This window comes from Macaca mulatta, chromosome 7 (genome assembly GCF_049350105.2).
Source record: "Macaca mulatta isolate MMU2019108-1 chromosome 7, T2T-MMU8v2.0, whole genome shotgun sequence".
NCBI lineage: Eukaryota > Metazoa > Chordata > Mammalia > Primates > Cercopithecidae > Macaca > Macaca mulatta.
The window spans coordinates 98,228,552-98,372,730 of NC_133412.1; the positions used below are offsets into that span (position 1 = coordinate 98,228,552).

The window sequence follows — 144,179 nt, forward strand, 5'->3', positions numbered from 1 at the left end:
GCACTCTTTTTCTGATATCTCAGAGTCAGAATCATTTGCAAAGCATCACAGCGGTTTTCTCTGCCTTTCCAACCAGATTTCAAACTGGCTGAACTATATTAATTACAGGCTGCCCTAGCCACCATGTAAGGTAATAGATTAAGCTGTTTGACTGGTGTGAGAAAAACGTCTGTGGGTTTCTCTCTGTAGTACCCCCAGAAGGAGGCCATGGCCTGGCAGATAATCAATGCCTATTAGAGTGGAAATCAATTTGTCCAATCAGGTAATGCCCTGATTGTATTTTCTCTACAGCAGAGGGAAGATTTTCCCAGAGAAGTCGCTGTATGGTGGTTTCCTTCATCACAGGCGAGGGCATGGCTGCAGGGACAGACTGTGAACACCTCAATCCCTGGGGGCCTCATGGTGTGAGTACCACTAGTCTTGCTGCCCACGCTGTCATGGATTTAGATTTTGAACCGCATCTGAGGTGTCTTAAATTTCCACTTTTATGTTTATATGTCATTCTGAGGTAAGACATAAAGTGGAATGTGGGGCTGAGAAATCAACTAGATAAGTAAGGAGGAATTGATAGTATAATTTGGGCAAATTAGCAGTGGCACTTATAATACTGAATTAACTGAATTATATTGAGCTGCACAGACTTCTCCGAAGATCCTATGAATGTGTATTGATCATCACAGTTGTTGGTGACACAGATCATGAATAATTTAATAAAAATTTATTTGGCACATACTAAATACAAAACACTAAGCTGAATTCAGTACAATTGTTTTATTTCTAAAGCTTTTCATTTCAAGTACATTTTTTAAGCTTTGTTATCAACATTTATAAAAGAACAATGATTTTGTTTTGACTTTATTAAACTGGATTTATTTTGTGTTTCATGATCCTCTTTTAACTTTTATTGTTATCTATGCTAAATGTTATGTTACAAATCATTTTAGAAAATAATATAGAGTGATGGTGGCTGTGTTTTCACCTGTAGTGTCTTTGTTATGTAAGTTTTAATAAATAAGAGCTGAGGTAGATATTTTATTTTCTTTCTTTCAAAAAGAAATATAATTTATCAATGAAAGAAAAAAATGGCCGGAGAGATTTAAGCATTTTGCTGTGGCTTATTCATATAGTTTAGGAAGATGTCTCAGAGCCTGAAAATTTAGGTAGTGATTGTTGATTCCATTTTCACCTTTGTCATCTCTTGGGAATTTATGATCCCACCTTCTGATCGTACAACCTCTGGACTGGGGAGAATTTGAGAGGTCAGACAAGTATTGCTTTGTCATAGAGATTAGGCAAAGCCAAATCCATCGCTTTTTAACTATAAATGTTAGGATAAGGTGAAAGAAAATGAATGACCAGCTCCTTTCCCCCACCCTGAAATGATGAATATTCCTCCTTGAGCGAAACCCTGTGTGTTCAAAATATTTTCTGTGAGTGCTTTGAACATGGCCACAGTTAGTGGGATTTTTTCTTAATAAAATTGAATTTTTTTTTCCTTAGAGGAAAACAAAAGGGTCCACATCTATAATGAATTACAGCCTCGATCTTCTAAAGTCCTTGGCAACTTTTCCATGTATTTCTTGTTTTGGTCTATGAAGCTTGGTTGTAAGGCTTACATTCAACCTTTTCTGATCAGACAGAATTAGAATCTAGCTTTTTGCATGCGGAAAAAATCAGTTTCAAAAGCCTTGGTAGACATTTCTCTGGTGCTGGGGATGAACGTGTCCTCCTGAGGGCAAATCTCTGAGTGATGAGCCTGGGGCTGGAGACGTTATCTATGGACAGATATCACCAAGTCGACCCACAGAAGGCTGTTCCTTTCTGAGGGTGAAGGGCAGTGAGGAGATGGCCACAAATATGGCATTTAAATGGAAAGACATTTTAAAATAACTTCCTACAACACAGGAAGACATAGCAGAGTGATATTAGAGTACAAAATCAACTTAGAAAATAAAATATAGCAATGATAGTCATTACAGCAAGGAGCATTTAAACTATTACTATTACTACAAAGGAAAACTAACCAATTGCTAACTGAGCAGAAAAAAAGTTTACCAAGAAACTTATTAAATCAATAAGCCAAGCACATAAACAGCATCTGTGCATTGCATTGATGATTTACTTCTAAAAGCCAAATTAGCTGCTCCTTCCTACTACCTTATTTCCCTTGAATGATTTTGCATCCCTCCTACAAGGAGAATTTAAACTCCTTTTCTTACTATATTCAAGGTAGGATCATATTCCAGAGAGCTTGAGTTGTTCTCCATGATTGCATAAAGTACCAGGCTACACATTTTATCTACACCATTAACTGAATCATCTCAACAATGTTATAAGATAGGTATGCATTCTTATTGCCTTTTTATGGGCAAGATTCTGCTGCCTGTCCTGATAACTGCAGATTTAGCACTGTATCGTCTTTGAGGAATCCCTGATAGAGCCTAAAAGTGTAAGGTACCCAACCCCACTACTGAAGTACAATGTCTTGGGGTCAGTGATGGTGACTATTAGTGGCTTTCTCTTCCCCTCTCCCACCATCTGCCTAGTCTGTGCAGTGGTGCTCATGTTCTGGTTTCCTCTGCTTGGACTGCAGCCACAAAACCAACTCCAGCTCTCTTGGTTGGGTCCTTGACATGCTGCCTTGTCCATTAGCTGCAATTGCTCAGGCAATTCTTTGAATTCTTCCAACTTTGTTTGCTTGTAACTGGACTCCAGGATCCCAGACTCCATGCAACTACTTCCCTAACTGCTTTTGCTTCTTCCAATGGGCTGACACTTCAGATTCTCCTCCTGATGTTTTGATCTCAGCACAATTTTTGAGTTTCTTTGCTTCTTCAGTACCAGTACGCCCCTCCTCAGGAGCAGATCTTGGCTTTGTGGTGCCCATAGCTCATTTGATTTTGGGAACCTTCTTTTATTATTATTATTATTATACTTTAAGTTCTAGGGTACATGTGCACAATGTGCAGGTTTGTTACTTATGTATATATATGCCATGTTGGTGTGCTGCACCCATTAACTCATCATTTACATTAGGTATATCTCCTAATGCTATCCCTTCCCCCTCCTGCCTCCGCACAATAGGCCCCAGTGTATGATGTTCCCTTCCTGTGTCCAAGTGATCTCATTGTTCAGTTCCCACCTATGAATGAGAACATGCAGTGTTTGGTTTGCTGCTCTTGTGATAGTTTGCTGAGAATGAAGGTTTCCAGCTGCATCCATGTCCCTACAAAGGACACGAACTCATCCTTTTTAATGGCTGCATAGTATTCCATGGTGTATATGTGCCACATTTTCTTAATCCAGTCTGTCACTGATAGACATTTGGGTTGATTCCAAGTCTTTGTTATTGTGAATAGTGCTGCAATAAACATACATGTGCATGTGTCTTTATAGCAGCATGATTTATAATCCTTTGGGAATATACCCAGTAATGGGATGGCTAGGTCAAATGGTATTTCTAGTTAGAGATCCTTGAGGAATCGCCACACTGTTTTCCATAATGATTGAACTAGTTTACAGTCCCACCAACAGTGTAAAAGTGTTCCTATTTCTCCACATCCTTTCCAGCACCTGTTGTTTCCTTATTTTTTAATGATTGTCATTCTAACTGGTGTGAGATGGTATATCATTGTGGTTTTGATTTGCATTTCTCTGATGGCCAGTGATGATGAGCATTTTTTCATGTGTCTGTTGGCTGTATGAATGTCTTCTTTTGAGAAGTGTCTGTTCATATCCTTTGCTCACTTTTTGATGTTTTTTTTTTCTTGTAAATTTGAGTTCTTTGTAGGTTCTGGATATTAGCCCTTTGTCTGATGAGTAGATTGCAAAAATTTTCTCCCATTCTGTAGGTTGCCTGTTCACTCTGATGGTAGTTTCTTTTGCTGTGCAGAAGCTCTTTAGTTTAATTAGATCCCATTTGTCAATTTTGGCTTTTGTTGCCATTGCTTTTGATGTTTTGGACATGAAGTTCTTGCCCATGCCTATGTCGTGAATGCTATTCCCTAGGTTTTCTTCTAGGGTTTTTATGGTTTTAGGTCTAACATTTAAGTCTCTAATCCATCTTGAATTAATTTTCATATAAGGAGTAAGGAAAGGATCCAGTTTCAGCTTTCTACTTATGGCTAGCCAGTTTTCTCAGCACCATTTATTAAATAGGGAATCCTTTCCCCATTTCTTGTTTTTGTCAGGTTTGTCAAAGATCAGATGGCTGTAGATATGTGATATTATTTCTGAGGGCTCTGTTCTGTTCCATTGGTCTATATCTCTGTTTGGTACCAGTACCATGCTGTTTTGGTTACTGTAGCCTTGTAGTATAGTTTGAAGTCAGGTAGCGTGATGCCTCCAGCTTTGTTCTTTTGGCTTAGGATTGTCTTGGCAATGTGGGTCTTTTTTGGTTCCATATGAACTTTAAAGTAGTTTTTTCCAATTCTGTGAAGAAAGTCATTAGTAGCTTAATGGGGATGGCATTGAATCTATAAATTACCTTGGGCAGTATGGCCATTTCCATGATATTGATTCTTCCTATCCATGAGCATGGTATGTTCTTCCATTTGTTTGTGTCCTCTTTTATTTCACTGAGCAGTGGTTTGTAGTTCTCCTTTAAGAGGTCCTTTACATCCCTTAAAAGTTAGATTCCTAGGTATTTTATTCTCTTTGAAGCTATTGTGAATGGGAGTTCTTTCATGATTGGCTCTCTGTTTGTCTGTTACTGGTGTATAAGATTGCTTGTGATTTTTGCACATTGATTTTGTATCCTGAGACTTTGCTGAAGTTGCTTATCAGCTTAAGGAGCTTTTGAGCTGAGATGATGGGGTTTTCTAAATATACAATCATGTTATCTGCAAACAGGGACGATATGACTTCTTCTTTTCCTAACTGAATAACCTTTATTTCTTTCTCTTGCCTGATTGCCCTAGACAGACCTTCCAACACTATGTTGAATAGGAGTGGTGAGAAAGGGCATCCCTGTCTTGGGCCAGTTTTCAAAGGGAATGCTTCCAGTTTCTGCCCATTCAGTATGATATTGGCTGTGGGTTTGTCATAAATAGCTCTTATTATTTTGAGATACATTTCATCAATACCGAATTTATTGAGAGTTTTTAGCATGAAGGGCTGTTGAATTTTGTCAAAGGCCTTTTCTGCATCTGTTGAGATAATCATGTGGTTTTTGTCTTTGGTTCTGTTTATATGCTGGATTACGTTTATTGATTTGTGTATGTTGAACCAGCCTTGCATCCCAGGGATGAAGCCCACTTGATCATGGTGGATAAGCTTTTTGATGTGCTGCTGGATTCAGTTTGCCAGTATTTTATTGAGGATTTTTGCATTGATGTTCAGCAGGGATATTGGTCTAAAATTCTCTCTTTTTTTTTTTTTTTTTTTTTTTTTTTTTTAATCTCTGCCAGGCTTTGGTATCAGGATGATGTTGGCTTCATAAACTGAGTTAGGGAAAATTCCCTCTTTTTCTATTGATTGGAATAGTTTCAGAAGGAATGGTACCAGCTCCTCTTTGTACCTCTGGTAGAATTCGGCTATGAATCTATCTGGTCCTGAACTGTTTTTGGTCAGTAGGCTATTAATTATTGCCTCAATTTCAGAGCCTACTATTGGTCTATTCAGGGATTCAACTTCTTCCCGGTTTAGTCTTGGGAGAGTGTAAGTGTCCAGGAAATTATCTATTTCTTCTAGGTTTTCTAGTTTATTTGTGTAGAGGTGTTTATAGTATTCTCTGGTGGTAGTTTGTATTTCTGTGGGGTCGGTGGTGATATCTGCTTTATCATTTTTTATTGCATCTATTTTTTTTATTGCATCTATTTCTTCTCTCTTTTCTTCTTTATTAGTCTTGCCAGCAGTCTATCAATTTTGTTGATCTTTTCAAAAAACCAGATCCTGGATTCATTGATTTTTTGGAGGGTTTTTTGTGTTTCTATCTCCTTCAGTTCTGCTCTGATCTTAGTTATTTCTTGCCTTCTGCTAGCGTTCGAATGTGTTTGCTCTTGCTTCTCTAGTTCTTTTAATTGCGATGTTAGGGTGTCAATTTTAGATCTTTCCTGCTTTCTCTTGTGGGCATTTAGTGCTATAAATTTCCCTCTACACACTTATTTAAATGTGTCCCAGAGATTCTGGTAGGTGGTATCCTTGTTCTCATTGGATTCAAAGAACATCTTTATTTCTGCCTTCATTTTGTTATGTACCCAATAGTCATTCAGGAGCAGGTTGTTCAGTTTCCATGTAGTTGAGCGGCTTTGCTTGAGTTTCTTAGTCCTGAGTTCTAATTTGATTGCACTGTGGTCTGAGAGACAGTTTGTTATAATTTCTGTTCTTTTACATTTGCTTTGGAGTGCTTTACTTCCAACTATGTGGTCAATTTTGGAATAAGTGTGATGTGGTGCTGAGAAGAATGTATATTCTGTTGATTTGGGGTGGAGAGTTCTGTAGATGTCTATTAGGTCCACTTGGTGGAGAGTTGAGTTCAATTCCTGGATATCCTTGTTAACTTTCTGTCTCATTGATCTGTCTAATGTTGACAATGGGGTGTTAAAATCTCCCATTATTATTGTATGGGAGTCTAAGTCTCTTCGTAAGTCTCTAAGACTTGCTTTATGAATCTGGGTGCTCATGTATTGGGTGCATATATATTTAGGATACTTAGCTCTTCCTGATGAATTGATCCCTTTACCATTGTGTAATGGCCTACTTTGTCTCTTTTGTTCTTTGATTGTTTAAAGTCTGTTTTATCAGAGACTAGGATTGCAACCCCTGCTTTTTTTTGTTTTCTATTTGCTTGATAGATCTTCCTCCATCCCTTTATTTTGAGCCTATGTGTGTCTCTGCATGTGAGATGGGTCTCCTGAATACAGCAAACTGATGGGTCTTGACTCTTTATCCAATTTGCCAGTCTGTGTCTTTTAATTGGACCATTTAGTCCATTTACATTTAAGTTAATATTGTTATGTGTGAACTTGATCCTGTCATTATGATATTAGCTGGTTATTTTTCTCATTAGTTGATACAGTTTCTTCTTAGCATCGATGGAGTTTACATTTGGCATGTTTTTGCAATGGCTGGTACCTGTTGTTCCTTTTCATGTTTAGTGCTTCCTTCAGGATCTCTTGTAGGGCAGGCCTGGTGGTGACAAAATCTCTAAGCATTTGCTTGTCTGTAAAGGATTTTATTTCTCCTTCACTTATGAAACTTAACTTGGCTGGATATGAAATTCTGGGTTGAAAATTCTTTTCTTTAAGAATGTTGAGTATTGGCCCCCACTCTCTTCTGGCTTGTAGAGTTTCTGCTGAGAGATCTGCTGTTAGTCTGATGGGCTTCCCTTTGTGGGTAACCCGACCTTTCTCTCTGGCCGCCCTTAACATTTTTTCCTTCATTTCAACTTTGGTGAATCTGATAATTATATATCTTGGAGTTGCTCTTCTCAAGGAGTATCTTTGTGGCATTCTCTGTATTTCCTGAATTTGCATGTTGGCCTGCCTTACTAGGTTGGGGAAGTTCTCCTGGATGATATCCTGCAGCGTGTTTTCCAACTTGATTCCATTTTCCCCGTCACTTTCAGGCACACCAATCAGACGTAGATTTGGTCTTTTCACATAATCCCATATTTCTTGGAGGCTTTGTTCATTTCTTTTTTACTCTTTTTTCTCTACACCTCTCTCCTCACTTCATTTCATCCATTTGGTCTTCAATCATTGATACTCTTTCTTCTAGTTGATCGAGTCGGTTACTGAAGCTTGTGCATTTGTCACGTAGTTCTCATGTCATGGTTTTCATCTCTATCAGTTCTTTTAAGGTCTTCTCTGCATTGATTATTCTAGTTATCCATTCATCCATTCTTTTTTCAAGGTTTTTAGTTTCTTTGCACTGGTTGTGTGGTTCCTCCTTTAGCTCTGAGAAGTTTGATCAACTGAAACCTTCTTCTCTCAACTTGTCAAAGTCATTCTCTGTCCAGCTTTGTTTTATTGCTGGCGATGAGCTGCATTTCTTTGGAGGGGCAGATGTGCTCTGATTTTTTGAATTTCCAGCTTTTCTGCACTGCTTGTTCCCCATCTTTGTGGTTTTATCTGCCTTTGGTCTTTGATGATGGTGATGTACTGATGGGTTTTGGTGTGGATGTCCTTTCTGTTTGTTAGTTTTTCTTCTAACAGTCAGGACCCTCAGCTGTAGGTCTGTTGGAGTTGGCTTGAGGTCCACTCCAGACTCTGTTTGCCTGGGTATCAGCAGTGGAGGCTGCAGCAGATAGAATATTGCTGAACAGTGAGTGTTGCTGATTCTTGCTCTGGAAGCTTCGTCTCAGTGGTGTACCCTGCCATGTGAAGTGTGAGGTGTCGATCTGCACCTAGTGGGGGATGTCTGCCAATTAGGCTACTCAGGGATCAGGGACCCACTTGAGCAGGCAGCCTGTCCATTCTCAGATCTCAACCTCCATGGTGGGAGAGCCACTGCTCTCTTAAAAGCTGTCAGACAGGGACATTTACCTCTGCCAAGGTTTCTGCTGCTTTTTGTTTAGCTATGCCCTGTCCCCAGAGGTTGGAAACTTTCTTAATATACAAAATTATCAATATTAATTTAGGTATTAAGGGAGGGAAGGATGTGCCATCCCACAACATGCTGAATTGGTGTATTGATTTTTTTGAGTTGAAAACATTGGAGAAATTGTAGTTTAGAAAGGGTTAGCTGACCTGTCTCTTCCTGCATGCAGCAAGCCATTAAGGTTCCTCTGGGAGGGGTACTCTCTCTGTACTGGAGTGAGAAGGTAGGCCTTATCAGGAGACACTGGGAATTGAGAACTGTAATGGATCTGGATAAATATACTTAATGAAGTAACTCTTATCTTTCACTAGTTTTACTTGCCCCCTCGCCAATATATCTCCTACTGACTCCCCTAGAAATTTACTACTCCTAGCCAGATTTTCTTTGTCTTGACATTTCTTCTCAAGTTTATCATTCTTTGTCTAAAAAGCATAAAAACATCTTGCTTTGTTCACTTCTTAATTTTCTTTCTTGTGAAGATCCCCATGTACATGTAAGATGAACAAGATTTGTATGCTTTTCTCTTGTTAATCTGTCTGGTGTCAATTTGGTTTCTGGATCCAGCTGGAAGAATCTACATAAGAGCTTAAGGAGAGTTGGAAGTGATCTCTAATTCTCCTGCAGAAAAAATATAAATACTTATTTAGAACGAGAAAATAAATCACAGCATGGCTCCTTGGGGATTCCTGTCCCTTTCTGGAGAGATATCTTTAGGTAATTTATCAGAAATGCTTACATGAAATGTTTCCTGTTGTAGCCTGGTTTCTTTTTGCCACATAGAACACTCTAGAACCCCCAAGACTCACAGAGGCCAGTGAACAAAAGGGGCCCTAAAGCCTGAGTATTGCTAGTTTCATAGCAAATGACCCTGACCCTCTGACAACTTCACTGTGGCTTTGGATGAAGACTCCTTGCTCTGGCATTCAGTTGCAGAGAACCATAATTCTCAGGGGGTTGTGGGAGTGAGGGCAAATGTGGAGAGGAGAGAGAGGAAGGGGAGAGTGTGTGTGGGAGAGAGAGAGACTGTGTGTATGTGAAAGAGAGAGAAAGAAAGAGAGGCAGTATGTATGTGTGTGTGTGTGTGTACGCATGTGTGAAACAGAGCTAGACTGCACTGTTCCGTCCATCTTGCCAGTCCTCTCTCCTCTGGTGCAGAACCCTTCTGCTGTGTGCTTTTAGTGACTGACTGCTCTGCTGGAAGACTGAATGCCTTTATGGAACTTCCTGTAACATTGTGGGGTATGGCCAGGCACAAATTGACTAATCACCTTGGGATAGGGCACACATGGAGAGGCAAGAACCTAGAACACCCCCAGCCAGGCCTTGGAGGCCCCAGAGGTGTGTTGGCAGCTACACAGTGGCGTGGTATCCATGGTGCCAGAAGACAGATGACTGGGATCATCCGATGAAGCCAGGAGCATTAGGGAGGTCATCACTGGAAAAACAGGGATCCTGATAGGCCCATGGAGCTCAGCACTGTGGCTCTCTCTGCCTTGAACAAGGGGACTCAGAGAGGAGAACGGAGGGCCCAGCTCTGGGCATCTGGCAAGCACTGCCTCAAGGCCACCTGGGGTACAGAGGAAGAATTTCAGTTCCTAGGGACTTCCCTAGAGGAATCTTAAGAGTTAGTGAGAGAAGAGTCAGGCAAAGTGTTAATAGGATGACTGACATGCTAGAAACAGGATAAAAGTTGGGGACCAGATCTTGGAAAGATTGACAGGCAGTAGTAGTATATCAAGTATATCAGGTGTTTGTGTTTGGGGAGCAGAGACAACTACCATTTATTCTCTTCAGAGCCTTGAGCAAGTTGTTTAATTTCTCTGTGTTTTTCTGATTTTTAAAAACAATTCTGTTTAAAATAATATTTGCATTACAGAGTTACTTTGATGATTAAAAAGGTAATCTCTACTTGCATAATGCTGACTATAAACTATTTAGGTGCAGGAACCAGATCGTATTCTAATTTTATTAATAAAGTCTTACTCATTACAGAAGTTAGTATATAGTAGGGCCTTTATAAATGTTTGTTAAACTGTGCCATATCACCTACCAGGTGACTGGCATACAGATATATCTATATAGATAGATAGCTAGGTTGACTGATACAGATACATAGATCTGTGCATATGTGTATAATATAAACTTTTATCTATCTATCATCTATCTGTCTGTATATCTGTCAATCAATCATGTCTTAATATTTGAACCTGAGTATAAGGTCAGGGCCAGAGTAGCATAAACGAACATAATCCTCAGTCAGTGTGAGGCTAGAGCTCTTAAATTCCTCCTGTCCCATGATTGAGGCGACCAAGGCTGAGTCCACAGGTGTGAGTAAAGAAGCCCTAATGCAAATGCAAATATAGGAAGAATATGGAGATGAAAACTGGGCAGACTGACTTGTTTGTTCTAAAATACACTTTCCACTTGAAAGGGTGTTAAAACCACAGTTTAGAGTGATTTTTCTAAAGCATTTATCACTATTTGTTTTCATGCTTCTGACTCACTGTTTTAAAAAAATGATATCACCAGCTGGATGCTGTGGCTCACACCTGTAATCCCAGCACTTTGGGAGGCCGAGATGGGTGGATCACCTGAGATCGGGAGTTTGAGACCAGTCTGACCTGCATGGAGAAACCTTGTCTCTACTAAAAATACAAAATTAGCCAGGAGCGGTGATGCATGCCTGTAATCCCTTCTACTCATGAGGATGAGGCAGGAGAATCGCTTGAACCCGGGAGGCGAGGTTGCTGTGAGCCGAGATTGTGCCATCGCACTCCAGCCTGGGCAAGAAGAGCAAAACTCCATTTCAAAAAGAAAAAAAAAATACCTCACCACTGACCCCACAGAAGTACAATAATCAGAGAGTACTATAAATACATCTATGCAAATAAACTAGAAAATCTAGAAGAAATGGGTAAATTCCTGGACACACACACACTCCCAAGACTGAACCAGGAAGAAGTTGAATCCCTGAATAGACCAATAACAAGTTCTGAAATTGAGGTGGTAATAAATAGCCCACAAACCAAAAAAATCCCAGGACCAGATGGATATGCAGCTAAATTCTACCACAGGTACAAGGTGAAGCTGGTAGCATTTCTCCTGAAGCTATTCCAAACAATTGAAAAGGAAGGACTTCTCCCTAACTCATGTTATGAGGCCAACATTTCCTGATAACAAAACCTGGCAGATATAACAACAACAAAAAAAACTTCATACCAATATCCCTGATGAACATTGATACAAAAATCCTCAATAAAATACTAGCAAACAGAATCCAGTAGCACATCAAAAAGCTTATCCACTACAATCAAGACAGCTTCATCCCCAGGATGCAAGACCAGTTCAACATACTCAAATCAATAAACATAATTCATCACATAAACAGAACTAAAGACAAAAACTGCATGATTATCTCAACAGATGCACAAAAGGCCTTTGATAAAATTTAACATCCCTTAATGTTAAAAACTGTTAATAAACTAGGTATTGAAGGGAATGGCTCAAAATAATAAGAGCTATTTATGACACACCCATAGCCAATATCATACTGAATGGGCAAAAACTGGAAGCATTCCCTTTGAAGACCAGTACAAGACAAGGATGCCCTCTCTCACCACTCCTATGCAACATAGTATTGGAAGTTCTGGCCAGGGCAATCAGGCAAGAGAAAGAAATAAAGGATATTCAAATTGGAAGAGAGGAAGTCAAACTGTTTCTGTTTGCAGATAGCATGATCCTATATCTAGAAAACTCCATCGTCTCAGCCCAAAAGCTTCTTAAGCTGATAAGCAACTTCACCAAAGTCTCAGGATACAAAATCAATGTGCAAAAATCACAAGCTTTCCTATACATCAACAATAGACAAGCAGAGAGCCAAATCAGGAATGAATTCCCATTTGCAATAGCTACAAAGAGAATAAAATATCTAGGAATACAACTAATAAGGAAAGTGAAGGACCTATTCAAGGAGAACTACAAACATCTGCTCAAGGAAATAACGCAGGACACAAACAAATGGAAAAACATCTCCATGCTCATGGATGGGAAGAATCAATATTGCAAAAATATCCATACTGCCCAAAGTAATTTATAGATTCAATGCTATACCTATCAAGCTACCATTGACTTTCTTCACAGAATTAGAAAAAACTGCTTTAAAATTCATATGGAACCAAAAAAAATTTGTATAGCCAAGCCAGTCCTAAGGAAAAAGAACAAAGCTGGAGGCATTGTGCTACCCAACTTCAAACTATGCTACTAGGCTACAGTAACCAAAACAGCATAATACTGGTACAAAAACAGACACGTAGACCAATGGAACAGAATAGGGATCTCCGAAATAAGACCTCACATCTACAATAATCTAATCTCAAGGAACTTGACAAAAACAAACAATGGGGAAACAACCTATTTATTAAATGATCCTGGGAAAATTAGCTAGCCATATGCAGAAAATTGAAACTGTACCCCTTCCTTTCACCTTTTACGAAAATTAACTCAAGATAGATTAAAGACTTATATGTAAAACCCAAAACTATAAGAAGAAAATCTAGGCAATACCATTCAAGATATAGGCACAGATAAGATTTCATGACAGAAATATCGAAAGCAATGGCAACAAAAACAAAAATTGACAAATATGATCTAATTAAAGAGTTTCTCTGCAGCAAATAAAACTATCATCAGAGTGAACAGAAAACCTACAGAATGGGAGAAAATTTTTGCAATCTATCCATCTGATAAAGACCTAATATCCACAATCTAGAAAAAACTTAAATAAATTTACAAGAAAAAAAACAAACAATCCCATTAAAAAGTGAGCAAAGGATATGAACAGACACTTCTCAAAAGAAGTGTCTCTATCTGGCCAGCAAACATATGAAAAAAAGCTCAACAACACTGATCATTAGAGAAATGCAAATGAAAACCACAATGAGATACCATCTCATGACAGTCAGAATGGTGATTATTAAAAAGTCAAGAAACAACAGATGCTGATGAGGCTGTGGAGAAATAGGAATGCTTTTACACTGTTGGTGGGAATGTAAATTGGTTAAACCATTGTGGAAGGCAGTGTGGCTATTCCTCAAAGACCTAGAACAAGAAATACCATTTGACCTAGCAATTCCATTACTAGGTATTTACCCAAAGGAATATAAATCATTCTATCATAAAGATAAATGCACGCGTATGTTCACTGCAGCACTATTTACAATAGCAAAGACATGGAATCAACTTAAATGCCCATCAATGGTAGACTCGATAAAGAAAATATCGTACATATATATCATGTATATATGGTACATATATACCTATCTAATTTAGATTGGTTCCTAAGGGACTAACAGATGTTGGTCACCAAGTGGCTTTGCAACCAAAACAATTACCTCAGGCAAGCCATGGTGAAAGTGATGCCTATTTCTGATTTGCACAAAATATGTCTTCACCCATAATATACACAATCTGTATGAAATATGGCCTGTCTTATGTTCAAATACATACACTTACTTAGGCACAAATTAAAAAATTCCCATAAAAAATAAAAATAAATACATAAATAAATGAGGCCCAGTTAATGTCTTCCTGGAACAAGACTCAAGTATTAAGGATTCACAGAGCTTCACTCTTTCCCTGTTTTGCCTTGAGGGCACCTTTTGCAAGGGATAATGAAGTGTTCTCACTGATTCTCTATTTGGTTTCCAGACTTTGATGTGCTTAAATAAAATTTTTGGTGTTGCCTTTGATCCAGTGAAGCCTAGAGGTGCCCTCCCCTTCGGGGAGGAAGTGAGTGTTAGTTCAGCCTTGTATGACCAAGGGTTAACAGCAGAGAGCATGGCACAGATGCTAGAAGCCAAGGCTTTGTTCACAGATAAACCTGAGACCAAAGCATGTCTCTGTCATTTACTAAATGTGTCATCTTATGTATGCTGTGTCTCTTCTTTAAGGCCTCACTTTACTCATTAGTAAAAGTGTTAAAATAATAATAGCTACCTCACAGGGTCATCGTGACTCTTGAAAGAAATAATGCAAATAAATATGCAGTACAGTGCCTGGTATAGATTATGTATTTATTACAAATTCACTGTTTATGTATATAAGGAAGGAGGAAGGGGAAAATGTACAGATGTGTTCCACCACCTAGCAACAGAGAGGATGGTAAAGGAGGCCTGGTGTGCCTCTGGGTTAGTTTGCATGGAGTGTGGGGCTTGGAGGAGTGTGAGAAATGCATTTGGTGTGGAGCATGTGATTGGGTAAGAACCAGCTTTAAAAGCAAGTTAGGGAAGTTAACTAGATATAAAAAAACTGTGGTAGCTTTTTGAACACATTGTATTGCAAAATAGCAAAACGTTAAGTGTAGGGTTTCCTGTCAGAGACTATGAAATTTCTTTTAAACATTACTGTGTACCAGGGACCATACCATGCCAGGGTAAGAATTATTCTACTAATTTTAAAGATGGTGATATTGTGGCCCAGTAAGATAAAAATTAGCCCCTGCTCACCTTTTAAATCCACCTCATCTATTAAATGGGGATTAAATCAGCATGTGTGAAGGTAACACCAGAGTCAGCCTGTGAAAAGCACCTCCCACAGAGTGGATGCTCAACAAGTACAAATGCCCCTTAATTCTGTGTTAGCTTTAAAGACTGGGCCTCTGTCCTATTCTTATGACCAAGTCCCAGGTTTGTCCAGTTCCACTCACCTCTTTGGTCCTGCCATGCCTGTGTTCCTGTGTGGGTAACCTGCTCAGAATTTGATTATTTTCAGCACTGAGCAGCTTTCTCTAAACCCCACTTCATGGTTGTGACTGTGCTTCTTCTTCTAGGCCTTGTGGACGGGAACCGCTGACCTCTGCCTGACTCATTTTATGAGGCCAGCATCATCCTGATACCAAAACCTGCAAAGACACAACAAAAAAAGAAAATTGCAGGCCAATATCCCTGATGAACATCGACGAGAAAAATCCTCAATAAAATACTGGCAAACCGAATCCAGCAGCACATCAAAAAGCTTATCCACCATGATCAAGTCGGCTTCATCCCTGGGATGCACACACAAATTCAATACACGTATCGATAAACGTAACCTGTCACACAAACACAACCAATGATAAAAAGCACCTGATCATCTCAATAGATGCAGAAAAGGCCTTTGATAAAATTCAACAGCCCTTCATGCTAAAAACTCTCAATAAACTAGGTATTGATGGAATGGATCTCAAAATATTAAGAGCTGTTTATGACAAACCACAGCCAATATCATACTGAATGGGCAAAAGCTGGAAGCATTCCCTTTGAAGACTGGCACAGGACAAGGATGCCCTCTCTCACCACTACTATTGAACTTAGTATTGGAAGTTCTGGGCAGGGCAATCAGGCAAGAGAAAGAAATAAAGCGTATTCAAAGAGGAATAGAGGAAGTCAAATTGTCTGTTTGCAGATGGCATGATTGTATATTTAGAAAACCCCATCGTCTCAGTCCAAAATTTCCTTCAGCTGTTAAACAACTTCAGTAAAGTCTTAGGATACAAAATCAATGTGCAAAAATAACAAGCATTCCTATACACCAATAACAGACAAACAGAGAACCAAATCATTAGTGAACTCCCATTCACAATTGCTACAAAGAGAATACAATACCTAAGAATACAACTTACAAGGGATGTGAAGGACTTCTTCAAGGAGAACTACAAACCACTGCTCAATGAAATAACAGAGGACACAAACAAATGGAAAAACATTCCATGCTCATGGATAGGAAGAATCAATATTGTGAAAATGGCCCATCAAGCTACCATTGACTTTCTTCACAGAATTAGAAAAAACTACTTTAAATTTCATATTGAACCAAAAAAGAGCCTGCATAGCAAAGACAATCCTAAGCTAAAAGAACAAAACTGGAAGCATCACACTACCTGACTTCAAACTATATTACAAGGCTATGGTAACCAAAAGAGCATGGTATTGGTACCAAAAGAGCATGGTATTGGTACCAAAAGAGCATGGTATTGTTGCCAAAACAGATATATAGACCAATGGAACAGAATGAAGGCCTCAGAAATGACACCACACATCTACAACCATCTGATCTTTGATAAACCTGACAAAAACAAGCTATGGGGAAAGAATCCCCTATTTAATAAATAGTGTTGGGAAAACTGGCTAGCCATATGCAGAAAACTGAAACTGGACCCCTTCCTTAAATCTTATACAAAAATTAACTCAAGATGGATTAAAGACGTAAATGTTTAAAGCTATAAAAACTCTAGAAGAAAACCTAGGCAATACTATTCAGGACATAGGCATGGGCAGAGACATCATGACTAAAACACCAAAAGCAATGGCAAAAAAAGCCAAAATTGACAAATGTGATCTAACTAAGCTATAGAGCTTCTGCACACAAAAGAAACTATCATCAGGGTGAACAGGCAACCTACAGAATGGGAGAAAATTTTTGCAATCCATCCATCTGACAAAGGGCTGATATCCAGAATCTACGAAGTATTTAAACAAATTTACAAGAAAAAACAAATAACCCCATCAAAAAGTGGGTGAAGGATCTGAACAGACACTTCTCCAAAAAAGACAATTATGTGGCCAAGAAACATATGAAAAAAAGCTCACCATCACTGGTCATTAGAGAAATGCAAATCAAAACCACAGTGAGATACCATCTCATGCCAGTTAGAATGGTGATCATGAAAAAGTCAGGAAACAACAGATGCTGAAGAGGATGTGGAGAAATAGGAGCACTTTTATGCTGTTAGTGGGAGTGTAAGTTAGTTCAACCATTGTGGAAGACAATGTGTTGGCTCTTCTGCAAAGGTCTAGAACCAGAAATACCATTTGACCCAGCAACCCCATTACTGGGTATATATCTAAAGGATTATAAATCATTCTCCTATGAAGACACATGCACACGTATGTTTATTGAAGCACTATTCACAATAGCAAAGACTTGGAACCAACCCAAATGCTATAAATGTTAGACTGGATAAAGAAAATGTGGCATATATACACTATGGAATACTATGTTGCCATAAAAAAGAATGAGTTCATGTCCTTTGCAGGGTCATGGATGAAGCTGGAAGCCATCATTCTCAGCAAACTAACACAGGAACAGAAAACTAAACACTGCATGTTTTCACTCATAAGTGGGAGTTGAACAATGAGAACTCATGGACATGGGGAGGGGAACATTACAGGGGGTCTGTCAGGGGGGTAGGAGGTTAGGGGAGGGATAGCATTAGGAGAAATACCTTATGTAGGTGATGGGTTGATGGGTGCAGCAAACCACCATGGCATGTGTATACCTATGTAACAAACCTGCATGTTCTGCACATGTATCCCAGAACTTAAAGTATTAAAAAAGAAAAAAAAGAATGTTCCCCCAGGTGGATTCTGATAGAGCTGTTTGGCAGGCTGGCCTCTGTGAAATAATGATGTAAGTGTTTAGATCACATGGCCTCAATGGCCTATTGCAACTCAGTGAGTTCATTGTTGGCTCACCACTGGGTTGGGTTCACAAATTAAATCCAGGTTAGTACACTGCTTTTCCTAGGAGTTTCTGCAACTTTTTCAAGACAAACAGTGTTCAGTGTTCCCTCCACATCTCCTCTGGATGAACCCATCTTAGTGATGTCTATGTGATGTTACAAGTCCTGCAGGACAACTTGGAAGCTCATCTGCTACAGCAGCTATCTAAGCATTTTCAACTTATTCTCATTCTAAGGTGCTTATGAGACTCTTGCCACATCTAAAGCATGACTGTCAAGCAAGTGGCCTCTGTTGCCTATTATCAGAAGCAGAAGTAGGAGCACTTCTGCCCACTGCATCTTGGTACTGGAGTCTCTAAGGAAAACCCAAAACAGTGAAGTACTGGAGGGAGTAATGCTTCACTCATATAGATAAGAGATGGAGTGAGGTCAGCTTCAGTTGTAGGTGTTTGTCCTCCATGGCTGGGGGTCCCTCCTGGCACCTGGCACAGGGTCACTGGCCTGCACACACCCGTCTTATGCTATAGTGGAGGAATAATGCCATTCCATTTCCACAGGGAACAGATATAATCATGGGGTTGGCCAGGTGCCAAACAGCACACATGCTTATGCAGAACAAAGGAGATACATTGAGTCTGAAACAGGGAAAGATATTCCCACCCAAGGTGACAAGTCCAGCACAGGCTGTGAGGACTCTTTATCTCTTGGTCAGGAAGTATTTCAGGCCCAAGGCCCATTCCTATCAGCTGGGAGGATGGCATGCTACTGTCTTTCCTAACAGTGACCTTGCTTATAGGATCCTGTGACTGTCACTGCCACAACCTAGTTTCAGATTTCCTCTTAGAAATGAAGATCTGCCCACATTCAAAGCTGTCATTATCAAAGCCATTTCTCTGAACTCTTCTGAAGAATAATCTTGGAACATCTGATATGTAATGTCTTTTAAAATACTGTGGAAAAAAAGATAGTCCTGTTTAGATTGAATCTTCCAGATTCATTAGCTACTGGGCTAGGTCTTACTGATGCCCACTTTTGTTGGCATACTAGAACTTCGTAAAAAATTGGTCTTCTAAACTGAAAACCTTGGAAACTTTTAAACATTGTTCTGATTTTAGACAGGATATTTTAGAATTTTGTATATTTGTATGCCATTTTACGTTGCCTTTATATTAATATATGCCAGAGGTGCTGTGTATTTTATTCCTTTTCAGCATCTGTATTTGTTTACTGTGGAGAGTTCCCATGGTAATAATAAAAAGGTGATTTTTTTAAATACCCAATTTATCCCTTGACAGTTTCCATGCTACTCAAAACAAGATAGGTTTTGTAAGTTCTGGTTTCACAGACTTGTAAGTTTCAACATTTTCTGTATTGTAGAAATCAATATCCCTGAAAGCATAATGATAATTAAAATGTCTTAGAATTCCAGTATAACCAAGAATATCCTGGCATGAAGTATTAGGTCATCAATTTGTGAGGAACATTGAGAGGAATTGAAATGGAATTAGGTATAATCACTCAAACAACAGTAGGACAGGAGGACTTTGAGAGAGATAGTTTGTCATCGTATCCATGACTGGGGATATTTTGGTTAGCTTGCCATGTCAGTGCCTTGTTCATCAGAGTAAATATCTTGCCCCACCTAATTATTCTTGGGCTGCTATATCCTTGCTCCCCAGATGTAAATCCCAGGCTGTATCTGGAAAAGACTGAAGAAACAACTAAGTCTGCTTTAGTTTCAGGCATGCTGAATGTTGGCCATGTTAGAGAGCCTCGTAAAACAAACATTTAGGTTGTAGTGAGACAATGGGACACATTAAGAGATTTATCTGGCCATTTATTCCCTTGCCAGTGAATCTCCAGTAAAAATGTATCTTGTGTGACTCTAAGGTAACATGCAGTCTTTTCATGAGTTTATAGAGACTTTTAAATCGAACAATGAGAGAAGAGGGTATTTTCCCTTATTTCAAGATGGGAAGATCTGGGGTTAAGGGTGGTCAGAACATACTTTTGAAGTAGGTTTATTAAAGAGGACTTCCATTCAATTCAGAAAGGAACTGAGTATATGCAGGAAGAGAAGCAGAGGTTGAGAGAGGCTTCTGAATTGAGAGAACTGGAGGTATGCCTTCCATGGGAACTTCAGAAGATAGCTCACATTTTTACTAGGGAGTATTCAGCCCTAAGTTCCAAAAACAATTCATATGTTCTCCCTGCTTTTTGGTTTGTCAAAGAGACTCTGAAATTTAATTACTTAATTATTGGGTCTCAAAAACGTTTATTCCTATAGACCATAATAGTTGCCAATTAAAATGGAATTAATTTTCAAATATTAAAATGCATTTGAAACTATTCATATTTATCTCGAAACAACAAAAGTAAAACAGGACAAGACATTGAAGAAAAAACGTAAAATACCTCTTACTGCATGCTAAATAAAACAAATTTAAAATCTGATATTAACTAGACTTTTAATCTAGACGGAGGGACCACATCTGTTCTCTCCTAACACCCCATGAAAATCCCTCTCAAAATGTACATGTATATATTTTTTAATTGCAACAGCTCTGATAAGCCAGATATAGACTGGCTGGACTTGAGAATTTACAAATCCTGCCATATCAGTGGTGTTGGATTGAGAAACACGGTCATGGATTCTATTTGTTCCACCCTGTGGCATGGAAAAGTACACATCATCTGGCAGAGGATATGAAAAAGCTCTCTGTTACCAACACAGCCTGTTGCTAGCTCACAGATTCCAACCAGAAAGTCAGGCAGCCACATTCCTTTCTGTATGAGGATAATATTTTATAGTCAGCCAGATCAGAGTTCTTCTCCTCTTTTTGGTCTTCTCTTTTCCTTCTTGCTTAGAGACTATATTAGAGACTACTCCTAATTAGAAACGTATATGTTTCAGTAGAAACCATGCCAGATGTGTGATGCAGTTCAGTGGAATGTTAGGGAGCAACTGGTGGTGGCACTTTCAATTGGGATTGTAAACGTGACAGATGGGGGCCGAGGCAACAAGAGCCTGGAAGCATGAGCCAGTGAGTGTGCATGAATGTGGGAGGGTTTGTTGGGGGCATCACATCTTGTCTTTGGAAAAGAGGTAATTGAAGACTATGCCTAAGTTTTTAACAAGGTCAAGAGATTCTGGCAGTGAGGGAAGCAGGTTTATTTATTTATCTAGAAAATACAAATTGAGCATCTACTGTGTGCCAGATGCTGTTTTGGTGGCAGAGAAATATCAGTAGAGAGACCAGGGCCTGGTTCTAGTGGGGAAGGAGAGGGACAAAAATAAGTAAACCATTGAAAACTAGAATCTTTGATCATCATCAGTACAATTAAGAAAATAAGATGGGGCTGTGTGGCAGAGTGATGAGGGCTCTTTAGACCACTCCATTGCAGCTACAACATAGACTGAGCCCAAGTCTTCAGAAAGTGTACAGAAGAAACCAGAAGAAACAGTTTCTGTCATTCCTTTTCTTATTTGATTCTCACCATACCCTATTATGCAGGTACTATTACTATCTTGTTTTATAGTTGGAACAAAGCTAAGATGATAAATGGGCAAAGATGAATTCTTATGAGAAATAATAAAAATAATTAATAAATATCTGAAACATGTTAAAATTCATGGGTAATAAATGCACTAATAATTAAAGGAATGAAATTTAAAATTATAATTAGATATAATTTTCAATTGATCAAATTTGCAAAGATAAAAAATAAGACCAAATTCCTGCGAGTGATGGTGGTGTAAAATTTGGCTCCCTCATTTGCTTCTCAGGGGAAGGTTAATTGGTATAACTTTTCAGTAAAACAGTCTTACCTATAGGAATAAATACCAAGCAAATAACCAGAAAAGCAAATAAAGATTCATATGGCAGATACTAACTGCAGTACAATTTATAAAATCCCCAACTGGAAACTACCTACATGTTTGACAGCAGGGAAATATTTCCATATGTACAACCATTACATTGTCATTAAAGATGATGTTCATGAAGATTTATTAACAGCATGGGGAAATGATTATTAAAATATATATTTTTAAGTAGACTAGAAGTTGTATATGTGGCATGGTGAAGTTCGGTAACAGAACCACCTGAGGTCTAAGTGGACACATGACTGTTCAATTAGAAATTACATTTCACAGTCCCACCAACAGTGTAAAAGTGTTCCTATTTTTCCATATCCTCCCCAGCACCTGCTGTTTCCTGATTTTTTAATGATTGCCATTCTAACTGGTGTGAGATGATATCTCATTGTGGTTTTGATTTGCATTTCTCTGATGGTGAGTGATGATGAGCATTTTTCATGTGTCTGTCGGCTGTATGAATGTCTTCTTTTGAGAAGTGTCTGTTCATATCCTTTGCCCACTTTTTGATGGGGTTTTTTGTTTTTTTTCTTGTAAATTTGGAAAACACTGTGGCGATTCCTCAAGGATCTAGGACTAGAAATACCATTTGACCCAGCCATCCCATTACTGGGTATATACCCAAAGGATTATAAATCATGCTGCTATAAAGACACATGCACATGTATGTTTATTGTAGCACTATTCACAATAGCAAAGATTTGGAATCAACCCAAATGTCCATCAGTGACAGACTGGATTAAGAAAATGTGGCGGCCGGGCGCGGTGGCTCAAGCCTGTAATCCCAGCACTTTGGGAGGCCGAGACGGGCGGATCACGAGGTCAGGAGATCGAGACCATCCTGGCTAACACGGTGAAACCCCGTCTCTACTAAAATATACAAAAAACTAGCCGGGTGAGGTGGCGGGCACCTGTAGTCCCAGCTACTTGGGAGGCTGAGGCAGGAGAATGGCGTAAACTCGGGAGGCGGAGCTTGCAGTGAGCTGAGATCCGGCCACTGCACTCCAGCCTGGGCGACAGAGCTAGACTCTGTCTCAAAAAAAAAAAAAAAAAAAAAAAAAGAAAATGTGGCATATATACACCATGGAATACTATGCAGCCATAAAAAAGGATGAGTTCGTGTCCTTTGTAGGGACATGGATGCAGCTGGAAACTATCATTCTCAGCAAACTATCGCAAGAACAGAAAACCAAATACTGCATGTTCTCACTCATAGGTGGGAATTGAACAATGAGATCACTTGGACACAGGAAGGGGAACATCACACACTGGGGCCTATTGTGGGGAGGGGGAAGGGGGGAGGGATAGCATTAGGAGATTTACCTAATGTAAATGATGAGTTAATGGGTGCAGCACACCAACATGGCACATATATACATATGTAACAAACCCGCATGTTGTGCACATGTACCCTAGAACTTAAAGTATAATAATTAAAAAAAAAAAAAAAAAGAAACTACATTTCACAGTTTCTCTTAGCAAAGTGTGGCCACACAACCAAGTTCTGGCCAATGGCATGTGAGCAGAAATAATATCCATAATTCTAGATCATGTTCCCAAAAGGAAGCTGCTTGCCTTCCAGGTCCTTTTTCCCTTTTCCCATAGGCTGATGGATGAATGTGGCAGTGGGGTAAGCTGGTTTAGACCATGACAAGAACAACACTGTAAGAAATCGCAAAACAAGACAGAAGGAGCTTTGATCCCTGAATGATCTTGTGGAGCAGAGTGTCTACCTGCTGAACCTATCTGATTGAACTTTAATGAGAGAAGTAACCTTTTATCTAGTTTTCAGCTATTGTGATTTGGTCTCAGTAAAACAAACAGCTGAAATAATATCCTAGTGAATACAGATAGCACCTCTGCAAATTATGTACAACATTTTCCTTCTTTATTATTATGATTATTTAATACTTAAAGACACTAATGGTCTTAGTGATAAAGCTAAGAGGCAAGTTCTGATAGATTTGTTAATGAAAGCAGAATGCTTGACACTATGCCTCTGCCATTCTGGCAAACATATTTGCGTATGTTTCAGAAAAGCACTTAGATATAACTCTAATAATAACAGAGCCAGATACAAATATAAAAAGGTGAAAGCTTTGATTAGTTTCTATAAGGTTTTAACTAGATCTCAGACCTGTGGAATATTAGTGGCTATTTTTGTTTTCCACTCCCGCCCATTGCTCCCATAATGGGCTATTGTGTGCTCATTGATTTAGTTGACTTCATCAGAGATTTATCTCCATAGATTGATAAATTTTCCCAATTTGGGAGAAAGGGGAGCTTCCTGTACCGTGAGTGACTAATAGGCAAGAAAGAGGGACAGAGACGAGACAGAAACATACCTTTCTCTTGGACAACTTTACTTCCTTCACTTCATCAGCATTATTTACTAGAACCAAGATAAACAGTCAGTCGAGGTGAACTTCGGGAGCCTAATAGACTACACGGCAATGCCTCATTGTTCTAGCAAAGGAAAGCTATGGTAGAACCAGCACAGGAGGGACAGATCGGAGGGGATGGGGGCACAGAAACATAAATGGAGACTGAATTATGGAGTGGGGGGAGATGAAGGGAATGATGAATAAGAGAAGGTCAAGTCTAAATCCAAGCTTGGCAATTTTGACCCAGTGTCAGGTAGGCTTTGGAATCCAGAGGCTTTTAAGCTTTAGAGAAAAGAGGATGGGACAATCAGGTGGAGTAGTGTCCTTCAAGAAAATCTTTCCTGTCTAAACATGAGGTGAAAGAAGAGCAAGGATAAAAACCCAGTCTTCAGAGAAATCAGCTGGCTGAACCGAGGCCAAATAACAGCCTCCAGTCCATGATTCAAGGAGAGGACAATACTATATTGGCTGACACTGATGCCTTGTGGAGTTGAAGGAGAGACCCAGGTATTCAAGGGGGCTACACAGAAGGAGACAAGAAGATGAAAGGAACTCTTAAATTTATTGAGCATCTAATATTCCATTTAATTCTTGCAGCAACCCTGGGAGCATCCTTAACAGAAATGTTTAGTGTTTTGATCAAGATAATTAATTTAACAGGTGGAGGATTTAGATTCATCTGACTCTAAAATCCATATTCTCTTTTTAAATACCATTTTGAGAATTCTCAGAGATTGTTGCCCAATATTCTTCCATAAATTGAGGATTAAAGAAGACTAAGATATTCCCCAAACTTGATGACTTGCCCCATGAGAACTACTGATTTAAGTCCCACAAGCCTCTGTGTTAGTTCACAGAGAAGGAAGAGGAAGCCTATGGATAGATAGGGAGAAGCCCAGAGGAGAATGAAGGATGGTTCTGCTCCATTTTCCAGAATCTCTGTTTGCTTTGTTCCAGATTAACTCCAGGTGGCCTGACACTATATTGATGACCACAGCAACCTTCCAAAGGATTCACAGGAGCCTAATAGCCTTCAAATGAAGCATCAAAATACAGTTGAAATTGATCAGGAAAAAGCAAGTGAAATTAATCATAATATACTTAAAAAAAAAATCCTGAAACTAAGTAAATATCCATCCACAAGGGAGGAGTTAAACAAATCACAGGGCATTTTTCTCTTTATGAAACCAATTAAAAAGGTGGTTGAATTAATTATACTTCCATGGATGGATATCCAGGATGTATTGAGTGCAAAAAGCAAGTTAATGAGAACAACAAAAATGATATACCTATATGCTCATATACCTCTGTGTGACACAGAGAAAGGCCAGGAAGAATATATACCCTTTAATGGTTATTTTGTGGGGAGAGAAGGTGGAATGGGGAAGGAGTAGAGCAGTGACTTTTCCTCTTCATGCATTTCTGCATGGTTTGAATTTTGGGAAGATAAATTGAGCATTTATTATTGTTATAATTTAAAATAAACCCAACGCAAAAGTGAACAGTCAGTAGAATATAACAATCTTTCTGAGCCAGAGGCAGAGAATGATGACTTAAGGTCATGGATAATTCTGTACCAGCATCTAATACAGAAATACAGACACATGCTGAAATCTGCTCCAGTTAGGAGATCCAAAAAAGTCTGTGCCAGGAGAAAAAAACAAACAACCCCATCAAAAAGTGGGCAAAGGATAGGAACAGGTACTTCTCAAAAGAAGACATTTATGCAGCCAACAAACATATGAAAAAAGGCTCATCATCACTGGTCATTAGAGAAATGCAAATCAAAACCACAACGAGATACCATCTCACGCCAGTTAGAACGGCGATCATTAAAAACTCAGGAAACAACAGATGCTGGAGAGGATGTGGAGAAATAGGAATGCTATTACTCTGTCGGTGGGAGTGAAAATTAGTTCAACCATTGTGGAAGACAGTGTGGCGATTCCTCAAGGATCTAGAACTAGAAATACCATTTGACCCAGCAATCCCATTACTGGGTATATACCCAAAGTATTATAAATCATTCTACTATAAAGACACATGCACATGTATGTTTATTGTAGCACTATTCACAATAGCAAAGACTTGGAACCAACCCAAATGCCCATCAATGATAGACTGGATAAAGAAAATGTGGTACATATATACCATGGAATACTATGCAGCCATAAAAAAGAATGACTTAATGTCCTTTGCAGGGATATGGATGAAGCTGGAAAGCATCATTCTCAGTGAACTAATACAGGAACAGAAAACCAAACACTGCATGTTCTCACTCATAAGTGGGAGTTGAAAAATGAGAACACATGGACACGGGGAGGGGAACATTACACACTGGGGCCTGTCAGGGGGTGAGGGGTAAGGGGAGGGGTAGCATTTGGAGAAATACCTAATGTACATGATGGGTTGATGGGTGCAGCAAGCCACCATGACATGTGTATACCTATGTAGCAAAACCTGCATGTTCTGCACATGTACCCCAGAACTTAAAGTATCATTTAAAAAAGAAAAAGAAAAAAAAATCTGCTCCAGGCAGAACTGCAGCTAGTAGAACAGGAATCCAATTTTTCCTGCGTTCCAGCGTACTTCAGCCAGGGTTCCTAGTAGCATTATCTATTCCTCAGCAATTCCTTTAACTCTGAACCTCAGGTTGACCTCTTGTTTCTCCCCTGAAACAATTTTTAAATACTTTTTTGTCCCCATCAATTTACATTTTAATGTTTACTGGGTTTATGACACTGTTAGATTCTTTGTAATAGGTGCTAAAATGTATGTAAAACTTTTGCAACTTTTTTCAAAGATGAATACAAGGCAATGCCTCTTAGAATGTTATAATCAAAGCAGATGTCACTAGCATGTAGTATATGTTTCTAATGAAATTTAGAAAATACTGTAAAAACATTAATTTTCCCCCAATTTTATATATAGTTGATTTTCTTTCATTTATCTTTGAAGAAAAAGTAAGGGTTAGGAGGAAGATGTGGAAGAGATCAGAGAGCTGAACAGAAGAGAGAAAAGTAAGCAGGAGAATTATGAAAAATGGTAAGAAATTGAGAGATGAGATAGCATCAGTGAAATTTTGTCTGGACCTACACGTCCTTTCGAGCTCCTGAGTGGTGCCACAATGCAACTGGCATCCTGTGAAAGTAAGCCGTCAACTCTACTGCATAACTCTCTGTGTGAGTCCTGAACCACTTTAACCTCTTGCCTGTTCTGCAACTTGGTTTGCTTCAATCCCTCATGCTTCTGATCACTAGATTTACTTTCCTATTTGTAGCCTAACCTCATATCTTGGAATTGACATGTGGTGTTTATGACATCTGCTCTCATCCTTAACTAGGGTTCAGAGTTCTCCTGTGTGGTAGGCAGAATAATCACCCTCCCCTTCAAGATGTACATGTTCTCATACCTGGAACCTGTGAATATGTTGCTTACATGCAAAGGGGAGTTAAGATGGAATTAATAATAAGTTAATTACAGAGGGAATTAAGGTTGTCAATCAGCTGACCTTACAATGGGGAGATTATGCTTGATTATCTTGATGGGCCCAGTATAGTCACAGGGGTCCTTACCTGTGGAATAGTGAGGTACAAGAGGAGCTCAAAGGGATGCAATATGAGGGGACTTGCCTTGCCGTTGTGGCTTTGTAGATGGAGGAAGGAGGTCACAAGCCAACAAGTGTAGAACAGCCTCTAGAACTTGGAAAAGGCAAGGAAATGTCCTACCTAGACCCCACAGAAAGGAATGCATGCGGCCTTGCGGGTGCCTTGATTTTAGCCTAGTGAGACGTGTACCAGATTTTTAACTACAAGAGGACTATAAAATAATAAATCTGTGTGGTTTTAAGCCACCAAACTTGTGGCAATTTGCTATAGCAGCAATAGGAAACGAATACACCCTGGCTACTTTAAAGCTGTTCTCCTGGTCTGTCCTAAAGCCCTTTGTGCCCTTTGCACCCTTTAACTTCATGGAGTCTTCTATGGGCACTAAAAAGGAGGTTCTGAATGTGGCCAGGAAATGGACTACCTTGTTCAGAGACAAGTTAACCTACTCATGTGTTTCTCCTTCCATCCCAACTACACCTTCACTCTTTCAGCAAAGAGCTTCTTCTCAGCACTGTCCCAAGATTTGGAAACAGAGTGAATGGGGATACATGATAACAGGCACATATTTGAGATATGATTGGTTTTAGGGCAGTTTCAGAACTGGATGATTGATCCCATATAAGTTCAATGGAAACAGCTTAGCAAAAGCTCATGATTATTTATGGCCAGTGGAAGTTAGATTGCTGTTCTGTGCTCACAGACAAGTAGAATTATACTAGGTTAGGGCTAATAGATACCTGTGTAAATGACATTGAGGATTCACTGCCCACTCTCTAAATGTGAAAGAAGTCATAAGCGATGGGATTGGGGAATGGGAGAGGGCACGTTCCTATGGGGGTGTGGTCACACATGGTCTTCAGGTGGGCGTGTGGAAAGCCCTCCCAGATTCTGATAGATAAACAAACATTGACTGTATAAGATACCCGTCCTGGTAGATTAGTCATTCACAAACTTCGGAATACATAAAAGTCACCTGGAGACTTTGTTAAAAGATGTAGATTTCTAGTTCTCTTCCTAGTAATTCAGATTTAGTAAGCCTAGGGTGTATTTTTGACATGTATCCAAGTGATTCGTATGCAGGTAGTCAGTGCAGCTCACAATGAGCATGGCATTGAAGAACACTGTGTGGGACAGAGATACAATTCAAATAGTCTTGTGCTTTGACTTAAAGAGGAATCTGTAATTTCCCAATTTGTTTTCTGCTTTGATCCTCTTCACATGTGTATACTCTTTCAGCATTTTCTCATTACATAATAATTTGCAAGCGATGGGAGGGGAGAGTGGGAGAGGGTATGCGCCTATGGGGCGTGATCACACATCATGGTCTTCAGGTGGGCATGTGGAAGGCCCGCCCAGATTCTGATACTATTCCTCTATTTCCTACTCCACTCACCAATAGGTGATTCTCAGCTCCAAGAAATGCAGACGTCCCTTAGTGGGGCATTTCTGGGTGTGAGGAGACATTCGCAAACACTTAAGGCACTGTGGGACTTGTGTTACAGGTGAGTAGCAGACAAGACCTTTCACTTGGAAATGTTCCTTTCCTTCCAAGGTAGGGGGAAATGATCCGATCTCTTCTCCGAGAGAATTTACTCTCCAAAGTCTAGTTTTCCTTTGATCTGGATGGGTGAGAGGTGGGGGTCCTGCCTACGGTTGTGTAGGTTGAGCATGAATTCCCAAAGGGTGAGTGTAGGTAGAGTCCAGTTCAGTCCTACTCAGCAAGCTGGATGCTGGAGCAAGGGCAAGAGTCTGGCTAGAGGAAAAGCTGCCTTTTAAAAGTCCACACAAGGTCTCTGCTAGTTGTGACCCTACCAGGTGGCAACCTCGAGGGTTTCTCAGTCTTAACTCTCCCCTTGAATTCAGTAATTTCAGGACTGGGGTGATAGGAAAAGGAAAAACAGAATGAAATTTAGGAAGAATTCTGTTTACTGCTACATTTTCCAACAGTTGGAAGTCTCTGCTTTCCTGACAATATTTGGGCTTCCTAAAAGACGCGCCTGTACAACTTTAGGTGGCACTCACTCATTTACCCACTGGAAAAACAAATTCCTGAGTGTCGCATTATGCTCTTGTGTCTTGTCAATCCTCTTATTTGCCAATTTCCAGCTTATCAGCTAGACTTGCTTAATGCCTGAGGCCAAGGTACTGCAGTATCTCTTAATTAACTAGTTGCAGACAGCTAATTGCTTAACTGCAGTATCTCATCAGTATACAAAGTATATTGACTCCAAATTGGAAAAATGCCTCTGAGCGTTTTTAAAGTATTACAAAACTTCTGTTGGAAAAGGCATCTTTTAAAATACCCACCTATGGAAGAGCTCAGACAGAGGAGGATAAGAGAGAAGTGTGGGGGAAACACACTTGAAAGAGTTGTTTCACTTTTCATCTCAATCCCTTCCCCTCCATATTTCCTATGTCAAAATGATGGCTTTAGAGATTCTGTAGAAGTACTCGCCTCTTCACAACCTACTCCACTCTCCTGGAGATGACCACAACCCCTGAAATGCTGTGCCCCACCCTTTCTGAGCAGGTTCCCATCCTGAACTTCTGACTTCAGTAAATTTAGAGAGCTGCCTCCTGCCCAGTCTACAGGCCATTAAAGCTGCAGGAAACATTTCTGATGAATGTTTTCAGTACTTGGCTCCCAAGCACTTGCTGACCAGCCTCTTTGGTCCAGATCCAGCCTTGCCTCCAACCTTGCCAGCTGGAGTATCTGTGGCTTCCTGTAAAAGGCCAGACATACTGTCTTTATTAAAGTGAGATTAACAGGTGCTAAGGAGGGTATTACAGATCATTAGCTACCTAATCATTAAAGTTCCGAACTGAGGAGTTCTCCCACGTAGACCATACACTGTGCTCTCACTAGATGGCCAGGCCTGCGCTGGGCACTTCATAGAGAATCCAACTCAGTCTCCACACACTATGAGCTAGAGATTATTCTTGATTTTTATTTGATAAACTTGAGGTGCAGAGAACTGGAATAATTTGTCTAAAGCTACACACATACTTAGAAAAAAAAGTGCAAGGGAAAAAAAGTGCTTTAGAGGAAAGGCGGCTAGTGAAACACATCATATTGAGAGTAAATACTCATTTAGAATGAGTAGATTGTTCTTTCTGATTCCTCTGCTGGGTCAGCAGATCAGTGCTGCAGTGATATTTACCGGGTTCAGAAATGATTTCACTTCGTTGGTCTCATTTGATTCTTTGATTCCTTATAGCTGAAGCCTGTCTTCGCCAAAATGGAGATCTAAGACATATGTTATTTCCATTTTTCCTCTTCTGTCAGTTTAATACATATAGTGACCACTTTTTTTTCCTTGAGAAGTACATATCCTGTACATTCATGTGGGGAAAAAGAAAATGCCAGTATGTCACCAAAAGGTTAGCAGTTCACAACCTTGGCTGCACATTAGAATCACATAGAGAGATCCGGGAAGTCCCCATGCCCAGGCCATACTCCCAACCTGCTAAATTAGCCTGTGTGTGTGTCTTCCTGATATTTCTAGCAGTGCTTCTTTAACTTTACATGAACACAAAGCACCTAGGGGTTTTAAAATGCAGAGTGTGGTTCAGTAGGCCTGTGTGGGTGCTGAGACCCTGCATTTCTAACAAGCTCCCAATTGAGGCCACTGTTTCTGGGCATCTCCATGTTGGGGTTAGTGAGGCTGTAAATTAGTCACTTTCAAAATATGGTTCCTGCATCTGTGGCATCAGCATCACCAGGGATCTTGTTAGAAATGGACATTTTTGGGCCCCTCCCAGACCTAGTGAATCACTAACTCTAGGGGTGGAGCCCAGCAATCTGGTTTAACAAACCTCCAGGGGATTCTGATGTACACTAAAGTTTGAGAACCACTGCTGGAGAATCGTTTCCAGTTTACTCCAGGGTTAGGCTTTTGGGAGGCAAGAGAGTTTATCCACAGTTTATCCAAAGCAATGGAGAAGGTTTATTACAAGAATACTTGTGGAAATGAGACTAGGCTTCATAGTAACCCAGGAACAGTTACACAACTAGGACATATGTGACAAACCACTCACAGCAAGGCATCCCAGAAACTGGGATGTGTCTGGGAGCATCTGGAGTGACCACCCAGGCTGACTCATTGCTTGTCCAGCTGTAGGAGTTCACTGTTTCTTCCTGCAGTGCCTTCTCTTATCATGACTCAGCAATTCTTCCCCATCTCTGCTCCCAGCATAGTGGCTTAGTTGGAGTCCTGGAATGAGATTACTTGAGTTAGAATTCTGGCTTATTATGTGTACTATCAGGCACTTTACCTAATCTCTCTTGGCTTCAGTTTCCAGATCTTGAAAAATGGGAATACTAATGCTACCTACCTCATAGACTTGTTGTAGGATCAAATGAGATAATGGGTGTAACATGTTTAAATCATTGCTCAGGACCCAGTAACTGTTCACAATATCAAGCTGTCATTATTGTCTTTTTGTGTCTTTATACTTCTAGTTATATCTACAATTAACTCACTCAATCTAAACCTTGAGTTCAAATGTTTGCGAAAGAGGCACAGATTGCTGTAGTGAGTCACTGTCATGGTTATTGGTCTTATCTCTCCCACCAAGCATCTGTGCACATCCTGTATTTTTGCTGTCTGGGGTTAGATGTCCTCCTCTGGTCTCTAGTACTTCATGTACTTGAGAAGATCCATTCACGTTAGGACTAAAAGAAGGAAGAAAGCACGTGTGATGTTGCGCCAGTCCAAGGCAGTGTGCCCTTCAGGGTGCCTTATTCCCTTAGCTTGGCCCAACCAGTTTCACCATCTGCTGATGACCTTTTGTGTCTGACTCCACAATTTAGAAACCTATTACATGAATCTATCAGATTGTAACTTGGCACATGGGTTACAGGAGTGGGAACTCTGCTGCACTATCACTTCTGCCTTCTCCTCTGGAACCACATAATCACCAAACTAGTGAATTTAAATGAAAGGGAGAGGTGCCACTCATCAATAGAGGCAAAGAGGATGCTAACCTAGGAATGACACTACAGGTTTAAAAAGCCGTACCCTTCCCACCCTCCCCGGAACTTTAAAAAGAAATGCCTTTATCATTGTTTAGGCTTGAAGAAAACAGGAGCTGCTATCAGTCGCTTAGAAACACTTTCCAGCTGGGCTCCTACAACAAAACTGCTGGGTTAATCCACTCAGATGTGTGGACTTTGTAGCTCACAAATGTTAAGAGCAGTTTTGTAATGAATCCTCCAAGGACAAGACAGTCCTTATTTGACTAGATGGTAACTACTAGCTCTTTCCCTGTCTACTCACCTCTGAGTGATGAGATACAACCATACAAAGTGTGAGATGCTTCCCTTTATAGTTTTGAATTTGCATGGTAGCATTTCATTCTTGATCAACTAGAATATCTCTGCCGTCTTCACTTTCTCCTTGTAGGAAAGCAGACAGAAAAAATATTTTGGGCTGAATGTGGTGACTTATGCCTGTAATCCCAGCACTTTGGGAGACTGAGGTGGGAGGATCATTTGAGCCCGTGAGTTTGAGACCAACCCAGGCAACTCACTCTCAATCCTTGTCTCTACCACCACCACCAACACCACCACCACCACCAACACCACCACCACCACCACCACCATCAAAAACAAAACAAAATTAGCTGAGTGTGGTGGTGCATACCTGTAGTCCCAGCTACTCAGGAGGCTGAGGTGAGAGGATTGCTTGAGCCCAGGAGGTCGAGGAGTGAGCTGAGATCATGCCACTGCACTCCAGCCTGGGTGTCTCAAAAAAAGTTTAATGATTATAATGAAAAGTCTCATAATGATCTGAGGACACCCATTGGTTCCTATACCTTCTGTCTGTATCCTGCACTTATTAGCTTCTTCATCAGAGGGTTTTCAACTTGAAAGAGATAATCTGGTTTAATGTCTGAATTTGAGTAATCTAGGGTATATACAAATCTCTTTTAAAGAAAATACATTCTTGCAGATCTTCAACATTACCTTTATTACTTTTTATTATAAAATTTCTGAAATATGTAAAAATATAAAACTACATGTGTGCTATGCAATCATAAAAACTAAAACAAATTTGCAAATTAAATATAAACTGGGCATGGTGGCTTACGCCTAGTACTTTGGGAAGCCGAGGTAGGTGGATCCCTTGAACTTAGAAGTTTGAGACAAGCTTGGGAAACATAGTGAGACCTTATCTTTACAAAAAATCAAAAGATTAGCTGGGCATGGTGGCATATGCCTATAGTCCCAGCTCCTCTGGAGGCTGAGGTGGGAGGTTGGCTTGAGCCCAGGAGGAGGAGGTTGCAGTGGGCCGATGTTGTGCCACTGCACTCCCACCTGGGTGACAGAGTGAGACTCTGTCTCAAAAAAACCCACAAAACTATATATAGATGTAGATACGTGTATGTATATATAAACAAAATGACAACCAATATAATTCAAATTCAAGACAGTTTAAAAAGCAGGTATTGGTTGAACTTAAATTGTCAATGATAGGTATATTAATAGAAAGATGAGTTGGTATAATTATTTTTACTCATGACAATCTTAATTATTGCTAATAATCATTTAAATTGTAATTGTTATTATTTTGCTATTTTAATTATAAAGTCATTTTAAACTACTGAAGATTGGTCAATTTAGAATGCACACTCCCCACACTGGAAAATAATAAGTATAATTTAACAAAAGAGTGTTTACTGCGTCTTTATCAGCAACATATGCCTGGCACTTAGCAAAGGTACAGGTGCTTGCATGTTTGAATTTTCAACACTGTCATGAGCCATATAATGATTCAGTTTTTCCATCACTTTTCTATGTACAAATTACCTCAAAAGTCTTGCACAATAAGTGGTAACAGTATTTGCCCTCAGTTTGGTGTACACCTGATTGTGAACACAAATACATAGGCAGCTATTAGAATCTCATGTTCATCCAGATGACACAGCTGTGTTGCATTAATATTTATTTTATGAAAATGAAAACACAAGGTTGCATTCTTACAGACCTTTTGAATTTTGAGAAAAATCTGAGGACCCTCAGAGGTCCTAGGGCTCCAAATCAAGAAACCTCAGTTGAATTATCATCTGATTCAGCCCCATTTAATTCTCACAGAAACCTATGACATAGACGCTAGCATCAACCCAACTCTACCAACGAGGACTCTGGGGCACACGGAGGTTAAATAACTTGTCCAGCACCACACAGGCAGTGAGGGAGGAACCAGGATTTCATCCCAAGTCCATCTGTTTCCAAAGCCTCTCTTTTTGAGAACTCAGTACCCCTACTCTAGAAAATCTGTTCAGAATCCCAAGGGAAGTGCATAGGAATGATCACTGGGCAGACAGGGACACATGCCTAGCTTCTTTGCAGTTTCTAGAAAAAGTTAACCATAAGCTGAATTAATCTAATGCAGTGCCTCTTTTATGGGACAAAGGTCTCAATTGTAATGAGAACTGATTTACCCCACATGTACTTTCTCTCAGAATCAGCCTCAAAGTCTTTAGGCCTCATCTGGACATTTGAGGCCCTTACCTGAAGCCAGTGATGAGCTGTATTGTTGGATGAAAATTGCTGTCTGTGTCTTGAAGTCTGGCAGCTTGTTCATTCATTTATCCATTAACTCATTGTACAGAATAGTGGGCTAACCTTCCAGGTATTCTATCAGTATAAGAAAGCAACTCACAGGTCCTGACTCTAACATACAGACCTAGAATATTGCCTCTGGTTCCCTTACTATTGGGCATGAGTGCCTCCTTCTTTCTCTCTCAGAAGAAGGCATGAATTTGCTGTAGGGTGGTGAAAAAATATTAACTAATCTAGGCATCAGAAACTAGGTGGAAGTCCTGCTTCTGCTCCTAAAAGCTCTGTAACCTTCAGCAAATCATTTATCTTCTCCGATCACGATTTTCCCACCTTTAAAACAAGAATATTGATAATGAATTTATTGTGAGGGGTCCGTAAGACCATGTGTATGACAACACTACGGACTTTGAATATTTTCAACAGTAGAACAGGTTGTTATATTTTTATGTCCCCCAAACACTTACTGAGTACTTATTAAATGTCAGTATCTGTGTTGGCACTGGAAATACAAAGATTAGACACGATCCCTGATCTTAATGAATTTGTAGTCTAGTAAGGGAGATTAGTGTTTAAATAAGAACATCATGGTGTAATAAGATGGACAACTGTAGAAATATATGCAATGAAATAGAGGCGGTACTCAAAGTGACTTGAGTAGGACAGTTTAAGCTACATAGAGCAGAGACATGATCTTAGCTTCTAACTACCATTACAAGTCATAGAAACACCCAGAAGCATGGTGTGTTTGGGAATTAAGATCAGTGAGGTGGGGCAGGATGTGAGGTAAGTATCCCTAGGTCACAGAGGACCAAGGCTCCAGACTTGTTCTACTTTTGCTGTACCATGATTAGATACCGTCGTAATGCTCACCCGAGCTATTTCCTTTCTACCCAGAACTGTAGAAAGTAATTGTTTCGTGCCAGTTTAGAATGTACTTGGAGGATGAAAAACATCAAACATTCTCCATTTAATTGGCTTTTGTTGCTATTTATGCATTATGGTTGCAGGACCAGTTCTGAGAATTTTAGAGCCACCTCAACAGGGTGTTCCGTCTTGTTCTTTTTGGTAGGTCTCCTTTCCTTTTGGCAGGCTGTTAATTTCCTCTGAATATATAATTTGGCCTCTGCAATGTTGCTCTTTTGATGGCCTATTTAGGCCCCCAGAACTAGAATACACTTGGCCAAATGCATTATAAACAAAGGAGATTTTACCTCTGTAGTTCTTTAGGAAACATGTAATATTTCCATTCCTTCTATGAAGTTGAATGCCTGGAGCACTGAGTGAATTAGCTTGTCTTTTTGCCTTATTGAATTGATCAGAATATTTGGCATCTTTCATTTTCAACTCTTGTCGTCATTATAACCTTGTGACTTTTGTGAAGAATGTGGTTTCTATCACATAATTCTATGAATTCAATCAAACCATGACTCAGAAAGTGTTGATATCTTCTGAACGACATTTTCAACAAATGCCCCAAACAATATGACTTGAACATCAACAGCCATTGAACTAATGAAAGCTGGAGCGTGTATTATTCTCAGTCCACTGCCTTAAACCTCAGGGAACAATTAAATACCTATGTATTGGAGGCAATGAAAAGAGAAAGTGAGTATCATAAGTCTGTGGGCCCTTTTGATTTGGTTTGACTGCAACAAGATTTCACAGCCTACATCACAGCCACAGGCCCTTCTTATAAATAACTTTTTCAGTCTGAATTTGAAAATGTGCAGGTAGTTTTTAGAAAGTGTGGTCTGGATCAGAGGTCTCCAACACAGGATGATCACACCCACAAGACAATCCATTGCCACACTGGAATAATATATTATAACTAAGTACATATATAGTATGCATAAACTATCAGAACTAATATAAAATGTAGTATTTAAATATAAAATTAGTTATCATATATTAGAATTAATATAAAAAAGGATGAATCAGAACTTTATGCAATGAAGAAATTGGTTGTGCCCTCAGATGGTCTAGATTTCAGATGGTCAAGTGCTGTCATTCATCCTTTTCTTTCAGTATCTTAAGAGGGTTTACAGTTCACATATATAAGCATGGGAAATGGGCAAGGGTCTTAAATGATTTCTGTATTGAAATCATGTGATAAAGGTAATATCAGATAGTAATGCAAAGTCCGTGACAGAGGTGATCACATCTGACAAGAAATTGACCCATCACTTCAACGTTATAAACAAAACTATTTGAAATATGGATTTTCTTATGAGCTGAATTGTGTCTCTACCCCACCCAATTCATATTTTGAAATTCTAACCCTCCAGTATCTCAGAATGTGACCTTTTCTAGAGATAAGGTTTTTACAGAGGTAATTAAGTTAAAATGAGATCATTAGGGTGGGCTCTACCAATATGACTGGTGTCCTTATAACAGAGGAAATTTGGACACAGAGCTATGAATAGAGGGAAGAACATGGGAAGACCCAGGCAGACGAAAAACATACACAAGCGAAGAAGAGAGACCTGGAACACATCCTTCCCCCACAGGAACAGCTCACAATAAGCCAATGCCAACACTTCGATTGATCTTGGACTTCCCGCCTCTAGAACAGTGAGAAAAGAAGTTTCTGTTGTTTAAGTCACTCAGTCTTAGCTCTTTATTAAAGTGGCCCTAACAAACTAATAGAGATTCACATCCAGTCTCATTAGCAATGTGCCTTAGTCATTGTACGTTATGCCTTGAGTTACTAATTAATGATAGTATGAAGCCATTATGACTAGAAAGACATTTGAAACCATGCTTTCAGAACGTGAAGACAAAGACTTTACAAAAAATGAAATATATTCAATTCACTGCTGTCAATGAAAATACTACCATCAATAATAAAATTTCTAAGAGAAGAATAAAGGATTTTTTGTGCCATTAAAAAATAAAAAATTTAAAATAGCGACATTTATTTTAATTTGGATCCTAAAATTATTTTATGTCCACTTTGCTATATAGGTAATATGATAGTCTACACAGTAGTACATGTATATAATTTACAAATAAATATACATGAATATGGTCAAATGCTAAAATGTTTTATTGATGAGGTATGTAATTAAAAATGTTTGGGGACCACTGGCCATGATAATGTGGCTTAGATTCCTCCTTTCTAAACCTAGCTATTTTAGATTCTGCAGATATAGGACATGTTAGGGCAATTTATCAAGGAAGTAGAAGTTCTGAACTAACCAAAGTTTCATTATAAGAGGAAAGAGTTTACGAATTGGATGACTCATATTCGCCTATGAAGATTTAAATAAAAATGTTTTCTTTATAGGTATCAGGTTCTAAAGATAGTTTCTAAAGTGATTTAAGTGAAGTTGTTTTTAGAAAGTAAGTTTTGTTTATTTTTTAAACACTTGACTTCTATTCAATACTATTGGTAAAATTCCCACAGTGGCAAGAAAATCAGGCACAGCCCTCCAAAGTAGTGAAGGGTACTTAACAACCCATTTATTTGGAAGTTGTTTTGGTATTTTGTATAGAAGAAAATCAGGAAGTTCAGCAGCTACCTCTGGAGAATGCAATTTGATTCAGTCAGAGCATCAGTGTGTAGAACTGGGTAAGGAGAGAATTTCACACACATCACACACACTCATATATACACATGAATACATATAGACATGCATACATAGACACTTACACATACACATAGACTTATATACTCACAAATACACACACACATACACACACCAGCATGTATGTATCCTAGGGGAAAGACTTTTTACCAGAGACAAAGCTACTAACTTCCATGGTAGGAGAATATATAAGGCTGGATGCTGTGGTTCATGCTTGTAATCCCAGCACTTTGGGAGGCCAAGGTGGGAGAATTGCTTGATTTCTGGAGTTAGAGACCAGCCTGGACAATATAGGGAGACCCTATCTCTACAAAAAATTTAAAAAAATTAACCGAGTGTGGTGGCATGCACCTGTAGTTCCAGCTTCTTGAGAGACTGAGATGGGAGAATCGCTTGAGTCCAGGGGGTACAGGTGAGACTGTGTTGGCTGTGATTGTGCCACTGCACTCCAGCCTGGCCAACAGAGCAAGACTCTCTCTCTCTCTCATTGTGGAATCATGATTAAATGATGATTACTATATATAGTACTATATATATAAATATATAGTCATATATATATACACGCACATATATATATATAAAGTCAGAAAACTCCATAGACATTAGACCTCGTAAGGCAAGTCATTGTGTGCTTACATGTCCCAAATGTTTTGTTCTTTGGAGCCTTTTTAAGAATGGAAGAAAATAAAAAATGCAAGAGCCTTTTATGATCATTTATTGTGCCACTGTTAATTTGAAGCCTGCCACTCATAACATGGAGAATGATGATTGCTTTATATATAGGAATATATAGTAACATATATTACTATATCTATTTATATGTAGTATATATTGTTTTACATATACTATATTATGTATGTTATAAAATATAATAGATAATATATTATATATTACGTATAAAACAATGTACACTATATATAAATGTATATGGTAAATTAATAAATGTATAAATGTGTGTATAAATGTATATTATATATTATATATCCCAAAGGATGGTTAAGCTTTCAAAAGGCAGGGATAAAATAAGGGGCAATTTAGGAAAATAGGAATATATAGTATATTATATATAAAACAATATATACTATATATTACAATATAATTATATATACTATATAAATGTATATGGTAATATATATGTTACTATATATTTCTATGTATATAGTACTATATGTATAGTAATCATCATTCCCCATGTTATGAGTGGCAGGTTTCAAATTAGCAGCGGTACAATAAATGATCATAAAAGGCTCTTGCATTTTTTATTTTCTTCCATTCTTAAAAAGGCTCCAAAGAACAAAACATTTGGCAAGTGTAAGCACACAGCGACTTGCCTTATGAGGTCTAATGTCCGCAGAGTTTTCTGATTACCATCAAGGAAAGCAAAAGGAAAGACGTTGGTTCAGTATCATTTCTACTTATCCTTTTCTTTCCAGGTAAAAGAAATCTTTACATGGGTCTAGACCAGCAAAAGCTCTTTGCAGCAGCAGATACACATCACTGGGTACGGCTAGTTCTCAAACATGCACTTGATTTTATTTACCAGTCTTATAAATCATCACATATCCAAAGAAACGCCTAGGTGAACCAAAGTTCTGATTTTATACACTCACTGCCACCTGTCACTCACAGCCTGCAAGTCCTGTGCCAATGTCAGAAGCTGGAAATATGTTATGATGTTTAAGACCAGTCCCCACCTGTGCTCCTTATCAGTCATTTTCTAGTGGATTGTAAGGTGCTCATGTGGCAAAGTTAACCTCTTAGGAAGAAGGAGAGAGATGGAGAACAATAGAAGAGGTGGAACTAAGTCCTGGGGTACTCCAGCATCAAGAGATTGAGGAGAGGGAATCAGGATCAGTTGGATGTCAGGAAAGCAAAGTGAGAGTGCCATGATGGGAACCAAGAGAAGAGAGAGTGATCAGCTCTATGAAATGACACCCCCATTTTTACCTCCCCCAATTCCCCCTTTGTCTTTCTCAACTGCAAACATGGATGATTTTCTTCTATGCCGTGAGGTCACTGAATGTATCAGTAGAAATTCCTAGCTCTCAGAACCATTTGGGACTTTTGCAACCTATACAAAACTTCAATATCCTCCTTTTCTTCCTATTTTATATTTCCTCTTTTGAATTTAATCCTCAAGCGATTAGAGTATGCTAAAAGGGACCAAGCTTAGATTAGCAGAATTTTACTAAAGGTTCAAGGATGCTTTTGGCAATGAAATTCCATTCAACATGTATTTACTAAATGCTTACTAAGTATAAGATGCTATTCTCAATGCTGTAGGAAAAAGAAAATAAAATGCTATGTTCACTGAAGTCAACATCTCAAATGTTTGCAATGTAGGAATGAAATTACTTTAAAAGAGATAATGCATAAATTGCTTTGGAGATACAAAGGAGGAAGAGATCACATTCAGTCAGAGGGATTATAAAAAACCTGGAGAAGGATTTAGTGTGTGGGTGGGCCTCAAAGGATGGTTAAGCTTTCAAAAGGCAGGGATAAAATAAGGGGCAATTTAGGAAAATAGGAACAACATGAGCAAAGGCACAGAGATGGGAAAGTATAGCTCGTTTTTGGAGAAATGGTCATAGTTAAATTTAGCTGGAGCATAAAGATATGCATGTAAAAAAGAAGTGAGTAAGATTGGAGGAGAAGTGATGGCATATGTCAGAGAGTCCTGGGTAGGGAGGCAGTGAGGCAGGGAGGTGGGGGGACCACATGGTGAACTGCAAAGAGCATGTGCTTCCCAGCCAGAGATGGGTTAGAAATCAAGGATCTCCCCAAAATATTAGCTCTGCAATAGGATCGTCAAATCATGTCTCTGAATCCATAATTTTTCTAATACAAAAGACACGTGTATACTTACCTTAAAAAAATACCACGCCAAACCAAACCAAACCAAACTGTGATGTTCATAATGATGGCTGTGAGACTTTTTTGTTAACACTTTTTGTTAACAAAAAGTTCAATTGTTTTCAGTGTATCTTGTCTAAGAAGTCAGGAAAGTGAATAGGAGGCTGGGGCTGGGTAAGGGCACCTAGGAGTCACTGAGGATAGCTTTCCTAGGAAAGGTTGGTGTAGGTTGTACAGGAAAGAGGGCTGTAATAAGACCTTTTGTGTTTTGAAGGTTTAAAATCTAACTATGCACCCTATTCTGAGGGAGGGAAGAGAGAAAAGGATTCTGGATCTGAGAAGCAGTGAATATTGGCAGGAGTCCTGAACAGCATCCCTCGGGGCTGGGCAGCATTTGGGGAAGCGGGCGTAAGCGGCACGAGAGTGCAAGGAAGGAAGAGCTGCAACTGCGTGGCTGAGCTCAACCCTGGGAGATAGGGCAGTCCTTGCTCTGGGAGCCACGGAAATTTCTACCTGGGTTTAGGCGGGCAGAGGCTCTGTAGCAGCGGACGCGCATCACTGGGTAGAGCCAGTCTTCAACAGTGCCACCGTGTGGCAGAGAGGAGCAGTGGCAGTTATAACTCTGTAGAATTGTATGCCCGTTCTCCCAGTCCAGCCTTGAAAATTAAGCAGCTTGCTCTCTCCTCGGAGTGTGAGGGCTTCAGCATCCGGGGACAAAGCCAGTGTATATGTGGAGAAGGCTTTAAAAAGCCGATATGGTACATCTAGTTCTAGATCCTTGAGGAATCGCCATACTGTTTTCCATAATGGTTGAACTAGTTTACAATCCCACCAACAGTGTAAAAGTGTTCCTATTTCTCCACATCATCTCCAGCACCTGTTGTTTCCTGACTTTTTAATGATCGCCATTCTAACTGGTGTGAGATGGTATCTCATTGTGGTTTTGATTTGCATTTCTCTGATGGCCAGTGATGATGAGCATTTTTTCATGTGTCTGTTGGCAGTATGAATGTCTTCTTTTGAGAAATGTCTGTTCATATCTTTTGCCCACTTTTTGATGGGGTTGTTTGTTTTTTTCTTGTAAATTTGTTTGAGTTCTTTGTAGGTTCTGGATATTAGCCCTTTGTCAGATGAGTAGATTGCAAAAATTTTCTCCCATTCTGTAGGTTGCCTGTTCACTCTGATGGTAGTTTCTTTTGCTGTGCAGAAGCTCTTTAGTTTAATGAGATCCCATTTGTCAATTTTGGCTTTTGCTGCCGTTGCTTTTGGTGTTTTAGACATGAAGTCTTTGCCCATGCCTATGTCCTGAATGGTACCATATGACCCAGCCATCCCATTACTGGGTATATACCCAAAGGATTATAAATCATGCTGCTATAAAGACACATGCACATGTATGTTTATTGCGGCACTATTCACAATAGCAAAGACTTGGAATCAACCCAAATGTCCATCAGTGACAGACTGGATTAAGAAAATGTGGCACATATATACCATGGAATACTATTCAGCCATAAAAAAGGATGAGTTTGTGTCCTTTGTAGGGACATGGATGCAACTGGAAACCATCATTCTTAGCAAACTATCACAAGAACAGAAAACCAAACACCACATGTTCTCACTTATAGGTGGGAACTGAACAATGAGATCACTTGGACTGGGGAAGGGGAACATCACACACCAGGGCCTATCATGGGGAGGGGGGAGGAGGGAGGGATTGCATTGGGAGTTATACCTGATGTAAATGACGAGTTGATGGGTGCTGACGAGTTGATGGGTGCAGCACAGCAACATGGCACAAGTATACATATGTAACAAACCTGCACGTTATGCACATGTACCCTAGAACTTAAAGTATAATTAAAAAAAAAAAAACCTATATGTGCCTCTTGAATGATAGGGAATATGAAAACTTGATAAATTAATTGAAAAGTAAAGAGAAGTGGCAAATTCAAATTTGTACGACAGTTCTAAGTGATAATTGAAATAAAATCATTAGATAAAAAGGAAAAAATATATCTAGTTCTAAAGGTTAGCTTTTGTCTCGTTAGCAAACTCAGCTGTCTATAAACTCACATTCCTAAGGTTCTGGATTGAGATTTTCTTTTGGTTTTCATTCATCAGGGAATGAAGTGAAAGGATTGAATTTTCACTTTACACTTAACTCAGGCTCGATAAGAGTCTGCAGGATACAGTCTCTAATAATCCTAGATGTCCTGTCTATACCTTTTAACATCTCTGCATTTACTCCTTGAGTTTCTTGTGGATGAGGAAGGATTTTGAAAGGGAGATGATGAGAAAAACATCGCTCATGTTAGTTACTGACTGAATTACATCAATTTCTGGTCAGTCGTCATTAGGTAAAGCTCTAAATTTCAGTCAGGATCTTGGCTAATTGTGCTTTGGGTTTGATAAGGCGTCACTGAAAAGTGAGCAATGAAAAAAATCAAAGCTAGGCATTTCTCATTTTTAAACTAATGTATCGTTCATTATTGGTTTAGTGCTCATTAGGTTTTGGTAAATAAATCAAAATTTTAGATTTGGAAAGTTCTATAGTAGTCATTTAGTTCAACCTTTTATCCCAGGCAGGCGACTTTTTCTGCAAAATACCTGACTTTTTGTGACAGAAGATCAATCAATTCAGGATCTGCTAAAGCACACCTAGGGAAGTAAAACTCACCACTTTGTGAAGCAGAACATTCACTTCATATTCAGAGTGTAGCCTGGGAGCAGCAGCGAGGCATCCCTGGAGAGTTAGTAGGAAATGCCCAATCTGAGACCCTATCCCAGACTTGCTGAATCTGAATCTTCACTTGACAAGATTCCTGGGTATTGGGTACTCATATACCTGTAATGTTTGAAAAGCACTGGCTAATTCTATCGTTAGATCGTATCAAATGTTAGAAACTGACATGTTACTAAAACCTGAGGTACTGATGTGGTCTATGAACCGATCCCCACAGCCTCTGCTGTTAGCCCAGCTTCTGGCCATTCCTGCAGTTATAAAGCTTTGGCTGCCACTGCCATTGTGGCCACCTCATCTCCTTACACTCAGTAGTTTCTGACTTTCCTGGGTGTGAGGGCTGGGCTTTGGCACAGCTTTGGTCACATTCTCTGTGGTAGGAGCTGTGGCAACTCCAGGGCTTGGGCCAGATCAGATCCTGCTGCACCACTGAGACTCTGGTTCTCTCAGTGCCCCTTGAAGGAGTAGGAGAAGGTTACTAAGAAGTGTAGGGGTATTTCACTTTGGGAGGCTGAGGAGGGTGGATCGCTTGAGGTCGGGAGTTCGAGACCAGCCCTGGCCAGCATGGTGAAACCCCATCTTTACTAAAAATTCAAAAATTAGCTGGGCATGGTGGCACATGCCTGGAGTCTCAGCTACTGGGGAGACTGAGACATGAGAATCCCTTGAGCCCAGGAGGCGGAGGTTGCAGTGAGCTGAGATCATACCACTGCATTCCAGCCTGGGTGACAGAGTGAGACTCTGTCTCAAAACAAAACAAAACAAAAAGGAGTGTAGGGATATTTGTGCCATGTGGAGAGTGAAGAGTCAGGAAGGATCTGGGAGATAAATGACTGGCTCTTCTTCTTCCTGCTGACTGCTGCATAGTGCAGTGCCTGCCCTGCTTCTGCAGAGATTTGTGACCAGCAGTGTTTCTTGGGAAGCTGTGTACACCCTTATAACATACTATTTTTTTCTTGTTCTCCCTCCTTTGCTGCCACACATCCCTTTTTTCTGACATTTTACCCCCAAATAAAGCAGTAATGCCTAAGCTTTGCCTTAGAGTCTGTTTTCTAAGGAACCTAGACTAAGACAGCTGCCTTGTATATGCTTCACTCACTGCTCCTAATTCTGCCAACTGGCTGGCTTTGGAATGGTCAACATCTTTCATATACTTTCTTCCTTCAAATTCTACAATGCAGCTACCAGGCTTTCTCTTTTCTTGGTCAAGCACCCTACTTTTCCTTTAATGATTCCTCAAAATGCAGTTTTTAGTCTCTCACCTCTTGCCTCAGTTTAATATGTCATTATCTTAAATTGTGGCTCCTTGACTGCTCCATTGGGTTTGGTCAGTGCAGGGCTGCATTCATGATCGGGAGATGGGCTTCTCATTTCCTTTATTGTTGGTATCATACTATTAATACAATTAATACAGCTGTCCTGACCTGGACCTGTTCTTGTGGGAATGCTGGCGATTTGGGTTGTGGTGACCTGACAGGTTAAAAGTGAGCTTAGGGAAATTAGATTGAGAGTGAGCAAGGTTTGGCCTTCTGTGTCAGCTTCTGAGGAAGGTCAGGGTCCTCCATTGGCCCTGGAGTTCTTTAGGATGTCTGTTTTTCTTAAAGACAAATTTGTGTTGACTCCCAAGGCAGGGGTGGTGAGATGAGGTATTCATGTTACTTCCCAGGATCTTGCCCTCCTTGGGGTTAGAGTCTTCATTTTCTATTGCCTAGACTAACCCAGAGCCAGAGGATTCCTAAAAAAAACATTAAAGATTGTACCACATTCACAAGAATGTGAATCTCAGAGGATGATCTGATAGGCATATGAATTGTTCTAAAGTCTAGAAGATCTTGTTTTTCTGGATGCCTTAAAAAAGAAAAAGAAAAAAAAGACTCTATCCCCTACCAAGTTTTAGGAACTTTTATGCTGTATGAATCGGCATTGGCTGAGTGCTTACAGGGAGCAAGCACTGTACAAATTTCATGGGAAGCACAGATAAAAGCAAGAGATAGTGCCTCCAGGGTCTTGTAAAGGCAAGACGTATCTTACAACAAGATACCTAATACTATAAGGAGCCTGTGACCAGCGAATGAGCTCAGAGGAGGGGAGGACCCTATGGCATGGAGAAGTCAGAGAGGTGCTATGGAATCTTCAATGAAGAGACCCTTAGATTTGCGGTATGACTCTTTCCTTTAGCCCTCCCAGTGGAAAGTTACAGGCTGGAAACTATCTTGGTATTTCCCTTATACCTAAAGGCAAAGGACATGTCATATTCTTGATATTTACAGAACACTGTGAAAACATATGGTACAGTACCTTATCAGGGCAGAGAAATGACTACATTTTTGTTTTTAGTTAAAAACACTTGGTTGAATCAGGGATTCCCAGACAAGATGGCCAAATAGGAACAGCTCCAGTCTGCAGCTCCCAGTGAGATCAATGCAGAAGGAGGGTGATTTCTGCATTTCCTACTGAGGTACCAGGTTCATCTCACTGGGACTGGATTGACACTGGGTGCAGCCCACGAGGGCAAGCAGAAGCAGGGAGGGGCATCGCCTCACCCGGGAAGTGCAAGGGGTCAGGGAATTCCCTCCCATAGCCAAGGAAAGCCATGAGGGACTGTGCCATGAGGAACAGTGCATTCCAGTCCAGATACTACACTTTTCCCATGGTCTTTGCAACCCACAGACCAGGAGATTCCCTCGGGTGCCTACGCCACCAGGGACCTGGGTTTCAAGCACAAAACTGGGCTGCCTTTTGGGCAGACACCAAGCTAGCTGCAGGAGGTTGTTTATTTTATTTTATTTTATTTTTTAATTTTTATTTATTTTTTATTTTTTGGTACCCCAGTGGTACCTGAAACGCCAGCAAGACAGAACCATTCACTCCCCTGGAAGGGGAGCTGAAGCCAGGGAGCCAAGTGGTCTTGCTCAGTGGATCACACCCACACAGAGTCCAGCAAGCTAAGATCCACTGGCTTGAAATTCTTGCTGCCAGCAGGGCAGTCTGGAGGATCTGGGATGCTGGAGCTTGGTCGGGGGAGGGGCACCCACCATTGCTGAGGTTTGAGTAGGCGGTTTTCCCCTCACAGTTTAAACAAAGCTGCCTGGAAATTTGGACAGGGTGGAGCACACCACAGCGCCACAAAGCCGCTGGAGCCAGGCTGCCACTCTAGATTCCTCCTCTCCGGGCAGGACATCTCTGAAAGAAAGGCAGCAGCCCCAGTTAGGGGCTTATAGATAAAACTCCCATCTCCCTGGGACAGAGCACCTGGGGGAAGGGGCAACTGTGGGCGCAGCTGCAGCAGACTTAAATGTTCCTGCCTGCCGGCTCTGAAGAGAGCAGAGTATCTCACAGCACAGCGCTTGAGCTCTGCTAAGGGACAGGCTGTCTCTTCAAGTGGGTCCCTGAGCCCCGTGACTCCTGACAGGGAGACACCTTCCAGCAGGAGTCGACAGACACCTCATACAGGAGAGCTCTGGCTGGCATCTGGTGGGTGCCCTTCTGGGAAGAAGCTTTCAGAGGAAAGAGCAGGTAGCAATCTTTGGTGTTCTATAGTCTCTACTGGTGATACCTAGGCAAACAGGGTCTGGAGTGGATCCCCAGCAAACTCCAGAAGACCTGAAGAAGAGGGACCTGACTGTTAGAAGGAAAACTAACAAACAGAAAGCAATAGCATCAACATCAACAAAAAGGATGACCACGCAAAATTTCCATCTGAAGGTCACCAACAGCAAAGACCAAAGGTAGATAAATCCACGAAGATGAGGAAAAACAAGCACAAAAACGCTGAAGATTCCAAAAGCCAGAATGCCTGTTCTCCAAAAGATCACAGCTCCTTGCCAGCAAGGGAACAAAACTGGATGGAGAATGAGTTTGATGAATTGACAGAAGTAGGCTTCAGAAGGTGGGTAATAACAAACTCCTCTGAGCTAAAAGAGCATGTTCTAGCCCCATGCAAGGAAACTAAGAACCTTGAAAAAAGGTTAGAGGAATTGCTAGCTAGAATAACCAGTTTAGAGAAGAACATAAATGACCTGATGGAGCTGAAAAGCACAGCACGAGAACTTTGTGAAGCATACACAAGTATTAATAGCCAAATTGATCAAGTGGAAGAAAGGATATTAGAGATTGAATATCAACTTAATGAAATAAAGCGTGAGGACAAGATTAGAGAAAAAAGAATGCAAAGGAGAGAATAAAGTCCCCAAGGAATATGGGACTACATGAAAAGACCAAAGAGAGGACACAAACAAATGCAAAAACATTTCCTGCTCATAGATAGGAAGAATCAATATCGTGAAAATAGCCATATTGCCCAAAGTAATTTATAGATTCAATGCTATCCTCATCAAGCTACCAACGACTTTCTTCGCAGAATTGGAAAAAACTAAAGTTCATATGGAACCAAAAACAGCCTGCATAGCCAAGATAATCCTAAGCAAAAGGAGCAAAGCTGGAGGCTTTATGCTACCTGACTTCAAACTACACTACCAGGCTACAGTAACCAAAACAGCATGGTACTGTTACCCAAACAGATATATAGACCAATGGAACAGAACAGAGGCCTCAGAAATAATGACACACATCTACAACCATCTGATCTTTGACAAACCTGACAAAAACAAACAATGGGGAAAGGATTCTCTATTTAATAAATTGTCCTGCGAAAACTGGCTAGCCATATGCAGAAAACTGAAACTGGACCCCTTCCTTACACCTTATACAAAAATTAACTCAAGGTGGATTAAAGACTTAAACATAAGACCTAACACCATAAAAACCCTAGGAGAAAACCTAGGCAATACCATTCAGGACATAGGCATGGGCAAAGACGTCATGACTAAAACACCAAAAGCAATGGCGACAAAAGCCAAAATAGACAAATGGGATCAAATTAAACTAAAGAGCTTCTGCACAGAAAAAGAAACTATCATCAGTGTGAACAGGCAACCTACAGAATAGGAGAAAATTTGTGCAATCTATCCATCTGATAAAGGGCTAATATCCAGAATCCACAAAGAACTCAAACAAATGTACAAGAAAAAAACAACCCCATCAAAAAGCATGTGAAGGATATGAACAGACACTTCTCAAAAGAAGACATTTATGCAGCCAACAGACACATGAAAAAATGCTCATCATCACTGGCCATCAGAGAAATGCAAATCAAAACCACAACGAGATACCATCTCACACCAGTTAGAATGGCAATCATTAAAAAGTCAGAAAACAACAGGTGCTGGAGAGGATGTGGAGAAATAGGAACACTTTTATACTGTTGGTGGGACTGTAAACTGGTTCAACCACTGTGGAAGACAGTGTGGTGATTCCTCAAGGATCTAGAACCAGAAATACCGTTTGATCCAGCAATCCCATTACTGGGTATATACCCAAAGGATTATAAATCATTCTACTATAAAGACACATGCACATGTATGTTTTTTGCAGCACTGTTCACAATAGCAAAGATTTGGAACCAACCCAAATACCCATCAATATTAGACTGGATAAACAAAATGTGGCACATACACACCTGGAATGCTATGCAGTCATAAAAAAGGATGAGTTCATATCCTTTGCAGAGACATGGATGAAGCTGGAAGACATCATTCTCAGCAGACTAACACAGGAACAGAAAACCAAGCATTCATAAGTGGGAGTTGAACAATGAGAACACATGGGCATAGGGAGGGGAACATCACACACTGGGCCTGTTGGGGGATGGGGGGCAAGGGGAGGGATAGCATTAGGAGAAATACCTGATGTAGATCATAGGTTGATGGGTGCAGCAAACCACCATGGCTCATTTATACCTATGTAGCAAACCTGCACATTCTGCACATGCATCCCAGAACTTAAAGTGTATTAAAAATAACAACAACAAACACTGGTGAAGAATCCATACCAACAAGCCCCAAACAATAAAACATCTCTCTATTCAGAATGATTACTTTCAGTTTAATATCAGCCTCCTATCCCTTGGAGATTGAGGACAGCAGACTCAATTATTTTTGGCATATTTGAGAACCTATTTTTAGCAATATAGAAGCGCCACTATAAATGACCAAACAGGGAAAGACAAGCAGAGAAATTTGGGAAGGTATTTCATCACCTACTGGCCAGTTTGTAAATGTTATTCTAAATGATTTGTGGTAAGAGTATAGCACTAAGTTGGTTTCTTTCTGTTCCCAGCACATTCCTTCTGGGCAGTCTTCTATTTTTAAATGAGTATGAAGGTACACTGGCAATGTAAATTAGTTTTAATATTTTAAGAGTAACCTTACCATGGCTCCTGAGGTCTTGGTGCCTTCTCAAGGGCAAGGAAGGAAGGCAAGTAGGGCAGTAAGGGCAAGAGAATTATTAAACCCATCTCAAATCCCACTTTTCTCTTGATAAGGATGGTGACCAGTCTTAAAGCTGTGGTCTTCTACTCAGGGGTTCTACAAGGACCCTGAAATTATATGTAAAATACTGTGTGCATTGAATTGTTACAGAAAGACACTTTCCAACTGCTTCCCCATCATCTTTCTTTGCCAAATCATTCTGCAACACTTTCTATTCGTGGACAGCTGTTCTTACTCCTTCATACTTTCCCAAGCCTGGAAACCCTCATTTTATTCGTCATCTGTGTATTTTCATTCTTGCTCCTGCAATCCATTCTGTTCTTAGTGGTCAGTGAACTCAAGAAAGAAAAACCTTGCACATTTATACATGGGATGGGGAGGGGACAAAAACAAAAACAAAACCCCTCTTTGGTGGCTCCCCTCTGCACTTAGAATAGAATCCAAAGTTCTACCCTGCAAGCTAGTCTAGTGCCACACCCTTCCTCCAGAAGTTTCTTCAGTTCTGCTTTCTCTCTGTTCCACAGTGGCGCGCTCTTCTCTGATTCTGTTCTCACTGTCTGCAGTGCTCTCTGCTCTGTTTGCCTGGCCACATTCAACCCATCCTGCAAGTTCAGCTTAAATTGGACACTCACAAAGGGAAATTATTGAATTACATCTTCTAAACGTATTTTTTTCTATTATGAATAGCATCTTCTAAGAAAATTTCTTGACTGGGTGCTGTGGCTCACACTTGTAATTCCAGCACTTTAGGAGGCTGAAGCAGGAGGATGGCTTGAGTTCAGGAGTTCAAGACTAGCCTAGGCAACATAGCGAGACCTCATATCTACTAAAATTTTTTTTTTTAAATTAGCTGAGCACAGTGGTGCACACCTGTAGTCCCAGCTACTTGGGAGGCTAATGTGGGAGGATCACTTGAGCCCAGGAGATAGAGGCTATAGTGAGCTGTGATCTTGCCATTGCACTTTAGCCTGAGTGACAGAGTGAGATCCTGTCTCCAAAATTTTTAAAAAGGTTTCTTATTATATTTTAAAACCATGTATTTATCTTTCTATTTATTCGTATAATGTTTATCTCACCTCATAGACTCCAGTTGCTATGAAGACAGGTGCCTTTTTTCCCCTCATTAACTGTTGTATTCTTATGCTTGCCTGAGTACCTGCCTGAAATATTGCATGGTCTTTAAAACTATTTATTGATTGAGCTACTGACTGACTGACTGAATGAACATTATTGACATTTAAATTAAGAAGAACAGTTCTGTTAGAATAAAAAAATGAATGCTAAAATAAAATGAAGACATTAAAAATTATTGAGGCATGTATTTATTGGCATTGAAACATACCTTGGTGGCTGGGCGCAGTGGCTCACGCCTGTAATCCCAGTCTTTGGGAGGACGAGGCAGGCCGATCTCTGGCACTCAGGAGTTCAAGACCAACCTGGCCAACATTGTGAAACCCTGTCTCTACTAAAAATACAACAATTAGCTGGGTGTGGTGGCACATGCCTGTAATTCCAGCTACTTGGGAAGCTGAGGCAGGAGAATCGCTTGAACCTGGGAGGCGGAGGTTACAGTGAGCTGAGATCGTATCACTGCATTCCAGCCTGGGCAACAGAGTGCGACTCTGTCTCAAAAAAAAAAAAAAAAAAAAAAAAAAAAAAAAAAAAAAAGAAAGAAAGAAAGAAAGAAAAGAAAAGAAAGATACCCTGGTATATTTTTGATTGGGGAAAGCGACAATTTACAAAATATTGTACATTGTTTTATCTTTTTTTGTTTTGTTTTTGGAGACAGGTCTCACTCTGTTGCCTAGTCTGAAGTGCAGTGGCATGATCACAGCTTACTGTAACCTCTACCTCCTGGGCTCTGGTTGTAGCAGGACGAGCCGCAGACAAAACCTCTCAGACACTGAGTTTTAGAAGGAAGGACTTTATTCAACTGGGAGCATCGGCAAGCTACTGACTTAAAATCTGAGCTCCCTGAGTGCACAATTTCTGTGCCTTTTAAGGGCTCACAACGCTAAAGATTTCACGTGAAAGCGTCATGATTGATTTGCTCCAGCAGGGGGTATGTAACAGGGGCTGCATGCACCGGTGGTCAGAGTGAAACAGAACAGGGCGGGGAGTTTCACATGTTCTTCTATACAATGTCTAGAATCTATGAATAACATCGATTTCTAAGTTATGAATTGATTTTTAATTACTGGGTTTAGGTCAGGCAGGCCCAGTCCTGGTTTCGGGCCTGGCGCCGGGCTGCCTGTCTTTGGTTTTACTTCCTTATTTTTTTCTTAAAACAGGTACTGAGTATAAAACAATATATAACAATATGAGAGGGTCTCTCTCTTTCAAGGTTATCCTCCCACCTCAGCCTTCTGAGTAGCTGGGACTGCAAGTGTGAACCACCACGCCTGGCTAATTTTTGTATTTTTTGTAGAGAGGGGGTTTCACCATGTTGGCTAGACTGGTCTCGAACTCCTGACCTCAAGAGGTGCACCTGTCTTTGCCTCCCAAAGTGCTAAGATTATAGGCTTGTGCTACATGCCTGGTCTGGTGCTTTAATATTGTGTATTAAAAAGAAAAATATTGGATACAAAGAATTCAAAATTTCATTTCAATGGGAGGCATAAGTTCAAGGGATCTATTGAACAACATGATGAGTATAGTTAATAATATGTTGTATACTTATTAACATTGCTGAAAATTGCTTAGAGTAGATTTTAGATCTCTCGTCACATACACAAAAGAAAAGTATGTAAGGTAATAGATATGTTAATTAGCTTGATTTAGCCATTCTACAATGTGTGCATATATTGAAACATCATGTTGCACACCATAAATATATACAATTTTTGAAAATTAAAAATAAAAACATTGGGCTATATGTATATGCCAAAATGTAAACAACAGTTCTTTGGGGAGCTGATTTTAGATGGTTTCTATTTGTTTTACTTATTTGTGTTTTTTAATATAATTGTTTTGTTTTAAAGTTATAGAAGCCATTGATTCCTTGAGTAATATATTAATTCATTCAACAACTATTTGTTATCTACTTTGTATCAAGCATTGTTCCAGAAACTGGATTTATGTGCTGCTTATAAAATTCAAGTGCAAATCCTTTTGTGTACACCTTCTTTTTAACATTTCTTTCTAGTTAACTACTTTAACAGTGTAGATGGATCCTTCTAAATGTTTTCTTTATTCGTTTGATAATATTTACAGACATTTTATTATTTTACACAGTTATAGATTTTTGAACATAATATGATCATACTATGCCTCTCCTTCTGTGACTTCGTTTTTAACAACTTAATATATCCAGAAAAATTTTTCATGCCACCACATTTAAAGGTATCTCATTAAGAAAAAAAAGCTGCATGTTTCCATAGTTATTTCATCAATTCTCTTATTAATAAGCACTTGGGTTGTTTCAAGTTACATGCACACACACCCAACAATATGTTATTTTGTTATTCGGATTTTTTTTTTTTGTAGAGATGGATTTTCACCGTGTTGGTCAGGTTGGTCTTGAACCCCTAATCTCAAGCTATCTGCCCATCTTGGCTTCCCAATGTGCTGGGACTACAGGTGTGAGTCATTGTGCCCAGCCCCCAACAATATGTTATTTGTTTAATTAAAAGTAAGGTAAACAAAGAAAATGAACACTTAGTCGTTCATGACGGAAGGCAAATGCTATGCCAAAATGGCTTGACATTGCAAAAAAATTACTCATAATGTCTGTGAACTAGACTTGAAAAGGTGACTGTTGTGATCACTTTTCAACTTGAAATTTTTTGTGTCTAGAAATTGTTAAATTGGGTCAATCTGAACATACAGCCAAGCACTGTCAGTGGTAGGCAATATTTTATGAGCAGATTAAATTATTCACATTTTGATGCCATTGTAATGATTTTTAGGTAGATGAAAAGTGTTTAATTTTAGTCTTTTTCCCAAAGGAAGAATATTTTCCTTCAATGAGTTATTGTATATTGGTGATGCTTGCTGGGAATCAAAATCTGGTGAGAAAAAAAAATCCCTCAGAATCTTTTATACTGTAAAAAAAAAAAAAGAAGGGTAAAAGGGAAGGCCAAACTTGAACTACTTATGCAGATTTTATTTGGAAGTGATACCTACTTTATATGTTTGAAACGTGCTCATGCTTCTAATATTAACACCTATTGGATCAATAGATATGTTACAGCATGTTAAATTCGATATACAACAAAGAAGATAGTTTTAGTGCTTGCCTTCTAAAGGCTTAGTCTATAATTCCAAAGGTTATGCTATGAATTTCAGGTCTGAAAATTAGAGATTCACCTATGCCTTAGTTTTTTTTTCTTTTACTTATTCTTATGCTTTTAAAGTAAAATTTACATAAAGTGGAATGCATCTATTAAGAGTGCAGATTAACTGGGCACAGTGGCTGACGCCTGTAATCCCAGCACTTTGGGAGGCTGAGGTGGGAGGTTTGCTTGAGCCCAGGTGTTCAAGACTAGCCCAGGCAACATAGGCAGATCCCATCTCCACAAACAATAAAGGAATTAGCCGGGTGTGGTGGTGCACATCTGTGGTCCCAGCTATTGAGAAGGCTGAAGTGAGGATCACTTGAACCCCGGAGGTTGAGGCTGCAGTGAGCAGTGATCGCGCCACTGCACTCCAGCCTGAGAGACAGAGTAAGACCTCATCTAAAAAAATAAAGTGCATGTCAATGAGCTTTGACAAATATATAAGCCTCTTTCATCCTTATCCCAACTAGGATGTATTTCTATCACCCCAAAACTTCCCTCCTGCCCTTTTCCAGTCAGCATTCTTCTTTTACCCTAAGTCAACCATTCTTCTGATTTCCATCATCACAGATTATTTTTACCTGTTCTTGAACTTCGTATAAACAAAATTACGTATGTTCTTTGGTGTCTTTTCTTTTATTCAACATAATGTTCCTAAAGTTTATTTACTTTGTTTTGTGTATCAGAAGTTCATTCCTTTTTATTGATGGAGTAGTATTTCATTATATGGTTATATTTCAGTTTACTTATTCATCATCCTATTGATGGACATTTGGGTTATTTCAGATTTTGGCTGTTATGAGTAAGGCTGCTTTGAACATTTTATACAAGTCTTTTTGTAAATACATGTTTTTGTTTCTCTTGGGTAAGTACCTAGGATGGGTTTGCTGGGTCAAAGAACAGGTGTCTGTTTAACTTCTGAAGACACTGGCAGCTTTTATTTCTTCTTTGGTGTAACACGGTATTCATTTTTTAGTTCTTCTGAAGTACTTGAGGGTCCTCAGAGGAATGAATCTATTAAAGCAAGAATGATTATTAATTAAAGTTTGTGACAAATAAAGTATGCAATTTCTGTGTCAGGGATCTCAGCTCTGCAAAGAGTTGTCTCAATTACCTAAAATCAAACTTAATTACCTAAAATCAAACTTAATAATTACCATGGCATCCCAAAAGCCTTAAAGGTCAATGTACTTCATATAAAATCTTGAATAATCTTTTCAGAAGAAAATTATATCTGTCAGGATCCAGCCAGGAAAAAAAACACGCAATTATTTTAACAGAGCAAATTTAACATAAATAATTGTTAACTAGGTATAAAGTTATTAGCTAGGTAACTGAAGAGGAAAGAGAGAATAGCGAAGTGTAATATAAGTAGCAATTACAGAAGCATCTACCTTTCCCTCAGGGTGGAGGAAAAGGGAAGAGACTGAAATTCTTAGAATGTAGTAGTGTGGGTCTAAAACAGATGGTATGGGCATTGCTTGGCACATGTTGATGTTTTGAGGTGGGGGTCAGGTGCCTATAGGCCCAATCCAGCCTTCTACCTGTTTTGTATGACCTGGGAGTTAAGAATGGTTTTTTATGTTTTTAAAACATTGAATAAAAAAATAAAAGAATAAGGGTATTAGTTTCCTAGGGCCACCTGTAACAAAATAGCACAAATTACATGACTTAAAACAACAGAAATTTACTCTTGTACAGTTCTGGGAACTAGAAATCCAAAATAGAGTTAGCAACAGGGCGATGATTCCCCTGAGATTCTAGGTAGAATCCTTCCTTGACTTTTTCTAGTTTCCGGAGGTGGCAGTCAGTCCTTGGCTTGTAGCTGATTGCTTCAATCTTGGCTTCCATCTTCACAGAACGAATTCCTTTCTGTGTCCATGTCTTTGCAACATTTTTCTCTTGTATGGATACCACTTGCTTGGGCATGAAGGCTCATGCCTGTAATTGCAGCACTTTAGGAGATAGAGGAGGAAGGAACACTTGAGCCCAGGAGTTCAAGACTGGCCTGAGCAACATAGCAAGACCCCATTTCTTAAAAAAGGAAAAAAAAAAAAAAAAAGAAAAGTAAAAGGAAGGATACCAGTCATATTGGATTAGGGCCACCCTAATGACCTCACCTTAATTTGATTATCTGCAGAGACCTCATTTCCAAATAAGGTCATAATCACAGACATAGGAGGTTACTAGTAAAACATATCTTTTTGAGGGGCACAATTTCATTTATAATGATAATAATATTTTGTGACACATAAAATTCATAGAAGATTAAAATTTCAGTGTCCAAAAATAAAGTTATACTTGCCATGCATATTCAGTTAAATATTATCTACAGCTGTTGCTACAACAGCAGGGTTGAGTAGTTGCTATATGAACAAATGGACTGCAAAGCTTGAAATATTTACTATGTGGTCCTTTATAGCAAAAGTTTGCTGACACCAGTTCAATGTGACTGGTTTTGCAAGGATTGGAAAACATGCAAATTGAATTCAGTTGCTGCTACTGGAAGGCCTTGATACCCTTAGATGGAGAAGACCTGTTACTGTGTGATGCCCAGAAGGACATGGAACAGAGAAGCCCACAGGAAGCAAATGAGGAGGAGGAAGTTCCTTTATTCTCCTTCTGTCTTTTAGTTTCCCTGTGTTGGTGGAGCTTAAGAGGGAAAGCCTAAGTTAGGAAAGCAGAAGTGTGATTTGTGAAGTCCCAATTCCAGAAACATAAAGCAGAGAGAAGAGTAGCTTTGGAACTGGTAGGCAATAACTTAATAATTTGTACACATACACATACACACACACACATGCACATCCAACAAGGAAAAAATATGCATAGCTACTATGATCCTCATTTCCATAACAACTCAAGGTCATAGTTTATATTATTAATTATTTTAGAAATATTTTATGTAAACTAAACATATATATTTCTTTAGGTATAAAATTATAATAACACACACATAAGTGTGTATATATATATATATAAAACCAAACATCATTTTGAGATGATTGTAGATTTACCCACAGTTCTAAGAAATAATACAGAGAAATCTCATATACACTTACTTTCCTCCAATGCTAATATCTTACAGAACTTTAGTACAATATTACAACCAAGATACTGATATTGATACAGTCAAGATGCAGAGAACTTTCATCACAAAGATTCTTGTAGCATTCTTTTGTAGCATTCGTCCTTCTTTCTCACCAATTCCCAACCTCATTCTTCACCCCAGGCAATCACCAACCTGTTCTCCATTTCTAGTATTTTGTCATTTCAAGAATGTTATATAAATCGGCTCATACAGTACCTATCCTTTTAGGACTGGCTTTTTGGGCTCATCATAATTCTCCAGACATTCATTCAAGTTGTTGCGTGTATCAATAGTTCACGCAATCCTTTTCCTTACTGAGTAGTATTGCACATATGGATATACCAGATTTTTGTATAACTGTTCACTCATGGAAGGACATCAGGGCTATACTCAGTTTTAAGCTATTACAAGTAAAGTAGCTAAAAATATCTATGTATAGGTTTTTTTTACAGATGGAAGTTTTTTCCCACACCCCTGACCCCCCAGCTAAAAGCTGGAGAGGGCAATTCCTGGATTGTATGACAGTTGCACATTTAGTTTTTTAGGAAGCTGCCAAAATAATCTCCAGAGTGTCTGTAGCATTTTACATTCCCACCAGCAATGTATGAGTGATCCAGTTTCTACACAATCTTGTCAGCATTTGGTGTTGTCACAATTTCTTATTTTAGCCATTCTAATAGATGTGTAATGATATCTCATTGTAGTTTTAATTTACATTTCCCTGCCAGTTAATGATGTGAAATGTCTTATAATGTACTTATTTGCCACCTGTATACCATATTTATTAGTATGTCTGTTTATGTCTTTTGTTCATTTTCTAATTGGTTTTTCTTTGTTAAGTTTTTAGAATAGTTTATATATTGTAGATACTAGTCCTTTGCCAGATACATTTTTGCAAATATTTTCTCCTATTCTGAAGCTTATCTCTTCATCCTTTCAATAGAATCTTTCATAGAGCAAAAGTTTGAAATTTTGATGAAATCCAATTTATCAATCTTTTCTTTTATGGATCATGATTTTGGTGTCAAATCTAAAAATTCTTTATCTAGTCTTAGATTCTGAAGACTTTCTCTTATTACTTTTTTCTAAAAGTTTTATACTTTTAAAATTTCACTTAAATCTTTAATACTTTATTTATTTATTTTTTATTTTATTTTATTTTATTTTATTTTTTTCAGACAGGGTCTTGCGCTGTCACCCAGGCTGGGGTGCGGCCTTGACTTCCTACATTAAAGCCACCCTCCCACCTCAGCCTCTTGAGTAGCTGGGATCACAGGCACATGCCACAACACCTGGTTAATTATTTTGTATTTTTTTTTTTAGAGATGAGGTTTCACCATGTTTCCCAGGCTAATACTTTTTGAGTTAATTTTAACTTAATGTTGAAGCTTAGGCCCACGTTCATCTTTTTGACCTGTGGATGTCCAATTGTTTCAGCACCATTGTTGAAAAGTTATTTTTCCTCCATTGAATTGCTTTTGCACCTTTGTGAAAAATAAACTGCACATATTTGTTTAGGTCTATTTTGGGTTCTCTATTCTGTTCCATCGATTTATGTGTCTATTTTATCACCAGTGCCAGGTAGCCTTGATTACTGTAGCGATATATTTTGAAATCGAGTAGAATAATTCTTGCTTTATTCTTTATCAAAATGGTTGTATCTATTCGAGTTCCTTTGCCTTTACATATACATTTTACAATAATCTTGTCTACATCTACAAATTCTCTTGCTGGAATTTTGATAGAAATCACATTTGACCTGTATGTTGAGAAGGCTATGAGTTAGGTTAGTGATTTGCAGAATAAATTTGCCTGTGACCATCTCCATTGTTTCTTTGCATACATTAATATTCATTGACACACATGCCAGTGTGCGCATGCATGTGCATGCTGTGCATGCATGTGTGTATGTAAAGAAAAAAGAGGAGGGGGGAACTTCTTCCCTCTCCGGATTTAGTGTCATATGAGGTATAAGCAGTTCAGTGAGGGTTTGGGGCACAGGTGAAAAATCTGCCAAACAAAATCTTTAGATACAACCATTAAGATGTGGCCAATTTGGTTGAGGTATTTTGATGCAGTCCATTTAAAACATAGTATCACTGTTATATTGCCAACTTATATTAGCAACAAAGATCCCTGTGTCATTTCTAACTCCCATTCAAATCACGGAGGGTTTTCATATTCAGTTGTGTTTAATTTTGTATTGGCCCATGTTTTTGCCCTTATAAAGCTTAAAATTAATTTTTAAAAAATTTGAATAGGCAATGGATATATTCAAAATTTAAAAAATGTAATGCATCATGTAATACAATCACAAAAATATCAAAACAATATATAAAGAAATGAACTGTATATTCTTATAGCCACACTATCCATATCCATTTAGTTCTACCCCACCCCGAACAGGTAACCACTTTTTAATTTGTTTATCATTCCAGGGAATAGCCCTCACATATGTTTACATATACACTTAGAGTATTTACTTTAAAACACTATCATTAAAAATGTAAATACATTTTGACGTTTTGTTAATCACTTTGTCTGGCAGTAGATATGGTCTATGATCTCAGTTTGTTCCATTTTTAAAAAACACAACTTGTAATAATGTATCTTAAGAGTCAATACCCTCATTTAAAAAATTTTTGTTAAAACTTAAATCTTGGCCGGGCGCGGTGGCTCAAGCCTGTAATCCCAGCACTTTGGGAGGCCGAGACGGGCGGATCACGAGGTCAGGAGATTGAGACCATCCTGGCTAACACAGTGAAACCCCGTCTCTACTAAAAATACAAAAACTTAGCCGGGCGAGGTGGCAGGCGCCTGTAGTCCCAGCTACTCGGGAGGCTGAGGCAGGAGAATGGCCTAAACCTGGGAGGCGGAGCTTGCAGTGAGCTGAGATCCGGCCACTGCACTCCAACCTGGGTGACAGAGCGAGACTCCGTCTCAAAAAAAAAAAAAAAAAAAAAAAAAAAACTTAAATCTTGAAAGTTTTCCCCTCACTTTCTTAACTTTTATATACCAATATTGTTAGATAAATCTGTTTAATTTTAAGGCCTGAAGATTCTTTATTAATCTTACTCAAGACATTTTGAGACCAGGAGAAGAGGAGTGTGTTCAGGGCCCTGTTTGTGGCACAAACAGGGAGTGGAACAAAGGCCCAGTCCAGAGCTGCCCACACTCCTGAACACACTCATTGCTGTGAGATGACTCAGATTTATTGTTACCATGGCTGAAATCCATTGGAAAAATGTTTCAGCCATTCATCTCAATCCTCTGCTAGTCATGCGGTTTATTCTTTATAAATGAGGATTTCTTCTTTTTTGCTGACAGTTTCATGATTTTAGTTGTTTCTGCTCTCTTAACATTTGCCCAGTTCAATGATTAATCCTCTGATGTGAGCCCACTTAGATTGGAGTAATATCTTGCCAATGAGAATGAGCAAGTGAATAATTGAAATTTTTATTAAGGATGAAATTTCTTTACTGTATTATATTTATCATATATGATAGTTTCAACTTTCTGAGCCTGTCTTGTCAAATGCATTCTTTCTCATTATCTCCTTTATAAAATGTTTAATTTAAATGGTCAGTCTTCTGTTTGTATGCAGGAGAATGTTAGCCTGATCCTCAACCAATTGATACCATGTTTCAAGCTCGGTTTGACTTCTACTAATGTAGTAGTCTGACCCCTAGTGGTTATAAGAAACATCTGCATGGCTTATTGTAAGCAAATTTTGACTGGATTTTCTGTAAAGTGAACATCGGACAATGAATTTCTCCTTGAAAATAAATAAAATAAAAATGAGAGTAGAATTTCGAGTCTGTAGAAGAAATAATAATAGGAAAGTTCAGGTAAAATCATGTTTCTATAAAAATAATTTCTAAGTCGGTATTTTTACTAATTTTTTAGTATTATGTGATCAGGCTGGACTTATAAACACACTTACGTTCCAGGAATTAATTCTATGTTATTTATTGGAAACAAAGTTTGTTTGCCCCCAAAATTAATGTTTTGTCATTGTCCTGGCATGCCCTTTCTAGTCTGCGTAGAATTGGGATCAAACTTAGAGCTGGATGACATTTTTGTGGTCTGAAGATCAGAGAACCAGAAAGGATTGGCCACAAAGTGAAGTCACAAAGTGAAATTATCAGTAAATCTAAGCGATCTCTGTCTTTCATGAGGCCCTGAGGTCTAGGAGGGCCTGAGTCACAGCAGGAGAGTACAGCCTGCCCTTGATTCTTTGGAGCTAGGAGGCAAAGTCGTGCTATAGAAGAGAAGGAGGAGGGTCTCTAGAGTGTAGATCCAGGAAGGAACAAACTGTAAAAACTATAAATGCAGTATGTGCTTACTGTAAAAATGTCCAAATAGAAGGATATGAAGTAAAAGATAAAAATTACTCCTTTTTTTTCCAGCCTGAGTTCCACCAAAACCATAGCCTAGAACTATGTACTTAGACATGCAACCACCATTTTTTGTGTGCACGCATGTGTGCATGCGCATGCGCACCTGCACCCACAGGTTTCACATGGGTTCATGTTACACATATTGTTCTATAAGTTGATTTCTTCACTTAATATCGTGGACATCTTTCCAAGTCAGTATATTCTTATTGTCTGCCTATCTACTGTTCTAAGAATGTGGACTAATTTGTTAACTATCCTTAAGTAATTTACATGTAGATGTTTTTAAAAATTTTCTGCTACTATAAACAATGTTTTAATAAACATCCTAGAGCATGTAACTACAGACTTATACAAGTGTATATGTATACATATGTATATATATATTATACGAGTATGTGTATATATATACACACACACACACATATATGGAGTAAATGCCATTAAAATAAAATTTTAGGTCAAAGCTTATTCATAATTACAATCTTGACATTTAATAAAAGCATATTTTTGAAACTGATATTGTCCCATTTCCCTGTCTTCACTTATTCCTTGTTCCTGGTACCCCTTCCCAGACCCTGATGGCTTTGTTTCTCTTTCCCTTAGTCGGCCCTGACCTTTGTCCTTTATGCACATCTAACCTTTCCTTTTGTGAAAAGAATATAGTCTTGCCCTGTGAATTTCCTCAACTACCTTTGCTTTGTGTAGATGTGCTGACACCTTTTTCTCTCCCTCTCTCTTTATGCCTCTCAGACAGCTGAGGAAGAAGCACCCTTCTAGCCTCCATCTGTTCACTTTTGCCACATCCCTTATTCTTTCTGAGCCCTTCTCCCATCAGGTATCCCTTAATGCTTCTTTAATCTCGCCTTTTTACTTCTTGTTTCTACCTGGCTTATACAATGTTATCCTCTATTCTTTAAGCCGTGTTTTCCATAGCTTGTCTTCTAAATACTAGTTCTGGGAGGTACTCGGTGGAAAAAAATAATCATTTTGTCAAATAAACTTGAGTCATTTGTATACTATTAACTTCCTTTTGAATACTGAGAACTCACAGTAGCTTGTTGAAGGTGCTGAGAAGTTCTGCAGTAATGAAAAGACATCTTCTTACCTTTGCTTACTCAGTATATCCCTAAATTATTTTACCATAAAAGCTACCCTTTCCCTTTTTAATCTTCTGTAATGTTTTTTAATATCTATAGATACCTTTCGGGAAATTTTTCTTGTCTCTGTGACTCTGCCAAATTCTAAAGCTAAGGTTTTTTTCTTCCTATTTTTTAAATTAAAAAATATTTTAAATGGATAATCATACATATTTATGGGGTACATAGTGATATGACAATACATACAATGTGTAATGATAAGACTGGAGTAATTAGCATATCCATCATTTCAAATATTTATCATTTCTTTGTGTTAGGAGCATTCAGTATCCTCCTTCTAGCTATTTGAACCTTTATATTGTTATTAACTATAGTTATCTATAGTGCTATAGAATGCTATAACTTAGTCCTCCTATCTAACTATAATTTCGTATCCTTTAACAAATCTCTCCCTACCCCCCAACCTTTTTTCGCCTACCCTTCTCAGCCTCTAGTATCCTCTGTTCTACTTTTTACTTCTATGAGGTTAATTTTTCTTTAGTTTCCACATATGAATGAGAACATGCGGTGTTTAACTTTTTGTTCCTGGCTTATTTCACTTAACTTAATGTCCTCTAGTTCCATCCATGAAATGTCATATATATACATGATACGGTTTGACTATGTTCCCATTCAAATCTCAATTTGAATTGTATCACCCAGAATTCCCATGTTTTGGGAGGGACCCACGATGAGGTACTGAATCATGGGGGCTGGTCTTTCCTGTGCTATTCCCGTGATGGCGAATAAGTCTCATGAAATCTGATAGGTTTATCAGGGGTTTCCACTTTTTGCTTCCCCCTTATTCTCTCTTGCTGTGCCACCAAGTAAGAAGTGCCTTTTGCCTCCTGCCATGATTCTGAGGCCTCCCCAGCCATGTGGAACTCTAAGTCCAATTAAACCTCTTTTTCTAATGGCTGATAGTATTCCATTGTGTGTATATACCACATCTTCTTTATCCAGCCATCTGTTGTTAGACCCTAGGTTGATTCCATGTCTTGGCTGTTGTGCATAGTGCTGTAATAAAAATGAGAGTAAAGAGGTATCTTTGTTACACTGATTTTCTTTCCTTTGGATAAATGCCCCGGTAGTGGGATTGCTGGATTACGTGGTAGCCCTCTTTGTAGTTTTTTGAGGAACCACATACTGTCTTCTGTAGTGGCTTTGCTAGTATCAGTCCTACCAACCACACACAAGTGTTCCCGTTTCTCTGCATCCTTGCCAGCATTCATTACTTTTTATTTTTTGATAATAGGGGCTGAAGTCATACCTCGTTGTGGTTTTGATTTGCATTTCTCTGTTGATTAGTGATGTTGAGCATTTTTTTCATATATTTGTTGGCCATTTGTGTGTCTTTTATGTTTTTTAAGGTCTAGAGTATATCATTTATCTCTGCACTTAAAAAAAAAAAAACTGCTTGTTCCCAGACAACCCATTGCAACATGGTCTCTACCCTGACCATTCTACTGAAGTCCGCTGAACCTGTTCTGATTCTGGGTTCCCAACTGCTAAATCGGGGGCTTTCTCTCAGTCCTCCTCTTGAATTTCTTGCTAAGGAAAGAAATATGTTTTGTTACCAGAGTTTTTTATTTAATTGCAAAAAAAATTTCTAACTGATACACATAGGTTTTGAAACTTCTTCCCTTTCCTCACTTCTGAACCCAGGAGCTCTCCAAGAGCACCAGCATGTTTTGAAATTCTCTTCTCACAGCAGACAGGGATTCAGGCAGTCCAGGAAAGTCTGCTAGTTGAGAGAAACTTGAGCAGTTCCTCTCAACTAGCAGAGTTTCTCTAAACTTTGAAGAAATTGCCACTACTTCTCCTGTGTGCCCTTCTTTCACACAAGGGTAGTGGCAATTTCTTTGTAAGTTGAGCATTGTCTAAATAGTTCTTCTAAAAAGAAGATGCAGAGCTCACATACCAGTTCAAGAATCTTTCATCTGACTGGAAGGTAAAGTTGAAAATCCAGACACTGTGTGGAGTAATGGCAATGGGTAATTACCCAAATATTTATGTTTTTCAACATCTTTTTTTTTTTTTAAATATTTTCTATAGTCATTGTTGGGAGAAACAGTTGAGTCATTTTTTCATGTTGACTAGGTTTTATTTGTAGAATAACTTACATTATTTTTGAATTGGCATGTTGTCATCACTTCCTACTCTGTTTCCAGGGTCCTGCCTTCCTAAAAATGTTTCTGACACTTCTATGTTTGTTCAAATGAATTTTTTCATCACAACAATTGATTACAGAAGTCAGGATATGCCAGACCTTGACTGCCTATTCATGAGAGAGAGAAGTCATAGGGCCAGATGATGTCAGTTATCAGATGTCACAGCCAGCCTGATAAGACATGAGTTGGGAGAGAGTTGAAGGTCAGAGGAGTCCCATGTGAAAGGTGAAACCAGAGTAAATGCAGAAAAGAAAGTTGTAAAAATTGATGGTCATGTATGGAGGTGCAATGCCTAGATTCACGTTCGATAAAACTGTCCCTGGCCTAGTCCCTCAGATGGAAGGTGAGCAGCTCTTCCTTTCCCTCGCTTGCTGCTTGACTGGGGGGAGAATGCTTTGTCATGCTGACCCCGGATAGGATTAAAATTGTTTTTGCAAATTTTAATAATTTCATAAACTTCTCTGAGATGACAATCCTCATTTTTGAATCTTCTGTGTTTTCTTGAAGCCCTATGCCTGGAGCATGGTGCTGGCTTCTGATGGGCAGGTATCTTTCTCTTCATTTTACACCCACAAAGAAGTGAAGTGAGGGTGCCCTTTGGTGCAAAATTGTGGCAGAGTTGGGAATCTAGTAGGTTTCTGAGACCTCTGGGTTGAGTACTCACCACTCAAATGTACTGGTTGGGAAGCACTGCTTCCTCATGCTGTATGTTCAGAAGTTATTTTCTGAAAAAGAAATCTGAGGCTGTGCTAAGGAAAAGACACATAAATTCAATTCCTCTTTTTTCCTCAGTCCCTCCACCTTCCCTGTAAGAGTTGCAATCCTATTACTGATTGCCTGATGGTAGGGGACATCCAGCACTAAGAAAAAATGTCATTAAAGAAAATGGTAGCCTTTAAAGGGCTTTTTATTGATTTTCAATGGGTTTAACTGTTATCCTCAGGCTTTTGGACATTATCTCTTTCTATTGAAAAGAGGTGGCCCTTTTTGTTTTTAAGCTGAACGTGCCTAGTGCAAGGAAACTACTAAGATCAGTCTTGGTATACCAAATTGAGGACATTATTGTAAAATTCATACTTGCAGGGCAATTTGGATACTTATAAGGACCAAAGGAAGGTATAGGAAAAGGAAAAGGAGAAAAAAAAGAGTAAGTAAATGAGAACTGAGACAAAGAAAGGGCTCTATGAGGTAATGATGAATAGAACAACGGCTCATTATTACATATGGAAAAGAGTGACCTTGCTGAGACTCTGAGAGGCCACCTATGCTGTAAGACTCCCTCCACCACCAATGAGCTCTAGGTGCTCAAGGAAGATAAACGTAACTGCATAAGTGCTCATGCGGGGTGGGAAAAACAAACAGAAAATCTCCACTGTTGTCTGGGTTCAAAACAGCTTTACTCTGAGATAATCTTACAAAATTGTACAGGAAAAGGGAAAGCATTTCTCTACTAACTAGACAGAATGATAAGCCACACACATTCCAGGGCTAATGGTCAATGATCCCAAATGAGCACCTGTAGGGAGGCAGAGGCCCGAGACCAGCATCACTAGAAGATCCCAGACCTGAGCTGTAAGGAGTTGCTCTCATGGTGTTTGGTGAACTCTTCCCTTACTGATCCCTCCCTTGGAGACTCTGAAAAAGTGATTTTTATCACCGGTCCAATGCTGGTGAGGGTTAGGGGCCATTTAAATTGTACATGTGGGTACTTCTGGAACTTTTTCAACTATTTGGAGGCAGAAGGCCTTACATAAAAAGGCTGAGACCTTTTGCTCCTCAATTGAGAACTGAAAACACTGAGATTGAAGTAATTCTTATAAACATAACTCTGCTGTATTCGCCACATATGCAGCCTGAATCCTAAGCATACTATAGATGATTTTGCTGCACACAAAGTGTGGTAATCATTAGCTAAGGTTGATCAAGCCCAACTTGATGATGGCTGAGCATTGCTTTCTCAATTGCTACTTTTCAAGAATTGTTAAAAGAACCTGCCCACTTCTTATTTATAGAAACAAGGGCCATTAGAATGGGAGCTTAGAGATCATCTAGTCCAATAATGTTAGTTTACAGGCAGCACCACCAAGGTTCATAGAACTCAGTGACCTACTCCAAGTTTATACGTTAGAGAGGAAGACAGAAAAGAATAGGTTCAAATGGAAGTAATGGTACATTCCCAGTATGTGATAATACTAGTAATTAGTCTTGGCTCTACCTACTAGGTGGATCTTGAGCCACAGATTTTTCCATTATTTTGTCCTACCACTGAACCTCAATCTCTCTTTAAAAGAGATATTTATTTTAGATTCAAGGGGTATATGTTACCTGGGTATATTGTGTGATGCTGAGGTTTGGGGTGTAACCAAGTAGTGAGCACACAATAGTTATTCAACTCTTGTCTGTCTCCTTCCCTCTCCTTTAGCAGCCTCCAGTTTCTTTTGTTGCCATCTTTATGTCCACGAATACCCAATGTTTAGCTCCTACTTATAAGTGAAAACATGTGGGATTTGGTTTTCTATTCCTGTGATAATTCACTTAGGATAATGGCTTTCAGCTGCATCCATGTTGCTGCAGAGGACATGATTTCACTCTTTTTTTTTATGGCTGCATGGTATTCTGTGACGTATGTGTGCCTCCTTTTCTTTATCCAGTCCACCATTGATGGACACCTAGGTTGATTCTATATCCTTGCTATTGTGAATAGTACTGCAATGAACATCCAAGTGTATGTAACTTTTTGGTAGAATGACTCATTTTATTTTGAATATATACCCAGTAATTTGTTTGCTGGGTTAAATGGCAGTTCTACTTTAAATTCTTTGAGAAGTCTTCAAACTGTGGCTGAACAAATTTACATTCCTACCAGCAGTGTTTCAGTGTTCCCTTTGTCCCAGCACCTGTTATTTTTTGACTTTTGAATTATAGCCATTCTGACTAGTGTGAGATGGTATCTCATTGTGGTTTTGACTTCCATTTCTCTGATGATTAGTGATGCTGAGTATTTTTCCATGTTTGTTGGTTAATATGTATGCCTTCTTTTGAGAAGTGTCTGTGCATGTCTTTTGCCCATTTTAAAAAATGGGGTTATTTGATTTTTTCCATTGTTTAAGTTACTCTCTCATTCTGTAGGTTTTCTTTTACCCTGTTGATAGTTTCTTTTGCTGTTCAAAAGCTCTTTAGTTTAATTAGGTCCCACTTACCAAATTTTGTTTTTGTTATAATTGCTTTCAAAGACTTAAGTCATAAATTATTTCCCAAGGCCAATGTCCAGAGGGTGTTTCCTAGGATTTTTTTTTTTTCTGGGATTCTTATAGTTTGAGGTCTTACATTTAAATCTTTAATCCATCTTTAGTTAATTTTTGTATCTGGTGAAAGACAAGTGTCTAATTTCATTTTTTCTGCATATGGTTAACCACCTATCTCAGCACAATTTATGGAATATGATGTCCTTTCTGCATCTTTGTGAAAGGTCAAATGGTTGTGGGTGTGGCTTTATTTTGGGCTTTCTATTTTGTTTTATTGGTCTATGTGTCTGTCTTTTTTTTTTTTTTTTTTAACCAACACCATGCTGTTTTGATTACTGTAGCCTTATAGTATAGTTTAAATTTGGACAATGTGATGCCTCTGGCTTTGTTCTTTTTGCTTAGAATTTCTTTTGTTATTTAGGCTCTTTTTTTTTTGTTAACTTCTCTCTTTATTAGACTTTCTTAAATAGAGAATTAAGGAACTATGTAAATATTCAAGTGTATGCTAGTGATTGATGATGTGTAACACTGGCTTGGGCTTTAATCGTTTCTCCTTTCTGATAATTCTAAGTAATTTAGTTACTTTTTCTCATAGGTACTGGAGAGGTATGTTATGACTAGAGAAATAGTATAGGAATTGGAATTGGTGGTCCTTAGTTTAAGTCCTAGTTAGCAATCTGCAAATGTAATGAGCTGCTGCTGCTGTTTTTGTTATTGTTAATAATATCTAAATGAATGACTGTGAGAGACTTACATCTCTAAATTTTCATTTCTTATTGTTAAAATTTAAAAATTCCTGCTCTTAGATTTAGTGTAAGAATCCATAGAAAAATGTTAATGAAATGCATAGAAAAGTTAAAAGCACTGTATATTTTATTATTGTCACTTTAATATTACTAAAAGTAACAAATATGCTACTGAAACTCTTTTTAAAATAAATCATTGATTTTATGATGTTTTTCCAAGAAGGATTTGTGATGGCTTCAAAGAGCAAAATAAAATAAAACTAGAGAAATATCAGTGGCAAGGGAAAAAGAAGAATACACAGGTCAGCAGAATAGTTTTGTTCATAGAATAGAGACACATGTAGGCATTACTTCCATTATACCCTTCAATTTTTTTTTCAAACAGCTGACACTCCTGAGGAGAGATGTCTGTTCTATAGTACTTTTTAAAATTGTTTTTTAGATGCTTAAATGAGGGATACTTTATTGTAATTGGGGTGAACTCTACTGTACACCCAGGCTGAGGAGTCTCTGGGCTTTGGTTTGTCTTTCATTACTTTTTGTGTCTCTAGTTGGAAGGATAGTGCTGCATGACATTTTAATGAACATATAACCAAAGTCAGATTTTCAAAAGTCTTCAAGTACTCAGGAAAATACATGAGAAATATCTGTTAAAAAATCTGCTAGGGGATACACAGTGAGAAGCATATAAAAACAACCTTGTGAATATGTACATAAATTAGATGTTAGTAAAGGGTAACCAGGGTTGGGGGTGGTTCACACTGAGATCACTTCTTCAAAAAGGACATTCTTTCACTGCAGAGAGGGCTGATTAAAAATGAATGAAACAATAATACATTGTCTTTAACACAAGATAATTAGGATGAATCTCTAGGATATATAAACACAGATCATCGATGCTCAGCTTTCACTCTCCTAGTTAAAAGAAATGAAAATAGACAGTGTGAAGTTTAGACAGAGTAAAGATAATAATTGGAGTTTGAAATGAGGTAGAGTTGACAGTGAGAGCTATTTTGAACATGAAGTGAGTTGACTGAGTACTAGGTGAAGAGATAGAGGGAGAAGGAAGGAAAAATGAGAGGAAGGGCCCATGATTAAGGGTGTATTAAATGAAGAAAGAGGTTCAATGTCTTTACTTGGGATGGGGACAGACATATAGGACCTTTTACTCTACTTTCCTCCTCATTTTGACAGGCTGTGGTTAAATATTTGGAGCATGGGCTTTTGGGTTATGTATTATGATATGTAAGTGGAGAATCTCCCATGAGCCTTATTGTGGGGTCAGCAGTCATCCTGATAATTAATGAGATCAGATGATGGATTTGGATATTATCTGCAGGCTTTTAACACTGACAGAAGAGAGGGGAAAAGCTAGATACTAGAAGAAGGTGGTAAGAAAGAAAAGCCTAAGAGTAGGAGGAGAGAGTGCATCACCTGATATGGCTGTGCGCTGTAGGGCAGGGGCTCTCAAACTCTGAGCAAGTGGTTCAGAAGGTCTGTGGGGGCCTGAGAATTTGCATTTCTAAAAAGTTCTCAGATGATGTTGATGCAGCTGTCTTGGGGACTACACTTTGAGATCCACTACAAGAATTTATGGGAAGAGACTAGGAAAGACGTTTACCACTTTCTGGTATTGACTGTAATTTTTTTTTAGTTTGTTGACCAAATTAAATGAAAAGTGATTTTCAGATCATTATTAAAGGCTTTAAACTGCAAGTTGAGAGCCTTGAAAAAAACAGGAAGGATTAGACTTCATTACACATGCACACTGAGAGCCTGAGCAATAAGGGTGAATGACTGGGCTGCTCTATTGTCAGGCTGTGCATAGTATTAAGTGAGATTGTAGCTAGTCATAGTGCAAGTGACTTCTAACATGGTCCTAATAGAATGGTGTATGTGGGGAAGAAAAAAACATATTCTTTTGTAAAAAGCCCCAGAGTCTCCTGTCAAAATTCTAAGCACCATCTTCTCCTCTTTCTGGCATAGCGATAGAATTTGTTATGAATATTTTCAGCTTTCAACAAGAAATAGAAATTCTTACTAACAGCAGATTAATAAAAATACATTTATTTTCATCTCATAACAATAAGTCTGTAAGTAGGTGGCTGCTGGGGTTGGTTGGTTCAGGGGTTTAGTAAAGTCAGAATTTGCTTTCTTTTCAATTCTCTTGACCTTTTCCTGTGGTTAATACCCATGTTGCTTATGGCCTGGCATGTGGGCTCTCCTGGAAAATGTTCCATGTGCACTAGAGAAGAATATGTATTCTGCTTTTATTGAGTGAGTGTTCTATAGATGTCTGTTAGTTCTATGTGTCTCTGGCTGGCAGCTAGGTAGAGAAGAATTTTGGTCTCAGCTGCACATTTCTGCAGTAGAGCTTCCATCATATTGATCTGGGGCCTGGGGGAAGTGATGGTATGTGAGCAAATTCATGGCTCAGTTGCCCCAGGCTGTTGATGTCCTTAGTGAGATTTAGTAGATTTTCTGGACTAAATGTTTTCCATTTGCTATTTGCCTTAAGACAATTTCTAGAGTTTTTTTTTATATCATTTTCAGCAGTTTAATGGTTGACTGAGTGGCAAGAGGGTCTACACTTCTCACATCATCACTCTGGGAGTTGATTTCTCTTCTGTATATTTTTAATCATAGGAGTATCTTTCTGTTCTTTTACACTGATTAAATAAATTAGAGCCAGATCAGTGAGATCATAGATAGTAGGTTAATTATCTTAAGGTTAGTGAGAAAAGCCAACTTCCCAAGACAAACATTGTTTAAAGAAACAGTAAGTTATTTTAACAAATATTGTTTCTGATAATAAACATTTAGTCTCAAGTTTATAAATTAATGACTCCTGTAGTTGTTAAAAGAAACATTTCATTTTTTTCACTTGGGTAAACAGATTTAGGAAAAAATCAACTATGATTATAAGATCTTAAAAAAACAACTTTCACTGAAATTTTGAGGCAACTAATATGCAAATACCACTAACATTGCCCTTATTTTTCATTTCAACAAAGATAATTTGTAATCATCTGCTTTACTTTCTCAAAAACCCTACTTCAACAGCTCTTTACTTAAAATTTCCACTAGTTGCTACTGAAACATATGATCTCTGAGTTTAATCAAGGCTGGGTAAAATAATTTGAGTTAAATAATTTATTTTTGAGCTGCTTTTGGAGAAAGTGAATGACATAAATGAAAGTAATATATTTGAGTATAATTCTTGGGGAAATTTTATATCCAAAAACAAGTTTCATTAAGTGTAGTGATATAATGAATCTTCTACATACCCCTGCTGCATGAGATTTTCCAAAGAGAATTTTGTTGCAACCAACAGACTTGCAGCCAATATCCAAACAGTGCTTGGATCAACTGGGACATGAAAATAACTAGTCCTGTAATGCTGTAATGTTATTTAATATGTTAAATAACTCTGTATGCTGATGTGGGCTAGAATGATGACTATGACCAGGGGAAGAGATGAATAGAATATAATTAACTTTTATTGTTTGGAGATAGCTGACAGCTGTTGCCAGATAATATACTGCAGAACACTAAGTTTATACCTTTTACTCCCCGGGTACTCCACAGGTTGGTATTTGTCCTCTAACTTCTCCTGCCCCCATGAGATTTGTTCCATTCACTGAGCAGGCCAAACATGGGAGAGGTAGACTGTAGAGTTTATAGGCAACTCCTTGGTCACCTCAGAAACAGAAGGTGGGAGACTAAAGTTTACAGATAGCACAACTGTGCTACACTCATACTCCCTCATCAATGGGATTTCTGATGAAGTAAAATTGGGGTTTCAAAGCAATATGGTAGTCCTTGGGTTAAGGTTCAGCAATTCCATTTCATTCTTGATAGTTCAGCCAGTGCAATTATCCTAATAATAAAACTGTTGACTCCTGTACGTAAAGCAGTGGAGAAACATTAAAAGATGGCCACTTATTTTCAGTCTGCATTCTTTTGCAGCTTTCACGTCTAAGCAGTGTATTCAGAGTTGTGAAAGAAGCTGGCTTTTGTACATTTAATAGCGTCATTTGCCTAAATATCTGATAACTATTAATAGAAACAGGTATTGAAGGCTAGGCACTTTTCCTGAGAAAAATGCCATCACTCTGTCCCTTGGTGACCTCAATCCACATTTTTTAATTTTAATTTTTGTGGGTACGTAATAGGGGTATACACATCTACTATGGGGTACATGAGAGGTTTTGATACAGGAATGCAATGCATAACAATCACAGCATGGGAAATGGAGTAACCATCCCCTCAAGTATCTATCCTTTGTATTACAAACAATTCAATTATACTCTTAGTTATTTTAAAGTGTACGATTAGATTATGATTGACTATAGTCACTCTGTTGTGCTACCAAATACTACGTCTTATTTATTCCCCGTACTATTTTTTTTGTAGCCATTAAGCATCTCACTTCCCCTCCACCTCCCCCTAACTTCCCCACTACCCCTCCCAGTCTCTGGTATCCGTCCTTCTACTCTCTGTCTCCAGGAGTTCAATTGCTTTAATTTTTAGATCCCACAAATAAGTGAGAAACACGCAATGTTTGGCTTTCTGTGCCTGACTTATTTCACTTAACATGATAATTTCCAGTTCCAACATGATAAAATCCATGTTGTTGCAAATGACAGGATCTCATTCTTTATTATGACTGAACAGTACTCCATTCTGTATATATAACACATTTTCTTTTTCCATTCCTCTGTTGATGGACACTTAAGTTGCTTCCAAATCTTAGCTGTTGTGAACAGTGCTGTAACAAGTATGGGAATGCAGATATCTCTTTGATATACTGATCTCCATTACTTTGGGTATTAGCAGTGGGATTCCTGGGTCATATGATAGCTATATTTCTAGTTTTTTTGCCTGAGTTGCACACTGTTCTCCATAGTGGTTGTACTAATTTACATTCCCACCAACAGTGTACAAGGGTTCCCTTTCCATATCCTCGCCAGCATTTGTTATTGCTTATCTTTTGGATATAAATCATTTTGACTGGGGTGAGATGATATCTCATTATAGTTTTGATTTGCATTTCTCTGATGATCAATGATGTTGAGCTCCTTTCGTATGCCTGTTTGCCATTTGTATGTCTTTTTCTTTTTGAGTCAGCCTCTTGCTCTGTTGCCCAGGCTGGAGTGCAGTGGCATGATCTTGACTTGCTGCAGCTTTGATCTCCTGGCCTCAAGCAATCCTCCCACCTCAGCCCCCCAAGTATCTTGGACTACAGGCACGTGCCACCACACCCAGCTAATTTGTTTTGTGTTTATTTGTAGAGATGGAGTTTCACCACGTTGCCCAGGCTGGTCTCAAACCCCTGGACTCAAGTGATCCACTAGCCTTGGCTCCCAAAGTGCTGGGATTACAGGCATGAGCCACGACACCCAGTCCTGTATGTCTTCTTTTGAGAAATGTTTATTCAAATCTTTTGCCCATTTTAGATTGGATTTATAGATTTTTCTCCTGTAGAGTTGTTTGAGCTCCTTATACATTCTGGTTATTAATCCCTTGTCAGATGAGTAGTTTTCAAATATTTTCTCTTATTCTGTGGGTTGTCTCTTCACTGTTGATTGTTTCTCTTGCTGGGCAGAAGATTTTTAACTTGATATGATTCCATTTGTCCATTTTTGCTTTGGTTGCCTATGCTTGCGGGGTATAACTCAGGAAAATTTTGCCCAGACCAATGTCCTGGAGAGTTTCCTCGAAACTTTTTTGTAGTAGTTAAATAGTTTGAGGTCTCAGATTTAAATCTTTAATCTGTTTTAATTTTATTTTTGTACATGATGAGAGATAGGGGTCTAGTTTCATTCTTCTGCATATGGATATTCAGTTTTCCCAACACTGTGTATTGAAAAGACTATCTTTTGTGTAGTGTATCTCATGGTACTGTTGTCAAAAATGAGTTTACTGTAGGTAAGTAGATTCATTTGTGGGTTTTCTATTCTGTTCCATTGGTTCATACACTTGTTTTTATGCCAGAACCATGCTGTTTTGGTTACTATAGCTCTATAGTTTAATTTAAAGCCAGGTAATGTGATTCCTCTCATTTTGTCCTTTTTGCTTAGGATTGCTTTAGCTATTCTGAGTTCTTTTGTGGTTCCATATACATTTTAGGATAGTTTTTTCTATCTCTGTGAAGAAGGTCATTGCTATTTTGATAGAGATTGCATTGAATCTGTAGATTGCTTTGGGCAGTGTGAGCATTTTAACAATATTGATCCTTATAGTTAATGAACATGAAATATCTTCCCATTTTTTTGGTGTCCTCTTCAATTTCTTTCAGCAGTGTTTTATGGTTTTCATTATAGAGACCTTTTGCTTCTTTGGTTAAGTATTTAATTTTATTTGTGGCTATTGTAAATGGGCTTACTTTTTTCTTTCTTTTTCATATTATTCACTGTTAGCATATAGAAATGCTACTGATTTTCATATGTGGATTTCATATCCTGCAACTTTACTGAGTGTATTTATCAGTTCTAATAGTTTTTTTTGTGAAGGCTTTAGGTTTTTGCAAATATAAGATCATACCATCTGCAAACAAGGCTTATTTGAGTTCTTCCTTTCTAGTTTGGATGCTCTTCTTTTTTTTTTTTTTTTTCCTTGTCTAATTGCCTTAGCCAGACATTCAGTACTATGTTCAATAACAGTGGTAACAATGGACATTCTTGTCATGTTTCAGTATCTTAGAGGAAAGGCCTTCAGTTTTTCCCTATTGAGCAGGGATTTGACATGATGAGATACGCAAAAAGGATTTTAGAGAGAGGGAATAATAGTAACAAAAATGAAGAATGAAGAAAATGTGAAGCTGGAGAGTAAAGTGGCCTGTTTTGTTTAGCTAAAGTGGGTTGAATTCAGAATGCTAAGGAATTAGTATTTAATTATGAGGAGTAATTGGAGGACTTGAGGGAGAGAATATGATGAATACTGTGGGCTTTGTACAGCTTTTGTTTCTCAGGCTATAGCCTTACTATTTATCTTTCAGAGCTTTGAGCTTTGATTCCTTTTAACTTCAAATTTCTTTCTGATTCCTCATTGCCTATATTGACTTGGGAAAATTTTGGAATACTGGAAAATGTTCTGCAAGTTGGGTTCTAGTAGTCCTGAATGTGTGGGCTGTCACATCCAGATGTCCTGATTTTTCTGAATTATCTTAGTCAACTTAGTTGGCCCAATGCAAGCCACTGTACTGTATTGCAACACACACACACACACACACACACACACACACACACACACACACACACTCTCTCTCTCTTTCTCTCAAATATATTCTTTGATTTTGCCTGTTTTTAATTTTATTTAAATAGAATCACAGTTCTTATGCTCTTCTGTGATTTGAATCTTTTATTCAACATTATATTTCTGAGATTTCCTCATTTTCTGGTGATTGCTGTGTTTATTTTCATTTGTTTTTGTTACTTTACAATTTTCCTTTGTAGAAATATACCATAGTTTATACTTTCTGTTGTTTGCACTTTTGGGTTTTGAAAATGCAAAAATAAACATTCATGAACACAACTTTCTTCTGATACACATGTGCAAGAAGTTTCTCTAAAGTCTGTTTCCAGGAGTGTAATTGTTAGTTCAAAGGAATGCACATACCAAACTTTTTTTCTGAGCAGTTGCAAGTGGATGAGCATTCCTATTGCTTCATGGCCTATTGTTCAGTTTACAAATTTCTGCCAAGCTGGCAGACATGTAGTTATATCTTGCTATAGCTATATCTTGTTTTTCATTGATTACTAATGACTTTGAGCATCTTTTCTTTTTTGTAGTGAGCAATCAGTGAGAAAGATCATGACACATTTTTTCATTATTATGGTGCTGGAATTTTCTATTTTTCTTGTAGTTCTTTCAATTTTGCTTTATATGTTTTGAGATCATTTTATTCCATACATATAAACATAAGATTGTTGTAAATCCTGGTGATTTAAAACTTTTGTCACTATCTTTATCTCACTAAGGATTTTTGTTAGTACTTATCTTTTTCTATCTTTTAACTTTGAAATGTTCTGTTTCCTCATAGTTTAATTATATATGTGTGTATATAAATATATATTAATATGTATGTTTGTGCATACACACACAATGCACATATAATTCTTTTATACCCATTTTTATACTTTTTGTCTTTGCTGCATTTAGTCTGTTGATGTTTAATATAATAATATATTTGGATTTAAGTCTACCATCTTATTTGTACTATCATTCACTTTATTCTAAATTTGTATATGTTCAAATTTTAGTGTATTATTCATATTTAGCTTATATATGAATTTATAACTTTATACACTTTTCTCCAAAATATGTTTCCTGGGCTTTGTATTCTTTTATTCCCTTTCGTAGATTATTTTCTTTTAGCCAACTCAGTTTCTCTTGCTACTAGTTTAGAATTTATATAATTTGTTTCTATTATTATTATTATTGAGACAGAATTTTACTCTTCTTGCCCAGGCTGGAGTGCAATGGTACGATCTTGGCTCACTGCAACCTCCAACTCCCTGGTCCAAGCTATTCTCCTGCCTCAGTCTCCTGAGTAGCTGGGATTACAGGCGCCTACCACCACGCCAGGCTAATTTTTGGTATTTTTTTTAGTAGAGACAGGGTTTCACCATGTTGACCAGGCTAGTCTCGAACTCTTCACCCTAGGTGATCCATGTACCTCAGCCTCCCAAAGTGCTGAATTACAGGCATCAGTCACCATGCCTGGCCTGTTTCTATTATTTTATTATTTCTGTATAAATTAAAACATAAATTTCTAACTTATAAAATCCTATTATTAATCAAAACCTTCAACTTCCTTCAGGAAAACACAAAGTCCATAAAACATTATAAGTTAAAGTATCTCCATCTCAATTATATTCTTTTTTGGTATACTTAAATTCTATATAAAAACTGTAGAAGGCTTATTTCTGTAGTATGCATTCTTTAGAATTTCTTTTATTACAGTGTGGTGGTGAATTTTTTATGTTAACTCGATTGTGCTAAGGGATGCCCAGATAACTGGTAAAACATTATTTCTGGGTGTGTCTGTGAGGGTATTTCCAGAAGAGATTAGCATTTGTATCAGTAGACCGAGTAAAAATCTGCACTCATCAATGTAGAGGAGCATCCTTCAATCTATTGAGGGTCTGAACAGAACATAAATGAGGAAAGGGTCAATTAGCTCTCTCTGTTTGAGCTGGGACATCCATCTTCTCCACCTCTCAGACATTGAAGCTCCTGGTTCTTGGGCCTTTGGACTTGAAGACTCATCTCTTCCCCACAGCCTCCTTCCCTCTCCCTTGTTTTCAGGCCTTTGGACTCAGACTGAATTACACCCCTGGCTTTTCTGGTTCTCCAGCTTGCAGACAGCAGATTGTGAGACTTCTTATCCTTCATTAAGTGCATGAGCCAATATCCATAATCAATTAATCTCTTTCTCTCTCTTTCTCTCTCTCTTTCTCTTGTCTCTCTCACTCTGTTTCTGTGTGTGTACAGACATCCTACTGGTTCTATTCTCTGGAGAACCCTAACTAACACACTCAGGTTTACAAAGGCAAACTCTTTTCAGTTTTTATTTTCTCAAAATGTACTTATTTCACCTTCAGTATTGAAGTGTTTTGTCACTGGTTATAAAATTTTAGACTGGCAGTTTCTTTGTTTTCGTTTTCTAGCACATGGAACATATCTTGCTTCTAGCTTTCATTACTGTAAAATAGTCAAGATGATTGATCTTATCTCCTTGACTGATTTTAAGGTTTCTTGAAATATGGTGTCCTGTCGTTTTCCAAAATGAATAATGTATCTAACTGTGGAGATTATATCTGTATCTGTATTTTTTTCCCCTATATCATGCTTAATATTGCTGGGCTTCTGATATTTGGAGACTTTCAAAAATTCTAGAATATTCTCAGACATCTGTTTCAATATTCTTCTAAATTTCCCGTATTATTTTATTTTTCTGGAACTTCCATTAGATTATTGCTAGATCTTCTCAATCTTTTTTATTTCCTTAATTTCTCTTTAAACAAATACTAATATGTTAATTTCTTTGTCTTTCCTGCTAGGCTGTGAATAATATTTAGGCTTCATCTTTTAGATAATAATTTTTTCTCTGTGTATAGTGTGCTGTTAGATGTATCCATTGAGTTTTACATTTTAATTATATATTTTCATTTTTAGAAATTCTATTTTCATATATGTCTTGCAATTCTTTAGAGTTTTCTTACTCAGGTTTTCAGTGATCCCTTTTATTTCTGTATACATGTTTTAATAGTTCTTTAATATTCTGTGAGAAATATTAGTATTTTGATAATTTCAAAAATCTCAAATTCTTTGCATGTCAGATCCTAACATTTATTATTTTTGATTGCCCTCACCTATAGTGTTGTTTCTTTGTATGTTTTGTGACTTTTGACTTGACGTGTTGGTATTTCTTTGAATTTCACCTATGGGAATATTTTTGAGGTCTCCAGAGATAATTTGTGCTTGCTTCTGCCAGTTCCCTTAGGTCACTACCAACGCAGAAACACTTTGAATTCTCAATTAAACTTGTATGGATTGCACAGACTGCATGGTTTGGCTTGCACACTAGTATGAGGTCTGGATTGCGGTTATGAGTTCTCAAGGGAACTCTTTTCTTTCCAGTTTCCAGTGCCAAGGTTGAGACTATTATATTCTTGTGACTGAGTATTTATTTCTTTTTAAAATCCTTACACTGAGGGTGAAACCCAGTGAGATTTCAGTTTTATGAAGTATAATTTCTTATAAGATTCCTTACTTAGCACTTGCTCTAGGCTGTGCTTCTGTCCTTGACTTATGCAGACTTCAAAGCAGAAGTCGAAGGGCTCCAAGTTCAGCAGAAACATTCTTGCAAAGCCAGCTTAGTACTCACTGACCTCTCTGCTTGCTTACTTTCACCTATTTTTGTGTTGTTCCTATTACCTTTTTCTTGCTGTTATTTAGTTTTGAAAGAAAAATAAGAAAATGTATGGCTTCTATCTGAAAATTGGCCCCATATATTTTTTAGATGGCACTAAACCATAACCTGAAGATATTTTGGACTTTATTTTGAATTCCTAAATAATTTGGCATAATAGGATATTTTATTTTCATGAAACACTGAAATTCAAACGTTTGATTCTTATTTTCCACTCACTAGAGAGAAACTCACTGTAAAAAGCAGTGGAGTGTTTTTTTTGTCTTCCTGATGCATGGTTTTGAAAGCTCCTTTTAAGTAATCCCTGAAGATTGTCATTATCATTCATAAAATTATCTGAGAAAATTGTTAATAAGTGTAGGAGGAATCAAGGATGATTTAAATATGCTATTAAAAATACTTCAGTGGAATTAGACCTATTATGTCCTTCCAGTACCTAATTTTGGAAGGTAATTATAGATCAAATATTCAGTGAGGTTGGGGATTGATTTTCTTGCCCTTGGAATACAGGATTTTTATCCAAGTGACATTTACATAAATATATTTTGGAAATACCATCTACACCAAATTTTATTATGCCTCCTATCCATAGAGTTGAGAGAAGCAAAAAATTAACAGAAAATTTCAGATGTACTCTGAAAGAATCAAGTAATTTTGAAGAAAAGCTGAGTTATTTTGAAGTTAGCGTCTCTAACCATCGCTTTTTGTTATCCAACATTTTTGTTTGAGAAGCTGTTTTTAAACCCATTTCTACCTAAGTCCCCCATAAATTTTTTTCTTTGCCTTTGAGCAAGGGCAAACTTTCATTGTGATTTATGAATCATTCAAATGATATGTGCAAGATGGTATTTTCATTGACACCTGAAAAAAAGCAGTTCACTGTATGTTTCCATCAGAGTAGGCAGCAATTATGAAAATAATCTTCAACTTCCCACCTTCGCATTAGTGACACAAGTAAGTCAGGATTACACTAGTAGGAGGGCAACACTTTCTATAGTAATGCCATTAATTTTTTAGAGATGAGTGACAGCAAGCTACAGCCGTGCTGGCAACAATGCCAAGCAAGCATAACATTATCTGCTTTAGGAGAAACGAGGCAAGATTCTGGTCTTGGTGCTGTTGCTGTACTCCTAGCACTGTAGGCTGTTTGGCATGCAGTTAGAAATGTGCACTGATTTAATAAATTTTGAGAACAGAGATGCTTTTGAATTTTAAAATAAATCCATTGTTATAAAACCTGTTATATATTTAATTTAAAATATTCACCTCCCTAAATACTAATATTAAGAAGATACAAGATTTGTTTTTTTTTTTTTTTTTTTGAGACGGAGTCTCGCTCTGTCGCCCAGGCTGGAGTGCAGTGGCGCGATCTCGGCTGACTGCAAGCTCCGCCTCCCGGGTTCACGCCATTCTCCTGCCTCAGCCTCCCGAGTAGCTGGGACTACAGCGCCCACAACCGTGCCCGGCTAATTTTTTGTATTTTTAGTAGAGACGGGGTTTCACTGTGGTCTCGATCTCCTGACCTTGTGATCCACCCGCCTCGGCCTCCCAAAGTGCTGGGATTACAGGCGTGAGCCACCGCACCCGGCACAAGATTTGTTAACTGTGTTTTACTTCAATATTATGGTTCCCCTCCATACTGCCTGAAACAACTATGACCCGTGTAGACCCCGGGTTATATTTTTAGACACCACCAAGACAGACTTAACATTTCCTTCAGCTTGAATAGACTCTAGACAAGCTTATTCCTGACTCTAAGCCTCTCACCTCCTTTAATTGGACCTTCGGAAATCTTGTTATTGCAAATTCTTCCCTTGACCCTTTAAGATGTAACTTTTTTTAAACAAAAAGCTTCTTGTCAGTTTTACAACTCAGGACAGGTGGACTTATTTAATTCCTGGTCCCATAACTTGGTCTCAACCCATGTTGTTAACTTCATTTTTCAAGCATTTTCTAGATTTTATGAACATAGACTTCACCCTTTTTTTTTTTTGCAACGTTTACATGCTTATATTTTCTCTCCATTTGAACTTCCTCTTCCCTATATTTACCTATCAAAATTTTACCCAGGTAGATGTCATAGTCATCTTTCTACATACCCACAAAGGAAATAATTTTTTATATACATTATGCTCATCATAATCTAATTTGTATTATGGGTATTGTAATACATGTTATCTACCCTCTATTAATTTGTCAAATGTTTGAAGATGGCTTTGTGTCTAATATATCTTCATGTCTTCCCAATTACCTAGTATCAATCTTACACATAGCAGAAACTATTTTAAAGATGTGTCTTCGGTACGTGAACTAAAACCACATTATCGAATGCAAAATAGTGTTCTAAGCCTCTCCCTGATCCTGGGCAAAGTTGATAGTAAGCACTAACTGTGTGTCCAGAGGCCTCTCCAATTACATGTGTGATTTCTGTTTTTGCAAACCAGAGTTATACAAACAGTCATTTGAATCACATTCCCAGGTCAAGAAATATGAATAAACTTAGAGTATGGCAGAAAATGCCTCAGTTGAAAAGGCGCCAAGCCTATGCTATAAAGGGATCCCATCCTATATTATTGTATCTTGAGTCAAACTCTTGTCTGACTCAAACAGGAAATTAGAGTTATAGCTTGTGTGAGGGAGCAAATCTGAAATATTCAACTCCTTCGACTTATGGATACTAAAGAAAATGAGGATGTTTATTTTGATTGGTTGGGCTGCACAGTTACAGGTCTTAAAGGAGGCAGAGAAAAAAAATCAGTGTACTAGAGATCTCAACTAAAGCTCTGGAGGACTGGCACATCTACACGAGGCACAAGCTCATAGTGGCTGCCCAACGTCCTTCCTCTCTTCTGCTTTAGCTACAGGAGCTCATCTTTGTTCACCATGGCAATGCAGCTAGTTAAATACTCATTGCATTAATTTCCCTGCACATGCAGTCTTGCCAATGAAAAATAAGAGAAAACATTCTAGGTATGGTTTCTGGGAAAGCTATTTTTTTCTTGAATAAAAAAAGATGGACAGGTGGCACATGCTATTAACCCTTTCTCCTCTCCCTTCCTTCCTGGAACTTGATCTAATATGCTAATCTTTAGTAGTATAGCACCATTTTGCAAGTATAAAGAAGAAAGATACATGGTAAGGATGGTAAAGTGAAAAGATATAGAATCCTGGGTTCCTGTTGGCAACTTGGTATAGTTGTGTTAGTGTTAGATGTCTCATTTTTGCTTATTTTTGTTGTTGTATGTGGGAAAAATTAACCTCGATTTGTTAATGCTAGTGTACTTGGATTTCTGTTATGTGTAGACAAAACAAACCTGAAAAATATACTGGACATACTTAGAACACTTGTGGATGATTCAAGCACTTGGGAGACCTGGCCCCTAACTATTTTATGCCATTGTTTATACCTTCCCAATTCACTTGTTAGCTGGTTGAATGAAGGGGATCCAACAGATAACTCCAAAGAAATACCAACGGATAGATGCTAGAACCACAGACAGAAGAAGTAAGAAGCCCTAAACCACTACTGATCTGCCAAACATCTGATTGGACTGTGAGGTGATCCAGCAATGAAATTTCATTGTGTTAAACCACTGAGATTTAGGGGTTGTCAGAACAACTGGCATTAGTAAGTCCAACTAAACCACCACCCCTCAGTGTTCACAGATAGATGAGTTGAGAAAAAATTGTGGCATACTCATAGAATAGAATATTATTGGCCTTTTAAAAGAAGGAAATCCTGCCATTTGTGATAATATGGATGAATCAGGAGGATGTTTTGCTAAGTGAAGTAAACCAGTTACAGGAGACAAATACTATATGATTCCACTTATATAAAGTATCTAAAACAGTCAAACTTGTAGAAGCAGAGGTGGGAGTATCACCTGAGCCCAGGGAGGTTGAGGCTGTCGTGAGCCGTGGTCGTGCCACTGCACTCCAGCCTGGGCAAGAGTGAAACCCTGTCTCAAATACACACACACACACATATATGTGTGCGTATATATATATATACGTGTGTGTATATATATGTATATGTATATATACCTGACTTCCCTGACCATTGTTAATAATATACAAGTATATCTTTCCAAAACAATTTTTGTGTATTTTCTTTAATAAAGTGAGATCATATTGTATATACTATGTGGTATTCTATATTGTACACTTAAGAATGGTATTAGGAGCAAATAGAAACCAGTGTACTTGTTTATCTTGGTCCACTTTCTGCTGCTATAGAAATTACCCAGAATACAACAGACTAGGTAATTTATAAAGAGCAGAAGTTTATTTGGCTCATGGTTCTGGAGGCTGGGAAGTCCAAGAACATGGAACTAGCATCTGGTGAGAGTTTTCTTGCTGCATCATTGGTGAAGGTATCACATGGCAAGGAAATGTGTACACAAGGCATAGAGAGGAAAAAAACCAGACTGAGCTCATCGTTTTATCAGGAGACTGCTCTCCTGATACTAACACACTCTCTTGATAATGCCATTAATTCATTCATGAGTTCTGAGCTCTTGTGATCTCATCTCCTTTTAAAGGTTCCACCTCTCAACACAGTTACAATGACAACTAAATTTCAACATGAGTTTTGGTGGGGACAATCAAGCCACAGCAATATTTTAAATAGAAGTGTAAAATAAAGGAAATGTATTACACTGCTGATTCAAGAGTTGAGAAGCTAAACAGAATGATGAGGGAACCCAGAAATTATCAACAGTAGGAAAATGCTTCTTGCTACTGTCATAGACCTTAAGAAATACAAAGAAGCGGAGTTAACATAACATAGACGCCAGGGTCATCCAGTGAGAATTAGATCCACAGAGGGTCTGCAAAGTAGAGCTGGGATAATGGTGACATTCAGTGGAAGCTGGAGCCACAGAGAAGATACATTTGCTTCTGGGGGTGCACCTGCAGCAGGAAAAGAAAAAAAACATAGGCTGGGCGCTGTGGCTCACACCTGTAATCCCAGCACTTTGGGAGACAGAGGTGGGCGGATCACAAGGTCAAGAGATCAAGGGCATCCTGGCCAACATGGTGAAACCCCATCTCTACTAAAATACAAAAATTAGCTGGGCATGGTGGCGGGCGCCTGTAGTCCCAGCTACTCAAGAGGCTGAGGCAGGAGAATAACTTGAACTCGGGAGAGAAAGGTTGCAGTGAGCTGAGATCACGCCATTGCATTCCAGCCTGGCAACAGAGTGAGACTCCATCTCCAAAAATAAATAAATAAATAAATAAAATAAATAAGTAAATAAATTAAATACATAATAAATAAATAAATAAATAAATAAATAAATAAAATAAGGAACAAACCCAAGTTTCCTCACTTTTCCTATCCTTTGGCCTTCTGCTTGTTATGTAGTTTGGACCATGGAAATGTATTTGGCTGTAATACATACCAGGGTGGAGAAGAGAAGAAATAGATTTAAAAGTCAACAGTAGAATGGTTGTTTATAGCCTATCCTTTTGTTACTTGGCCCCCATTTTCATCCTTCTACCCATGTTTAATGCCCAAGCAACTTAATATTTCTAAGAGAAGACAGCAGTCACTTACATAGAAAAAAAAAATTCTTCCTTTCCTTCAAAGCAGAGGCAAAAACTAACTATTATCCAAGGACAGTTTATCCAGGTGATATATAGCCTCTTTCATTAACTCTGGATACCTACTTATGGTGGGGTTGTATCCCAAATTGCTGGGATCTTGGTCTTGCTGACTTCAAGAATGAAGCTGTGGACCCTTGCAGTGAGTGTTACAGTTCTGAAAGATGGTGTGTCTGGAGTTTGTTCCTTCAGATGTTCAGATGTGTCCAGAGTTTCTTCCTTCTGGTGGGTTCGTGGTCTCCCTGACTTCAGGAGTGAAGCCACGGATGCTAGCGGTGAGCGTTACAGCTCTTAAAAGCAGTGTGTCTGGAGTTGTTCATTCCTTCCGGTGGGTTCGTGGTCTCATTGGCTTCAGGAGTGAAGCTGCAGACCTTCCCAGTTGAGTGTTACAGCTCATAAAGGCAGCATGTCTGGAGTTGTTCATTCCTTCTGGTGGGTTCGCGGTCTCACTGGCCTCAGGAGTAAAGCTGCAGACCTTCGCAGTGAGTATTACAACTCTTAAAAGTGGTTCGGACCCAAAGAGTGAGCAGCAGCAACATTTATTGCTAGCAGCTAAAGAACAAAGCTTCTACAGAGTTGAAGAGGACCCAAGCACATTGCTGGGGCTGCCTAGGGTAGCTGCTGCTGGTGCTGGTGGCATGTTTTTATTCCCTTATCTGGCCCCACCCACATCCTACTGATTGGTCCATTTTACAGAGAGCTGATTGGTCCATTTTACAGAGCGCTGATTGGTCCATTTTGACAGAGTGCTGATTGGTGCGTTTACAAAGCTTTAGCTAGACACAGAATGCTGACTGGTGCATTCATAATCCTTTAGGTAGACACAAAAGTTCCCCAAGCCTCCGCCAAATTAGGTAGACAGAGTGCTGATTGGTGTGTTTACAAACCTTTAGCTAGACAGAAAAGTTCTTCAGGTCCCCACCCTACCCAGAGGCCCAGACGGTTTCACCTCTCAATGGCACTAGCCGCAGCACTTTGCAGCACCTAGCCCGGGCGTTTTGGCAGCCCAGAGGGAGCTCATCCCCCAATCAAGCCCAGCAGTTCCCCTGCAGGTCGCGCCCAGTGCCGGCCCGCTGAGCCTGTGCCCACCTGGAACCAGTGCCACTGGCAGCCCCGGCTCCGGTCTGTGCCTCTCCCCCAACACCTCCCCGCCAGCAGAGAGAGCCGCTCAGGCCTTGGCCAGCCCCAGAGAGGGGCTCCCACAGCTCAGCGGCATGCTGAAAGGCTCCTCCAGAGTGGCCAGAGCAGAGGCCGAGGCTGAGGAGGCGCCGAGAGAGAGCGAGGGCTGCTAGCACGTCACTTCTCAGGCTCATCTCTGAAAACTAAGTTTATAAAATTAGAACCCACTAGTACTCCTCCAACAAAATAGTAGAGCATAGATAAAAGGGGAAAATGGGTATTTTGTTAAGAAATGGAGGCATAGTAATAATAAAAATATGCATAGCTGATACAGTCTTCATTTATGTAATGGTCATGAGGCCATAGTTGGTATTTTTCAATTTCTTCTTCCACCATCTGCTCCCTGTTCTCTTACACTCAGGTATACCTTAACTGGGTTCTCTTTTGGTGGAGAGCTCTAACTCTTCCTGAAATATTGGGTCTTTAGTGGTCCTGCCTTGATTTGGTTGCTATAATCTTCCATTAACTTTTACTGCTGGATATGGAAATACTACGATGTTTCCTAGTGGATTCTGACATAGTCTTCCCAGTTCCTATTGTGTAGCAACAATGCAATTTTCCTTTGATAAATTGGGTAAACCATCAAAACTGGTGTAGTAACTCCTCTTCTGCCAGTTGAATCATTGGTATGAGGAGCCCCAAATGACCAGTTGCCAGTTGGGAACTAAGATCTATAAAGCATCAGAACACAGGGCTGCAAGATTCCAATGATGGAATATTATGTGTAATAGTGAAAGAGCCACTTCTATTTCTATCCATTGATTTCAGGTCTGTGTGTATTGGCAATGGGAGAAAATAACACCTTATATTTGCCTCTGTTTTAAAACATACCACGTTTTGGAAAATAGCACACCAACCCCAGTAAATTTTCGATAGACCATCTCCTATTCTGTTAGACTGGCTGCTTCTTGGGCTATATAATAAGATGAGGGAATAATGTACGTGCAAATCTCCATTTTTGCCCTAAAATAGCAAGAGGTTTTTGGTGGTTTAAGATTTTTCAGCTTTATCTGAGACACCCATCCCAAATCCTGCAGTCCCATTCTTCCACACAACATCTTAACTGTAATGTAAAAGACTTGAGTGTACTTGCATTGAATAATCCCATTGAAGGCTACCTGATGGAAATTGGAGCCAAGGAGAAGATGCAGCCTTTGCTGGGGACAGCACTGAGGCAGAGGGACAGGGAAAACATCCGTTAGCGTCTCCCTTTCTTCTACTGGTTTATAATGAGTTTTATTTGGGCAAGAATTTGTATGGAAAGAATTATCACAGAAGTGTTTCTGGGGGAACCCATAGTGGAGTGTAAGGAGTAGGATAAGAGAGGGGCAAAAGACAAAATCCAGGCAAAGTACCTTAGAGGATGGCTGTCACTGAATCCTGCAGGGACCATCCGAAGTGTAAGCTGTATCTCAATTCTTTGACCCTGAAGCAAATGTTTTCTTACTTCCAGTTATCTTATTCATTGGTTAAGAGTGACTGCCCCACTCTTGGAATTAAATTCCTGGGCATTTCCAGTTCTTTGCTAGGAAAAGTGGGCTCTGGGAACTTGCAAACAGTTTTCTGGAAAATAACTGGAGGCATTCCCTTGAAATGAAATCACATGAAAGCAGCTGAGATACACACAAAATCCATAAAAAAGGGATCCCAGGCAGTCTGGATTCAGTATTGACATTGTTGGCTGTACCTGTGCTCAGCTTTCTGCTTGTGCCTGTCATTGCAACTATTGGAAGCCACAGGACAAGGAAATATGGCTCCCTCTGAGATGGAACAGAGCAGAGAATGATGGGGAATGAACTGAGAACAATTTTTTGACCTCCATAGCATATCATAAAAAATTTCTCTGATATTACACATTTTTCTATAGCCATCTTAATAAGTGCATAATAGACCAATATAAAGATGTTCATATCCAATTCTGCAGTCTCCTTTTTGGCTGGAAATTAGCTCTTCCCTAGTTTGAATATAGAACAACCCTGCAACCAGAGTTTAGTTCATCTTCTTAACTTTTTCCTTAGGACAAATAGCATCAGTACTTTAATAGGCCTTCTGTGGAGATGAGGATAGGCATAGCTCTAGTCAACCACAGCAACATGTAAAATTCCTGGTATTGTTACCAGGAGGTGGGAGCATCCTTGGTTCTTGTCTAACTTGGAAGAAAGAATTCAGTCAAGAGACACATTGTAGCAGAATTTACTGAAGGACTACAGGTACATTTCTAGAGAGGAATGGAAAACAGCTCTTGGCTGGTCCAGCTGGAAAAATAGTAGTAGCAGCAGTATCACCATTATTTAAAAAGACAGAACACTCTGAAAGTCAAAACAGAGTGCAATGCACAAAAGAATGAACCAGGAGCTAATGCTGAGGGACACTCTTTAGGAGAATCTTACATGATTATTTATGAAGGGGCGTGAGTGGATGTTAATTGCAAGCATGTTTTGGGAGGTCTTTTTGGATACACAGGCTCCATGGTTGTACATGTTAGTACACACATTGCATGTGTTATTAGCATTTTAAATCTCCCAGAGATGTGTTTTTTTACTATTATAATGAGCAAAAGGCTACTTTAGGGTGAGTTTTTAGAGGAATGGGCATGTTTGTCAGTGGGGAAAATCCCTAGCATACCTGTCTCTGGCTAAGGCATGGTCTAAGTCCCCTTCAGGGCTAGAGGATCCCAACCACGAGGCCAGATGTAGCCAATGTAGCCATCGTCCTTTTTGCTGAGTGTCAGTGGCAGCCCTGACTATCAGTGGGCAGCATCTTCAGGACCTCTTTTCCTAGGGGGCTCCCTTGCCTGCTCATTTCTGGCTATCTGCCTATTCTCTAACAGTATGAATATATATCAGCAGACATTTTATACAAGGTCTGAGTTCCAAAGTCAGTTGTTTATAGTTTAGTGTTTGAAAATCAAAACATATTTTATGCTAAAATTATGTTATAATTGGTATTTTGGTTCCCAGTATAGCTCTTGAGCCTATATTTAGCTCAAATACAGCTGAACTGCTGAATTATGGTATGAATATGACCATCTCGTCCTATTTCTCTCACTTTCTCATTTCAATCCATGTTTTCATGAAAGGTCATCGCCCAGCTGTGGAAGCAAAATACTCCTTACCAGTCATTTAGATTTAAGTTGAAATTTAATTTGTCCTGGGTCAGAAGAATTTGCAATTAAGTCTCTGTAATAGTGAGATACTTTATACCCTGGAAAATAATTTGCAGGTTCCATTTATAGAAGAAAATTTTAAAAGAGAAGGTAACTTTTTATCCTGAATTCATGCCTTATTATCTCTGCATACTTTATTCTTACTGCCCTTTAAGGTTAGTTTCCTGCTTATATTTCCCAGGAACAGTACAATAATGGTTTTCATTTTGAAAACATGTCCTAGAAAAGTGGACATTTAGGAAGATGCTAGTCATTTAGGCATGGAAGATTTTCTAATCTTGTGCCGTTGTTCTTTGGTGGGTTTGTTATATATAACATTATGTCTTGCTTTAGATTATGTTTAGTTCTGTTGAAATATAGCTGTTTTATAATTAACCTACACGGATATAATCAGATAATCACTACTGGCTTACTGTCAAGTCTGCTTCAGATATTTGTAGCTTTAATTTGTTTCTCAGAAAATAGTTTATGGGCTCATTTAAAAAAAACTTCAAAAATAAACTTTATATTTTATCATCGATTTATATTTACATGAAAATTGCAAAAATGGTACAGGTAGTTCCTATATACTCTACTTCCAGTTTCTATTAACATCTTATAGTATGGTACATTTGTTACTATTAATGAACCAATATTAATCTATTTGTATTAACTAAAGTCCATGCTTTATTCATATTTTCTTAGTTTTTACCTAATGTTCTTTTTCTGTTCCAGGATCCCATCTGGGAGATCACATTACATTTAGTTATTGTGTCTCATTGGGCTCTTCTTGGCTATGACAGTTTCTCAGACTTTTCTTATTTTTGTCATAACACCAAACCTCAGGTCATTTTCAAAGACCTACCTGGTATCTGGAAGACATTGATTTGAAAGGAGAAAGTTTTCAACAAAAGATTTACATATATAGTGAAGGCTAGTCAATTTTTTTCCAAGGTAATCTGGTAGACATTTAATAATTCAGTGAATTATTTAGTATCATATTCACATTTCCAACTAAATTGAAGAGAAAATCTTCATGCAGAAGGGATTCTTTTTCTTTTCTTTAGCCAAGTTGTGTGTTGTATATCTTCATTACATCCACTGTGAAAAGATTACCTTTTCACTGTTGATATATTCTGCATTTTATATGGAACAGAACTCTCAGGTAGAAAAGTGATTTTACTCTTTGACTTACAGAGCTTTCGATATTTATCATAATTCCTGTCATATCCTGTAGATATTACTTTGACCGTTGCAGCCAGAAATTCCGATGTAATCAGTTCAGTTTTCAGGGAGTTCTTTGAATCAAAACCATTAGGAGTCTCTAAATGAGCTCCACTAGCGGCTCTTGCTGGGTTGTGCTCACAGGTGAGTTTCCATCAGTAATTAGATATTTCATTCCTGGCATTGAACAAGCAGTGCTTGTCATACTAGGACACCACAAGGTTTGGAGCTTATTTGTGAAGTAAAGGAAGCAGAAAATGCAGACCATACTGTGAACGAAGAAAGACTATTAGATACTGAGCTTTTTATTTGCTGGGAATCTCATTTAATTTTCCACCAATGAATTTAAGCAGAAGACTACTCCAACAATTCATTTTCTGCTACTGTAAAACTTTAAAATTCTTAAATACTTGTCCTGTTCAAAATGGAGATTTTTAGTATATCTCGTTTATCTTGCTTTTGGATCTACATTTATCTATCTATCTATCTATCTATCTATCTATCTATCTATCTATCTATCTAGTTAGCTAGCTAGCTTTCATCTATTGACCCACCCATCATCTATCTATAATGTTTATATAATAGTAATATACAGAATTGGAGACAATGAATGGGATAATTGCAAATATTGAGAATGAAATGAGAATAAGATGGGGGCATGGCTAGAATGTATTTAGGAGCTCACGGTTTCTGATCTTGGTGTTGAACAGGTTCTATATGCTTCCTATTTTGGCCCAACTCTAACATAGTGACATTTGTACAATAGATACATTACAAATTTTTTTTTTTTTTGGTCTCAGGGAAGATGCATGGTCATGGTTTTAAGAATGTCAGGGAAAAATTAAAAAAAATCAGTGCAAACTTGATTTGTCAACTAGAAATACAATCCTATGAGTATAGTTTGGATTTAATAGATTTGGTATTTGGCATAGGGGTCTTCATTTTAAACACAGGCATTTATTTATTTATTTATTTTTTAATTATACTTTAAGTTCTAGGGTACATGGGCACAATGTGCGGGTTTGTTACATATGTATACATGTGCCATGTTGGTGTGCTGCACCCATTAACTCGTCATTTACATTAGGTATATCTCCTAATGCTATCCCTCCCCTCTCCCCCCACACCTCAACAGGCCCTGGTGTGTGATGTTCCCCTTCCTGTGTCCCAGTGTTCTCATTGTTCAATTCGCACCTATAAGTGAGAACATGCGGTGTTTTTTTTTTTTTATCCCTGCGATAGTTTGCTGAGAATGATGGTTTCCAGCTTCATCCATGTCCCTACAAAGGACATGAACTCATCCTTTTTTATGGCTGCATAGTATCCCATGGTGTATATGTGCCACATTTTCTTAATCCAGTCTATCATTGATGGACATTTTGGTCTTAATCCAGTCTATCATTGATGGACATTCTAAGTCTTTGCCATTTTGAATAGTGCTGCAATAAACATACGTGTGCATGTATCTTTATAGCAGCATGATTTATAATCCTTTGGGTATATGCCAAGTAATGGGATGGCTGGGTCGAATGGTATTTCTAGTTCTAGATCCTTGAGGATTGCCACACTGTCTTCCACAATGGTTGAACCAGTTTACAGTCCCACCAACAGTGTAAAAGCGTTCCTATTTCTCCACATCCTCTCCAGCACCTGTTGTTTCCTGACTTTTTAATGATCACCATTCTAACTGGTGTGAGATGGCATCTCGCTGTGGTTTTGATTTGCATTTCTCTGATGGCCAGTGATGATGAGCATTTTTTCATGTTTCTGTTGGCTGCATAAATGTCTTCTTTTGAGAAGTGTCTGTTCTTATCCTTCGCCCACTTTTTGATGGGGTTGTTTTTTTCTTGTACATTTGTTTGAGTTCTTTGTAGATTCTAGATATTAGCCCTTTGTCAGATGGATAGATTGCAAAAATTTTCTCCCATTCTGTAGGTAGCCTGTTCACTCTGATGTTAGTTTCTTTTGCTAAATGCAGGCATTTCTTTTGCAAGTGCTTCAAGAATCACAGGTTTATTAACTCTATTTTATGATATACTTCTCTGGAACCAAGATGTCTCATTTATTTTTTGGGTCACCCCAAAATTACCTTTCAAGGAGGATTTCCAATTCACAACATATTGGGATATTGTCTTTTCTAGATTTCCCATTTTTTCATAGGAAGATAACAGCCTCCACTATTCTCCCAACCCTGCCAATTGTTAAAGCACCTAATGTCAAAAATTGTTAATGATCTGTGATTTTACCCTAATTGAAAGCTGACAAGTTAGCCTACCATAGTTTCGTAGATGCTGGCAGGAGATACAAAACTCTTGTGTCAGAGACAAAGGACTTTATTTCTCCTGGCACAGCAAGTATCATTAGCTTCATGTTCAGATTGGTTCTTCTTGTCCACTATATCCCATAAATGCAATGAAAAGTAGCCCAGGTAGATGCTGTGCAGACAGTAGATTTTTGTCACAGCTGAGAACCCCTGAATTTGGAAAACCCTCAATTGTGTAAGAGTGCTGCTGGCAAACTTCCCCAACCTTTTCTCAGAGGAAGATACTACATTTATTATCCTGGTGAGAAAACAAATATGCCCTCTACCCTAGAGGGAGACACTACTTCTGTCTTCTAAGGCTGTATAAACATCTGTGCAAAGATAGTCCAGAACAAAGGTATCAATACCTTTTTCTTAGAAGACAGGCAGAAACACAAGAAAACTGTGGAGTATGTCTGCCATCACATGGCTTTACATATTATCATAATATATAAAATTATGATATATCTGTCTATTGTGTATTTATGTCTAGAGAAAAGAATTAGCTAGACCCTACATACTCGTTTTTTATTAATCTGTTTAATCATCCCATTTTTTCTTTATTCATTCTCATATCTCAATGCTTACATTGCACTGTGCTATGTTAGAAATACAACAATGAGCCAGAAATATGCAGTTCCTTGCCTTGTGAAGCTTATATTCCATAGTGAAGAGAGACTTTAACAACATAATCACACAAATACCAACCCATTACAATGTGGCATATGCAAATAAGGTTCAACAAAAGTGAATAATTGGAGACATCAAGGTTCTGATGAAGGAAAAGGGTTAAGCTCCTCCTAAAATTACCCAAAGACCCATATGCCTGGGGTAAAGAGTGAAGAGGAGAGGAGCCCCAAATAAGGCTGGAGACAGTCAGGAATCAGACAACGCAAAGCCTGGCCTGCTGTGAATAACGTGGAATTTTATTCTGAGGGCATCAGGGAAATACTGCGATGTTTTAAGTAGGGAAGTGATATCACTAGAGTTGTGTTTAAAAAGGTCACAGAGTCTCTGTGTGAACCATGACTGGGGGAGCACAAGATTACATTCAGAGAATTTTGTTTTAGGTGAAATCATGACAAGTTAGTGTAGAAGTTTAGGATAGAGGGAAATGGTTTGTTCTGATAGGCAAAGTTAAACTTATTGACTGATGGGTGGGAAAAGAATGGGAGACATCAAGGAACGCTCTTGGGTCTTGCTCGAACAGTGAGTGGATGAGTGGAAGGCCACCTTGAGAGAACACAGTGAGGATGGGGCCAATTAAGTATTGACAAATCTCTGCTACTCAACATCTATCACAATTATGATTGAGAAAAATGTTATTTATTGAGGCTGGCTTCAAGGTTATGCAGTTCACCTACTTCTCTCTATTCCCTAGATTCTACCCCTTAATTGAGCTATGTGCCCAAAACATCTTAGTCCTTTCAAGAATCACTTTTATTTAATAGCAGTTGAAGCTACCAGTTTGATGCCATCATATTTTCGGGGGGGATGTTATGAGAAAGAATCATCTGACACTTCACTGCTTCATTTTCTGTGACATCAGGGTCTTCTCTATGGGAATATATGAAAGAAATTATCGTGTGATCTTGGCACAGGATTAATAACTTCCTGAGCAACTGGTGTGTTCTTAATTTACAGATGTGGAACCATGAATCAGATTGTGATTCTTTGTTTATATGATTGGCTTTTAGAACGCTTGGAAGCAATTTTGTTTTGCCCACTTCTAATGAATATAGAGGGTTTTCTGGTGTGCTGACCTCACTCTTTCCTACCCATCCCTCTTTAACCTCATTCAATTATTTATTTCCTCTTGTCAAACTGAATGCCTTTTTGGTAGTTGCCATTAATCTTTTCTGGAACAAGTTGGAGTGCAAATAAATAAATAGAAATCTTGGGCAAGTTGGATACATTTTTGTAACCTACTAGGCTTTGGTTCTTCATCTTTACAATGAGATTTGGAACAGATGAACTCTTAATTTTTTTTTTTTTTTTTTAGCTCACCAGTTTATGTTTCTAAAGGAAATTAGGAGCGTTTTCAAGTTTGAGTCATCACAGACAATAAAGTACCCAAAGCTGACTAAACATCAACCATTATCCCTTTGCTAATGGAATTATTGATTATTGAGAACATTCCTCTTCTTGAAAATGACCTAGAAGCTGCTTTTGTAAGATACTTTCTTCTCCAACATTTACTACAGTACTGTACACAGGATTGTTATAGTAAAACGAGAAAGCATTTCTCTTGCCCTCTTTTCTTGCTCTTATTGAAGTTCACATCACTTGTAGCGATTTTAGAAGATGTTTGCTTTTTGCTTACTATACACAAGTCTCATGATCTGGAGTCATTCTAAGAGCTACTCATTGGTAAGTGTGTTTCGAATGTGTCACTGCCCAAGTTCCTTAAAGAAGAAGCTATCCCTCTGAGGGATGAGCCAGGGAACATGGTTCCATGGAAATTAAGCTGAATTAAGCTTACACCCTCAGGTAAGAAGAGCTGGAGTTAATTTGAACTGGCCTGCCTGAAATAAAAAGTAAGGTACTCTGGTGCCAGTTCTCATAGGTGTTAGAATTCTTTATTTGTGAATTGAGTTTGCTGGTTGGCACTATGACTTTCCATTACTCAAAGGCCAAGGTGACTTTCTCAGTGAGTCATCAGTGCAGGTAGCAGTTCATTTGATACCTGAGTTAGTGCAATAACATGCATTTACAAAACATCTCTGTACATGGGTTTTTAGATGGTATATAGGGTCTCCCTGTCTTATACTTTGTATACAAATAGACATGTATTTTAGGTGTAACTCTTTCAACCAATGTTTACTGCTTACCTTTAATGGACTATTACCTGTGCTATGTCGGTTTACAGGAACAAATGAGCCACTCCTGCTTAGAATCTGGTTGGTGTCTTTTTGGGAAGATAGGTAAATAGGTACAAGGCTGGAGGGTAAATACACATGAAGCTGTATATAAAAAAGAATTGAGTAAAGAATGGTGAGCTCTTTAGTGTCCTGAGATAGAGGATAGAGCAGGGGTGTTGAGGGACTATGTGGAAATTAGCTCATGGAAGAAGACATGAAATTAACTGTAAACTTCCTTTCATGCTGTATTGTCCTAGCTGCTGTGGGAAAAATCTGCTGCAATAGAAAGATGTTACATATGACGGCTTTTTTTTTTTTTTTCTGGGACAAAAGATTTCTTGCATTTATGAATCTTTGCCAAATCAATTTAGTGTTTCTGTGAAAGGTGGAAGCAGGACTAACTAGAGGAGAAATGAAGTTCTTTTTAGGGTTGATTGTACAGCACAACACATGGAACAGATTTGAGAGGCTGACTTTGACTGCTCTGGGTCAAAAGCTGTAAAAAGATACAGACAGGCTATAGTTAGATACAATCTCTCAAGTATGCTGCAAAAGTCATAATAGAAAAAAGTTAGGCTGGGTTTCAAAGTAGAGAAGTAGGCAACATTTCAGAGATTATTTAATATAAGGTCGGTGAGAATACAGATCTAAGTACACCTCTGTTCTCCCTTTGAAAACCCCAGACACAAGATTCCTATTTCTGGGTTGTTATTGATTTATTTATCTGTACACCAAGATCTAGGTACAATACTGAACACAAACCCTGATGTTTGAAACTTAAAATTTTTCTTTCTTACAAGCCCCAGAATAAGGGAAAAGATAGGAATATGTTTGGGAAATGTTAGAGTTTCTTCTCACCAGGACCCAAGTGACTCCCCAGGAGTGAGCAAGTGGTGTGCTTAGGTGTTCTAAGGGAGCAATATCCAGAGAAGGTAACTTCTTGGTGCATGATCACACAGATATTGGAGACTTTTAATCAGAACACACAGTGGGCCAAGATGACTTCTTCAGGAAGATGAGCACTCATGGGACCTTTCTAGGGATAACAGTAGCTAACAATTTACAGCACAATCTGAGTACCGGGCATAATACTAGATGCTAATAAACTGTTTGATATTCACTTTATATATGTGAGATGTGCATACTCTTTATTATGTGAAAATCAAAGCCCTGAGATACTAAATAATTTTCCATTGAGGAAGAGTGTTTGAAAATAAGTATGACCTTGTCACTGTTAGAACATTGAATGTGGAGGGGACAAGAAAGCTAATGTTTATTTATTACTTACTGTTTTAGGGATCAAAAAGAACCCTGGAAGGAAGGTGTTGTTATTATTTCCATTTAAGACGAAAAAAACCAGACTCATAGAAAGTAGTTGTCTTATATTGTGTAGCAACTAAATGGTAGGGTTGGAATTCAAACTCCGCTTAGCTTATTTCGGAGTTTGTGTACTCTGTTTGGTGTGATGAATTTAGGCAGAATTTGAGGTTATTGGATTTTGTCTTGATTACCTTCACCTTTACCTATCCTTCTTCTCTCTAGGGCTCCACACAACCCCGGAGCCTAATTTGTATTTAATTCTTGTTCTCTGTTCTCAGGTTGTTAAATAGTCTCTACCAAATATAAAATGATAATTAATGTGATAAAATAATAGTTAATGTGATGAGCAGGTACGTATGAAATTTAGAGGGAATGCTTTCTGTTTTCTATTTATAAGAAAAGGCTTGCTGCTTGTATTATGGGGGCAGAGATTGGTAAAGACCAGACAATTGACCCTTTCTCCCAGTTTCTGTAGAGAATCCCAAGTTTTACTGGGCAGGCACTTAGGAGGAATGTAATTGACTTTGAATCTAACAACAACAACAAAAAGATATAAATTTATCTCTCACTCTTGAATGCTGGTGGCTGTGAACTAGATATAGGATTTTCTTTGTTTTGGTTGTTCAAGGATTTCTTAACCTGCCATGGTTGACCTTTGAGCTGGATAATTCGTTGCTGTCGGGTCTGTCCTGTGCTTAGCAGCATTTGTGGCCTCTGCTCATTAGATGCCGGTAGGATCCTTCAGTTATATAACTGTATAATGAAGAATGTCTCCAGACATTGCCAAATGTTTTGGAGACAAAAATCACCCCTGGTTGAGAACCACTGGTTTAAAGCTACCAAGTTTTTCCAGTGATGACTTTTACTAAGTCTATTATATTTTTAAAAGGTTGTTAATGCAGTTTGTTCTGTGTGAAGTGAGAAGAACTAAGCTGTAGAAATCTACTTGTGCCCCTGTCATTAGTGTGGGTCTACTCTCCTGCATGGTAGAAATACTTAAAAGGAACTTTCTCTGTGAAAGAGACAAGCCAAGAAGCTGAAACTACAGAAAGGTAAAAAATAGTTTTTTAATGAAAATCCAGCTGCCAAGAAAGAATCTATATGTGATTCCTTTTTGGGTTATTCTTCACTTCTTCTAGATGGTATGTATAAAATTAGTAGAGAATATTATTCACTAAAATGTAACTTAGCAACTTCTCTGAAGTACAAATATAAATTTCACTTTATTTAGTGCCTGATTTAGTACAAGGAATTTTATGCTGAGGCCCTACAGGAGCTACAGTTGTCACCACAGTCTGGACCTGTTAGCCATGTGGAAACCTCTTTAATTAACTGTCAGCTTCCGTATTGTTTTCATCCTCCTCAGCCAGGTAATGTGGAGATGGTCCAGAATTATCCTTGGTAATGTCTCCTGTACATGAACTTGGGAGAAATATGAAGAGAGGACCAATTCCTTATAACAGTTCAGTAAGTAGTCAAGCCCCACAGACCTCCCCAGAACTGTGGCAGTAGTTTTAAGTATTGGGATTTCTCTTTATATGGGTGCCTCTTTCAGATAGCTCAGATTTTAAAAAGATGAATATTTTTTCTCTGTTATAAAAGAATTGTATGCCCATTGTGGAAAATTGAAAAAATATATTATGAAGCAAATAATGGTTGTCCATAATCCTATCATTAAGAGAAAATCACCATAAAAATTTTAGATTATTTTCTTCTTGGATTATACTATGCATTTTTACATTGATGGTATCATACTGTAAAATATAATTTAGTGTTCTACTAGTTTAAATTTTAAAACTTAGCTTTATTTCGTCAGCTCATTTCTATGACATTTATAATCCTTGAAGCTTAGTTTTTAGAATGTAGTGTTGAATTAATCATCACAGAAATCCTTTTGCTGTAAGTAAAGAAATTAAACATGATCCTCTTTGTACAGAAGGAAAATTAAAGTACAGAGGTGAAGTGATTTTTCTGATATCCTATATCCACGTTAATTTATTGGGGGAACCCGCCCCCAATATTTCAATGTAGGTTCTTTCTATTTTCCATAAGTGTCGGCCGGCTGAGAAATAAAGAGAGACAGTATAAAGAGAGGAATTTTACAGCTGGGCCATGGGGGTGACATCACATATCAGTAGGACTGTGATGCCCGCCTGAGTTTCAGACCAGCAAGTTTTTATTAAGGGTTTCAAAAGGGAGGGGGGTGTGTAAGAACAGGGAGTAGGTACTAAGATCACATGCTTCAAGGGGCAAAAAGCGGAACTACTAATAAGGGTCTAACAAAGATCACATGCTTCTGAGGGAACAAGACAAAGGGCAAAAGCAGAACTGATAAGGGTCCAACAAAGATCACAAGGCAAAGGGCAAAAGCAGAACCACTGATAAGGGTCTATGTTCAGTGGTGCAGGTATTTTCTTGATAAACATCTTAAACAACAGAAAACAGGGTTTGAGAGCAGAGGACCGGTCTGACCACAAATTTATGAGGGTGGAGTTTCCCAACTCTAGTAAGCCTGAGGGTACTACTGGAGACCAGGGCATATCTCAGTCCTTATCTCAACTGCACAAGACAGACATTCCCAGAGCAGCCGTTTATAGACCGCCCCCAAGGAATGCATTCCTTTCCTGGGGTATTAATATTTATATTCCTTGCTAGGAAAAGAATTTAGTGATATCTCTCCTACTTACATGTCCATTTATAGGCTCTCTACAAGAAGAGAGACTATAATATGGCCCTTTTGGCCCGACCCCACAGGCAGTCAGACCTTATGGTTGTCTTCCCTTGTTCCCTAAAAGTCGCTGTTGTTCTGTTCTTTTGCAAGGTGCACTGATTTCATATTGTTCAAACACACATTTTACAATCAATTTGTACAGTTAACACAGTTATCACAGGGGTCCTGTGGTGACATACATCCTCAGCTTATGAAGATAACAGGATTAAGAGATTAAAGTAAAGACAGTCATAAGAGATTATAAAAGTACTATTTTGGAACTGATAAATGTCCATGAAATCTTCACAATTTATGTTCCTCTGCTGCGGCTCCAGCCGGTCCCTCCATTTGGGGTCCCTGACTTCCCACAACATTAATTATTGATGTTAAAAGAATAATTTGAATCTAAGATATTTGCATGATTACATTTGTGCTACAGGAAGAGTAGTGTTGTAGTGTTTTAGAGAAATGCCAGACTGGACAGGGAGACCAGTTAGGAAATTGGTGCAATAACGTAGGTCAGAAATGAAGACCTAATTGAAAATAAAACTAGCCGAATAGGGTATAGAGGGTAGAAGATGGATTAAAGGGATATCAAGGAGTTACAAGTATCACTAGCATTTGGTTAGTGGTTTATGCGGAAAGTAAGGAAAAGGGAGGAATCTAGGCTATTCTTAGGTGTTAATATGGGTACTGTTCACCAAGAAAGAGAAAGCTAAAAAGTAGAACAGTTTGAGAGAAAGATGAGTTCTATTTTGGATGTGATGAAATGGGAATTTTCATAGGACATGTGAGTGGAAATATCTGATAGGCTGTTGACTTGAAGCTTGGTGGGGGAAAAAGGAGGGAGGGAAGGGAAAGAGAAAGAGGGAAGACAGAGAGACAGAGACACAGAGAGAGAGAGAGAGAGACAGAGAGAATCTGGGATAGAGTGTTAGCGTGGTTTTCTTGGCATAGACCATCATTTAGAATACAATTGATATCAAATAAATAGATGAACTCATCTCAGGAGAACATGGCAGGTGAGAGAAGAGAGTCAGATGGATCCCTTCTCCAACTCTCATAAACTCATCTTTTTAAGTTGGTTTCTTTGTTAATCTGTGATATCAGTCAAGGTTTCATTTCTTCACTGAGATAGCTTTCTGCCACCAAACAGAAATGTTTCTTCTGATCTCATTTGCCTTCACTGCAGCAGTTAACATTGATTGTAACTTTGCCTTTTTAAAACTCCCTCCTTTTATGACATATGTACCTTTGTAAGTGCATTACTGAGCAAATATGGCATTTAATAAAAATTCAATAGGGGAGAGTAAGGAGGATGTTTACATCTTGGGCTCCATAGCATTTCCAGAAATTTCCTTTGGGTATCTGACTTCTTCCCTATCTCTCTTCTCAATTCTATAGCCTTGTCATTATTTCATTCAGAGCATTTTTTTTTTCTTTTTGGGTTCTATCTGCAAGCTTTTCTACCACTACCCACTACTTAATACTGTCTTCGAGTACCCCATAGTCATTAAAAGAAGGATTAAGATTTTAATTGTTCTCAGTAAAAAAAAAATCCACCTGATACCAAAATCCATCCTTCTGTGAAGGCCCCAAGAGATTACATACAACAAATAATATTTAGCTGTTGATGTCTAAATAAAAAATATATGTACTGAGTGAGTCTTTTAAAATTTACCAACTGAATATGGAATCACGTTGATTTTTTTCTGGGACTATTTTAGCCCTTAGAGTTCATCACTCCATGCAGCTGACAGTCTGCTTTTTAATTTGGCTCTACTACAACCCTTCCTTCTTATGAAGGGAAAAAGTGTGGCTGTTGCAGGGATGTGGGGTGTGGGATTGAGGGGCATTAAAAGGAACACACACATTTGGTAAACAGCTTCCCACAGAGTTGACACTGTGATCTCTTCATTCAACATTTCATTAACAACTACAGTATGAGTTAAATATTATTGTTCCCAATAATAGATGAGGAAAGTGAGGATCAGAGGTAGAAAGAGAGGATAGAAAGTGAGGATCAGAGGTAAGGTAGATAACTACCTTACTTTCAAGTGGAAGAGCTCAGTATGTCCTGAGCTTGACAGCCTGTGCTGCTGCCACTGAGCCATACAACATCCATAGAAAGCTATCCTTTGCAGGACCATTTCCTATTTTTTGGCCTCAAGAAAAGAAAAACAGCTTTAGTTCTGTCCTTTTGTTGTTGCTTATTTTAGACTTTCTACACATGGTAAGACTAAACTTTCCACGCCCAGAGGCTAAAGATTGGCCTGAAATATGGGTAGTCGAATAGGACTTAGGGTTCTAAATGTGTTTCTATAAATTAGAAATCTTCTGTAGGTACGGAGAGGGTCTTCCTAAACTTATCAATTTGGAAATTTGCAAAATTATGTTTATGCTATTTGGAAATTGCCTGTTTACTGTTAACTTCATGATTTAGCAGCTAATGTATTTTTAATTAGGCCTCAGACTATTTGGGAGAGGACATCTATAATACAGTTTTATAAATAAGTCTATAAAGCAGCCACTGTGCAGGAACATGAGCACTGGCAGCCAAGATTGCCACATTCAACCCAACATGCTACAATGTCTCTTGCTCTCAGGTGAACTTTGAAAACTGTCATGTAATTGCAGTAATTTCAAGGGCACATAAAGCTGCTTCACTATGGAAGAAGGAAGAAAGCCTATCTTAATTTCCATTTCCATTTTATTTTGTTTTGTCTTTGAGCTGGACCCTTTTCATTTACTCCGTGGATACTTTCCAATTCATAATGTTACTTTTCATGAAGGGCTTTACGGGGCAAAGCTTTGACAACCACAAAAATTTATGAATAGGCGCCAAACTAGCCAACTGCTAAAGAATAAAAAATATTCTCCTGTTAAATAAGAATAACATATCTGAATTGAGGTGCCCAAAGCAGTGATGGCAAATAAAAATTCACTGCTTTCAACATTTGTTGTTCCACTGCTCTGGTGCTTGGAAGTAGGAATGTGTTTCTGTGGCAAAGTAATATATCAGAAATCAAGACTAAAGCACAAAGAGGCACACTTTTTGGAATGATGCAATCAGAGGCACCTCATGGGGCCTTTGGGTACTGAAGTCCATTAGTCATGAGAGTTGGTCTCATTCTTTTTTTCAGAGGTCTCATTATTCAGGTAGTTCAAATGATGATAACTCCCTTTTCACCTCAATTTCAATTCCTTTAATATTTTTAAAAGATACTCTGCTAGAAGATGTAGGGGATGCAGACTGAATATGACATATTTCTTTAATTTTTTTTTTAAAATTTCAATAGGATTTTGAGGAACAGGTGGTGTTTGGTTACATGAATAAGTTGCTTTTGTGAGATTTTAGTGCCCCCATCACCTAAGCAGTGTACACTGTATTCAATGTGCAGTCTTTTATCCCTCACCACCCTCCACACATTCCCCTGAGTCCCCAAAGTTCATTGTGTTATTCTTATGCCTTTTGCATCCTCATAGCTTAGCTCCCACATATGAGAAAGAATATACGATGTTTGCTTTTCCATTCCTGAGTTACTTTACTTAGAATAATGGTCTCCAATTCCATTCAGGTGGCTGCAAATGCCATTGCCATTACTTCATGCATTTTTATGGCTGAGTAATATTCCATGTTATATATATACCACAGTTTATTTATCTACTTGTTGGTTGATGGGCATTTGGGCTGGTTCCAAATTTTTGCAATTGCAAATTGTGCTGCTATAAACGTGTGTGCAAATATCTTTTCTGTATAATCGCTTCTTTTCCTCTGGGTAGGTTCCGAGTAATGAGACTGCTGGATCAAATGTAGATCTACTTTTAGTTCTTTTTTTTTGAGATGGAGTTTCACTCTTGTTGCCCAGTCTGGAGTTCAATGGCGCAATCTCAGTTCACCACAACCTCCACCTCCCAGCTTCAAGTGATTCTCCTGCCTCAGCCTCCCGAGTAGCTGGGATTACAGGCATGTGCCACCATGCCCAGCTAATTTTGTGTTTTTTTTTTAGTAGAGACAGGGTTTCTCCGTGTTGATCAGACTAGTCTCAAACTCCTGACCTCAGGTGATCTGCCCACCTGGGCCTCCCAAAGTGCTGATATCACAGGTGTGAGCCACTGCGCCCAGCCTACTTTTAGTTCTTTAAGGAAATCTCCACACTGTTTTCTTTTTTTTTTCTTTTTTTTTTTTACTGTTTGATTGCGATATTACCCTTTGTTCTTTTTTTTTTTTTATTATACTTTGAGTTCTAGGGTACATGTGCATAACGTGCAGGTTTGTTACATATGTATACTTGTGCCATGTTGGTGTGCTGCAACCATCAACTCGTCAGCACCCATCAACTCGTCATTTACATCAGGTATAACTCCCAGTGCAATCCCTCCCCCCTCCCCCCTCCCCATAATAGGCCCCAGTGTGTGATGTTCCCCTTCCCGAGTCCGAGTGATCTCATTGTTCAGTTCCCACCTATGAGTGAGAACATGCGGTGTTTGGTTTTGTGTTCTTGTGATAGTTTGCTAAGAATGATGGTTTCCAGCTGCATCCATGTCCCTACAAAGGACACAAACTCATCCTTTTTTTATGGCTGCATAGTATTCCATGGTGTATATGTGCCACATTTTCTTAATCCAGTCTGTCACTGATGGACATTTGGGTTGATTCCAAGTCTTTGCTATTGTGAATAGTTGTGCAATAAACATATGTGTGCATGTGTCTTTATAGCAGCATGATTTATAATCCTTTGGGTATATACCCAGTAATGGGATGGCTGGGTCATATGGTACATCTAGTTCTAGATCCTTGAGGAATCGCCATACTGTTTTCCATAATGGTTGAACTAGTTTACAATCCCACCAACAGTGTAAAAGTGATCCTATTTCTCCACATCCTCTCCAGCACCTGTTGTTTCCTGACTTTTTAATGATCACCATTCTAACTGGTGTGAGATGGTATCTCATTGTGGTTTTGATTTGCATTTCTCTGATGGCCAGTGATGATGAGCATTTTTTTCATGTGCCTGTTGGCTGTATGAATGTACCTCAAAATAATAAGAGCTATTTATGACAAACCCACAGCCAATATCATACTGAATGGGCAAAAACTGGAAAAATTCCCTTTGAAAACTGGCACAAGACAGGGATGCCCTCTCTCACCACTCCTATTCAACATAGTGTTGGAAGTTCTGGCTAGGGCAATTAGGCAAGAGAAAGAAATCAAGGGTATTCAGTTAGGAAAAGAAGAAGTCAAATTGTCCCTCTTTGCAGATGACATGATTGTATATTTAGAAAACCCCATTGTCTCAGCCCAAAATCTTCTTAAGCTGATAAGCAACTTCAGCAAAGTCTCAGGATACAAAATTAATGTGCAAAAATCACAAGCATTCTTATACACCAGTAATAGACAAACAGAGAGCCAAATCAGGAATCAACTTCCATTCACAATTGCTTCAAAGAGAATAAAATACCTAGGAATCCAACTTACAAGGGAGGTAAAGGACCTCTTCAAGGAGAACTACAAACCACTGCTCAGTGAAATAAAAGAGGACACAAACAAATGGAAGAACATACCATGCTCATGGATAGGAAGAATCAATATCGTGAAAATGGCCATACTGCCCAAGGTAATTTATAGATTCAATGCCATCCCCATCAAGCTGCCAATGAGTTTCTTCACAGAATTGGAAAAAACTGCTTTAAAGTTCATATGGAACCAAAAAAGAGCCCGCATCTCCAAGGCAATCCTAAGTCAAAAGAACAAAGCTGGAGGCATCACGCTACCTGACTTCAAACTATACTACAAGGCTACAGTAACCAAAACAGCATGGTACTGGTACCAAAACAGAGATATAGACCAATGGAACAGAACAGAGTCCTCAGAAATAATACCACACATCTACAGCCATCTGATCTTTGACAAACCTGAGAGAAACAAGAAATGGGGAAAAGATTCCCTATTTAATAAATGGTGTTGGGAAAATTGGCTAGCCATAAGTAGAAAGCTGAAACTGGATCCTTTCCTTACTCCTTATACGAAAATTAATTCAAGATGGATTAGAGACTTAAATGTTAGACCTAATACCATAAAAATCCTAGAGGAAAACCTAGGTAGTACCATTCAGGACATAGGCATGGGCAAAGACTTCATGTCTAAAACACCAAAAGCAATGGCAGCAAAAGCCAAAATTGACCAATGGGATCTCATTAAACTAAAGAGCTTCTGCACAGCAAAAGAAACTACCATGAGAGTGAACAGGCAACCTACAGAATGGGAGAAAATTTTTGCAATCTACTCATCTGACAAAGGGCTAATATCCAGAGCCTACAAAGAACTCAAACAAATTTACAAGAAAAAAACAAACAACCCCATCAAAAAGTGGGCAAAGGATATGAACAGACATTTCTCAAAGGAAATCTCCACACTGTTTTCTATAGTGGTTGTACTAGTTTACATTCCCACCAGCAGTGTAAAAGTGTTCCCTTTTCACCACATCCATGCCAACATCTATTATTTTTTAATTTTTTTCTGTTATAGCCATTCTTGCAGGAGTGAGGTAATATTGCATTGTGGTTTTTATTTGCATTTCCCTGATAATTAGTGATGTTGAACATCTTTCCATATGCTTCTTGGCCATTTGTATATCTTTTGAGAATGTCTATTCATGTCCTTAGCCCACTTTTTTTATAGGATTTTTTTTCTTGCTGATTTGCTTGAGTTCTTTGTAGTTAATATCACATATTTCTTAATTTTCAGAGTTTTGTAATCTAGGGATAGAAACACTCAATTTTTAGTTTTGTAATTCATTTTGTCATTCAGGTAACTACAAGGCAGAATGGCATAAGGAAAGGTCCATTAATATAATAGACATAGAATATTTGGAAAATAAGGGATAGAAATAGTGATTCCAACAGTATAAAATCTGGGGTGGAGAAGGTGAAATCTGACCAAGTCTTTGAAGACTTTGCGCAGAAGATGGAGAGAGGAATAGTTAGGGCAGATGCAATTGTGTGATCAAAGGAGTATGAATTGGATAGTCTGAAATCATATAGTTGGATATAAATTTGGATGGAAATCTGAGGTTGCTAAAAGTATTGCATAAATGAAAGATAATACCAGAGTACAATAAGAGTTTTCAGAATTGTATTTTCTGATTTTGAGACTCTGGATATAATTTAATAACTTTTTTCTCCAATATTCTCAATAGTTTTTGGTACTAGATTTTACATTTTAATGTATATTTTGTTTTTATTATTTTTTCCTAAAATAATTTATGTCCAGTGTAGTACACTGTCAGTTCATGCTTTTCCTATGGAAATACATTATAACTGGTTTTCTTGTTTTCCCTTTTGCTCTCCTGTAACTTTTTTTCCAGTACAGTAGCCACAGTGACCATTTAAAAATATAAAGCAAATTTCTTCACTCTTTTGCTTCAAACTTTTGAGTGGATTTCCATCAGTCTATTTTAAAATATAGATTAATGAACATCTAGAAGACTTTAAAGAGAAACTAAGCTATTTGTGATGTATAAGGGAAAAGAGTTTGATACTTCTGAAAGAACTTTCTTTATGATCCATAAAGCAAGACTTCCTGCCAGGGGTTCAGTATGTAATGTGTAATAGTAATAGCCCATCACCACTAGGCAGTGCTTCAAGAACACACACACATACACACACACACACACACACACACACACACACTCCTTGTCACTATTATATGCATAAGGTGCTAGTATCATCTCTATTGTATAGGTAAGAAGGCAATGGCACAGAGAATTTGTATCTAAAAATCCAGACAAACCTTAGCCAAACTGGTGATCCCCAGTTTCATGGTCTTCTAATTTTGTGATCCCACTGACTGCAGATCAGTGGTGTCTGCAAGACATTTTTCACTTGTCATTTCTTGATTTCCATGCCTTTCTACTAAGTTCAATTTGCTATTTACTTAAGTCTATCTAGAGTGAAAATCTGTGGGAGTGGTAATTTTCTTAGTGTTTGTCTAAAAATGTGTTTATTTTGCCCACATATTTTGAATGATGATTTAATAGGATATAGAGCTCTAGACTAAGATATTTTCCCCCAGCACCATGAAATATTATTTTTGGATGCTAGCTCCTGTTACTGCAGTTGAGAAATCTATTGTTTTTCTAATTGATTTGTTTTTCCTCTCTGGCTACTCTTAGTTATTTTAAAAATTTTATTGATGTATAAAATACACATAGGAAGTGCACAAATCATAAGTGTACAACTCTTAATTTTGATATAAATACATACTTACTTTACCACTCAGATCAAGGTTTAAAAACATTTCTAGTATTCAGATTGTTCCCTTATGTCCCTTCTCAGTCAACATCCACCCTTTTCCCTCTAGCACTTGGAACTCTCTCCTTTTTTAAAATCATAAGCTCATATCTGCACTCAATTTTTTTTGCCATTTTATCCAGCATTTCTAGACGTTTATAGATGGAAGTTTTTCAAGTGATCTTACTTGAAATATGACCTTAAGTAGAAGTCTCAGATAAAGGTTATTTCCCATTGCACTTAAAACAAAATCTCACCTACTTAACCTAGCCCACATTGTTCTGTATGAACTGGCTCCTGTGCACCCCTTGAACCTCATTTCATACAACTCCCTTCCTCATTCAAGCAGCAGTGGCCTCCTCTCTGTTGCAGAGTACAACAAGCCCTTTCCTAACACCAGGCCTTGTATTTGCTGTCCCTCTGCTTAGAATCTTTTTTTCTGCAGTTCACCCTTCAAGTTTACCATGGCTAGTTTACCCTTCAAGTCAGACTTCAATGTCAGCGCCTCAGTGTCCTCCTCAGTGTGACCTTAATCTCTTCTCATCACTCTATATATTTCTTTCACAGTACTTATCACAGTCTATATCTTAATTGGTAATTTATTTGTATACTTCTTTAAAAAATCAGCTTTTATTTTAGATCTAGGGAGTATACGTGTAGGATTGCTACATGGGTATATTGGACCCAGGTAGTGAGCATGGTACCCACTCCCTCCTGCCTCATTCTAGTAGTTGACAGTGTCTATTGTCCTCAGGTTTATGTATATGTGTGCTGAATATTTAGCTCCCACTTATATAAATAAGAACATGTGGTATTTGGTTTTCTTTTCCTGTGTTAATTCACTTAGGATTATGGCCTTCAGCTGCATCCATGTTGCTGCAAAGGATGTGATTTCCTTATTTTTTTATGGCTGTATAGTATTCCATGGTGTAGGGGGCATCACATTCATCACAACTTGAATTTATACTATAAGGCTACAGTAATCAAAACAGCATGGTATGAGTATAAAAGCAGACACACAGACCAATGGAACAGAATGGAAAACTCAGAAATAAAGTCATACACCTACAACAATATGATCTTCAACAAGGTTGACAAAGACAAGTAATGGGGAAAGAACTCCCTATTTAATAAATGGTGCTGGGATAACTGGCTAGCCATATACAGAAGAATGAAACTATAACTGTACCTTTCATCATATACACGAATTAACTCAAGATATCATTTCTTTTTCAAAAATTTAATTCTGTAATTTTTTGTTTCTGACTGCTTGTCTATCTCAAATGTCAGCTCTCTGAAATTAGGCACATTATCTGATTCATAACTATGTGATTCATCACTACTGTATTCCTGGAGATTAGTGGAGTAGATGTTTTATTAATGTTTTCTAAATAAATGAATGAAGTAACTTTTGTAGCTTCAGAAAATTTTGACTCCAAAGAACATATATGTTACATATGCTTGGTCACTAAACACTTAAGAGTCTGTTCTCACACTGTGAACCAGATTCCTCCAGTGCTTAAGGCACGGCTTACTAGGCAAGTTAGACACCTTCTGAAATCTGGGCCAATTGTTGCAAGTTAATGATAGACCATTTAATAGACTAGCAAAGAAATGTATTAGGTTGGTGCAAAAGTAATTGTGGTTTTTACCATTAACTTTCAATGGTATCTCAAAAGATATCAAAATGGCAATATTTCTGGGGTGGTTCATAAACAATCTAAGCCCCATTGATGTTGGCTCCCACTAACCCTTGTTATCTCACCCCCAACCTGCCTTCTGGGCCTAATTTTAAACTTAAGTTCTATTTCTCCCTTATCTCTCTGTTCCTCATACAAGCCACCAGCCCATTTATTGCTATCAAGTTTTTAAACTATTTCTGCATTTCAAATAGAGTCTTGAAAATTCCTTTCGTAAATCAGGAGGGTTATCTGCTATTTTCTAAGCAGCTGATTTAAGAGAATTGGATGTATAATTGTGCCAGGTCCTTAGACAGCTCATTATTTATGCAGGCTTATATTTTATTGCTTCAAGAAAACTGTACAAAAGGAAAATCACAAATTCCAGCAGCATACCAAAGTGACTGCATTGAATGTAGATATTAATCTTTGCATTCTCCAATCTCTTACATGCAAAGCCATTTGTGAAAACAAAGATAGCATGGAAGCTTCTTAATGAATATTTGTCCAGTGAACATATGGATAACAACATTTTGATATTTTCAATCCAGGTGATAGAGCTTTCTTTTTCCCTCTACTCTCTCAGATGTCTCTGGTGGAGTCAATTGTTAATTGGTCAATATTTTAAATATTTATTGCACCTTTACTATGTGTTTAGCAATGGGACAGGGCTATTATGTGCAGGGGGAGGAGAGTGGCATCAGTGAGGAGGTAGAGACAAAGCTTTAAGACAACGTGTTTTTACATGAAGATAAGAGAACAAAATAGTAGTCATTCAGCAAATATTTATTAAGTACCTATCATGTATTAGGTATTGTCTTAGACATTGGAGGTACATTCTCAATTCTCATGGACTTTAAATGCTAGTGGAGTGAGAAAAACGTTTAGCAAAAATATTGGTAAATTAAATGATATATTATATGATGATAAATATTAAGGAGTAAAATTAAGGAGTGAGGAAGTATAGGGTATTCAAAGAATGGAGGCCGATAATTTAAATAGGGTGGTCTGGGAAAGGGACAGTGAGAATGTGATACTTGAGCAAAGACTTGGGAGAAGGTGCAGGTGATGTGGATATCACAGGAGTTTATGGTTGTAGAAAAATTTAATATTAAGCAGATCATTTGTATTTGTTTCTAAATCTAATAAATAAGAAAATAAATAAATAAGCAAAAAATATTGAAACCTCTATGAATACTGTCAAATCAGCCTGATTATAGTATACGGGTCTGCTCTGCTATTCCTTTACAATCCTGTTCTTGCATCCAGTTGAGGTGATATCTGGCTGAGCAGATGGACTGCTAATAAGCTTGAGTTCTATTGTGCCATCTGAATCTTCTTCTTCTCTGTAACATTAGATGTGTCACAAGGTGAGTCAGGGAGCTGGTGAGGCAGATGGCACCTGTGTCTCACTGCAGTTGCCTTAGGCAATGTCCAATGCATGCATATGGAAGTGCAGACAGACAGTGCAGGAGGGTGGGAGGAAACCAACTACCCAGATAATTTTCACTAGGAATCTTCTCACGGCAGAAAACTGGAAGGTTGACCACCTTATATTTCTTTCTTCATGACAATGAGGATCTCCAGACTTTTATAGCCTAAGAAATATGTTTTAAGAGGCAACTTCTCCAAGAAGATTTCTCTAAAGAAGACTTTTTGTTTGCTCTCTTAGACTGGTTCAGGTGTGACTTTACTACAACTTTCTAAACTTCTGCTGAATTCTGCTCTTTTCACCTCTGTACAGGAAAGGGCAGGCCTTGTTGACTATAGGATTGCGATGAAACTTTTAAAAAAGTTACCCAAAGGTGGTGTCTGTCTTCCAGAATGTGGAATATAATACTACTTTAATTTGGCCATCTCTGACGATGGAAATAGGGAAGGGAGTTGGTATCATAAGGAGGAATTTTGATGTTATTTTTTCTACCACTTGCATATGATGAATGGACAATTATAGGTATTCCAAGTTAGTCATAGGATCCAGTTATTCTCATAAAATTCAAATGGTGTACCTAGAAGTCAAGTTTTTTTTTTTCCCATAAAATATTGGGAAGTATTTACTTGTTTTATTGTTTTTGTTGTTTTGTTTTGTTTTTGGAGACAGTGTCTTGCTCTGTTGCCTAGGTTGGAGTGCAGTGGTGCTATCACAGCTGACTGAAGCTTCTATCTCCTGGGTTCAAGCTATCATAGCACTTTAGTCTGCTGAGTAGCTATGACTGCAGGTATGCACCACCACACCCAGCAAGTTTTTATTTTTTGTAGAGACAGGGTCTCACTATGTTGCTTAAGCTGGTCTAGAACTCCTGGACTCAACTGATTCTCCTTCCTTGGCCTCTCAAAGTGCTGGGAGTACAGGTGTGAGTCACTGCACCTGGCCAGAAAGATTTATATATTATATTTTATGATATCTACAAAGGGAAACTTTTGCTAGAAGAAAATATGACTATTAGGCAATCATTCATGTCCCAAATTGCAATTACTAGAATCAAAAAGGATGGGGAGAAATAAACATATGTTGAAAACTTTCTATGTATTGGGTGTTTTCCATATATGGTCATTTATTTAAACTTCACAAAATCCCCATGAGGAAGGCATTGTCCTCAATTGATGGGTAGGAGACTTTAAGAAACTTTCCCAAGGTCACACATCAAGAAAGAGGTAGAGTCTGAGTTGAATCCAGATCTGTTTGACTCGAAACTTCTTCTGACTGTGTTATTTCCTCTCCCCATGGATGGTGCTTTCTGACTTTCCCGTTAGTACCATTAGTACTTGTTTTACATATTTTATTGTTTGTGGCAGATAGTAGGTATTATGTGCAAACAATTCATTAAAACATTATAACATAAAACAATTATTTATAAAACAATATCATATAAAAATAGTATTAACTTTCTGTAGTAGTTATCTATTGCTATGTAAAAATTATCTCAATTGGGTAATAATGATGTGTCAATGTAAGTTCATCAATTGTAACACATGTAACACTCTGGTGGGGGATATTGGCAATGGGGGAGGCTCCATGCACACTTGGAGGGAGAAAGGATATGTGGGATATTTCTGTACCTTCCTCTCAATTTTACTGTGAATGTGAAACTGCTAAAAAATGAAATCTTAAAAAAGTTTTGGAACGTATTTACCCCAAAACATAGCAAGTAATGGCAATGAATATTTATCACTTTCTAAGACTTAGGAATCAGAGAGTGACTTAGGTGGGTGATTCTGACTCAGGATCCCTTATAAGGTTGCATTCAAGCTGCTGGCTGGGGCTGCAGTCATGTGAGGGCTTGTCTGGGGCAGGAGGGCCCATGTGTAGGGTGGCTGTGAGCAAGAAGCCCCAGTGTTTTGCCACATGAGCCTCTCACTAGGTTACTTATGACATGGCAGCTAGTTTTCCCCAGACCATGTGCTGTAAGAGAGAAAGAGAGTATGCAAGCTGGAAGCTGTCCTGTGTTTTACAATCTGATTTTGGAAGTGATATTTCATCACTTCTGTGGTATTCTGTTGGTCAGTCTGGGAAAGGACTATACAGAGGTATGAATAATAGGAGACTACCTGTGAGCCATCCTGGAAGTTGGCTATCACGTTCTACAATTTTAATACTTTTTCTTGGTTGAGAATTGGGAAAAAAGTCTTCCATGAATTGTCTTTTTGGGCACCTTTTGCCCCCTTTTTCCATGATAATATTTAAAGGTTATCTAATTTGATCATTCTCTAGTTATCTTAGTATTAAGCACATGTGCTGGAAAGAACTTTGATTATTACTTTTGTAGGGACTATTCAGGCTTCATATCCTGAATACTCTTTATAGAAAGAGATTCTTATCCTGTATCTTATTTTAACTCTAACCCTAACCCCAAACCTAAGCATCATATGCCCGCAAATTGCCTCAATAATGTTTCAAAAAATTCAATAATATCTGATCAAATATAGGGCCATCTTTCTATTCTGGAGTATATTTTCTATTACTCTTTGACTGCGGCAATTTTTGTTTTATCTCCAATTGTCTCAGAGTTGAAGCTGGCAAAGGGAGAGTAAATATTCTTCCCCAGTGCAATGCACTCTGCTATTTAGACCATGTGCATTTGGTTTAATACATAAGTGACCAGTGAATGAACATGAACTGATTGTCTTTAAATGACAGCTCCATCTTCTCAGGTCCAAAAGACCATGTATGTCACTGTGGTAGACATTGTAGCTTCTCCCTTCCCATCTCAAGTGGAAGTTTTTACATCTCAACTCTTCTCTACACCTGAGTAGAGAAGAGCTCCAAGGTGACCATTATCGCTCAGCAGCGTAGGTAACTCACTCTAGGGGTTCTAGTGTCAGCTTTTTACAAAGCTCTCTGGCCTCTCAAACAGAGTAGTCCAGAAGCCCATATCAAGAATATTTTATCTTATTATTTGTCAAAGTTCTACAGAATCTTGGAAGGTGGGAAAACACTTGTTTTAAAATGCACATTTTTAGACCTTCTCCAGATATTCTGAATACGAATCTCTGTAATTTGGTGGGTAGGGAGACTCAGACTGTATTTGTGATTTTTTTTCTTTTTGAGAAAGGGTCTCTCAGTGTCACCCAGGCTGGAATGTAGTGGCATGATCATAGCTCACTGCACCCTCAGCCTCCCAGGCTTAAGCAATCCTCCCACCTCAGCCTCCTGAGTAGCTGGGATTATAGGTGCACACCACCACTCCTGGCTAATTTTTGTCTTTTTGTAGAGGTGCGGTTTTGTCATGTTGCTAAGGCTGGTGGTTTTTAATTTAAATAATACATTTATTAAAATGAAATTTCATACAAAGAATTTACCCTTTTAAAGTATACAATTCATTGGTTTTCAGTATATTCAGAAAGGTCTGCAACCATCCCCAGTAATTAATTTCAGAACATTTTTCATCACCCCTGGAAGAAACCTTGAACTCATTAGCAATCACTTCCCGTATTCCCTGTCCCTAACTCCTGGCAACCACGAATTTACTTTCTGTTTCTATGATTACCTATTCTGGTTATTTTATATAAATGAAATAATACAATATGTGTGGACTTTTTTGACTGGCTTCTTTTGCTTAGCATAATGATTTCAAAGTTCATCAATGTTGAATCATAAATCAGTACTTCATTCCTTTTTATTGCCCAATAATAATCCATTGTATGGATAATAGTATACTCTGTTTATCCATTCATCAGTTGGTGGACATTTGGTTTGCTTCAACTTCTAGCCATTATGAATGCGATGAACATTCATGTATAAGTTTTGTGTGGAAATGTTTTCAGTTCTTTTAGATATTGTTGTGGCCTAAATTATGCCCTCCCCACCAATTAACATGTTGAATTCCTAACCCCAATACCTCAGAACGTGATTACATTTGGATATAAGGGTTTCAAAGAGGTGATTAAGTTAAAATGAGGCCATTAGGGTGGGCCTGAATCCAATCTGATGGGTGTTCTTATAAGAAGAGATCATGACCACAGAGAGAACATATGAAGAGGTGGCAAGAGGGCAGCCAGCTGCAAAGCAAGGAGAGAGGCTCCAGGAGAAACCAGTTCTGGTTGGCACCTTGAACTTAGTTTTCCAGCTTTCAGAACTATGAGAAAATAAATTTCTGTTGTTTAAGCGACCCAGTCTATAGTATTTTGTTTTGACAGCCCTAGCAAACGAATATGGGTATACAGCTAGAAGTGGAATTGCTGCCTTATGTGGTAACTGTATATTTAACATTTCGAGGAATTGCCATATTACTTTCCAAAAATTTCACCATTTTACAATCCAATTCCTTCACATCCTTGCCAACACTTGTTATTGTCTGCTTTAAAAATTTTTTTAGCCATCTTAGTGGGTATGAAGTGGTATCTCATTGCAATTTTGACTTACATTTCTCGAATGACTCATGATGTGTGCATTTTTTTCTTGTATGCTTATGTTTTAAAACAAGGTTCACAAGTAATTTTTATTCATTCCAAAGTTTGAGAATTGGTGTAGCAGATTTATCATAATTCAAAGTTGTTACCTAGCTTAAACCCTTGATCTGGGACTTTAGTTGTCCAAATCAAAGTGACCTATGCTATAGTGTGGTCAGTATAAAATATCCATGTTAAAGATAACTTATGAGTAGGCCAATCAGTCCTTAGGAGTATATGTGATGTGACCTCAGAAACTTCACACTAGTTTGTTTCCTTGCCTACATCTGTGACATTTAACCTCTAAGAGCAGTATGTGGCAAAGTTCACTTTGTCTTAGGAGCTAGTGAGTGGGAAAGAGAAGCCATCCTTGTGTGATATCCTGAGTGTGACCCTTGTTACCACTGGAGACACGACCATCACTGTGCCCCCTCATGGATTAACTACAGGGTGGCTGAGCCCTTAGAAGCAGTTCAGCATCCCCTAGTTTGGACTTACTACTTTATCCAGGTCCAGCTTCTGCTTTTGGCTTCATTCACCTTTTGAATTTACATTCTTTTTTTGTCCAATTCTGAGAAACGTAGGTGTTTCCAAATTTACACTCTCTAAATGTAACTGAGTGTTGATATAACCTGGCTCTGAAATACGTTTGAGAGTCTGGGAAACAAAAAGTTGGGCGATCTTTTTGAGGAAATGCTGGGCAGTAGTTTTTACCTGTCTCTCTAAGTTAAATGTTCTTATAAATAAGCAAGAAAATTCCTTTAAAATTAAGTGCTGTGTAAGAAAACTGGATGGAAATATGTCACTTTTATTCCTCCTCACCATTGCTAGATTAGAGTGTGTCACTTACCTGCATGTTGGGGCCTTGAGGCACTGAGAAGGGAAATCAAGTTCTGCTCTCTCTCCATGAACTTTCAGGTCAGTAGGCTGCCACTTTTAACAGCAGCAATCCTAAACCCCTGAAAATGCAGTATTATTAGTTTGAAATTTCTAGGCAAGTTTTTAAAAAAGATTTAACAATTTTGGGCAATTTCTACACATTTGTATTATATAGATTGTTATTTCTTACTCCTGCTATTAAATATCTGGCATAAAAGCAGGGATGTTAAATCTTTGCATTTCAGAGCTCAGCTCAACAAACCTGGTGAAGTTTCATAACAACAAGTGGAATGCTAGTCTGTTAGTTTTCAGCAAAATGTGATCTCTTTGTTATGATGCTTTTTAGTGATAGTTTCTCTGTAAGGCAGTCCTTGGTATTATCTGAACATAATTAAGCTTTACTTTTGCTTTGTCACAATTAAAGTAAAATAGAAGATAAAATCTGGCTTGATACCTGTTAGAGTTGTTAGATTTTCATTTCCATCCTCTTTTTCTATTTGTGGAAAATTCTCCATTCTCCCACCATTCTCCTCCTAAAGACGCTTCAAGGGCCCTTTCTTCCTTTTCCTACCCTCTGGCATTGAGGATAAACTAGATCCCAAGATTCAGCAGCTACCTCAGCTGCCTAGGAGCAAGCTCAAGATTTTTGGACTTTAGATTGAAAGGCTTAATGGACTTCCAAAGGGGAGAGATTTAACCGGTAGTTGGACACATGGACAACACATTTATTTTACAAAGCTAGACAATGAAAACAATATATCAACTCAATGTTTCTGTTTCAGTAGCAAAATATTTGCAAGCATTATGTAATAAAATATGAAATAATATAGAAGTAACCTGATAGATAATTTGTACATAATGTCCTAGTAATGTCTAAGGAAAGTGGTAACATCAATCCAAATTACAGAATTATCATAATAGTTTAGTTATATGAAAAGACTGTTAACATTTCATTGGTCACCACTGATAATCTCTTTTTATTAGATTTATATTTAACAGTGATTAAGTACCACAATGTGCTGGCAACAGAATAGAATAAGGGCTCAGAAATTGTTCCTCTCTAGTGATCTTATAATCTTGCCTTATACCCATGAATTTTCTTTTTTATTTCTTTTGTATGGACCATGGAACAGTTTGCATTATTACTGATCATAAATTCTGCCGTGATGAGATTAGTTTTATAGATGTAGAATCAATAATACTTGAACACATTTGCAGCTGTGTACTGCCCAGTATTGCTCATTAATGGCTTTAAAAGAATCAGTGCATTTTGCTAGAAGCAAAGATAATGAGCCATTGATTATCCCTGCACAGCACAATTTACAGCCCATTTTATTTTTAATGCAACGTTAAATTAATTTGTAAAAGATCAGAAGCATTGCTTTATTTTCAAGCTGTGATTAAAGAGTTATTGAACTTTTCATAGAGAGCATTAATCAATTCTCATCTCTTCTGATTTTCCCAGAGTTCTCTGAAAATAAAGATGAATAGCTTGTGATTACCCACACTTATTGTGAGGTAGCAAACATGGAGGAGAAAACATCCTTATGGGGTTCATCTCTATGTGATGGAATTTGTCAGGAAGGGTTCTAGTCCATGGAATTTTTCCTTAAGTTCAGATTATGACTATATTCTAGATCAATGAGTGGGGATGGAAATTTCACTGGAGTTTTAACTAAAAGCACCTTGAAGAATATGAAGATACATATAAGGTAAGGTATGCATGTGTATTAGTTAGTTCTTGTACTGCTGTAAAGAAATACCTGGTCAGTCACAGTGGCTCATGCCTGTAATCCCAGCACTTTGGGAGGCCAGTGTGGGTGGATCACTTGAGGTCAGGAGTTTGAGACCAGCCTGGTCAATATGGTGAAACCCTGTCTCTTCTAAAAATACAAAAATCACACCCAAGTGTTGTGGCACACATCTGTAATCCTAGCTACTTGGGAGGCTGAGTCAGGAGAATTGCTTGAACCCAGAAGCAGAGGTTGCAGTGAGCTGATATCATGCCACTGAACTCCAGCCTGGGTGACAGAGTGAGACTCTGTCAAGACCTGAGACTGAATAATTTATAAAGAAAAGAGGTCCACAGTTCCACAGGCGCTACAGGAAGCATGGCTGAGGAGGCCTCAGGAAACTTACAATTATGGCAGAAGGTGAGTGGGAAGCAGGCACATCTTGCAAGGCCAGAACAGAAGGAAGAGAGTGAAGGGCAGGTGCTACACACTTTTAAACAACCAGATCTCATGAGAATTCACTCACTATCACAAGAACAGCAAGGGGGAAATCTGCCCCCATGATCCAGTCTCCTCCTACCAGGCCCTGCCTCTAACACTGGGGATTAAAATTCTGTATGAGATTTGGGTGGAAACACAGATCCAAACCATATCAGCATGATTCATGCTTTTCCATTGGAATGGTGTATGATTTAACTATGCTCACCTACCTCTATTCTTTCTTCTTAAATGTCTTTTAAACTCACTTTAAAAATATTTACAAACTCATATAGTTTTTACTTTCTTTATCATTTATTAGCAAACTTCTATCCTTAACTGAGTCTAGCTAAATTAGATATTAAATGTACAGAAGGACTAACATCATTTTGGTGAATTGCTTAGGCCACTAAAATGACCTTCAGACACCTGTTTGACTTCAGAACTAAAGGACTGCTTTATATTCTCAATGAAGTACTTCATAGTAGATACTAGGGAGAAATTATAGGAAAATGAGATGAACCGAGTAGAAGAAAGTGCTATATAGAGTCAGATGTCACAATTTTTGATTAGATGGTAATAGAACTCTAATAGGAAAGACAAAACTGTTGTATCTGGGAATTAGCAGGATGTAGAGGCTTCTTAATTACAGTGGGAAGAATAGATTTAGAGGGGCTAAGAACAACCACTAGACTTTCCTATTAAGGGAAGGGCAAGTTCTAGAATGGTTGGGATAAGAAAATTATCCTGTAAGGGCTAGAAGAAGGTCCATGTTAAATTTAGTATCCAAGGAATAAAGTCAATCAGGCAAGCAATTACATTAGGGGACAGAAACAGGCTATCGAAATCCAAATAGTTGGTCAAAATCCAGAAATGGGGAATCAGGGACAAGCTGATCTTACGGGCCCCGAGGGACAGTTAGGGAGAAACTATGAGCTAAGGATTCCAATCCCTACTTATCAGAACTAAGTAGCAGTCCTGTTTAAAGTTAGAATAAATTTAGTGGTGATGTTCACCCACCATCAGGTGTCTACTACACATGCTTTGGCAGGTCTGATTTGTTGGATTAGATAACAGGGACATAGGGTGAACTTTAGGGACCTAGAGATGACCTATGGAGAGTGAAATGTCTTCAAATAATACTATCAGGAAACACTAATGAAAGTGTTTAGAGGCTGGGCCGGGCGCGGTGGCTCAAGCCTGTAATCCCAGCACTTTGGGAAGCCGAGACGGGCGGATCACGAGGTCAGGAGATCGAGACCATCCTGGCTAACACGGTGAAACCCCGTCTCTACTAAAAAAATACAAAAAAAAACCTAGCCGGGCGAGGTGTCGGGCGCCTGTAGTCCCAGCTACTCAGGAGGCTGAGACAGGAGAATGGCCCAAACCCGGGAGGCGGAGCTTGCAGTGAGCTGAGATCCGGCCACTGCACTCCAGCCTGGGAGACAGAGCGAGACTCCGTCTCAAAAAAAAAAGAAAAAAAAAAAAAAAAAAAAAAAGAAAGTGTTTAGAGGCTGGCCCAGTAAGTAGGTAGTCATCCAGAGATGTGGTTCAATGACCGATGAAAGGATCATCTGCTTCAAAATGGCTCTTTGACTGGCTTGTTGTCTGATTCAGTATCTTCAAACCTTCCCTGACTCCCCGCCACTTGCTTTCTCTCTCTTTCTCCTAGATTTTATTTACTCTTTGAATTATTGCTTCTGAAATATAGATGTTTTGCTTGGGTTAAAAGTCTTAATGGTTTGAGGTTGACATGTTTTAGACGGAGGCACAGAGAGAATAAGACACAGAACAGATTTGCTTTGTGTAGGGTAGGAGAGGACAGAATAAATTAGACACTTAGGTAGATATCTCCACAGATTGCAAGCCTGGGTTAAAAGTAGTGAGTGGTGCTGAACATCTGGGGAATTGTGAAGGCCCTTGTTGCTCTGAGGGAGTGGAGAAATTCCAATAAAGGAATGCAGAGATTTGGTAAGGGCAAACTTCAGTTACCTTAAAATGTTGTCCACGACTGTTCTGTATAACAGTAAATCAACAGGTTAAGTAAGGTTTATATTGGAAGGAAAGATGGGTTGCGACTCTTTCTGTGTGTGTATGTTTTTGTGTGTGTGTTGTAGTTCAAAACAAATACATAAATAAATGGAATGAGATTGAAATCCACAAATGGGAAGGCAGTGGGATGCACTAACATGAGAGGCACTAACAGGTCACATGGGAACTGTTCAGGTAGTGGTGTTGTCAGAGTCAGATGTGTAGATTCCTAGGTAAAGGGAAGGCATGGTTAGGCAAAGAAAAACGAGGGTCACGTAAGGTTATATGCATATTAAAAGGATGTAGTGAGGTGTGCTTTAAGGAATTGTAATAAGTGACTTAAGGAGAAATTGATATAAGATTGAGGAAGTGTTCAGTATTTATAGATTCAGGATATGGGGCTATAAAGTTACATAAAATATTTGTAGTAGCAAAGGGCTTGAATGAAATCATTGTACTTGTTCAGCTTTGAACCCAGATCATTGCTATTATCCTTTCTGTGTCAAATAGAGGTATATGCTGTTTTAGGAAAACTGAATATACAGCGGTATGTATTCATATATATAAACATACATATGGGAGGTGATTTGTTACTTTAGAAAAGGGTTCATTTCAGCATTGAGCACACCTTCTTGGGTGACTGTTGCCTTCGAACTGGCATGGCCATAGGGGAAATCTGATCCAAACTCTTACCAAGGCGGGGAGCCCATCCATAGCAAATCTGTTACATAGGTATTGCCTTTGTGTTAACACTTCACAGTATGCAGTAAAGAAATTACTTTCTCAGTTTTACAGATGGGAAACTAAAGTAAGAAGATATCTAAAGTAATTTAGCAAACTACCCCCTGATTTCTAATTCAGAGCTCTTCCCAGCTGGCTCTCCAGTTGCTCATCTTCTACCAGTGTTATCAGATGCCTCTTTGCTCTGAGACCTTCCATTAGATGGGGTATTACTGAGGCAACTGGAAGTTGATGTAGCTTTGGGCTCAGCCCTGGGTTCAAACATTGTCTCTGTCATCTATTAGCTACAATTAACTAAACCTCTTTGAGTCTATCTGTTCTCTTTTAAAATGGAATCAAATGTCTACTTTAGTTTTTTCTACAAGGATTAAGCGAGATAATGAATATAAACTGCCTAGGACAGTTCCTGATACTTAGTAGGTGCTCAAAAATGTTTGATTGCTTGCTCTACATATGCCTCGGTTGTTCACTTTGTCTATGAATACATGCAGAGCTATCTTAATGACAGACTAATGTCTGCAACGACATGTCCTTTCTAAATATATAGTTCATTTCTTTTTAACACATGCCATTCATCTAAGCCTCTCTGTAGGCTCTAAAAGATTCATAAAATTCTTGATTTTGACATATTTCTAGCAATCATTTTGAATTAGAGATTAATGTTTGAACTGCTGCAGAACTTTGCATAGGAATTTGACTTATTTGTCTTATGCCTTAACTGAAATAAACTTGATATTAGACCTTTGCTTAAGTTAGCTGAATTAATTCTGCTTTAATTCAAGTTCATCTCTGCAGTGGAAAATGACAGGCATTATTGAGTTATATACACTTCTCATCCTTGCAGGAGCAATTTAATACACTGCAGAGCCTGTCAAAATTCAATTCAAGGTTGAATGACTAATGCATAAAAGTCAATTCCATATCCTATCACAGATAAAGCCAGTTATTTCTTTTTATCAAGTAGATGGGGATGCTATTTGGATCTAAGGTAGTAAAGGTTTGAAACTTCAAGCTTTGCAAAGTTACAGGAGATGTGAGTGTGTGGAAAACTAGGGAGTTTCAGGAGTAGCATCTGCCTAAAGAAATGAATGAACACAGAGAGAGTTTGACTTGGTCATTTTGTCCTTTATGCAAGTACAATTTCCATAGCTTTTGAATTTAGTAGCAAACTTAACACAAAGCCAAGAGCTGGAGGAATAAGAAAAGTTTTCTGAGGCTCTTACTTTCCGGCAATGCTGCTGTAATCTAAATTTATATGTGGGTATGTATGTGCATGTGTACGTATGCATGTATATGTGTATGTGCATACATGTATGTCTGTGTGTGTATGACTGTGTGTGCATGCACATTAGTGTATGCACAAAGGCACAAGCATGAGCATAGGTCCTGGCACTGCAGGCAACCTGCCTGACATTTTTCTGGATGCTGAAGGTATAGGAGTGAAGAAAAAAATTCCTACCCTATGGAGTTTATATTTTAGTGGAAGGAGAAAGACAATAAATAATAAAAATAATAAGTATATTATGTTGCATGTCTGATACTGTAGAGAAAAATAAAACAGAGGCAGAGGAAAAGGAATATTGTGAGAGATACGACTTTGTTAGAGTGAGCGTGGAAGACTGAAGTGAGCCATGGAATTACTTTGGGGAAAAAGCATTGTAAGTAGAAAGAGCAGCAATTACAGAGGCTCTGAGGCTGGGCAGGCTGGCATGTTGGCCTCTCTTCCACCAATATTATCCATGTCCTGTCTTGGAGATTCTACTGATTAAATACATTTCTCATTCTCTTGGCATTACATCATTTTCATTTTATTTCTTTTGATGAGAAATTCACTTTTAATGGGGAAAGTGAGCCTTATGCAGGCGCATTTTTAGAAGTAATTTATATGGATAATTGTGCATCTTTAAAAATTTTTGCATCATACAAAATGTTCTTATGTGATAAATATAAGCCAGGGTATCTTTTATCAGTCAGCAAATCAAAGCATTTAATTTATTTTTCCTGTATGGAGAGCACAATATAGAACTCAGGGAAGAGAGCTACAAAGGGAACAGAAGATAAAATTTTTTTCCCATGAAACTTACAGAATAATTTCGGCAATACAGAGAAATCAAGAGAACAATAATTTTCAAAGGAACCACCAAGCAGTCATCTAGCCAACTACCTAGTAGAGGTGTGAACAGAATTAGACTTAATCATGGAAGGCTTCTTAGAAAGATGGACATTGACGGGACAAGATTTTTATAATGAGCTTCTATCTTAGAGAGGGAGAGGGAGAGGAAATTCCAGGGAGGGAATAAAGTGAGTTCCATGCAGAAGATAGCAAAGTCAGCATGTCTGGGGTAGAAAATGCATGGAAGGAAAAATTTAGAAGTGAAGTTGGTGAGTCTTCACCACCGTACTGGGGATTTGATATGAGAATCAAATAATGCTGGATAAGTAGCGTCATATAAAGAAAAATGGTGCTGCTGTTTTTTGTTTTTGTTTTTTTTTTTTGGAGACAGGGTACTCCAGACTAGAGTTGTAGTGGCCCAATCAAGGCTCACTACAGCTTCAAAGTCCTGGGCTAAAACCATTTTCCTGAATAGCTGGGATTAAAGGTGTGAGCCACCACTCTTGGCTAATTTTTTATTTTTTATTTTTATTTTTCTTTTAGACAGAATCTTGCTCTATCATCCAGGCTGGAGTGCAATGGCACCAACTTGGCTCAATGCAACCTCTGCCTCCTGGGTTCAAGCAATTTTTGCGTCCCAGACTCCTAATTAGCTGGAATTACAGGTGTGTGCCACCATGCCCAGCTAATTTTTTTTTTTTTTTTTTTTTTTTTTTTTTTTTTAGTAGAAATGGTGTTTGCTATGTTGGCTAGGCTGGTCTCAAACTCCTGGCCTCGAATGATCAAACCTCCTCAGCCTCCCAACATGCTGGATTACAGACATGAGCCACTGTGCACAGCTCCTGCTTTATTTTCTTTGTACATTTATAGTCAAACACAGTCTGAATGAGCTGTTTTAAAATTCCCTATATTATGCATCATTTTGCTGGGATGTGGAGTCTATGAGGCAGGATTTTCATTGCTTTTTGTCATGGCCAGCATGTAGAACATCATCTGTGCGTAGTGGGTCCCAGCAGATACCTGCTAAATGAATTAGTGAATGAGCTGCAGAGTCAGCCAACAAGGGGAAGCACGTTAAGCCATAGGCCTGGTCTACAATGGATTTCCCACTGAACTTTCAGAATCTGCTGGCCTATCACAGTTGCTCTGCTGCAGAGCACCATTTTTGCTATTATAGGCATTAAGCCAGCTAGCAAACAGCCATGCTGGGGCACTTGCCAAACTCAACAAATGCCATTTAGAAACAAAAGAACCTCTAATGGAGACATCAGCCATTTGTTAAACAAACCATTAGTTTGGAAGCAGAAGCTGCACATGTGATGAATCTACTAATTTTACAGAGCATTATTAGACATTAGTTAATTGCCAGACAACTTCATGTCCCAGGATACATTGAGGAAGCCTCTATTACTAAGGAGAGATTGGATGTCTTGCCTGTTAATAATTACAGGACTCATATACCAGAATAAACGAGTGAGTGGCTCCTACATCATCCTAGTGTTCCACTGCCACTTCTAGAATTATTTCTGAGTTTTTATTTTTAAATAAAAGTTATACTTACATGCTGAATATTTATTTATATTTATTTATTTATTCGTTTATTTTTTGAGACAGAGTCTTGCTCTGTCCCCCAGGCTGGAGTGCAGTGGCCTGATCTTGGCTCAGTGCAACCTCTGCCCTCCTGGGTTCAAGCAATTCTCCCACCTCAGCCTCCTGAGTAGTAGCTGGGATTACCGGTGTGCGCTACTACTCCTGGCTAATTTTATTTAAAAATATATATTTATATACATATTTTATATAATATATAAATTATATAATAAATATATATTATATATTTTATATAATATATAAATCATAATATATAAATATGTCATATATTTTATATAATATATAAATATATATTTTATATAATTTTATATAAATAAAGCATATATTATATATATTAAACTATATATAATATATTAAACTATATATTATATATAAATATAATTATATATATTAACCTATATATAATATATATTAAACTATAGATTAAACTATATATTCTCTATATATTTATATATAATATATATAGTTTATAATTATATATAATTATATAATTATATAAATATAATTATATATAACATATAATTATATATAAAAAATATACATATAATTATAAATAAATATATAAATAAATATATATATATATATATTTCAGTAGAAACGAGTTTTCACCATGTTGGCTAGCCTGGTCTCAAACTCCTGACATCCCAAAGTGTTAGGATTATGGGTGTGAGCCACCATGCCCGGCCTTTGCTGAGTATTTAAATGGAACAGAAAGATAAACATTTAGAATTAGTCTCTCTACCCAAAGTCCCTTGCCAGATGCATTTTTTAGTCATTATCAACGATTATAAAATGTCACAAGCATTCCTCTTCAGATTTTACTTAATGTCACAGTTAGGATATTTTTACAGCACAAACAAATATACCCAATTATTATTTAATGGCCGCATAGTACTCTATTTTGTGTGTGTTTAATAATTTAATTAACAGGACAGCACTGATCATTAGTATTTAGGTTTTATTTTTTAACTACTATACAAAGAACAAGATAAATGTACCTGTAATGCCCCATGACATAACGTTATGAGTATATTTGTAAAGCAAGTTCCTGACAGAAGTATTTCTGAGACAAGGAATATTTGTGTTTAAAAATATGAAACTGCTATATTGGCATCTTGAATAGAAAGTGGCCATGAGAGTGCCTATTTCTCTTCACTGTTGCTAAAGTTACATATTGTAACATTTCAGTTTGTGCCAATTTGAAAGTTAAAAAATTATGTCTAATTTTTATAGTTTGCATTTCTTTAACTCTGAGTAAGTTTGAATATCTTTTCTGTATACCAGTTGGTCTTGTCTCTCTCTCTCTCTCTCTCTCTCCCCTCCCCCCCTCCCTGCTTCCCTCCCTCCCTCCTTCCCTCCCTCTCTCCCTCTCTCTCTCTCTCTCTCTCTCTGTCTCTCTTTCCCTCCCTGTGTGTGTATGTGTGTGTGTGTCTGTGTGTGTGTGTGAAAGCAAGGTTAATCTGCCATTCAAAAGCTTTGCCCATTTAGAAGGTGTGATTGGCTTCCTGTAATAGATATATATATCTGTGGATAGGACTTAGGTTCTATCCCTCACCACTGGATTGTGACTTTGTAATGAAAGGACTATGCTGTATTTATCTATCCCACAGTTTGGTAAATGGGTAGATTTCTTTTATGATTATGGATGGTGTAAAAAATTGACAAGAAGTCATTTGGTGTAGTAAGCATCAGGTATAGTAAGCCTAATGGAGAGAAAAATAATGAAGGAAATCAAGTAAATTTAAGGAAGTTTGTAGCCGGTTGAAACGCAACTTGCTGAAAACTTAATGCAAATAAATAATTATATCTGCACAGTTTATGATGCTGCATCACATTTTCACTTTAAGTTTCTGACATTTGCAGGAAAATAATAAAATTTTAAAATATCCGTATTATTCATTTGAGATCTGTTACTATTTTTAACATTAGTCTAGCAATGTTGATATTTTCTTTGTAAAGGGTAGTAAGCTCAGTGTGAGTTCTTAAATATCTAGGAACCCATTTTTTTCCCTCTCTTAGAGCATGTATTTAATTTTATGAATTAAGCAGAAATATAGAAATTATATGGAAAATAGAAAAATAGAAATTATATGCTAGAATTTTATTTAACTTGTTGGAGAAATTTTTTAACGTGGGTAGTGGTGCAATCATTACTTTGAATAAACTTATGTATTTATTTAAATATTATTTATAATACTTAGAATACTTTTTCAGACCAAATACCTGTTGGAATTAAGTGTATTGTACATATTGTCTGGTGTTTTGTGCATAGCTGCAACATAGATATTAAAGTCTTCTTTTCAAGCAACACAAACTTTAAGCATTGCCTACATAATTTAAATGCATGTGTATGTTTCATTCTTTTCTCTATCATAAAAGTAACCGAAAGAGTGCTAGATACCATACCAATTGTTTCAAAATCATGACTGCTCTCATTTTTGTTTGTGGTCTTAAAGTATAAATCTGTGGAGACGACATGTAAACACAAAGAAAACCCCTTTACAACCAATAGTCCTTAAAGTAATATACTGGCACATCAAAAACCTGACACAGTCTTAAATCTTTACCAAAGGTGTTGTAAGAAAAAGCAAACAGAAGAATGAAGTAGTGCTATATAAGAACATATGAGGTAGGTAAAACAATCAGCATTGGTCCAAGACACTCAATCAGAGCAGGTTACATTTTTTCCTGGCAACAATCCTTTTGAATGAAAAGAAAAGGAAAAAAACACAAAGCCGTGGAAGCATAGTTGTTTTGGGTTGAAAGTGAAAGTTGGCGGACCTAAATAAACATGAACCTGCTTGGTAGACAGGCCTCTCAAGTGTGACTTGTCTGCAGTAAATTTAACTTTTAACTGCATATTCTTTCCCAAATCAATGAGATATTTGTTTGTTTTATGGGCTGGAAAACCAAAATGATTGTTTTCTAAAAGCCAACATATTTTATTTCTTTTCTGGATTATGGAAAGTAAAAAGCAAAAAGATGCAAAACTGAGAAAAGGCCCTAGAACACAACTCTGGCTAATTATTATAGCTAAGGGCTCTTTTTTTTTTTTTTTTTTTTTTTTGAGACAGAGTCTTGCTCTTTCAGCCAGGCTGGAGTGCAGTGGTGCGGTCAATACTCACTGAAACCTCCACCACCTGGGTTCAAGCAGTTCTCCTGTCTCAGCCTCCCTAGTAGCTGGGACTACAGGCACATGCCACCACACCCAGCTTCTTTTTGTATTTTTAGTAGATACAGGGTTTCACCATATTGTTCAGGCCGGTCTCGAACTCCTGACCTCAGGTGATCCACCTACCTCTGCCTCCCAAAGCGCTGGGATTACAGGCATGAGCCACCTTGCCCAGCCTGCCAAGTGCTCTTTCTATTCACACTCTAGGTAGTTTTATTTAGATATTATTTTCACGTCTAGAATTTATCTGTCTAGTCTTCCCTGTCATTCTTTAGTAGCCAAGATCACTTTTTGTAGAGGGCTCCAGACCTTCTCAGTCATTTGGACTGATCTCTGTGGGCCTTTGTTCCCAATGGTCAATATTTTCAATGACTTTTTTTGCCTGATAGGTCTTCAAAAAGTTCACAGAAAATGCATATTATTTAAAAAATGTTGTTCTTTGCCCATTTTTAAATGAGATTGCTTTTTGCTTGTTGACGTGAAGAGACACTTCTCAAAAGAAGACATACAAGTGGCCAAGAAACATGAAAAAATGCTCATCTTCACTAATCATCAGAGAAATGCAAATCAAAACCACAATGAGATACCATCTCACATCAGTCAGAATGGCTATCACTAAAACATCTAAAAACAACAGATGCTGGTGAGGCTGTGGAGAAAAGAATGCTTATACACTCTTGGTGGGAATGTAACTTAGGTTAGTCACTGTGGAAAGCAGTTTGGAGATTTCTCAAAGAACTTAAAACAGAGCTACTATTTGACCCAGCAATCCCATTACTGGGTATATACCCAAAGGAATATAGACCATTATACCAAAAAGACACATACTTGCAAATTTATTGCCATGCTATTCACAATAACAAAGACATGGAATCAACCTAGGTGCCCATCAATGGTGGACTAAATAAAGAAAATGCACAGCATGGAATACTACACACTTATGAAAAAGAATTAAATCATGTTCTTTGCAGCAACATGGATGGAGCTGGAGGCCATAATTCTAAGTGAATTAACATAGGAGCAGAAAACCAAATACCACATGTTCTCACTTATAACAGGGAGCTAAACATTCAGCACTCATGGACATAAACATGGGAACAATAGACACTGTGGACTACAGGAAAGTAGAGGAAGAAGTGGGAGATGGGTTGAAAAACTACCTACTTGGTACTTTGCTCACTACCTGAGGTCAATATACCCATACAACAAACCTGCACATGTACCACCTATATCTAAAATAAAAGTTGAATAAAACCCACAGCTATACATAGATTTCAAAAAAAAAATTTGTGCCAAAATTCACTTGTACTAGCTTATAACACTGAACAGGATCAGTTTGAGGTACTAAGAAAGATAAGACATGAGTTTGAAAAGAGCTCCTATCAGAACAGCATGCCTTCTTCTAAAATTGAAGAAAGAACAAATACCAGACTTACTGTGAAGCTTGGGTGGAAGGAAGAGTGGTAAAATCATTGATCCTTTATGAAAAATTTATGGGGATAATACCCCAAAGAAATCAGCAGTTTACAAGTGGATAACTCATTTTAAAAAGGGATGAGATGATGTTGAAGATGAAGCTCACAATGTCAGACCATCCACATAAATTTTTTTTTTTTTTTTTTTTTTGAGACTGAGTCTCGGTCTGTGGCCCAGGCTGGAGTGCAGTGGCGAGATCTCGACTCACTGCAAGCTCTGCTTCCTGTGTTCATGCTATTCTCCTGCCTCAGCCTCCTGAGTAGCTGGGACCACAGGTGCCTGCCACCACGCACGGCTGGTTTTTTTTTTTTTTTTTGTATTTTTTGTAGAGACGGGGTTTCACTCTTTTAGCAAGGATGGTCTGGATCTCCTGACCTCATGATCCACCCGCCTCGGCCTCCCAAAGTGCTGGGATTACAAGCGTGAGCCACTGTGCCTGGACTATCCACATACATTTTTGAGGAAAAAATTAATCTTGTTTGTGCCCTAATTGAAGAGGATTGATGATTAACAGCAGAAAAAATAGCCAACACAATAGACATCTCAATTGGTGTAGCTTACACAGTTCTGACTGAAAAAGTTGAGCAAATTCCACATGATGGATAGAGAACTGTTTCACCTAGACTAGCTGCAGACAAGAGCAGAGCTTTCAATGGAACTTTTAAATAAGTGGAATCAATTTCCTAAAGCATTGATTCCAAGAATCGTAACAGGAGATGAAACATGGCTTTACCAGTACAATCCTGAAGCTAAAGCACAAACAGAGCAATGACTACCAAACGTTAGAGGCGGTCCAGTCAAAGCCAGAGCAGATCAATCAAGAGCAAAGCTCACGACAACAGTTTTTTGAGATGCTCAAGCCATTTTGCTTGTTGACCTTCCGGAAGGCCAACGAATGATAACTTCTTCTTATTACGAGAGTGTTTTGGGAAAGTGAGCCCAAGCTTCAGCAGAAAAACACCCAGGATAGCTTCACTGGAGTCTTTCTCCACCACGACAATACTCCTGCTCCTTCCTCTCATCAAACAAAGGAAATTTTGCAAGAATTTTCATGGAAAATCATAAGCTATCCACCTTACAGTCTTTATTTGACTCTCTCTGACTTATTTTGTTTCCTAATCTTAAAAAAAAATCTTCAAAGGGTACCAATTTTTCTTCAGTTTATAATGTAAAAAAAGTCTTCATTGACATGGCTGAATTCTCAGGACCCTCAGTTGTTTAGGGATAGACTAAATGGCTGATATCATCGCTTATAAAAGTGTCTTAAACTTGATGGAACTTACGTTGAGAAATAAAGTTTATAGTTTTGATTTTTATCTTTTAATTCTATTTTTCTATAACCTTTCTGAAGTTCCTTGTATTTGGCGTACTAGAAGTGCTTCATGCTGTCCGTAGCATCCATGTATGTATATGTGCATGAGGGTACACACACACACACACACACACACACACACACACACACACACACGCGAGCTGAAAGTGCATCCATACATGTATATGTGCATGAGGGTGTACACACACACACAGACACACACACACACACACAAACATGAGCTGAAAGTGCTTGGAGTTTTATGTCCTCCAGGAAGTCATGGGCTTTCATAGCCTTATGTGATGAGGGCTATGAAAGTCCAACTCCCTAACCTTAAGCTGAGACAAACTTTATACCCCAGAGCTGCCCTGAGAATCTGGCAAAGCTTGGGACTTGGCTTGTCCTCTTCCCCTTTCCTGTCCTGCTTTCTCATTCTTTTCCTGGTTTCTCTGGGAGCAGTTTCTTAATAAATCACTAGCATAGAAATCTCCCTCTCATATTTACTTTTGGGGAATCTGATTAAGGGAACTTGTTATATACAAAGTCAAACTTTTTCTTCCTATTTTCCCTTTTGGAACTTACCCTGAGTCAATGAACAATGGCACAAGACAGTACCTCTGAATGAGTCTGAACTACAATTTCAGGTTTTCTTCTTGGTGATCTTATTTGGAGTATCACTGAAAATTTGTGAAATGAGCCAGACATAGTTATGCTCCCAGCTCACACATGGGAAACAAAGGGCCAAATGACTTGCTCCAGCTCATGGAGCAACCAGGGCCCGGGATGCCTGTTCTTCCATATTTCATCTTGCGCTCTCTCCGCTTCACTGTTCAGCTTCTCCAAGTTAGAGCTTTTATTCTCTCCCAGCGCCCCCATGAGGGACTGAAAGAAAACTAGGTCCCTTTTAGCTTCTCAACCTGTACTGTCCAAAATAACAGCCCGTAACCCCATGTGGTTATTTAAATGTAAATAAAATTAAAAACTCAGTTCCTCGGTCAGACTAGCCACATTTCAAGTGGTAAATACTCACAACCTTGCAGAAAGTTCTTTGGATAATGCTGTCTTAGACCCTTTACTCATCAGAAGTTTGAAGTATTTTTCTCTTTGCGTGTATCTGCTAACTTGATATGTTTTTCGTTTTTTAAAACAATCTGGGGACAAACATCAGGGTGATTGCTACCTTGAATTCACCATTACAGGCATCTGAATCTTCATAAACACATGCTACATGGGCTTTGGGTAAAAGAGAAGGGGAGTGGCCACAAATACACAAGTAATTAGGAAAGAAAATTTCATAAGGACCCCATTTATCTCTCCCTGAAATACTGGTGAAATAATTCCCGCTTTTGCCTACCACACAGATGTAGAATTGAGGTGAAATTACAGAAATAAATTAGAGCACCAAGAATTAATTAGAACAATTCTAAAACTTATCTTTGAGCTTATTTATGTAGGTGTAATGTAAGTATATGGGATCATTAGATTTTAATTAAATGTTATCTGTTAATTAACAGAAGACTGCTATTTCCTGCAAAATGAAGAATACTTTTTTTCTAAACAATAATAAAAAGATTTAGAAAAAAATAACAAACTTATGATTTTAACCTTTGAATATATATTATCAACCAAGACAGTCAATTTTTGTGCTCTAGAGTAGAGTGAAAAAAACAACAACATCAAACAATGGTAAAGAAGTGAAATGATAGGGATCAGAAAATTTGGCAGGATGGTGATACTTGCTGTGAGATTTTGAAGGCTGCCAAATACCAGCAAAGGCTGAGGAGGCTTCGTGAGGTGCTGGGAAGAATTAGGGAAGCTGCAAGTGCTAGGTAGTTTTGGAAATGGAATTAAATTTAGAAACCAGTGTTTTTACAACTTAAGGCTAGAATGAAAATAAATTGTTTATGCAAAATTTAAATAGAAGTTCTTTCTTTCTTCTTTATAAGTACTTTAAAGCAAGAGACACTTGAATTTAGAGCAATAGAACAGAAAGAAAACATTACACATTTTGGAAAAAAATTAAAGATTTATTTATTTTCAGAAAGCCCACATTACCCACCAAAATTTCCAACACGTAATTTCAACTATAAAGATACAGATTTATCTTTTGGGCAAATTTTTTTTTCTAAGGCTTGGCAAATATTGCACAATAAATCACAACATGCTAAGATGAATGAAGGTAATTGAAATCACATTTCTCAGTATAATCACATACTCAGTTGAGTATAATGCTGGATAATGAGGACACACACACACACAATATGTATATGATGAAAAAAATCTTCATGTTTGTTAACATTTTAGTTTCAATGAGATGGACTTGTTTATTTACTTTTAAATTTGGTTTAATGAGGTTTTAAAAACAGAACTATTCCATCTAAGTAAATTTGAGACCTAAAAGTGCTAATGACACCAGATGTCAGTCTCAATTTTAAAAAGTAAGATCAAGACTTCTGTAGGTAAAAGAAAAATAATTACTGGGGAATTATTTTATATTATTTAAAAGAAAGGGTACTATTAAGAGAAAGCGTAGCTATGCCTACTGAAAGGAATAAGAGAACATGAGAGAGCTAAATTGTTCTGCAAAAAATGGCCAAGGGGGTTGGGGAGATGGGGAAAGAGGAGTGGCATTACCTCTGACAATTCAGGAGGTAGGAAAGGTGCCTCTAAGCCATACAGAGAAAGGGTGAAGAGGTAGGTGGCAGCTAGAGGGGAGTGTTGGAGATGGGAGGTGTTCCGTCTGTTCAATGTTGCATACAAATTACTCCCAAACTTAGTGACATAAAATGAAAATTTACTATATTCACAGATTCTGTGAGTCAGGAATTCTTAGATTTGTTTGGGCAGTCTCTCATGCAGTTGCAGTCATATCCTGGTTGGGGCTTCAGACACCTGAAAATTTGATGAGGGTGCTGGAGAACTCACTAGCATAGCTGGTAAGGTAGTACTGGCTGTTGACTCGAGGCTTCAGTTCTCCATGTGGGCTGCTGCATGGAGCTTCTTGAGTGTCCACATAACACAATAACTGGCTTTCCCCAGAGCAAGCAATCCAAGAGGTCAAGTTGGAAGCCATACTTCCACTGTATACTCTTGATCAGTCAGAGCCAGTGCTGATTTAGTATAGGAGGAGATTACTCAAGGGCATAAAAGTCAGGAAACATGGATCAGTGGGGTCCATCCTGGAGGCTAGCCACCACAGAACAAGGCCACAGAGATATTTATTAGAAATTTGAAAATTATTTTTACATATAATGTGCCATTCCTCAGCCTCTTCACCCAATTTTCAGTAAATCTAATACACTCCTTAATGTTTTGTGGAGTTGGATTTGCTCCTGAGGTCTGCTTTAAGTGGGCTTGAAACAAGAGGAGAGGCCATCTACAGTTTTGGACACATCTGAGTTACATACATATTTTGACATTTTTCCCAAATGAAGCAGGGAGTCTCTGAATTATGTTATAAAAACTCCTGTAAAAGTGATAGAAATATCTAAGGTTTCTTTTTCTATTCTTGCAAGTGACAGATTACTCTACTTTTGTCACCACAATTAAAATGAGAACATCTAATTCTTTTCCTTATTCTAGACAATGTATACCTCAGGGTGAAGAGAATATCTTTCTTCTATATTTGATCTTTTATATTGGCTTGAGACCAAAAAGCTAGTATAGGAGATTCCACCTAGTCCAGTTTTTGCCATATACACGTCCTCAGAGGGTCACGTAAAACTCTCTCCTTCCATGCAAGAGCACTTTCCCTCCCACCTCTCTTTTCCCAATACCTTGACAAGGAGAAACAAGAGCATGAGGATCCAGAATGAGAAATAGGAAGATTTAGGGAGGAAATGTCCTAATCAACAGTCTTCTGGGAATTCAGAACTTCTCTTTTCAGTTCAGCTCATCTTCTGTTTCACGGGAAAAATGATTAGTCCTGAAGCATTAACTGCTCATCAAAAATAAAATCAAGTAAAAACAAAGGTAAAGGAAATTGGCTCTTTACCATTGTGGAAAGGGCTGAAGATCTGTCATTTCTATTTCAGATTTAGTCAGAGATAATTTGGGTAAGCATTGACTTTCATAAATGCACTTCATGGCACACAGCTCCATGTTCTCTCACAAATTGTCAATGTGAGTTGATGTAATACTCAATAGCATTTCCCTTTGGAACCTGTTTTCAAAGAGCTATTATTGTGATGGCAAGAATATGTTAAGCACACAGACTATTATCCATTTGATTTTCTGCTGAAGAGAATTATTGCAAAGGTATCAAAGCAGTTTGATTATCACAGGGAGAGTTTTTATTTTCAGCTTTTTCAAGCTGTGTATTGAGTTGCTTTGCCTTCATTTAAACATTAAATTCTATAATTAATTTACAATACACTCAGGGAAAAGACTCCTTGGTGTAAAGCAAAAAGCTACAAAAAAGTAGAAGATTTAGTTCCCTCAAAGGCTTCACATTAAATTTCAATTCAATTCAATTAACATTTATTGAATGTCTGGAGGGAGCATGGCACTGTAGTGGGTACTAGAATTCAAACTATGCAGAAGTTCAAGAGAGTTTCAAAGTTAATTTTATAAATATAGGTAGAGAAAAATCAGAATCATTTAAACTATATTCTTTTTGAAGTCTAGATTTCCTTTGATAGATTCTCAAAATGGTGTGTAATCTGATTGGAAGCTCCCTTGGAATATGGTGAAGAGCGCAAAAAACATTTTTTCTTGACTCTTAAATTTGGAGTAAGTAAGTTTTTATTACTACCTCAAGAAATGGCTTAAGTGATAGAAAAAACTAGTTTAAAATATTTTGACTAAAATTAGTGAATGATAGTATTGCTTTTGGAAAGGTACCATAAAATAAAAAGACTCCTCCTGTTATACATGGAATTTAACATTTCAGATTTGGAATGTATTTACTCTTTAAGTGCCATTCAAAAAATAACAAGTAGCAGTCTGGTTATCACCAGGAACTGGGAATAATTTGGAAAGAGTGTAGAGATAGTTTTAGAACTGTTGGAATTTTTCAAAAGACCTAACAAAATCTAGCAAAAGAGGTCCATCCAAATGTCTTCAGAGCCCTCCTTACCTGAGAAAGTTTCATATACCTGCCAGCCCTTTTCCTGCCAAAGTCAAAGATGGGCCTAGATACAAAGCAAATGCAATGAGTTCCTTTCTTAGGATCAAAAACTACACCTCATCTGCAGACAAGGAAAGCAGTTGTTTGTAATAGAGCCCGAGCACAAAAACACTGTTTCTTTGTCTATGTTTTATTATCAGTTTCTCCGGTTTATCCTGTGAGATTCTTTCTTAAAACTTTGTTAATATGATTCTATGCAGCTGTAAAAAAGAATGAGATCATGTCTTTTGCAGGGACAGGAATGGAGCTGGAGGCCTTTACTCTTAGCAGATTAATGCGGAACAGAAAACCAAATACCACATGTTCTCACTTATAAATGGGAGCTAACTGATGAGACCCCGTGGACACAAAGAGGGGAATAACACACTGGGGCCTACTGGAGGAGGGGAGGGTGGGAGAAGGGAGAGGATCAGGAAAAATAACTAGTGGGTACTAGGCTTAATACTTGCGTGATGAAGTAATCTGTGCAACAAACTCTCATGACACAAGTTTGCCTATGTAACAAACCCACACATGTACCCTTAAACTTAAACGAAAAGTTAAAAAAATTAATTTAATTCTGAGTCAGACTGTTTACTGAAAAGTATTTCCTTTCCCCCTGCACTGTGGTGGAAAATGCCACCACTTTCTTTGTATATTAGCCAACTGTATATTTGTGAGTCTGTTTCTGCACTCTATTTCGTGACATTTTTCTATTTGTCTATCCTTTCATCCATTCCATCTTAATAACTGTTATTTATTAGCCCTTGCAATCTGAAAATCCTCTAACTTTATTTTTCTTTTAAGTTTGTTTTGGGCATTCTTAAGGGTTTTTATGTCCATACAAGTTTTAGTTCAGCATCAGCTTCTTAATATCAATAATTGAAAACAAAAACAACAACAACAACCAAAGCCAAAAACCAACCAACCAAACAAATAAACCTCCTGGGATTTTAATTGAAATTGCATTTAATCTGTGGAGCAGTTTGAGGCGATCTGAAGCTTTACAATATTGAGTTTTCTAGTATGCAGACGTGGTGTGTTTTACCATTTATATGAGTAGCTTTAATTTCTTTTATAAATGCTTTCCAGATAGAAGTCTTGTATAAGTTGCATTAGATTTATTCTTGTATTTGATTGATATTTTTGAAGCTATTATAAAGGGTAGAAGTAAAAAAAAAAAAATCCAGTTGTTTGTTGCTAGCATGTAGAAATACAGTTTACTTTTGTATATTGATTTTGTATCTAGAGACTTTTAAAAATCACTTATTAGTTGTAATATTTCACCTGTAGACTCAGCTGGATTTTCTAAGTGCAAAACCATGTTGTGTGCAAATAATGGTAGTAATGGTTTTTCCCTTACAATCTTTATACTGTTTCTTTCCTTTGCATTACTGTACTAGCTAGGATATCCACTTCAAAATCGAATAGATGAGGTAAAAGCAAACATCTCGTTCTTGATTTCAGGGAGAATGATTTCAATACTTTACATAAGGATTTTTGTAGATGAGGAGTGATTTTTATTGTATCTATTTTAGTTGTTAATAATTGTTAATCATTGTTTCATTTTTTTTCTTTAGCCTACTTTCTTTCAGCCTGAGACTGGGTCCTCCTACACCCTCCAACAGCTTTGTAAACAGTTTTGTAAAATGTCTCTTGATTTTTCACTTTGTCAAATCTGCCAGTTAATCAGATCCATTCTTTTTTTTCCCTTTTCTGGAGACGTGTAGACTGTTTGCAGTCCACCTAAGTGCTTCTGGGACTCCCTTTGCCATCATTCTGGGAATTCTAGTTGCCTTTTTCTGATTTCCAGGGGCTGTTTCTGGTTCCTTCATTTTCTTTCTTCTTGGCTTCTTCCCATGTTTCCGTGGTAAACAACTTTAGCCATTTCCTGTGGGCACCTGAGCTCACAGTGCAGCATGGAGCATCAGGGTAGGTCTGTGGGAGACCCATTTGAGAAAACTCAAATGAGCAGAGGGGCTTTAGGACAGAAAGTGAGGAGGGGAAAATGGGAAGAAACATCTGCTATGCTTCAATCCATGACAATAATGAGGCCATTTTGAGTAACATAAAATTTGGTCAATACCATATCTAAGAATGTATTTTCCAAACCATTTATCAAAATGGCTAAAGCACATTAAAAAAATTCAAGTAAAATATTCACAGAATTCCTGAAAACCACTAAGATTTGTTAAACTTTGAGATTAATTACAAAGATTCCAATGAACTTTTCTGTAAATAATTAGTATTCATTCAATAAATATTAACAAATATTCAATATTTTTATATGCCAAACACTGTTCGAGATGTTTGAAATGCATAATTGAACAAAATAGACAAATCTGTGCTTTCATGGGGGAAGACAGGCAATAAGCATAGTAAGGTAATTTGTAGCATAATAGAAAGTAATAAGAGAAGTAGAAAGGATATGGATGACTAGGAGTCCTAGGCAGGATGAAAAGTGCAATTTTAAATAAGGTTGTCAGAGTAGGCTTCATGGAGAAGGTGGTATTTGAGCAGAGATTTGAAGAGGAGCACCGTAGGCAGATAAAACAACCAATGCAAAGGCCCAAAGGTGGGCACATATCTGGCATGTTCAGCAACATGGGGTGCCAGTGTGGCTGAAGCAGAGTGAATGAGAGAGAGCAGAACAAGAGGTGAGGTCAGAGAGATGATGGGGGCTAAGCCATGTTGAACCACACTTGTCATCATAGTACTTGAGCACTCACTCAGAATGAAAATAAGAGCCCTCAGTAGCGTAGATTTGGAGCAGAGTGACAAGATCTGGCTTGTATTTTGAAGCACTCACTTAGGGGTGGTATTGAGAAGAGGCTGTAGAGGCCAAGGGCAGGAGGAGAAAGACCATTGCCTCTGTGTGAGGGAATGTGGATACACTGAAGTGATTCTGGCTGGTGGCTCCAATCAAAATGGCAGCAGTGCAAGCAGCAGTGCAGGTAGTGAGAAGTGAACATCATCATTGCTGGGTAACACTGCCCTAAAACCAAGTGGTTTAAAATAGTGTGTTATTTATCCTCATTCTGTGGGCTGGCCAAGTGGTTCTTCTGGACTCATTCATGTGACTGCATCTGCTGCAAGGCTGACTCCCTCACGAGGCCAGGGGACCTTGGTTCTCTTTCATCCAGCATCTAGCCTTTCATCCCCCAGTGCTAGGCCAGCCTCCTTATGTGGTGGCCTTAGGGAGTATTCCAAGAGAGGGAGTGTGGATGCTACAAAGTACCTACCTTGAAGTCACATAATATCACTTCTGCCACATTCTGCGTTTTTAAACCAAGTCACAAGGGCAGTTTAGATATAACTGGTGAGGGAAATAGACTGCATGTCATGATGGGAGGAATAGCAAAGTTACATTGCAAAGGAACCTGCATCCTGGGGTAGGAGGAGTTTGTATCCAAGTTTTTAATCCACCAAAAATGTATTTAGTATCTTTTTTTTGAGATGGGGTCTTACTCTGTCACTCAGGCACAATCATAGCTCACTGGAGCCTCGAACATCAGGGCTCAAGTTGTCTTCCTGCCTCAGGCTCCTGAGTAACTGGGACTATAGGCATGTACCACCACACCCTGCTAATCAGCTAATTTGTCAGTTTTTTTTTTTAAAAGAAGTGGTATTTTTATATTGCCTAGGGTGGTCTTGAAACCATGGGCTCAAGGGATCCTCCTGCCTCAGCCTCCCAAAGTGCTGAGATTATACTTTGTAAACCCAAAGTGTGAGCCATCATACCCAGTCAAAAATTATTCAGTATTTTGAGAGTATAAGTTGGATACGTAATGTGAGAGAAAGAGAGGAATCAAGGATGACTTTGAGATTCCTGGCTTAAGCAACTGGCAAGTAGGAGTTTTTAATCAACCGACATAGGTAAGACTGTGGGTAGATTAAGTTTTGGGTGAGAAGAGCAGGATTCAGGCAGGGGAACTGAAGGGCAGGCTTTCTGTACCAGCACTCAGAATGCAGTTTCATATCAAGTCACAGGCTGAGGCCAATGCCGGTCTTTGAGAGTGGGAAGTCCAAGCAGACAGAAGATGACAAGTAGGTGTCGTTGGCTCTAATGGAAGATGGGCAAGAGAAGGCCTCTACATTCTAGAAAGTGAACTTGCTGTATGGTTTGCCTGGCAATGGACAGGGTGAGGTAAATAATGTCACAGAAATTCCAGGATGAAGGGTTGCAAGAGGTTTGTAAGAAAACTCAAGGGGTACAGTGGTTCAGAAATGGACATAACAGCCTAGAGAAGACCTGGGAGAAGCCCTTGAATAACCGTTGGTCCATTGTGCATCTAGGGTCCTTAACAAAAAGATAGAGACAAGTGCATAATATGTTTGAAAAAAAATTTACCATTCCCACACAGGGAAGTGTCTATAGCAAAGCTATCCCTGGATCTTGTAAATGTGGAATATGGCCCACAATTTAAAGTCAGCTTTTTTTTTTTTGAGTGGGGGAAAAAATCTCACAAGGAAATGCCTGATCCTTCTTTAGGCATAAAAAGAGCACGATTCACACCCAAGGAAGAGAATGTTGAGGGGGAGTGCACCCATGCTGTGTGAAACTTCATTGTCATGCCTCTGTGTGAGGGAATGTGGATACAATGTCTGTGTGTATTTGCACACACGTTTATTTTGGCAAATATTGGTAACTGCCTGATTGACTTTTCTTTAGGGCAAGGACTCAGATGGTTAGGAGGGAGAAACAGGTTGCTCCTCTGGCTGGTGCACATTCTTGGCTACGTTTTACAAATAAGCTGTAAAAGATGGAATATATTTGCTGGCTGGTTTGACAGTCTACCCAGAGGTAGGAGGATGGACTCTATGACCTTTGAAAGTCAATTTTCATCCCAAGATTTCATATTCCAATTATGGCTGATGGACTATTTAAATAAATGATGGTTTTTCTATTAAGAAAGAAAATTGACTGGAATTCATTCTATTTGAGCCGCAAAAATTTGAAAATAGGTCAACTCTTAATTACCCAGGGTAATAGGGAACATCTTGGATGGATTATCCCAAACCACAGGTAATTAACAAAATGTGCAAATTAGGCACTGATTCATAGCATTCATTAAAATTTACATTTAAACTACTACTTAAGCCGCATACATTTATAGATGAGCAAGTCAACATGGTAAAAATAATTGTAAGATGAATATACACATTTTAAATAAAATGTAGAGTTGAAGATATTGCCAAAGGACTGGACAATCTGAAATATTTTCATACTCTAAAACTCAGAACATTTACCTAGCGCTCCATAAGACATTTGGCAGATTTTTAAAAATCTCATTTTTGTAAAAGGCAAGGGAGAGATCAACAGAGGTTTTTCACCCCCTGGAAACTCTTGTGCCCACCCAATGCTGGACCCTTCCCTTTGTGCTGGTGTTCAGGCCTATGAAGCCACCTCTTTCTCTCCTTGACACACTGCTGTGAAAAATGTTAGCAGCAGAACAAAGACTAGGGTGAGTCAGGAAGTGAGAAAAAGAAACTAGAGACAGGAATAATTATAGCACAATCCTTAACTGATTATGGAAACCAAAATTTTAGTGCCATTTCTGTATTACCCTCAATTTTTCAAAAACAACAAACAAACAAACAAAAATACCACACCTGTCTTGAAGACTTGTTTTCTGCCAGATTTTGTTATATTGCTTCTTGTTACTCTAAAACAATTTGCTAAAATAATCCAAGATCTCGGCGCTCTTATTTTTATTGATGATAATTGTGTGCCCAACCCTACACTGAGAACTTTGCAAATGTTTCACTCCTTTCTTATTCTTAAACCAGCCCTTTGCAGTGAGGATTATTCTCATTTTATAGCTGATACTCAGAGATACTCATAATAGCATGTGGTAGAGATGTGGTTTAAACCTAGGCCTATCTGAGGCCAAAGCCCATACACTTTCTGCTAGGCTAGGGGTTTCTAAAACACCACAGGTGTTAGGTGTGGTTTCCTAACACCAACTGACCAACAGAATGTGCATCTCCTGGGAACTTGTTGGAAATATAAATTATCAGGCTTCACCCCAGACCTACTGAATTAGAAACTTTAGGTTTGGGCCTAGCAATCTGTATTTTCACTGGTCTTATAATCACTTTTCACAGGTGATTCTTATGTATGCTCAAAGTTGAGAACCACTGTACTAGGTCATGCTCCCTTAAAGAAAAAAAAAACCTTGTTATTTTTGAGTAGAGAAACAGAATTAATTGCAACTGCTTCCAAATGAGGAAAGAAGTCAATGGTTTAATTTAATTGAGCTTCTTACCTGGACTTTTTGTTTCTATTTTTTTTCCATTGTTAGCTTTCTTACTGGGAGCAGCTAGAATAAACTTCT

General features: G+C 38.2%; 1 long non-coding RNA gene across 1 annotated transcript; it reads right to left on the minus strand.

Annotated features, from left to right (window-relative positions):
• Positions 1–34,568: 34,568 nt before the first annotated feature.
• Positions 34,569–67,214, minus strand: LOC144329739 (uncharacterized). Its single transcript, XR_013395374.1, has 5 exons — positions 67,139–67,214; positions 66,722–66,782; positions 56,136–56,276; positions 36,685–37,049; positions 34,569–34,773 (listed from the first exon to the last, which is right to left on the minus strand). It is a non-coding gene; the product is annotated as an uncharacterized LOC144329739 (long non-coding RNA).
• Positions 67,215–144,179: the final 76,965 nt, after the last annotated feature.